At 50.0% G+C, this 143208-nt stretch overlaps 2 protein-coding genes across 3 annotated transcripts; both read left to right on the forward strand.

The window, feature by feature from the left end:
• Positions 1–17997: 17997 nt before the first annotated feature.
• Positions 17998–32330, forward strand: CLDN12 (claudin 12). Its single transcript, NM_001076123.2, has 3 exons — positions 17998–18087; positions 19541–19628; positions 28987–32330. The coding sequence occupies exon 3, from the start codon at positions 29024–29026 to the stop codon at positions 29756–29758; it is 735 nt and encodes a 244-aa protein (NP_001069591.1). The 5' UTR covers positions 17998–18087; positions 19541–19628; positions 28987–29023; the 3' UTR covers positions 29759–32330.
• Positions 32331–62574: 30244 nt separating this feature from the next.
• Positions 62575–74311, forward strand: SHOX (short stature homeobox). 2 transcript variants are annotated; one of them, NM_001191546.2, is made up of 5 exons: positions 62915–63197; positions 66962–67170; positions 71159–71216; positions 71451–71547; positions 74038–74311. In NM_001191546.2, the coding sequence occupies exons 1-5, from the start codon at positions 62915–62917 to the stop codon at positions 74309–74311; spliced, it is 921 nt and encodes a 306-aa protein (NP_001178475.2). The 2 variants fall into 2 exon arrangements, with proteins under 2 accessions (XP_059732652.1, NP_001178475.2); XM_059876669.1 differs by lacking the exon at positions 74038–74311 and having other exon boundaries at positions 62575–63197; positions 71451–71976.
• The last annotated feature ends 68897 nt before the right edge of the window (positions 74312–143208 follow it).

Genomic DNA, 143208 nt, shown 5'->3' on the forward strand with positions numbered 1-143208 from the left:
CACCTCAAGCTGTGTAAACACAAGTGTGTTACGCCTCTTGGCCAGTGGCGAGAAAATCTAAGCGGAAAGCAATGTATGTGTCAGAAATGAATGCCCTTACCGAGTTCCACAGTCAACTGTACATCCACGTCGCTCCCTGCCCCTCCCTGGGGCAGCCAGTCAGGACCACCGTGGAGGCAGGAGAAGGCGGAGAGGGCCCCGGTGTGCAGACCACCGTGCTATCTGCCTTCCCCGTGTCTGCCTTTTTATCAGCTCTTTCCTGACGGTAGACCAGGATGTCATCCGTTAGACTGGTGCTTGAAAGTACTTGAGTTAAGAAGGAAAGAAAGTGTTCTAATTTTTTTCATTTATATCAGCATTACTTGAGATTCTTTGAGATAGTTCATTTGATAAGACATTAATTTTAATCTTTTCTATTTTTTCAGCATGAAGTTCCTGAATTCTTGTTATGTGTGAAACTTAAAATTCTCAGCAATTGGGGACACCCAAACTATACTTGTTTATATAGATTCAGGGTTCATGGCACCCCAAAAGATGACAGCTAGAAGAACTGGTGCAGGCAGCCATGATCACAAGTCCAAAATAGTCAGGTACTTCAATTCCCTTTGATTATATCACATCCATAGGAATCAAAAATCAGAAGTGGGAGAGAAACCTTAAAGTGGTTCTTACCTGCAGTAAAAAGTGAATGAATTTTACTATTAAGAATATGAAAATAAATTCAGTCTCTGCATTAGTGTGGCTTCTGAGGATGAATCATGTTGTTGAAGCACTGAAAAATGAGTTTGCATTTAGAAGAAGATGGTAATTCTCAACACTCTTTCTCGTAATAGCATATTTGCTTTCATTTATTAATTCATCCACACCAGGCATGGATATCTGCTGTTACCACTATTACTTAACACTGATCTGGACACACTCTGTAATTAGAGAAGCTAAAGAAATTAGAGGTAAAATTTAAGAAGGCCAACCATAATTCATTTGCAGATGACTTGATGAATTCCTTCAAAAGCAATAAAATCAATGAAAAAATACATTATAAACAAAGATGGATACAAAATTATCATATATAAATCAAAATAAAAAATATAAACCACAACCAGTAAGAGGATATAATTTACAAAAGCCTCAATGGAAATTTTAAAAAAATCAAATGAAAGAATTAAACTGTATGAAGACCCAATAAAACAGCAGTGGATAATGAAAAGACCTAAAAAAATGGAAAGATTATCCTGCCTGTGGATACAAAAACTTAGCTGTCAAGAAGTCGATTCTGTCTAAACTGATCTACAAATTCAGTTAAATCGTAAATTAAAACCCAGAAAAAAAAAAATTCTGATATTTTGGCCATATGTGAGGGCTTGTGGACTGCCTCAAATAGTGACAAGATTTCAGAGGCCTGTTTAATATCTTTATTGTTTGAGGTTAGAAGCCACCTTTCTTTCCAGATTGCCCAGTGAACCTGCCCCACGGAGGATGCATAGTGGGAGCCCGAGTATATATCAGCCAGGAGCTGATTTCTGCCTTCTGAGCTGAGGTCCCTGGGGGCAGGGCTTTTGCTTTAATAATCCCTTTAAGTATTGCCACTGCATACCCAGGGGCTTCCCTGGTAGCTCAGCTGGTGAAGAATAAGCCTGCAATGCAGGAGATCACAGTTCGATCCCTGGGTTGGAACGATCCCCTGGAGGAGGACATGAGTTTGAATTAACGCCCCAAGGCTTATACCCTATCTCTCATGTATATACAGTTTGAAATGCTTTTTAAAGTCTGGGAGTGCCAAAGCTGGGGTTGAGAGTAACTTTATTAACATTTTTATTGTTTCACAGACCGGTTTGGCACTCTTTAGTCCCAAACAGGGGTTCAAGGTCACGTCCCTTCAGTGCCCCGCTAGAGGGGTTTTCGCTGTGAGCCCGTAGTTTAGGATCTAAATCCGACAGAACCCTGCCATTTCCAGAAACCCTCTCAGTTGGCTGTGGGTCTCGCTGCAGCTGCTGCTAAGTCGCTTCAGTCTGACTCTGCGAGCCCACAGATGTTCCCAATTCTGCAATTGCTTACTTCCTATGAGGCCAAAGACCCCCGCTGTCCTTGAGAGAGAGCAAAGCCTAGATACTTGCTCTTTGCATATCTGGGCCTTTTTCTGGGAGGCCTTATATCCACAATTGGCCAAACAGTTCAGAGTCCTGATGGTATTTTGTACACATGTGTCACCTGTAGGACTCGCTGTGAGCAAGTCATGCACATATCGGAGTAAGAGTCCTTCATCCAATCTTAAATTTCTAAAGACTGTAGCTGGCATCTCCCCAAACAAGGTAGGGGAATTCCTAAATCCTTGAGGCAGGACTGTCCAACAATACTGTCGGATTACTTGTGTTTCTGGGTCCTGCTATTCAAAAGTAAATAGATGGCTGTGATTTTTCTGTAATTGGAATGTGTAAGAAAGCATCTTTTAAGTACAGGACTGAGAACCAGCCATATTCTCCTGGAATAGTTGTAAGCAGGGTACATAGGGCTTCCCTTGTAGCTCATTCGGTAAAGAATCTGTCTGCAGTGCAGGAGATCTGGGTTCGATTCCTGGGTCGGGAAGATCCCCTGAAGAATAAAATGGCAACCCACTTCCCGTATTCTTGCCTGGAGAATCCCATGGACAGAGGAGCCTGGCAGGCTACAGTCCATGGGGTCACAAGAGTCAGACATGACTTAGTGACTAGACCACCATGGATTAGGTCCCACAGGGTATAAGACTTCATTAACAGCCCTCAAGTCCTGGACAGACTGATACTCTGTCGAGTCTGGCTTCTTAACCAGGAGGATTGCTGTTGCTGCTAAGTCGCTTCAGTCGTGTCCGACTCTGTGCGACCCCATAGATGGCAGCCCACCAGGCTCCCCCGTCCCTGGGATTCTCCAGGCAAGAACACTGGAGTGGGTTGCCATTTGTTATATGCAGACCTGCAAGGTTTAATCAGTCCTATTTTCAAAAACTTTTCTAGAGTTGGCTGTATTCCCTTTTGGGCTTCTTGTCTCAGAGGATATTATTTTAGATTAGGTGTCCCAGAATCCCTTTTTGATGGGATTTGTATTGGTCTTGCTTTTTTGGCCTTCCCCAGAGTGCTATCAGTAGGTGAAGAATCTGCGTGCAATGCAGGAGACACAGGAAATGCAAGTTCAATATATGAGTTGGGAAGATCTCCTAGAGAAGAAAATGGCAACCCACTCCAGTATTTTTGCCTGAAAATCCCATGGAGAGAGGAGCCTAAAAGGGGTCTAAAAGGGTCACAAAGACTCAGAAACAACTGAGAGACCAAGCACACACACAGACAGTGCTGTCAGCCCACACTTCTGGCCTTAACTTTTCACAGACCTCGGTGGGGAAGAACTCTGTCTCCTCCTCTGGGGTTTTCATGAGCATCATTTGTAGGCTCAGCACATGCTCCAGTGGGACCCTAGTGTCAAACTGTTCTTGGTGGAAAAAGTTACTTGAGCATTTAATTTACAAAGGAGATCTCATCCCCAAGGCGGGGCTAGGGCGCTCTGACACATAAGAAGTTGTGTTTCAGGCTGAGATCCCCTAGTTGGCATTATAGAGGTAGTTAAAATGAATGGTTTACTACTTGTCCAGAACTCCCAAGACTGGGATACACTGGGATGTTTTCTGTGCCACCGTGGTGTTCACTGCAGAATATGTGGCACCCGTATCTGTTAGAAAGCCCATCGATTTATTCCCCACTGGCAGAGTCACCCGGGGCTCCTGTGGCAAAATTAGAATCAGATGCCTCAAGCCTAAGGGAGCCGGTGGGACTTTTCATTCATTATCAGAATATTCCCCTCTTTCTACCATATGAGAGGCTCCTGTCCCCCTGATATACTTTAGCGCCATCATTTTTCCAGTGCCCATCCTCCTTGCAGTAAGCACACTGTTCCTCCCCCAGTGGTGGTGGCTTACCTCATTTAGGTTATTCGGCTTCTGGGAATCCAGTACTGCTGCCAGAAAAGCTGCCTTCTGGTTTCCATCTTTCTTGCTTCTGCTCTTGTTCCCTATGGTTGAATACTCTAAAAGCAACATCTACTAATTGAGAAGGGCTCATTCTAAATACATCATCTAATTTTTGTAATTTTCTTCTTATGTCTGAGGCACTTTGCCCAATAAAGGTCATATTTATCATCCTTACATTCTCAGGGGCCTCAGGGTCTGTATCCAACACCATGCACCTCTTGATATGATGCAATGAGAAGGTCAGATCATTGCTTTTGTCCTATTTCCACTAAAAACATCGCTTGAAACTCATCTTGAAGAATCGTGTAGCTTATCAGTTGTGCTTTTGTTTTTGCTTCCTTCTCTACCTCTCCTGATCTTATATTTACACAGTAGTGCCTATAAGTTTGATAAATCCTTTCCAGAAACTCTGATGGATCTTCATTTGGTTTTTGTTTTACCTTCTGGATTTTGTTTAAGCTCCTTTGTTCAGGTATCCCCTTTTCAGATCAGATCAGTCGCTCAGTCGTGTCCGACTCTTTGGGAGCCCATGAATTGCAGCACGCAAGGCCTCCCTGTCCATCACCAACTCCCGGAGTTCACTCAGACTCACGTCCATCGAGTCAGTGATGCCATCCAGCCATCTCATCCTCTGTCGTCCCCTTCTCCTCTTGCCCCCAATCCCTCCCAGCATCAGAGTCTTTTCCAGTGAGTCAACTCTTCACATGAGGTGGCCAAAGTACTGGAGTTTCAGCTTTAGCATCATTCCTTCCAAAGAAATCCCAGGACTGATCTCCTTGCAGTCCAAGGGACTCTCAAGAGTCTTCTCCAACACCACAGTTCAAAAGCATCAATTCTTCGGCTCTCTGCCTTACTCACAGTCCAACTCTCACATCCATACATGACCACAGGAAGAACCATAGCCTTGACTAGATGAACCTTTGTTGGCAAAGTAATGGCTCTGCTTTGGAATATGCTATCTAGGTTGGTCATAACTTTCCTTCCAAGGAGTAAGCGTCTTTTAATTTCATGGCTGCAGTCACCATCTGTAGTGATTTTGGAGCCCAGAAAAATAAAGTCTGACACTGTTTCCACTGTTTCCCCATCTATTTCCCATGAAGTGATGGGACCGGATGCCATGATCTTCATTTTCTGAATGTTGAGCTTTAAGCCAACTTTTTCACTCTCCACTTTCACTTTCATCAAGAGGCTTTTGAGTTCCTCTTCACTTTCTGCCATAAGGGTGGTGTCATCTGCATATGTGAGGTTATTGATATTTCTCCCGGCAATCTTGATTCCAGCTTGTGTTTCTTCTAGTCCAGCGTTTCTCATGATGTACTCTACATATAAGTTAAATAAACAGGGTGACAATATACAGCCTTGATGTACTCCTTTTCCTATTTGGAACCAGTCTGTTGTTCCATGTCCAGTTCTAACTGTTGCTTCCTGACCTGTGTACAAATTTCTCAAGAGGCAGATCAGGTGGTCTGGTATTCCCATCTCTTTCAGAATTTCCCACAGTTTATTGTGATCCACAGTCAAAGGCTTTGGCATAGTCAATAAAGCAGAAATAGATGTTTTTCTGGAACTCTCTTGCTTTTTCGATGATCCAACGGATGTTGGCAATTTGATCTCTGGTTCCTCTGCCTTTTCTAAAACCAGCTTGAACATCAGGAAGTTCACGGTTCACATATCGCTGAAGCCTGGGTTGCAGAATTTTGAGCATTACTTTACTAGCATGTGAGATGAGTGCAATTGTGCGGTAGTTTGAGCATTCTTTGGCATTGCCTTTATTTGGGATTGGAATGAAAACTGACCTTTTCCAGTCCTGTGGCCTCTGCTGAGTTTTCCAAATTTGCTGGCATATTGAGTACAGCACTTTCACAGCAGCATCTTTCAGGATTTGGAATAGCTCAACTGGAATTCCATCACCTCCACTAGCTTTGTTCATAGTGATGCTTTCTAAGGCCCACTTGACTTCACATTCCAGGATGTCTGGCTCTAGGTCAGTGATCACACCATCGTGATTATCTGGGTCGTGAAGACTTTTTTGTACAGGTCTTCTGTGTATTCTTGCCACCTCTTCTTAATATCTTCTGCTTCTGTTAGGTCCCTACCATTTCTGTCCTTTATCGAGCCCATCTTTGCATGAAATGTTCCTTTGGTATCTCTGATTTTCTTGAAGAGATCCCTAGTCTTTCCCATTCTGTTGTTTTCCTCTATTTCTTTGCATTGATCGCTGAAGAAGGCTTTCTTATCTCTTCTTGCTATTCTTTGGAACTCTGCATTCAGATGCTTATATCTTTCCTTTTCTCCTCTGCTTTTCACTTCTCTTCTTTTCCCAGCTATTTGTAAGGCCTCCCCAGACAGCCATTTTGCTTTTTTGCATTTCTTTTCTATGGGAATGGTCTTGATCCCTGTCTCCTGTACAATGTCATGAACCTCATTCCATAGTTCATCAGGCACTCTATCTATCAGATCTAGGCCCTTAAATCTATTTCTCACTTGCACTGTATAAGGGATTTGATTTAGGTCATACCTGAATGGTCTAGTGGTTTTCCCTACTTTCTTCAATTTAAGTCTGAATTTGGCAATAAGGAGTTCATGGTCTGAGCCACAGTCAGCTCCTGGTCTTGTTTTTGCTGACTCTATAGAGCTTCTCCATCTTTGGCTGCAAAGAATATAATCAATCTGATTTCGGTGTTGACCATCTGGTGATGTCCATGTATAGAGTCTTCTCTTGTGTTGTCGGAAGAGGCTGTTTGTTATGACCAGTGCATTTTCTTGGCAAAACTCTATTAGTCTTTGCCCTGCTTCCTTCCGTATTCCAAGGCCAAATTTGCCTGTTACTCCAGGTGTTTCTTGACTTCCTACTTTTGCATTCCAATCCCCTATAATGAAAAGGACATCTTTTTTGGGTGTTAGTTCTAAAAGATCTTGTAGGTTTTCTTAGAACAGTTCAACTTCAGCTTTTTCAGTGTTACTGGTTGGGGCATAGACTTGGATTACTGTGATACTGAATGGTTTGCCTTGGAAACGAACAGAGATCATCTGTCATTTTTGAGATTTGCATCCCCTTTTGAAGACCCGTTAAGATACATCTCCTGCAGTGTTCTAAAAGTGGCATGCCTCCGTTATTAGGATCCCATTAAGGCTCCACAATCGGAGAAGGCAATGGCACCCCACTCCAGTCCTCTTGCCTGGAAAATCCGTGGGTGGAGGAGGCTGGTAGGCTGCAGTCCATGGGGGCGCTAAGAGTCGGACACGACTGGGCGACTTCACTTTCACTTTTCACTTTCATCATTGAAGAAGGAAATGGCAACCCACTCCAGTGTTCTTGCCTGGAGAATCCCAGGGACGGGGGAGCCTGGTGGGCTGCCATCTTTGGGGTCGCACAGAGTCGGACACGACTGAAGCGACTTAGCAGCAGTAGCAGCAAGGCTCCACAATAGGGACTGCAAGATTTTCCTTCTGGAGTTCCATTTGGATCCGCTAGATGGTGCTGGTGCACTTTCTCTCCAACCTTGTTAGTGACCATAGTCCTTTCATCCCTGCTGCTGCTGCTGCTGCTGCTGCTGCTGCTGCTATGTCGCTTCAGTCGTGTCCGACTCTGTGCGACCCCATAGACGGCAGCTCACCAGGCTCCCCCGTCCCTGGGATTCTCCAGGCAAGAACACTGGAGTGGGTTGCCATTTCCTTCTCCAATGCCATTTCATGCATTCTCCAATGCATGAAAGTTAAAAGTGAAAGTGAAGTGGCTCAGTCATTTCCGACTCTTAGCGACCCCATGGACTGAAGCCCACCAGGCTTCTCCCCGCCCATGGGATTTTTCAGTTAAGAGTACTGGAGTGGGGTGCCATTGCCTTCTCCGCCTTTCATCCCTAGTAAGCATTATATTTATAAAAGGGTCAGTGTCTGCCCAAGTGGAGTCAGTTCAGTTCAGTCGCTCAGTCGTGTCCACCTCTTCGAGACCCCATGGACTGCAGCTCGCCAGGCCTCCCTGTCCATCACCAACTCCCGGAGTTTACTCAAACTCATGCCCATGGAGTCGGTGATGCCATCCAACCGTCCCATCTTCTGTTCTCCCCATCTCCTCCTGCCTTCCATCTTTCCCAGCATCAGGGTCTTTTCAAATGAGTCAGTTCTTCACATCAGGTGGCCAAAGGATTGGAGTTTCAGCTTCAACATCAGTCCTTCCAATGAATATTCAGGACTGATTTCCTTTAGGATGGACTGGTTGGATCTCCTTGCAGTCCAAGGGGCTCTCAAGAGTCTTCTCCAACACCACAGTTCAAAAGCATCAATTCTTCAGCGCTCAGCTTTCTTCACAGTCCAACTCTCACATCCATACATGACCACTGGAAAAACCATAGCCTTGACTAGACGAACCTTTGTTGGCAAAGTAATGTCTCTGCTTTTTAATGTGCTGTCTAGGTTGGTCATAACTTTTCCTTCCAAGGAGTAAGCGTCTTTTAATTTCGTGACTGCAGTCAACATCTGCAGTGAATTTGGAGCCCCCTAAAATAAAGTCAGCCACTATTTCCACTGTTTCCCCATCTATTTGCCATGAAGTGGTGGGACCAGATGCCATGATCTTAGTTTTCTGAATGTTGAGCTTTAAGCCAACTTTTTCACTCTCCTCTTTCACTTCTTCAAGAGGCTCTTTAGTTCCTCTTCACTTTCTGCCATAAGGGTGGTGTCATCTGCATATCTGAGGTTATTGATATTTCTCCCAGCAACCTTGATTCCAGTTGTGCTTCCTCTAGCCCAGCGTTTCTCATGATGTACTCTGCATATACGTTAAACAATCAGGGTGACAATATACAGCCTTGACGTACTCCTTTCCCTATTTGGAGCCAGTCTCTTGTTCCATGTCCAGTTCTAACCGTTGCTTCCTGATCTGCATACAGATTTCTCAAGAGGCAGGTCAGGTGGTCTGGTATTCTCAAGTGGGTCGGTGGCTGGCCAATACGGAGGTGAAGAGTTCAGTGGTACGGAGTGGGTCCTCTTGGCAGGCAGGGTTGTGGTTTCCCCTGGGTTTCCTTTCAGCGGTTGTACCACAGGGTGGCAGTCCTCTGATTCCTCTTCCTCCTGATGTAAGTGCATAAATGCTTCTGCATACGAAATCTTATCTCTTTTCCCTGCTCTTTTGCAAAACACTTCCAACTGTGAGATTGTAAAATAACTGAAAGAGCCGATCAGGGGCCATCACTCTTCTGATCCTCATACACATAGTGTACAAATTCCATTATAATAGTATATCCTGTCTTTCTTAGTCATAGGCTCATGGATCTGTCTGGCCCATTTATCTGATATACACCACAAAAGGCTCTCCTTCAGGACAGATGGAGTATTTACTATTTTTATGTTTGATAGCACCAAGCAGATCCAACATGGAATCGGGTCTTCTATGTAACAGGAGGATCAATAAAAAGGATTGGCCATTAAATGATCACTGAATTTAGGTACTGGTTCACAAGGTTTCAGTTAATACTATTCTGTCTACATTTATATATGTTTAACATTTTCCATTTTAGCAAGTTTTTAAAAGATTAAAACACATATACATAGAAAACCAAAGGGATGTGTTTTCAACCAAATTGACTCTAAACTTTCAGTGGAAATATAAGCTCAGTGGGAAGCTGGAGAAGGTGTCACCAGAGAATGAAACCGTTAGATATCAGTAGCATCACTGACTCAATGGACATGAATTTGAGCAAACTCTAGGAGACAGTGGAGGACAGAGGAGCCTGGCATGCTGCAGTCCATGGAGTCACGAACGGTTGGGCAGACTTAATGACTGAACAACAACAAAAATAAACCTTGAAAAAAATGACAACAAAGGGAAACAGCTGTATGACTATTATACTATGATTTACAGTAAGAAATATACATTTGGTTTTCTTCCCAGTTTATGGGCTTCTCTTTTGGCTCAGTTGGTAAAGAATCCACCTGCAATGCAGGAGACTTGGGTTCAATTCCTGGGTTGGGAAGATCCTCTGGAGAAGGGAAAGGCTCACCATTCCAGTATTCTGGCCTAGAGAATTCCATGGACTGTACAGTCCATCGGGTTGCAAAGAGTCAGACATGACTGAGCGACTTTCACTTCACTATGGTACAGAGCTCCGAAAATCCTTGGAATTTCCAAAGCCATAAGAGTGAGCAAGGTGTCTTTTATTGTGTCAATGAGGTAACTTTGGAAAGGATGGGGGATGGTTGCCAGGAGAAGCGACCACTGATTAGATTGGGACCTTCAATCTCAGCCCCCAATGTCTGGGGACTGGAGAGGAGATGGAGGCTGAATGGAATGCCAGTGATTAAATCAAACCAATCACACTTATGTAAAGGCACCTTCATAAACATTCGAAAGGTTGAGGTTTGGACAGCTTCCACACTGGTGAACCTTTGGAGGTTAGGGAACGCTGGCCAGTTCTGAGGGATAATGGAAGCAGTGAGCCCCTTCATCACACCTCACTTTATTCATCTCTTACATTTGGCTGTTTCTGAGTTACTTCCTTTTGTAAGAAGTAAGTAAAATGTTTCTCTTGAGTTCTGTGAGCGGCTCTGGCAAAATATTCAAATACAAAGAGGGGGTCGTGGTACCCCAGTTTACAGCCCGTTGATCAGAAGGATAGGACTGTGACGGGGGAGCTGAATGAGGGGGCAGTCTTGTGGGGCCTGTGGGGTGTGTCAGACTTGATTCATAGGACACCCGGCTGGTGTTGGAGCATTTCTTCTGGTGGGAGGAAAAAAACCCCACACATTGGACTGGTTTCCCAGAATTATTAGTGACATAGATATAAATAATTTAAGTTGTGTGGCACTGGAACGCTGGCAAATCAATGGAACAAACAAAAAATTATATTTCTGATATTTAGAAATAGATTGATATCTACACCAAAGTGTAATACTTACATGATAAACGTGGCATTTTTAAAAGGATAGGGAAAAACAAATGGCTTGGAACAATTACCTTGCCATTAAGAAAAGAGCATTCCATTCATACTTCTCAGTTGGTGAAAGAAAAGAAAGAAAATGAAAGTGGAGTCGCTCAGTCATGTCTGACTCTTCTCGATCCTGTGGACTGTAGCCCTCCATGCTTCTCTGTCCACGGGATTTTCCAGGCAAGAATACTGGAGTGGGTTGCCATTTCCTTCTCCAGGGGATCTTCCGGATCCAGGGATTGAACTCAGTTCTCCCAAATTGCAGGCAGAGTCTTTACTGTCTGAGCCATTGTAACATGTTGAATTCCTAATATGGTAAAAAAAATTTACAGGTGCAACAGAATCAAAACATACTATAAAATTATAACAGGAAAACTTGGAAGAACTCTTGTATGACATTGGATAGAGGAAGATCTTTGTAACTATGACTCAGACTTCAGAAGTCACAAAAGGGGGGAAAAAGTTCTAATACATCAAAATGAAACATAGCAGGCACCCAACAAGGCTTCCCTGGTGACTTAGTGGTAGAGAATCTGCCTGCCAAGACAGGAGATGGGGGGTTGATCCCTTGGATTGGGAAGATCCCCTGGAGAAGGATATGTCAACCCACTCTAGTATTCTTGCCTGGGCACTCCCATGAACAGAAGAGCCTGGTGGGCTACAGTTCATGGGGTTGCAAAGAATCAGACACAACTTACCAACCAAACAGCAACAGGCACCCAACGAACACTGGACATCAGTTCTCCTGGGTGGAGGGGCTCCTTCCTCAGAGCCCCAGCCCCCAGCACTGTACCTAACACTTCTAATGGGCCCCACATATGGTAATGTTCTAAAAAATTATGAAATGTATTGATGTATATTTCCTTTAACATCTAAAAGATGAAGAAGAATTTCTGAAGAGTTGTTTAAGCAAAACCTATCATTAAAGTAGTAAAGGAGTAAAGAGGCAGAAGATATTAAGAAGAGGTGGCAAGAATACACAGGAGAACTATACAGAAAAGATCTTCATGTCCCAGATAACCATGATGGTTTAATCATTCACCTAGAGCCAGACATCCTGGAATGAGAAGTCAAGTGGGCCTTAGGAAGCATCATTACAAACAAAGCTAGTGGAGGTGATGGAATTCTAGTTGAGCTCTTTCAAATCCTAAAAGATGATGCTGTGAAAGTGCTATAAACAATATGCCAGCAAACTTGGAAAACTCAGCAGTGGTCACAGGACTGGAAAAGGTCCGTTTTCATTCTAATCCCAAAGAAAGGCAATGCCAAAGAATGTTCAACTTACTGCACAATTGCCCTCATCTCACACACTAGCAAAGTAATGCTCAAAATTCTCCAAGCCAGGCTTCAACAGTACATGAACCATGAACTTCCAGATGTTCAAGCTGGATTTAGAAAAGGCAGAGGAACCAGAGATCAAATTTCCAACATCCACTGGATCATCGAAAAAGCAAGAGAGTTCCAGAAAAACATCTATTTCTGCTTTATTGACTATGCCAAAGCATTTGACTGTGTGAATCACAACAGACTGTGGAAAATTCTTCAAGAGATGGGAATACCAGACCACCTTATCTGCCTTCTGGGAAATCTGTATGCAGGTCAAGAAGCAACAGTTAGAACTGGACATGGAACAACAGACTGGCTCCAAATTGGGAAAGGAGTCTGTCAAGGCTATTGTCACCCTGCTTGTTTAACTTATATGCAGAGTACATCACGAGGAACGCTGGGCTGGAAGAAGCACAAGCCGGAATCAAGATTGCCGGGAGAAATATCAATAACCTCAGATACACTGATGACACCACCCTTATGGCAGAAAGCGAAGAACTAAAGAGCCTCTTGATGAAAGTGAAAGAGGAGAGTGAAAAAGTTGGCTTAAAACTCAACATTCAGAAAATGAAGATCATAGCATCCGGTCCCACCACTTCGTGGCAAATAGATGGGGAAGCAGTGGAAACAGTGTCAGACTTTAATTTTGGGGGCTCCAAAATCACTGCAGATGGTGACTGAAGCCATGAAATTAAAAGATGCTCGCTCCTTGGAAGAAAAGCTATGATCAACCTAGACAGCATATTGAAAAGCAGAGACATTACCTTGCCAACAAAGGTCCATCTAGCCAAAGCTATTGTTTTTCCAGTAGTCATGTATGGATGTGAGAGTTGGACCATAAAGAAACCTGAGTGGCAAAGAATTGATGCTTTTGAACTGTGGTGTTGGAGAAGACTCTTGAGAGTCCCTTGGACTGCAAGATCAAACCAGTCAATCCTAAAGGAAATCAGTCCTGAATATTCATTGGAAGGACTGATGTTGAAGCTGAAACTCCAATACTTTGACTACCTGATGCGACTGACTCATTGGAAAAGACCCTGATGCTGGGAAAGATTGAAAGCGGGAGGAAAAGGGGACGACAGAGGATGAGTTGTTTGCATGGCATCACCGACTCGGTGGACTTGAGCTTGAGCGAGCTCTGGGAGTTGGTGATGGACAGGGAAGCCTGGCGTGCTGCAGTCCATGGGGTCGTAAAGAGTCAGACACAACTGAACTGAACTGAAAGTAGTAGTATTCTCAAAAGACGTTCACTCATGCCACCTCTGCAGTACACTTTTCCTCATTTTACAGTTTTCTCATGTAATAGGAAAAAATAAAGACAAATGCTGCCCATCAGGATTGCCACAGTACCTCTTAGCTATGTCAGTCTTTCCCCTTGGGTAATTTTTCTGACATTAACTGGTAACTACAGGTCTGCAAAAGACCTTCCTCAGGGGACTGGGGACTGAAGTGAGGAAGTAGGCGCCTGACAGACACTGGTAGACACAGCTTTGGGTAAGAGCTAATAAATACATGGGCTTCCCTGGTGGCTCAGATGGTAAACACTCCACCTTCAATGCAGGAGACCCAGGTTTGATCCCTGAGTAGGGAAGATCCCTTGCAGAAGGGGATGACAACCCACTCCAGTATTCTTTCCTGGAGAATTCCATGGACAGAGGAGCCTGGTGAGCTACAGTCCGGGGGTCGCAAAGAGTCGCAAAACACGCACATAATAAATAGTTATCCAGGTAGAGTTTACCATCTCTGCAATTATGAAAAGGTTAGTTCCTTACTTCCAACTCCACACCCAAACTGATGTTTTGTATGCTTCACTCTAATTGCATTTCCGATGAGGGTATTTCCTTGTACAATAAACAAACATAATGAGTAGCGTCCACACTGCTCCCCAGCTCCTTTAATCATCTCCACTAGAAAACTATGTATTAGATAGACCAGCAACAATGTGAATATGTTGTAGGAAGGGGGGCCCCTTCCAGGGCCTGAGAGTGGGTTCTTGTCTAACACTCGGAAATGAATTGTCTGAGGAGGCACATGTGCTGACAAAGCAAGAGACTTTATTGGAAAGGGGTGCTGGGGCGGAGAGTGGCAGGGCAAGGGAACCCAGAGGAACTGCTCTGCCACATGGCTCCCAGTCTTGGGTTTTACAGTGGGTGATGGGACGAGTTTCTGGGCTGTCTCTGCCCACTGATTCTGACTCAGGGTCCTTCCTGTGCTACATGCATTGCTCAGCCAAGGATTTCAGCAAGGAGGGTTCTGGGAGGTGGTAGGACATGTGGCATCTCCTTTCATTCTTTCCCTAATTCTTCTGGTTGGTGGTGGCTTATTGGTTCTGTATTCCTTACCAGGACCTCCTGTCGTAAAATAACTTTTGCAAACATTCACTACAGAGCCTAGTCAGTGTGGTTCCCGTAACACTCGGGCATGTAAGTATTTCATCTTTTCTGTACCGAAGGCAAGCTAACCATAGACCAGCACTTGATTAAGAAGTCTAGAAACAGAGTTGTCTCCCCTTCTGTTTGTAGCTTTAAAAAAAACTGTTATCAGCTACATATACATCCCAGCTAAAGTCTGCTGCTGCTGCTGCTAAGTCACTTCAGTCGTGTCCGACTATGTGCGACCCCATAGATGGCAGCCCACCAGGCTCCCCCGTCCCTGGGATTCTCCAGGCAAGAACACTGGAGTGGGTTGCCATTTCCTTCTCCAATGCATGAAAGTGAAAAGTGAAAGTGAAGTCGCTCAGTCGTGTCGGACTCTTAGAGACCCCATAGACTGCAGCCTACCAGGCTCCTCCGTCCATGGGATTTTCCAGGCAAGAGTACTGGAGTGGGTTGCCATTGCCTTCTCTGAAAGTCTGCTAACCAGATTTAACTAATCATCAATGATTGGGAAAAAAATATATATATAATGATTTTTGTACACAGTTATCTGATTCAGTTCCATTTTCTACATTAGAGAACTGAAGTTCAGAGCAAAGAATCCTGTGTCGTATTGTTCTTGCCTGTCTGCTATTACCAGAGCTGGCCTGCAGCCCAGACACTTTCTGTTCCCAGAGTTTCTTTACTATCTAATGCTGCCCTCTTTCTCACTGCCACATCTCTTGGCCTGGCTTTGGGGTCAGATCGCTTCTGGTTTTTAATTATCTTGCATTCTCTGAAGCAGTGTGGCAGATGAGAAAGTGGTAGCGATGCACAGATAGTGGCTTTTTCCATAACTAGTAAATAGTCCCGTTGTTACTAAAGCAACAGAAAAACGGTAATTGCAAACACGTACAGTCCTTATTGTGTGTTAGACACTATTGCAAACTTTTCTGTGTTATAGCAACTCATTTAATCCTCACTGCAGTTTTTTATATAAATAATTATTACAGATGAGATTCTGAGGTACAAACAGGTTCCTTACTTTGCCCAAGGTCATACAGCGGCAAAGTGGGATAGGAATGGATGCCATCCTTTACTTTTATTTACAACTACGATGCTTTTTCTCAAACTTTTTATTTTGAAAAATTTCAAAAGTACAGAGAATTTTAATAGTATAATGAACACCCGCATACATAACTCTCTCTAGATTTAACAGTTACCAACATTTGCCACACTTACTCTATCTGCATTTATGTGTGTGATCATGACACTTCAACATCTGTCCTGGGCAGGTCACCCCCAAATATGCCTCAATGCATACCCATTGTTTTGAAGTAAATTTACTTCAGAAACAGCAGGTGGGGAAAAAATAATATACTTGGGATGGACATGTACACCCTGCTATAATGAAAATGAATAATCAACAAGAACCTACTCTACAATACATGGAACTCTGCTCAATGTTATGTGGCAGCCTGGATGGGAGGGGAGTTTGGGGTGAATGGATCGGCATATATGTGTGGCTGAGTCCCTTGCTGTTCACCTGAAACTATCACAGCATTGTTAATGGGCCATGAACGTGAAAGTGTTAGTGCTCAGTCCAGTGGGACTCTCAGTGACCCCGTAGACTCCTGGCCCACCTGCCAGGATCCTCTGTCCATGGGATTTCCCATGCAAGAATACTGGAGTGGGTTGCCATTCTCTTCTCCAGGGGATCTTCCCAGCCCAGGGATTGCACCCAAGACTCCTGCGTTACAGGTGGATTCTTTACCATCTCAGCTACCAGGGAAGCCCAATAATGGGCTATCAGATCAGATCAGATCACTCGGTCAGTCGTGTCCGACTCTTTGCGACCCCATGAATTGCAGCACGCCAGGCCTCCCTGTCCATCACCAACTCCCAGAGTTCACTCAGACTCACGTCCATCGAGTCAGTGATGCCATCCAGCCATCTCATCCTCTGTCGTCCCCTTCTCCTCTTGCCCCCAGTCCCTCCCAGCATCAGAGTCTTTTCCAATGAGTCAACTCTTCACATGAGGTGGCCAAAGTACTAGAGTTTCAGCTTTAGCATCATTCCTTCCAAAGAAATCCCAGGACTGATCTCCTTTAGAATGGACTGGTTGGATGTCCTTGCAGTCCAAGGGACTCTCAAGAGTCTTCTCCAGCACCACAGTTCAAAAGCATCAATTCTTCGGTGCTCAGCCTTCTTCACAGTCCAACTCTCACATCCATACATGACCACAGGAAAAACCATAGCCTTGACTAGACGAACCTTTGTTAGCAAAGTAATGTCTCTGCTTTTGAATATGCTCTCTAGGTTGGTCATAACTTTCCTTCCAAGGAGTAAGTGTCTTTTAATTTCATGGCTGCAGTCACCATCTGCAGTGATTTTGGAGCCCAGAAAAATAAAGTCTGACACTGTTTCCACTGTTTCCCCATCTATTTCCCATGAAGTGATGGGACCGGATGCCATGATCTTTGTTTTCTGAATGTTGAGCTTTAAGCCAACTTTTTCACTCTCCACTTTCACTTTCATCAAGAGGCTTTTGAGTTCCTCTTCACTTTCTGCCATAAGGGTGGTGTCATCTGCATATCTGAGGTTATTGATATTTCTCCTGGCAATCTTGATTCCAGCTTGTGTTTCTTCTAGTCCAGCGTTTCTCATGATGTACTCTGCATATAAGTTAAATAAACAGGGTGACAATATACAGCCTTGACATACTCCTTTTCCTATTTGGAACCAGTCTGTTGTTCCATGTCCAGTTCTAACTGTTGCTTCCTGACCTGCATACAAATTTCTCAAGAGGCAGATCAGGTGGTCTGGTATTCCCATCTCTTTCAGAATTTCCCACAGTTTATTGTGATCCACACAGTCAAAGGCTTTGGCATAGTCAATACAGCAGAAATAGATGTTTTTCTGGAACTCTCTTGCTTTTTCCACGATCCAGCGGATGTTGGCAATTTGATCTCTGGTTCCTCTGCCTTTTCTAAAACCAGCTTGAACATCAGGAAGTTCACGGTTCACATATTGCCAAAATAAAAAGTTTAAAAGCAAATAACACTCTGACTACCCCCAGCCCCCCAGTGGGGCGGGGTAAATAAAAAGTGGTAAATAAATTACTTAGTGGGAAATATTTATTTGGGTACCCAACTCAAAATTATTTTTGGCTCTGTTTCCTCTAACTGTTTTGTAGACCTATAACCCAAATCTAAACGTAAGTTAAGGTGTTAAAAGAATGGGGGAGGTGGGAAACAGAGCAGAAAGGCGGGAGGTGGTCGCAGGATATTGCCTGGGACTGCCAGCTCAGTGGATTTTGGGAATTGTAGTCTGCCAGTCATCCAGGGCATTCCTGTTTAGGGAACCTGACTACGAGTCCCAGAAGCCTTTGGAGCGGCTCTCTGGGAACGCACTTCCTGGGACGCCGAGAGGAAGACGCTCCGAGAGGCTCCTCAGTGTGGGCGAGTGAAAATGCCCTGGATGTGAGAAACAGGTAGGTGTGGGCAAGAATGTTCTGGTTTCTGGGTCTTTTGCATAAGTAGTTGAGGATTTTTGTAAGATTGCTTAAACGAGGAGAGTCACTCAGCATTGGAACGTGCTGACCACCTTTGGGGACGTGAATGCTGAATGAGGAGGTGTTTGATGAAGCTCTCAAAATTACTTTGGACCCAGAAGTATGAAAATGTCGACGTGTCTGGCCAGGGCTAGGGGCCTGGCTGGCCAGGTGTGTGCTGTGGAGGTGCAGGTTGCTATTTTTGAATCACTGGCTCATGCTGGTTGTGTAATGATGACCTGCTCTCTATTCAAACCCACCTAGTGGTGCAGGGATAAGCTTGTTCTGAGAGCGTACAGTCACTGCTGCGGTCTCTTTCCACTGGCTCTAACCAGGAAAGCTCTCTCTCTCTCTCTCTGTCTCTTTTTTCAACCTCCTCTGTCTTTCTACCAACTCTGATGCTCCTGAGGACACAGCTCAAAGGGAGTGCAGAGAGGGTAGTGGGGAGGCGGGCTTCTCTGGAAGCCCACTTTGCTTTTCTCTGAAGCCCAAGTTCTGTGTTACAGGCTTTGCAAGGGGCCAGTCGTGACGTTAGAAGGCCAGACTTGGTGACCTGACTTTAAAAGGATTGCTCAGAGATCCTATTGTGTGTTTATATTGTGACACTTATCAGTAAGTAAGTAAGCAACTGTGATTGAAACCAACCAGACATACATTTAGAAAAGAAAAAAAAAAAAAAAAAATCTGGCTGAAATCCCTTTCTTGCAGACTGTTGGGAACATCATTCTACTTTATGATCATTGTAGGGCTAGCAGTATATATGTATATAGACACACCTTGAACCAGGAAGTTCTTAGGCGTTACAAGTTTTCCTTCTCATCCTTCTACTTGAGGTAATTAGTGTTTGAAGAGGAAGTTGTTGATGCTTAAGAAAGACATATGAAAACATTTGAATGGTGGGTTGAGCTGTTGGTGGAACTATAAACTGAAGAGAAATTCTAGTTGCAAGTTTTAGGGGGCATGGTAAAACCAAGCAACTTTGACTAGTTTTGTTGTCAGTATCCTTTTAAAAGGAATAAAAGAAACCTCAGGAATGTGTTTTATGCCAAGACAACTAATTACATAGTGCTTCATCAGCCCTCCTTATTCTTTCACTGTAGTTATGAAAAGATTTCCAAAACAGTGAAGTGATTTTCATCCTTGTTTTTCCTATCTTCTTAAGTCACAAAATGAGAGTTAATTTTTTCTTCTGTAGCCCACAAATAGATATTGTGTGAATTTAAGAATAAACTACCTTTTTTTTTTTTTTTTTAACTTACTGCCCACCTTTTTTTGGCTTAAGATTTCTTTGGTTTTAGATGATTGGTAATTATTTTTCCTAGCTCCATATGAATTCAAATTGAGTTTTTGAAGAAGTACTATATTAATTTGGAGTGCTTTTCCTGTTCTTTAGGTCCAGGCCATCTTGACTGTGTTCAGATGTGCATACATTTCTTCTAAGTTGATTAAAGTTGTTTTGGAACTATCAAGTACCTCAAAGAGTAAGTACATGCCCTGATTTTATTTCTTCCTTTTACTTCCATATATATGACACTTTTTTCTCTTAACAAAATAAAGTTACAGGATAGATCTCCATTCCAAGTGCTATGTTGATGATCTATATCTTCTAAGAAAACCCTTCTGAGGGAGACAGTACCTTCTAAGGTAGAAGGGACTGCTAGTGTTACTACCGAGGATTAATGTAGCTGCTATTACAGATGTGTTCTCATGTAGCTATTCCTTAGAATTGTCTCTGAAAAAAATACAGTAATGGATCTGAGAATTCTTAAAGCTTTTCGACATTATTCCTGCTTCAAACTTCTTTGAACTCATTCAGACCTACAGGAAAGATATTCTTTTGAAAAATATTTTTATTTGAAATATCTTTGATAACCTTTAATTGTGTACCATCTCCTCTGCACGTCATTGTGGAACAGTCAGATGTGAAGTGGGTGTTTCGAACAGAGGCCTTATCTGATTTGGTCAGTAGCTATTCTCAAAGAGAATGCTCTCCAATAAACCTACCAGTAATGGTCACAGACTTAAATTTCCCACCCTATTCTGTTTTACGAAGGGTTTTACTATTTATGATCTCACAACTATCTTGGGGGACATTTGAGAAATTTGAAATGCAGAGGGCATAGGACTTGGCCGGTTTGCAAATGGTGGTTTGTGACTGGCGTTTGAGTCTTGGGTCGCCTGGGCTACAATACCATGCTGCCTCCCAGATGGAAACAGCAAACCCACACATCTGTATATACAACTCAGCTCAAGACCTGTCACCCAGCTAGTGTTCGTGGGTGCTCCTCAGATTGTTAAAGTGTATTCTTAGCCTTGCACATCTGCTGCAGTCGCTAATAAGAGGCTTTCATATGGCAAAAAGATGTTTATTTCTTTTCCTCAGTTGGGAAAAATATTTTAAAAAGGAAATAGAAATACAAGTATAAAAAATTGCTTAACTTTGATAAGCAAACATTAATTCAATATATGAACCAGTATTCTTAAAGGCACATCCTGTATGTAACATACCTATTAAGTTGAAAACACGAGAATCAACTGTCATAATTATCTAACCACGGTGGGAATTAACCAGTGTTGCTAAACTTAGATACGTGTTTCTAGAAGCAGAGGCTGCATATAAATAACCTGGGAATGGCTTCATCTTTCTTAGGAAATTTCTGGGGGAAGAAAATGAACTTCATTTTTAAAAATGAGAGAGACTTTGGCCAGTAAACAGTGGAAAGCAGGGGCACATTCTAGAAGCAGTTTGGAGGCTTCAGAACACAGAGTATGAAAGAATGTAATGAGTGGAACTGATCCTGGAGCAAATTGATAACTCTCTGTGTCCTCACCATACTCATATGAACCTTCCATTTGTTTTTTTGTTCATTCATTAAACAAATAATTGAGTGCCTTCTGTGTGTCAGTGTTGGACACAGTGAATAAAACAGAAGGCTCTTTGTCCTCCTGGAATTTACAGTCTGGTAAGACGGATAAACACTGAACAGAGAATATAAGCAAATTCACTGCTATCAAAGAAAAATTACAAAGGTGCAACCAGGGCGTGTAACTAGGGAAGGGGGAAGGGGAAGGGTTGGAGAGAAGAGGGGAGGTTTAGGTCCAGCCTCCCTGGAAACTAGAAAGGTAAGTACATGTCAGCTAAGCAAAGAATAGGATGGGATTAAGAAAGTTCTAGGAGGAAACACAGCATGAGAAAAAGCCCACATTGAAAAACATAATTTGAAAAGTTAAAAGAAAAGCATTATGTCTATATAGACTAATATGTAAGGTAGAAAACTGACTCAGTAAGGAGACTAAGAATCTGGCAGGAACCAGATGGTGGGAAGTAAAACTTTGGAAATTATGGGAAAGATATGAAACTTTGGAAACTTTATTCTGAGGAAACTATTCAGTAGAAAGCTGCTACTGCTGCTAAGTCGCTTCAGTCGTGTCCGACTCTGTGCCACCCCATAGATGGCAGCCCACCAGGCTCCCCGACCCTGGGATTCTCCAGGCAAGAACACTGGAGTGGGCTGCCATTTCCTTCTCCAATGCATGAAAGTGAAAAGTGAAAATGAAGTCGCTCACTTGTGTCTGACTCTTCGCGACCCCATGGACTGCAGCCCACCAGGCTCCTCCGTCCATGGGATTTTCTAGGCAAGAGTACTGGAGTGGGGTGCCACTGCCTTCTCCCAATAGAAAGCTATTGAATGGTAAAATGTAGTGAAATGATCAGATTTGCAATTGAAAAAATAATGCGTGGTTTCAAATTAATTGGTAGAACTCCAAGACTCAGCGTATCTTTCAGTTTTAAATCACTGAACATATTCCTTCTCTCACTGTCCCTATAAGATGTTACTTTATCCCTCTATGGGATATACTGGTGCTGTTGCTGCTGCTAAGTCACTTCAGTCGCGTCTGACTCTATGCTTTGTATCAAATCATACACATGTAGAGTTATGAGCAGGGTATAAAATGTAAAGCAGCCAAAGAAGTTTACAAACAGTGAGGACATTAATTCCAGCACCGAGATTGAAATTCAGTTAAATTAAGGTTCATAATATTTCCCATCTGAAAAATGCCATATACTTGTTCAGTTCAGTTCAGTTGCTCAGTCGTGTCTGACTCTTTGCGACCCCATGGACTGCACCATGCCAGGCCTCCCTATCCATCATCAACTCCCATAGTTTACCCAATCTCATGTCCATTGAGTCAGTGATGCCATCCAACAATCTCTTCCTCTGTCGTCCCCTTCTCCTCCTGCATTCAATCTTTCCCAGCATCAGGGTCTTTTAAAATGAGTCAGATCTTCGCATCAGGTGGCCAAAGTATTGGAGTTTCAGCTTCAACATCAGTCCTTCCAATGAACATTCAGTACTGATCTCCTTTAGGATGGACTGGTTGGATGTCCTTGCAGTCCAAGGGACTCTCAAGAGTCTTCTCCAGCACCACAGTTCAAAAGCATCAATTCTTTGGTGCTCAGTTTTCTTTATAGTCCAACTCTCACATCTATACATGACCACTGGAAAAACCATAGCCTTGACTAGATGGACCTTTGTTGGCAAAGAAAATATCTCTGCTTTTTAATGTGTTGTCTAGGTTGATCATAACTTTCCTTCCAAGGAGTAAATGTCTTTTTAATTTCACAGCTGCAGTCACCATCTGCAATGATTTTGGAGCCCCCAATGTAAAGTCAGCCACTGTTTCCACTGTTTCCCATCTATTTCTCATGAAGTGATGGGACCGGATGCCATGATCATAGTTTTCTGAATGTTGAGTTTTAAGCCAACTTTTTCACTTTCCCCTTTCACTTTCATCAAGAGGCTCATTAGTTCTTCTTCACTTTCTGCCATAAGAGTGATATCATCTACGTATCTGAGGTTATTGGTATTTCTCCTGGCAATCTTGATTCCAGCTTGTGCTTCCTACAGCCCAGTGTTTCTCATGATGTACTCTGCATGTAACTTAAATAAGCAGGGTGACAATATACAGCCTTGACATACTCCTTTTCCTATTTGGAACCAGTCTGTTGTTCCATGTCCAGTTCTAACTGTTGCTTCTTGACTTGCATACAGATTTCTCAAGAGGCAGGTCAGGTGGTCTGGTATTCCCATCTCTTTCAGAATTTTCCACAGTTTATTGTGATCCACACAGTCAAAGGCTCTGGCATAGTCAATAAAGCAGAAATAGATGTTTTTCTGGAACTCTCTTGCTTTTTTGGTGATCCAGCGGATGTTGGCAATTTGATCTCTGGTTCCTCTGCCTTTTCTAAAACCAACTTGAACATCTGGAAGTTCACAGAAGCCTGGCTTGGAGAATTTTGAGAATTACTTTGCTAGCCTGTGAGATGAGTGCAATTGTGTGGTAGTTTGAACATTCTTTGGCATTGCCTTTCTTTGGGATTGGAATGAAAACACCTTTTCCAGTCCTGTGGCCACTGCTGAGTTGTCCAAATTTGTTGGCGTATTGAGTGCAGCACTTTCACAGCATCATCTTTTAGAATTGGAAATAGCTCAACTGGAATTCCATCACCTCCACTAGCTTTGTTCGTAGTGATGCTTTCTAAGGCCCACTTGACTTCACATTCCAGGATGTCTGGTTCTAGGTGAGTGATCACACCATTGTAATTATCTGAGTCGTGAAGATCTTTTTTGTACAGTTCTTCTGTGTATTCTTGCCACCTCTTCTTAATATCTTCTGCTTCTGTTAGGTCCATACCATTTCTGTCCTTCAGTGAGCCCATCTTTGCATGAAATATTCCCTTGATATCTCTAATCTTCTCGAAGAAATCGCTGGTCTTCCCATTCCATTGTTTTCTCTATTTCTTTGCATTGATCCCTGAAGAAGGCTTTCTTATCTGTCCTTGCTATTCTTTGGAACTCTGCATTCTAATGGGTATATCTTTCCTTTTCTCCTTTGCTTTTCGATTATCTTTTCACAGCTATTTGTAAGGCCTCCTCAGAAAACCATTTTGCTATTTTACATTTCTTTTTCTTGGGGATGGTCTTGATCCCTGTCTCCTGTACAATATCTTGAACCTCTGTCCATAGTTCATCAGGCAGATCTAGTCCCTTAAATCTATTTCTCACTTCCACTCTATAATCGTAAAGGATTTGATTTAGGTCATACCTGAATGATCCAGTGGTTTTCCCTACTTTCTTCAATTTAAGTCTGAATTTGGCAATAAGGAGTTCATGATCTGAGCCACAGTCAGCTCCTGGTCTTGTTTTTGCTGACTGTATAGAGCTTCTCCATCTTTGGCTGCAAAGAATATAATCAATCTGATTTCGGTGTTGGCCATCTGATGATGTCCATGTGTAGAGTCTTCTCTTGTGTTGTTGGAAGAGGGTGTTTGCTATGACCAGTGCATTCTCTTGGGAAAACTCTATTAGCCTTTGCCCTGCTTCCTTCCGTATTCCAAGGCCAAATTTGCGTGTTTCTCCAGGTGTTTCTTGACTCCCTACTTTTGTATTCCAGTCCCCCATAATGAAAAGGACATCTTTTTTGGGTGTTAGTTCTAAAAGGTCTTGTAGGTCTTCATAGAAGCATTTCACTTCAGCTTCTTCAGCATTACTGGTAGGGGCATAGGCTTGGATTACCATGATATTGAATGGTTTGCCTTGGAAACGAACAGAGATCATTCTGTTGTTTTTGAGATTGCATCCAAATACTGCATTTTGGACTCTTTTGTTGACTATGATGGCTACTCCATTTCTTCTAAGGCATTCTTGCCCACAGTAGTAGATATAATGGTCATCTGAGTTAAATTCACCTATTCCAGTCCATTTTAGTTCACTGATTCCTAAAATGTTGATCTTCACTCTTGCCATCTCCTGTTTGACCACTTCCAATTTGCCTTGATTCATGGACCTAACATTCCAGGTTCCTATGCAATTGGACCTAACATTCCAGGTTCCTATGCAATAGTACTCTTTACAGCATCAGACCTTGCTTCCATCACCAGTCCCATTCACAACTGGATGTTGTTTTTGCCTTGGCTCCATCTCTTCCTTCTTTCTGGAGTTATTTCTCCACTGATCTCCAGTAGCATATTGGGCACCTACCGACCTGGGGAATTCATCTTTCAGTGTCCTATCTTTCTGCCTTTTCATACTGTTCATGGGGTTCTCAAGGCAAGAGTACTAAAGTAGTTTGCCATTCCCTCCAGTGGACCACATTTTGTCAGACCTCTCCACCATGACCTCTCTGTCTTGGGTGGCCCTACACGCATGGCTTAGTTTCATTGAGTTAGACCAGGCTGTGATCCATGATGTGGTCCATGTGATCAGGTTGGTTAGTTTTCTCTGATTGTGGTTTCAGTCTGTCTGCCCTCTGATGCCCTCTCTCAGCGCCTACCGTCTTACTGGGCTTTCTCTTACTTTGGACATGGGGTATGTCTTCACGGCTACGCCAGCAAAATGCAGCCGCCACTCCTGACCTTGGATGTGGGGTAGGTCCTCTCCGCTGCTTGCCGTGCAGCCACTGCTCCAGGTATACTTGTTGGCTCTCTAAAAATATGACTTAGTCAGTTTCTGAGATCTGAGCCAAGTATAATTGAGCAGAAGCCAATTCAGGGGACTGATCCAACATCTGGATTGATATGATGTTTGATAAATTTGAACACACTTAAAACTGAAATAGATGTTAAGTATTGATCTGGCTCTGTTTATTAGTGTCATTTGATAATCTATAGGCTAAGAACTACAGAAATTTATTAGTAATAAAATTCATTCTGATCTTATTTCTCATTTCGTTTGTAGGAATCAGGGGTACAGGGGAGCTTGAATGAAAAAAACTCAATTATACTGATACTCCAAGTATTTGTCCCCTGCCTCTGAAAACAGGAAGGAATTGTGATTGGGTTAGGACTTAGCAGTGGTGATATGAAGGCTTTCTGAAGCTTTGAAAGGAATTGAGGGAAACTTTTTTTTTACATCTTCACAATGTTGATTAAGTCTTCTTTCTTTTCATTGCCCAGTTTTTCTCTAAGCCTGAATTATTCATTTTTATGAACTTGTATGGAAAATCCCATGGACGGAGGAGCCTGGTGGGCTGCAGTCCATGGGGTCGCTAAGAGTCGGACACGACTGAGCGACTTTATTTTCTCTTTTCACTTTCATGCATTGGAGAAGGAAATGGCAGCCCACTCCAGTGTTCTTTCCTGGAGAATCCCAGGGACGGGGGAGCCTGGTGGGCTGCCGTCTATGGGGTCACACAGAGTCGGACATGACTGAAGCGACTTAGCATAGCATAGCATAGCATATCTTATTTGGTTGATACCTAACAATGATCACTTAATATGTAGTAATCAGATGCCTTTTTCATTATCAGCACTTTGAGTTTTGATAAAACAGCATATTCTTTCCCTCAGTCTGATGGTTAACATATTGGGGCAAAGTCCAGATCTTCATGGCCTCAAGGACCTAACAGAGTGTTCTGCGTGTGCTGAATAGTAAATCCCTGCTGAATGAATGATTGCTTAGTAATGGCTACTTCCTTGTCCAGTTCTATATCATTAAGAGCCTACCTTTTTAAGCTCCTGTGGTCTTGGGTCAGAGCCTAGTATTTATTTATTCAAATATTCCTAAAATGACTTGTGTGCAAGTTGCTGTCAGTATACTGGGGAGAAGATACATGAGCAGAAACCAACAGGAAGCTGGGTTCTGGAGCCTGACAAAACTAGTGGCGTTTTCCAGTGTAAACATCCTCAAACCTGCACCAGTTTCCATCGTAGGACTCAGGTGGTTGGTTGGTTGCTAAAATCAGGCATTTAAAATTTGCAGGAAAAAAAAATAAATTATGAACATAATTCCTCCAAGTATTTTCATCCATAACATTTTTTTTAAAACAATTACTACTTTTAGTTATATTGACAGAAGACAACATGATAAACAAATAGTAAACTAAGAACAGAAAAACTTACAACTAGTTATTCTTGAGGATTTTAAAAAATGGTCACTTTTATATTTTACAATATAAAAATCACTTAAACTGATTTTTTATATTGTACACTTACGTATGTGTGTGTGTATAAGTATGTTCAGTTCAGTTCAGTCGCTCAGTCGTGTCCGACTCTTTGCGACCCCATGAATCACAGCACGCCAGGCCTCCCTGTCCATCACCAACTCCTGGAATTCACTCAGACTCACGTCCATCGAGTCAGTGATGCCATCCAGCCATCTCATCCTCTGTCGTCCCCTTCCCCTCCTGCCCCCAATCCCTCCAGCATCAGGGTCTTTTCCAATAAGTCAACTCTTCACATGAGGTGGTCAAAGTATTGGAGTTTCAGCCTCAGCATCAGTCCTTCCAATGAACACCCAGGACCGATCTCCTTTAGGATGGACTGGTTGGATCTCCTTGCAGTCCAAGGGACTCTCAAGAGTCTTCTCCAATACCACAATTCAAAAGCTTCAATTCTTCAGCACTCAGCTTTCTTCACAGTCCAACTCTCACATCCATACATGACTACTGGAAAAACCACAGCCTTGACTAAAAATTATTCCCAGTTTTTGTGATTGGACTAAATATATAGTAAATTAAAGCAGTCTGTTCTGTTGCCTTGCAGGAGACATGATAGAAAGTAGAAAAAATACATTTGAGTGGTGTTTGGAGAGTGAGTTTCAAACTCCTGAAGAAATAAAGCTGAATAATATACTGGGTTTTTTTTTTTTTATAATATGTCATATACAGATAAAGAGTCCAGCCTTTTAATTTGAGATGAAGGGTCTTGCTAGCATTAATGCAGATAGGTTGTCATTTCAGAAATCTTTACATTCATCTTATATGAGCAGTCATAGTAGACTAACCAATAGTAGTATGTCAGTATTATAACCAATAACCAATAGTTTAATCTGAAAAGCATGCCAGCCATAGTGAATCAGTGAGGAAGTGATGACGCAGAATAATGTCAGGGACCTTTTTTCTGTCTTTTTGCTTTGACTAACTCATTGGAGAGGAGTCTATTTACATTTTGTGTTTTCTGGTATGCCTAGTACATAGGAATGAGCCGTCTGCTTTTTCTTATTTAACGTTTACTCCACAAATGTTCTTTGAACTGCTCCATGATGCCAAGCACTGAGCTGATCACTGAGTGCTTAGAATAGTTGACACTCAGATCGCACTTCCAAGGCACCAGGTATAATTTTAAGCACTTGATGTCATATTAATTCATTGAATACCTAGAAAAGCTGTGAGTTAGGCACTGTTACTTTCCCCATCTTGCAGATGAGGAAAGTGAGGCGCACAGAAGTAGTGTTGCTGATCAAAAGGCACTTGGGTCACTTGGCTAGTAACTGAGGAAGCAGGGATTCGAATTCGAGCCGTCTAGCTCAGCGTCTGCCTTCAGCTACTCCGCTGCCCTGTCTCCTCACACCTTTGCCTTTTTGCTAGTCTCCTTTTACATCTGCGTGAGCATCGGAGGCCGAATTTGTGTTTGGAGTTGATGGTGGTGTGTTTGTGGATGGTGCTGTGACCCTGCATATTTGAGTATCTGACACACCTAAGTGCTTGATAACGTGGGTGTCGAATGAGTGATTTTTGAAAACTGAGAGAATTTCAGATGTGATGTTAAGTGAATTTGGAATTATGTTGGTTGTTCGTCTGATTCACCGGATAGAAAAATGCTCATGTGTGAAGACTCTGGTTGCTGTGTGAGCAGTCATTGATGAGCAGGGGTGTGCATGTACGCCTGTGCTCTGCGGTCATGGCACGTGTGCTCATACCCGTTCCTACTGCATATGGAGACAAGGGACAGAATTCTGTCTGATTCCATGTCCCTGGTGTGTTTCCAGACAGCCCCACCCTTCCTGCTCTGCTCTCCCGGGGTCCCCTCATGATCTCTTCTCTTCTGTGTCCCCCCAGTCTGACTGGCAGTACTGCACACACCTGCCTGCCTGCCATGGGCTGTCGGGATGTCCACGCGGCCACCGTGCTGTCCTTCCTGTGTGGAATCGCCTCCGTAGCGGGCCTCTTTGCAGGCACACTGCTTCCCAACTGGAGGAAGTTACGACTGATCACGTTCAACAGAAACGAGAAGAACCTGACCGTCTACACAGGCCTGTGGGTGAAGTGCGCCCGCTATGACGGGGGCAATGACTGCCTGATGTACGACGCTGCCTGGTACTCCTCTGTGGACCAGCTGGACCTGCGGGTCCTCCAGTTTGCCCTGCCACTCAGCATCCTGATCGCGATGGGCGCCCTGCTGCTCTGCCTGATCGGAATGTGTAACACGGCCTTCAGGTCCTCCGTGCCCAACATCAAGCTGGCTAAGTGCCTGGTCAATAGTGCGGGCTGCCATCTGGTGGCCGGGCTGCTGTTTTTCCTGGCGGGTACTGTGAGCCTCTCCCCGTCCATCTGGGTCATCTTTTACAACATCCACCTGAACAGGAAGTTCGAGCCAGTCTTTGCGTTTGACTATGCTGTGTACGTCACTGTGGCTAGTGCTGGGGGCTTGTTTATGACGGCCCTGCTACTATTTATTTGGTACTGTGCATGCAAGTCCTTGCCCTCTCCTTTCTGGCAGCCGCTGTACTCCCACCCTCCCGGTATGCACACGTACTCACAGCCCTATTCAGCCCGTTCCCGCCTCTCTGCCATTGAAATCGACATTCCAGTAGTTTCCCACACCACCTAATGGGGAAGTCGTTGTTCAAGAAACCTTCTAGCCTCACATTTCCCTCGTGAAGAAGCCGTTTTGGACCTATATCCATTTTCCTCGGTTCCTGATCAGTCAGTGAAGCCAAATCTGTATGTCTTGGTAGGATGAAGTGCTGCTAGTTTTTATGAAAAGTACAATATTTTAAATGTGAATCATTCCTTTTATCTTGCTTCTTGTGCTCAAAGCATTTTTAACCTCCATATTGATATCTGATCAGTTATTTAGGTAGAAAGGACCTGTGTCTCAATTGAGGTGATTTAGAGCCACATGGTAAAAAATGGTTATTAAGAGGAGCTGTTATATGCGATCCTTAGAAATATTTCAGAATGTCAGAATGTGTATCGCCCTTTTTCTATAATACCTTAAATTGGTGGGAAAAAATGGACAATTTCAAATTAAGATTTTTTTTTTTCAGGTAAGGGTAATAGTTTATCAGTAGCCAGTCTACCAGCTTAGGCTGTAACTTTTCTTACTTCTTTCTCGGGGCTAGTTGTATTGAATAGAGTTTGGTATTTTGAAGATGACTTTCTTTTGTGAGTTCTTATCTTCTACCTCATGCCTATGTTTAAAAATAAAATGTATCTTAAGTGATGTCAGAATAAGCCTAACGTTTAAAATATCTATTAGTATGGATAACGTTTAACCTAATTATAAAAGTTAATGGTTCTATAAGTTGTATTATTAGAGTTAAACTGTGCCATGTGATGGGTTGGTGCTTCCTTTGAGGCAAAAAAAAAACACCTATTTTTTTCCAGATATCATCAACCAGGTGGCACTCAGGCCCACATGTAATCTCTTAGTGACCAAGAGAAAGAAAGAGGCCCGAGTGGTTAGTTCTTCAAATAGTGGCAGGGGACAAGCATCTGCTCTTCGGTGACAGCTGCAGAGGATCATCGGGGTGACTGCCTTTTGGGTGATGGGTGGAGTGAGGCATGGCCTCCCCATGACCAGGTTCCCTCTTGATTCAGTTCCCGCCCCATCACCGACTATTTCTGTGAGTGTATATCTTTGCCCAGCACGTTACTAGGTGCAGTTGAGAATACATGGAAAGTATGAGATCTCGTCCCATCTACTAAGAAATTTTACTTCAAGATAGAAGATCATACAGTTAATGACCTCAGTGGCAGCTGATCTTCACTCAGTCATTGTGCCTGGAGTACATTTCACCCAAAGCATGGCTTTCTGGCAGCCAGGCTTATTGTAAATACCAGCAATATTTGGATCCAGAAACTCAGTTTGTTGGATCCTGTAGAGCACCTACCTTAGTCTTGATGCTGTGATAACAGGGTATCAGATTCATGAGAACTGGATGGGCCACAGTGGTAAAAAACAAACAAAACAAAACCCACCAATTGTTCCCTTTTCACCTCTAAAAATATGATGGCATATCAAAGAGGGAGAAGTATTTAAATCTCTCTTCTAATGAGATAATGCTTAGAGGAAACCATGTTAACACCGAGATGAATGCTTACAGATTCAGGGATATTGGGTCTTTACCCTTCGGAATTTGAGCTGCGTACTTATTTGATGTCATTTGCTCCACATCAGTGCTGTGTTCATGCGGAATTTGTTCTATTACCCGTTACAAATCTCACGTACAACTAGTTGCATGATTGACACGTTATTGTGCCTCTTTTGCAAATCTGAGTATGCTTCTGGAACTTCTGTGCATAAGCAGTACTTTCGTTTCTAATTCCAAACACTGGTTTATGTAAATAGCAAGTACATCCAGTTGTATAATTTTTAAATGCCTTCAGTTGAAAGCATGCAAAACTCTGGTTTTTAAGCAATAGCTTCTGATTTCCTTCAGTTCTTTTTACTCTTCTTGGATGTAGCTGAGTTTTGATCACTCCAAGACAACAGCAGGTAAAATTTTAAGATTAATATTAATTTTCCTTTTACTAATTAATTTCTGTTCCCATTTTCACTCACTTTGTCCAGAAGTGTCAAGAATTCCACCATTCTTTGTATAAGTAATGTTAAAAGCAGACCAAGCCATTAATATTCTAGACAGTTTTTAGTCCATGGGACCAATATATATAAATACATATAAAATGTTGAACTTTTACTACAAGCATTTTTTGGATTCTTTTCATAAACTATAGCCTCAAATTAGTGTTTATTATGGATTCACATGGCAATAGAAACAGGTGTTTCCCTTATTGTCATTAATATTTCAGATTTGCTGTCAGAAACTATTCTTATTCTTCAAAGCCATCAAAGGAATCCATATATTTATAATTTTTTAAATAACTTTTGAGCATTCATCAGGCTATCATTGTGATGGGTGATATCTTTCTTTTGTTGTTGCAAGTCTCTTCATGTTAAAGGCCTTTTACAGAAGCTTGGGAAACAGTTTGGAAGACCTTAAATGTAGTCTAATGGACCGGCTTTGGTTTATCCAACCACGGGAGGAAAAAACGCCTGAGTTTACTTGTAAATAAGTATACACTATAATAGATAATATGTTTGCTGTAAACTGCAGTGTAAAACTTCGATAAAACTGCACTGTACTTCTTGATGTTTATTAAAAGATGTATTTTTACAAGTTTCCGTTTCTGTCCTCATTTTCATCAGTGCTTTAAGGCGAAATATTTTGAGAAATGTTTATCAAATATGTGCAAATTGTAAAAGACACAACCCCTTTTAAACCCCTGTAGAATAGCAGTTGGAATCAGAAAACTTGGCATTATTGTTTCAGAAGCATCAAGACCCTTCATTTCTAAGAATGGTCTTAGGAGTTCACTGGATTATTTCAACATTCCACAGAAAAACAACAAATAAAGTCAAATGGGCCAGACTTGCCTCATCAGTCTAGTTTTCCAGCCACCTGTGCTCTTGGTGATTGCGGGTTCTCAAATGGTTAAGTGGGAGGACCCTTCTTCATTCTTCAGAACTCAAGGTTGCCAGGAAAAGTGGTCCTAATAGGTAAGCACCTCAAAATTTCCAGGACCTGGAATGAGCTTTTAGTTTTTGGCCTCCCAGTGATAGCATTCACAAGCACCCCTCACTGAACCCATGGCTCTGATGGGACATTGGATGCCAGAGCTGTTGCACTAGAAGTGTGAAGCCATTTCAGGCTGGCCATCGCCATAGCTGATTATACTAACACACTACAGTCTGGAGTCTGCCCCCAAGTTGCACAAGCTCCCTGAGGGTGGCCAAAATGCTGGAGAAACTCTTCATGCTAACCAAATTCACAAGTGATTTACCAACCAGAAGTGAAAAATATAGATGGCTTGCAATCACTATCCAAGACCAATTTTTAAAAATATCCCCTACACAGAGCTCTTTGGAGAAAAAGACTGATTCCAGTCCCGGGGTAGGAAAAGTGCAAGATGAGCCCAGCACATTGTCTTCTGCAAAAAGAAACACTCGAAGAAGGATGGGGACTTAACAAATTACACAGGAGCCGGCTTAAAGAGGTTCCCACTGGTTCAATCTGGGACAATCTAAGCATCAAAATAACATGGAATCTATTGAATAAAGCAAAAAGCCATGCATCCCCTACCGATAGAAACAGGAAAAAAGAAAAGTTGCTTCTTCAGTAAACTACCAAATGATCAGTATAGAAAAATAGATGGAGTTGGGAAAACATCAATGGAATTAAAACTGATTGGTGAAAGTTTGACAAAAAACAGGATATTTACATAATCTCAAAATACTGCTCCACAAATTACTAGTTTCTGAGGGGAAAATAGTAACAATGGATCAACTTGGCAGTCGCAGCTTTAACCAGGTGAATAAATTTATCACCAATGTTAAACCAACACCATGCACCTCTAGATATGATGCAATGAGACGGTCAAATCATGGCTTTTGTGATAGTTCCACTAAGACCATCGCTTAAGACTCATCTTGAGGAAACATGTAGCTTGTCAGTTCTGCTTTTGCTTTTTGCTTCCTTCTCTACCTCTCCTGATCTCACACCTCTTCATTTTTATAAAAAAGCAGAAAAACTTACAGTCAAAATTATCTCTAAAATATTTCATGTTTAGGAGAGAATTTGAAGAGCTTGCGTCAGGTTTCTCTGGAAAAAATAAAAAGGTCCTTGCAAAAGAGATATAAATCAAAGTGACAGAACCACAGGACTCAAGGGATCTGAATTAGCTGTCCCATTTCACTGATTATCAATAACTGCAATCCTGAAGCATACTGACAGGTTAGCCTAAGGGCTGTCCCCTTCCCTTCCCCTCCCCCACACTGGAGAACTTTTCTAGGAGAGAGTCATTCTCCCTGTCCCTGCTGAGTGTCTCACCACCCTCCAGCCAGGAAGGTTCTGTGTCAGTGCCATAGCGTGCCAGAGCCCTTTAAAACCTCACGGTAGGACTGGAACTCTGCAAGAAAAAGCCCAACTATGGCCTGCCTAATATTCTTATGCAAATCTGCGATTAACAGAGAATTTAGGGTTTTTCCACTTTGTTTGGAAATGGGCCAGCTTTCCACGCTGTTCTGTGAAACAAATGCTTCAGCAAATTTTGATGAAGACAATGAGATGGTGGATGAGGAAAGAAATTTTTTATTTTCACATTGTGAAAAACCCAGTGTGACTGGGTCCTATTAGTAATAATGTAGTAATCATGGTTTCGAGTGGTCCTTGTTCACTTAAATCCTCTATAGAAAAAAATATATATGTAGATTCATGTCTCCAGGGTTATGCTTTATAGAAAAAGGTAACAGCTTCTCATTAAGAGAAAAGGCATAGTAATACTTTAACTGCATTATATATCTAGTGGCGTTGCTCCACAATTCATTCTTAATAGTTTGAAAGGCTGTGTGTGCTGTGCTTAGTTGCTCAGTCATGTCTGACTCTTTGCGACCACATGGACTGTAGTCTGCCAGGCTCAATTTGTTCGTGGGGATTCTCCAGGCAAGAATACTGGAGTGGGTTACCATGCCCTCCTCCAGGGGATCTTCCCAACCTAGGGATTGAACCCAGGTCTCCTTCATTGCAGGTGGATTCTTTCCCATTTGAGCCACCAGGGAAGACCATGAATACTAGAGTGGGTAGACTATCCCTTCTGCAGGGGATCTTCCTGACCCAGGAATCAAACTGGGGTCTCCTGCATTGCAGGCAGATTCTTTACCAGTTGAGCTACCAGTAAATGAATACAGATAATTCACTTAAATTTAAAAATACTTGTTGTCCCTATGCCCATGTCCTTTTTCTTGTCCTTACTCTTAGGCTAATTCTGTGGTCTGGATAGTCCAGGTTGGGAGTTGAGTACCAGGATGTTTCTGTGGAGGGTGAGGACCCTGGCTCCTGACTGATCCCCTCTGGGGTGAGCAGGTGCCTAAGAAGTCTGTCTTCCCCCTTGCTGGCCATGTGAGTAAGGACTTTGGGTCATGTTCTGACCTACTGACCTGCTCCTGGCTGCTTCTGCTTAAAGAGCTTGAAGGTAGCAGTGGGTGCTGGAGCCTGGTGGTGTCAGCCAGGTGTACACATCTCTTCCCAGCTCCTTGTCCAGTGAGATCATGTTTGTAGTTTGCAATTGGCCATGGTGAAAGTATTGATGCCACAGAAATTAGCAGATACTACAGAGTTTTATCTTTTCCCTTTTTGTCTTCTTTCCTCTCCTCCCTCCCTCCTTGCCTTCCTTCCTTCTTTCCTTCTTCTCATTCCCCACCCTCCTCAGCTGTTATTAAACACTAAATAAGCACATACCATTGCTCAGGGAGATTAATTTGCTGAGCTTCAAATTAGTTAATGAAGGAGCTGGGAATTATAACAAGTGTAAAACTTTATCTTTGATAAAGGGACTCTCTGAAACAGACTTTTAATGGGCCTATTTCCAGTATTGCTCTTTCTTCCTCCCCACCACCAACCCATCCCGTATACTGACAACAGAAGGAACCTAATAAAATCCAAACATGACCTTGTCTCTCCTCAGCTTTATTCAGCAGTTAGTTACCTCTCAGAACAGAATCTACATTCTTGCTCTGAGACTGAGTGGTAGGTCTTGTGCAGCAGTAAACAAAGGAGTACATCAAAGAACATGGAGCCAGGAAAAGCACACTGCCTGGCATAGCACAGCCACACAAATTACCTGGAGAGATTTTTCTTTTCATTGTGCCCATCATTGATCAGACTTTTAGCAATTATTGACACTAACAATATCTTAAAAGTTAGGGTTAGTTATTGAATGCAAATTCAATAATAAATAATAGCAACTATCCCTTCTTGAGGACCTTTGGATTGGTCACATACCAATCCAAATTGGTCACAAGAGAGAGAGGCCTCACTCTCTCTTGGATCATGTCCTCTGGGGCGAAGCCAGCTTCCATGTTGTAAGGATGTACACAGCCCTATAGCTAATTTAGGAAGAACTGAGGCCCCTACCAGTTTTCCAACCATGTAGGAAAGCCACGTTGGAAACAAGGAATTTCTGTTTCCTATATGATGGAAAGAGTGGCATAATGAATGTGATAGCTAGCCTTTAAGATGGTCTGCAGTGATCCTTGCCTCCTGGGATTCACATCCTTATGCAGTCCTGCTCCCATACTGAATACATTAGAGTCCAAGCTCTGTCTGCTCGCAGCATGACAGGCCAATAAACTTGGAGATGAGGTGTTGAAACAACGAATACAATTTCATTCAGAAAACCAACTGACAGAGAAGGTGGCAGACTAATATCTCAAAATAACCATCTTATCTGGATGTAGATGTTAGGGGGTGAGGAAATAAAGTAAAAAGGCCATTTATCCTGCAACATAGGAGGGGATGTGTTAATTTCTTTCCTGCAGCCATTCATAGGTGGGCTGGAATGCCCACTTGTGCATTCCATTCAAGTTGTCTCTCTGTAAGCTGAACAAAGGCACTTATAGTCAGGCAGAGGGGCAGGGTCCCCAAGGTAGGCCATTACGTATGATTATAATAATAAAGTAACGAAAAGCAAACCAAAGAAACAGATCCAACTAGGAATCACAATTGGCTCTTCCCTGCAGCAGGGCTGACATGTGTTACCAGTAAGGCTTTGCAGAAATGATAGCTTGTGACTTCTGAGGTTATAGGTCATAAAAGATGTAGCTTCTGCCTCTCTCTCTTGGATCACTTCCGCTGGGATGAAGCCAGCTTCCATGTTGTAAGGACATACACAGCCCGTACAGTTAATTTAGGAAGAACTGAGGCCCCCTACCAATTTGCCAGCCATGTTGGAAACAGGTATCAGATTACTGCAGCCTTGGCCAACGTCTCAATTGCAACCTGACTGAAAGGTCCCAAGCCAGAATCTCCTGGCTAAGCTGCCTCAAGTTCCTGACCCACACATCCTATGTGAAATAGTGCTTACTGTTGTTTCAAGATGGTATGTGTGAATCTGTCAACTTAAAAAAATAATCACAACTTAAAAGTTGAGGGTTGTGTTTTATTCAGTGGGAATTTTCAGGACTTCAAGCCCAGGAGGCAGCATCTCAAGTAATCCTGAGAGAACTGCTCCGAGGAGGCGCGGGGAGGAGGCAGCTTATATAGAAGTTTGCAACAAGGGGCAGGTAGTCTGAACATCATAGGTATGTGGTGAATTAAAGAAAACCAGGCATGTCAGGTTAGGGAATTTAGTGCTTTTCTGTATATGGGAAGATTCGAGAGTCTGAGCTCACTGGCATCATTCCTTTGACATGCACCTCAGCTATCTGGGGCCAGTATCCTGCTTTTTTCACATGCTTAGTTCTCATTGATCACTGTAGGGAGTGGCTGCGACCTGGTGGCTGCCAGTGATACAGGCGTCGTTCTGCCTCCTGACTGCCTCTAGGGCTCAGGAGTTCACGTTTGGAGAGCCAGAATCACTGATGACTGTGACGTCCTTGTTCACTGATATGGCAGGAAATACTCCGTTTCTCAGGGGCAGTTTGTTATATGGCAGTAGATGACCTACAAAGAGCATAAAGCAAACTCGGGGGTAACCTTGAGGAATATTTGTCTTTACGCTATGAAGAGGTATTGTGAGCTTTCCTGGCTCCGTGTCAGAAAAAAATCTCTCTCATTATCCCAGATTCCCTTAGAAAATGCTAAATATTTATTACCAAAATGTGGTAAAACAGCCTAATCTGGGTGGGAGGTGAGAAATACCTGGGTTTAGGTTGGGAGCAGAGTCCTTTCTAATTCTGGTTAGGTTATAAGTGACTGCCTCTGTTACCAGGGAAATAAACTGAAGAATAAACACTCATGGGGTTTGGAATAGATGTTAAATCATGCATTTACAGTCAAACTACTATGATATATAGGAGAAGGCAATGGCAACCCACTCCAGTGTTCTTGCCTGGAGAATCCCAGGGACGGGGGAGCCTGGTGGGCTGCCGTCTATAGGGTCGCACAGAGTCAGACAGGACTGAAGCGACTTAGCAGCAGCAGCACTATGATATATAAGAAGTGGAATATTTCCTGCCATATCAGTAAACAAGGGAGGTCACAGTTGTCAGCAATCGCAGCCATCACAGTGGAGAGCTGGTGAGCCCTGAGGGAACTCAGGAAGGAAGGAATACCTGCCCTCAATCACAGCAGCCATCAGACTACAGTCACCTCCTGCGGTGAGCCCTGAGGAAACTCAGGATGTGGAAACACAGGATACAGGCCCCAGACTCTGAGGTGCATACCAAAGGAATGATTTCAGTGAGCCCGGACTCCTGCATCTACCCATACAGCCATCCAGTGCAAACCACCACCATGGCTCACTGGTGGTGCAATAGCTTGTCAGTGGTCTCCAGGATTCCACCCTTTTCCTGTATCATTGATTCTCCGCCCAGCAGTCAGTGGTGGGGGTGGTTTAGTTGCTAAGCTGTGTCTGACTCTGTGCAACCCAGTGGACTGTAGATCACCAGGCCCCTCTGCCCATGGCATTTCCCAGACAAGAATACTGGAGTGGGTTGCTATTTCCTTCTCCAGGGGTCTTCCTGCCCCAGGGATAGAATCCTGTTCTCCTGCATTGCAGGAGGATTCTTTACTGACTGAGCTACCAGGGAAGCCCTCCCATAAATAGAAAAGCCCTAAATTCCTTAACTTGGGTTATCTGGTTTTCTCTAATTAACAATAATCTCTTGCTGTTCAGCTTACCTGAACTTTTTCTGCAAAACTTCTATATAATCTGGCTCCTCCCCTCGCCTCTTGTGAACAGTTCTCTTAGGGTCACTTGAGATACTGTCTCCTGGGTTTGAAGTCCTAAAAATCGCCACTGAATAAAATGTAACTCTCAGCTTTTAGGCTGTGAATTTAAGTCCACATATATATAGTGGTTGGGGCTTCCCAGGTCACAGTAGTAGTAAAGAACCACCTGCCGATACTGGAGAAGTAAGAGACTCCGGTTCTGTCCTTCAGGAAGATCCCCTGGAGGAGGATATGGCAACCCACTCCAGTATTCTTCCCTGGAGAATCCATGGACAGAGGAGCCTGGTGGGCTACAGTGCATAGTGTTGCAAAGACATGGACGTGACTGAAGCGACTTAGCACAGCACACATACACAGTGTTATGTTGGTCTGTGGTTATCAGGAACGAATAAACCATCCCTTAAAAAAATATATCGTTTGTTTTTATCTAATGGTCAATTATTTCTGGGGTCAGCCTTTCAGGAAGAAAAATAAAGCTGATAGTTTCCTAGGTAGAGGAGGAAATAACTGATTCTAAGATTCACCAGGCAGTGGAGTGACAAGCAAAACCTTCCTTTGGTAGAACAAACGGCAAGATAAAATCCTGTGGCAGAGACTTCCCTGACAGTCCAGTGGTTAAGACTCCGCACTTCCAGTGCAGGGAGTGGGGGTTTGATCCCTGGCTGGGGAACTAAGATCCATATGCCGTGCAGCCAAAAGAAAAATTAAAAACTTGATGACAGCAATTGTGAGATCAGCATTAGGAGCAGGAAGCTGAATTGTATTGGTATTTCAGTACAGTGAAGTTAATCTGATTGCTTTCCTAATACTTGGCCTGAAAAGGGCACAAGCTAGGTAGCTTAGGACTCCCAGAGCGGGGAGCCTAACGACACTGAATTCCTCAGTTGGGGAATAAAAGAGACTGAAAGAAAAAGTGACCTGGGAGGTGGGGGTGGTGTGGGGTGGGGGTGGGGAGAATGGCTCAGCCACGGAACGGAAAACATCAAAAGCCAACTGTCCCTACCCTTCTTAGACTGCTTCTCTCTCCACCAGCCGGTACAACTTTGGCAGGCACAGAGGGAGAAAAAGCCATTAATGCTAATAACATGGAGTTAGGCTGTGTGTGTGTGTGTGTGTGTGTGTGTTCAGTTGTTCAGTTGTGTCTGACTCAACCCCATGGACTGGAGCCCGCCAGGCTCCTCTGTCCATGGAATTCTCCAGGCAAGAATACTGGAGTGAGTTTGCCATCGCCTACTTCAGGGGATCTTCCGGACCCAGGAATGGAACCCTGTCTCTTGCGTCTTCTGCACTGGCAGGCAGATTCTTTACTACTGGGAAGCCTGGAGTTAGGGAGAGACTGATACATTTCCCCTAAAGCAGAACCACCATGACCGGGAACAGAGCAAAAATTAAGGAAGACCTAACACTGGAAAGTGGAAATTATCTAAAGTTCTAAAGTTCAACTCCAGTGAAATTCTTGCTTTTAGAAGTGGTACCATGAAAGGATGATGACTAGAAATTCAGTTTATTCAAAGGACAAAAGTATGATTGTTAAGGAAGTAAAGGAATCAAAATTTAGGATGCTCCAATGAGAAAAAATGGCAAAAAAAAAGAAAATCATCTTACCCTGATGTTTTACTTGGGAGCCCTGCTATCGACAGTCGCCCCTCAAGGGACTGGCAGCCTTTTTTCCTGTGTTTATGTATTTGTTTTTGTTTCTACAGATGCCTCTGAATTTTTTGTTAGAAGTAAAGTCATTCTCCCTGCCAAGATACATTAGCAACTCTTTTACTGTGGCACACGCACAAGCTGTACCATGGACACATAAGAAGCACTCCCTGGTTCCCCGAGACCCAGCTGGATCTGTGCTCTGGGAAGGTACTGTGTCATGGGAGCAGGGCTTTGTGGGACCTGTGCAGGCACATGAGGTCCTGGGTTCAGAAGGGCTCTGCCATTGGTTTAATAGTCTGGACGCCGTCTGGAAATTCTTTCTTTTTATATTCTTTTCTAGCTGTGCTGGCTCTTCATTGCTGCGCGGGCTTCCCTCTTGTTGTGGGAAGCAGGGGACACTCCCCAGCCACCGTGTTCATGCTTCTCATGGCCGTGGCTTCTCTTGTGGCCGAGCACTGGCTCTAGGATGTGCAGGCTTCAGTGGCTGCAGCTCAGGGGCTCAGCTGCTGGGGCACATGGGCGGAGTTGCCCCGCAGCATGTGGAATTTTTCCAGACCAGGGATGGAACCCGTATCCTCTGCGTTGCCAAGGCAGATTCTTAACCACTGGACCACCGGGGAAACCCTGCCTTGAAATTCGTAATTTGTTTCAGTGGGAGGCAGCAGAGGAGCCCTGCGTGTGGAGTCAAGAGCACTGAGATCCCTGTAGTTCCGGGTCTCCTCTCACTAAGTAGGCTATGGGCAGGTGTCTGAGAATCCCAGCTCCTGTTTCTCAGTTTCTACATCTGTACCTTGACACAGTATTAACCACTTTAGTAGTAGTCTTAGTCATTCAATCGTGTACTACTCTTTGCAACCCCATGGACGATAGCCCACCAGGCTCCTCTGTTCATGGAATTCTCCAGAAGAATACTGGAGTCAGTAGCCATTCCCTTCTCCAGGGAATCTTCCTGACCCAGGGCTCAAACCCCGGTCCCCTGCATTGCAGGCAGATTCTTTATTGTCCTAGCCACCAAAGAAGCCACCACACTTCTTTTCAAAGATGGTTATGAGGCTGCAACGGACTTTTCTTAAGTTCTGTTTGTGTGTGTGTGTTCGGTCACTAAGTCACATCCAACTAATCCAACCATCCCTTCCTCTGCTGGCCTCCTCTGCTTTTGCCCTCAATCTTTCCCAGCTTCAGGGTCTTTTCCGATGAGTCGGCTCTTTGCATAAGGGGGCCAAAGTATTGGAGCTTCAGCTTCAGCATCAGTCCTTCCAATGAATATTCGGGTTGATTTCCTTTAGGATTGACTGGTTTGATCTCCATGTTGTCCAAGGGACTCTCAAGAGTCTTCTCCAGCACCACAATTCGAAAGCATCCATTCCTTGGCACTCAGCCTTCTTTATGGTCCAACTCTCACATCTGTCTGTACATGACTACTGGAAAAACCATAGCCTTGACTATATGGATCTTTGTCGACAAAGTGATGTCTCTGTTTTTTTAATGTGCTGTCTAGGTTTGCCATAGCTTTCCTTCCAAGGAGCAAGCATCTTTTAATTTCATAGCTGTAGTCAGTGTCTTCAGTTATTTTGGAGCCCAAGAAAATCTGTCACTACTTCCACTTTTCCCCCTTCTATTTGCCATGAAGTGATGGGACCAGATACCACAATCCTAGTTTTTTAAATATTGAGTTTTAAGCCAGCTCTTTTCACTCTCCTCTTTTACCCTCATTAAGAGGCTCTTTAGTTCCTCTTCACTTTCTGCCAGTGAGTGGTATCATCTGCTTATCTGAGGTTGTTGATACTTGTCTTGGTAATCTTGTTTCCAGCTTGTTTCCAGATTCATCCAGCCCAGCATTTCGCATGGTGTACTCTGCATAGAAGTTAAATAAACAGGATAACAATATACAGCCTTGACTTACTCCTTTCCCAATTTTGAACCAGTCTGTTGTTCCATATCTGATTCTAACTGTTGCTTCCTGATCCATATACAGGTTTCTCAGAAAGGTAATGTGGTCTGGTATTCCCATCTCTTTAAGAATTGTCCACAGTTTGTTGTGATGCACACAATCAAAGATGTTAGTGTAGTCGGTGAAGCAGATGTTTTTCTGGAATTCCCTTGCTTTTTCTATGATCCAACGAATGTTGTCAATTTGATCTCTGGTTCTTCTACCTTTTCTAAACCCAGGTAGTACGTTTAGAAGTTCTCAGTTCATGTACTGTTGAGGCCTAACTAGAAGGACTTTGATCATAACTTTGCTAGCATCTAAAATGAGTGCAGTTGTACAGTAGTTTGAACATTCTTTGGCATTGTCCTTCTTTGGGATTGGAATGAAAATTGACCATTCCCAGTCCTGTGGCCAGCACTGAGTTTTCCAGGTTTGCTGACATATTAAGTGCAGAACTTTTAGTGGCATCATCTTTTAGAATTTTAAATAGCTCAGCTGGAATTCCATCACCTCCACTAGCTTTGTTTGTAGCAACGCTTCCTAAAGCTCACTTGACTCCACACTCTAGGATGTCTGGCTCTAGGTGAGTGACCACACCTAATATTGGAGCTGAGAATGAAAAAGGTGATGCAAGGTAGCATGTTGCATATCAGAATCTTCCTTTATAGATGCTTGTCCAGAAAGAACGGTAGCGCGCTCCATGATGATATTTGAATTTGGATGATGAGTTTCGTGCATGTTCAGTCACTTCAGTCATGTCCAACTCTTTATGACCCCACAGCCCCCCAGGCCCCTCTGTCCATGGGAGTTTCCCAGCAAGAATGCTGGAGTGGGTAACTATTTCCTACTCCAGGGGCTCTTCCTGACCCAGAGATTGAACCCGTGTCTTCTGCATTGTAGGTGAATTCTTTACCATGAGCCATGAGGGAAGCCCAGATGAGTATGACCCTATTCAAAATGCATTACAAGGACTTCCCCACTGGTCCAATGGTTAAGAATCTACCTTGCAGGGAACATGGGTTTGATCCCTGGTCTGGGAAGATTCCTCTTGCCACTGGGCAATGAAGCCCTTGTGCCACAACTACTGAGCCCCTGTGCCTAGAGCCTGTGCTCTGCAAGAAGAGAAGCCACCACAGTGAAGCCTGGGCACCACAAGCAGAGAATAGCCCCGCTCACCACAACTAGGGATTGCCCACGTGCAGCAACGAAGCCCCAGCGCAGCCGTAAATAAATAAACAGAATTTTTAAAATAACCTCAAAACAAAATTTAAAAAACCCAAAATGCATTACAAGTTTAAAGAAACACAGTATCACGCTTAAGTATTTTCTCCTTAAACTAGCCTTCTTAAATAAGACAAAGTAATTGAGCCAAGAGTTATGAGACCTACCTCTCCCCTTTTACTATGATTTTTTAGGGGGGAATACAGGAATGAGTAAGTAATTAGCTCGGGGAAGGGCCCAGTGGAAAGTTGATGCTGCTATTACGGACAGGAGTTTGAGTGGGTGTTGAGTGGGTGGAGGAGACACTATAAAGGAAACAGTCATTGGTGCTGGTTACACAACATTCGGAATGTATTTAATACCACTGCACACTTAAACGTGATTTAGAGAGTAAATTTTATGTTATGTGTATTTTATCTCAATAAAAACATTTTTAAGAAAAGATAAACAAGTGGTGGGCTGGGTGTGGCTGGGTTGGATTTTGCAGATCACTGCCCTGATGGATCATCATGGTTGCATCCATGCTTAGAAGACCCCTGGTCTACAAAACTGTGTGTTTGCACAGTTCTCCAATAATATGACCTAAGATAAACTGGGTGGGGGAAAAGACCCAGCCCTTAACCAGTTTAGAGCTACCACACTGCTCTTCCATCATGTTAGGATAAAGATGTAACCCTTACCATTTAGTTCAAGCATAAGAAAAAATGGATGATGGCATGGTGCAGGAAAAGGTATTACTATTTATTCAGTTACAAACCATGGAGAAGGGAATGGAAACCCCCTCCAGTATTCTTGCCTGGAGAATTCCATGGACAGAGGAGTCTGGCAGGCTACAGTCCATGGGTCGTAGAGTTGGACACGACTGAACAACTGACATCATAAACCATGTCCATTTGAAAAAGACATGAATGAGCTAGAGCTGTGAGGCCAGGGGAGGTGGCTAGGGGACTGGGTCCTGATGTCATCTCTAGCTTTAAAAAATTTTGTCCACAAGCAATCAGTTCAGTTCAGTTCAGTCGCTCAGTCATGTCCGACTCTTTGCGACCCCGTGAATCGCAGCACGCCAGGCCTCCCTGTCCATCACCAACTCCCGGAGTTCACCCAGACTCACGTCCATCGAGTCAGTGATGCCATCCAGCCATCTCATCCTCTGTCGTCCCCTTCTCCTCCTGCCCCCGATCCCTCCCGGCATCTGAGTCTTTTCCAACAAGTCAGCTCTTCACATGAGATGGCCCAAGCAATAGGCAGACTTATTCTCCTCTTTCTGAAATGCCTAAGGTTAAAGATATTTAATTCAGTTGGACCTATAGGTTGCATGGGGAAAATTAATTACAGGCTGATAGTACTTTTTATATCAATCCAAAAAGTCATTCTATAGGAGAAAAAGAAAGTATGAAAATCTGCTTTGAAAATTGTAGACAGTACCATGGACTAAAGGTATTAATATGGAGATGACTAATATCTAACACTAAATATACTTACATATATCACTTGTTAATATTATAACAAATGTTGTAATTCATTACAAATGAAAATCTTTCAAAAAGCACCTGAATCTTCAGGTTTGATATTCTGTTTTGCTTTGCCAAAGTGAGACCTTCTCAGCCCTTTCATTACCGATTGTATTTTATAATCTGACATAAAACTAGTGAGCAACTATTTGTCAAAGTTATCACCTAACACTGTTGATCTGCTTTCCTGTTCAGTTGGCACCTCCTGCTTCTGTATTTGATGAAGAAATCCTGGTTTTAAAGCCAAACGTTATTTAGCCTCTGTGTGCAGTTGCTTTTATTTGGAACTTCTTAATCAAACGCTAAATATTGGGCTTGGTTTCAACATTTGCTTTGACTATTAGTTTCTGAGTACAGAACAAATAAGTGATATGTATTTCCTAATATATTTGTGTGTATTTACTTTAGATCAGCATCAAATATGCACTTGATATAAGGGAAATAAGGGTGGCGTTAGGAAAGCGTTGTGAGATGCAGGTTTTGATAAGCCACATGTGATCCAGGGTCTTAGGGTCCCGAAGTATTCACATTTCTCAGAAGTAGATCTCACTGGATTGTGTCATGTCTAGCTTAAAGGAGGATCAGGTAGACGTGCACAGCCCAGCCTGAGCCGTGCTTCCCAGCACGCTGTCACCCCACCCCACCTCGTTTCCCTGGGCGCTCATCTTACCTTCTTTTGCAGTGGGCTTTGTTCTTGTTTAAAGCTCAATAAATCTTCACAACTATTCAGTAACAGTGCTCAAAGGGTCACTCATTCAGAGATATTTTACAGTTAACACTTCTAAAGAATTGGAAACTCTTAACTCCTCAACATTAATCCTCATAGGTGAAATTTTAGGAATTATACATGTTTGTGGTGAGATTCTTGAAGCCCTGAGTTCCTCCTGGAAGCTCCCCAAATCACAACCACAAAAGCCTACTCCATTTTAGTGCATTTTAGAATAAAGTTTTATAAAAGCATATAAAAACCCACTGAGACTTTCTTTGTGATAAATTCTTTTTTCTTATTTTTAATTGAAGGATTAATTACAATGTAGTGGTTGGGTTTCTGCACACATCATCATGGATCAGTCGTAGTTATGTATACATATGTCCCCTCCCGTCTAGGATCCCTCTCACCTCCCTCCCCATCCCACCCCTCTAGATTGCCGCAGAGCCCTGGTTTTGAGTTCCTTGATATGAGAAAACATTTTTTTAAAAAGAGAAATTTGAAGATCACTTTGTGAATACTGTTTTACAAAGTACTTTGTGATGTACATTTCCTTGTTGGAAGAGTTGGGTGGCCTGGATAAGCACCAATTATCTTGAAGTGAAAGCCTTATATGGGGGTTTCCCCAGGTGGTCAGTGGTAAAGAATCACCTGATAATGCAGGAAGCACCAGGAGACGCTGGTGCCATCCCTGGTTGGGAAAATTCCCCTGGAGGAGGAAACGGCAACCTACTCCAGTATTCTCGCCTGGAAAATAACATGGACAGAGGAGCCCTGACCGGCTACAGTCCATGGTGTTGCAGAATCTGACATGACTGAGCATGCACACATAAAGGACTATATATACAAAGTTCTTTATTACCTTCAAATTTGATTGACTTTGGCTATAGCTTTATTTTTGTGCAACAATTGTGACATCTAGTGGTTATTCTAAGTACTTCTAAGGAATGATTTCATGTGTTTTCATTAAATGCATTCAAATATGAGAACTTGCTATTTAAATAACACTATAACAAATATCCTTATAGACACCCTTTTACATACTTAATTATATGGGATAAAGACCAAGGAACAAGCTAGTGGTGGTGGTGGTTTAGTCTCTAAGTCGTGTCTGACTCTTATGATCCCACGGACTGTAGCCTGCCAGGCTCCTCTGTCCATGGCATGCTCCAAGCAAGAATACTGGAGGGGGTTGCCATTTCCTTCTCCAGAGGATCTTCCTGACCCAGGAATCAAACCTGGGTCTCCTGCATTGCAGGCAGATTCTTTACCAACTGAGCTATGAGGGAAGCCTAGTGGAGGTGATGAAATTCCAGTTGAGTTATTTAAAATCCTAAAAGATGGAGCTGTTAAAGTGCTGCACTCAATATGCCAGCAAATTTGGGAAAACTCAGAAGTGGCCACAGGACTGGAAAAGGTCAGTTTTCATTACAATCCTAAAGAAGGGCAATACCAAAGAAAGTTCAAACTGCCATACAGTTGTGATCACCTCACATGCTAACTAAGTTATGCTCAAAATCCTTCAAGCTAGGCTTTGACAGTACACGAACCGAGAACTTCAGATGTACAGGCTGGGTTAAGGAAAAGCAGAGGAACCAGAGATCAAGTCGCCAACATTCATTAGATCATGGAGAAAGCAAAGGAGTTCCAGGAAAACATCTACTTGTGCTTCATTGACTGTGCTAAAACCTTTGACTGTGGGTTTCCACGACTCTGAGCACTCCCCCCGGCCCGGTGTGTTTTCCAAAGCACCGGCAGAAGCAGTTTATCTGCGGGCAGTCTCTGCGTCTCGCAGGGGGCCGGCCGGGGCCGCACGCGTGGTCAGCATACAGCTTCTGCCTGACTCCTCCTCAGCTGTCTCTTTGTCCAGCCGCCAGTGGGTCACAGAGACGGTCGTCAGCACCCTGGTCATTTCCTCCAGCTCTGAGATTGTCAGCCGTGACCGTGACTTAGGACTTGGTGGATTTTTTGTTGTTGTTAAACTTTTTATTTCGCATTGGGGTGTAGGCGACTAACAAGCTTGTGGTGGCTTCAGGTGGATAACAAAGGGACTCAGTCATCCATACACATGTATCCATTCTCCCCCAAACTCCCCTCCCAGCCAGGCAGCCACGTGACACTGAGCAGAGTGCCCTGTGCTGTCCAGCAGGCCCTTGCTGGTTCTCCATGCTAAACACAGCAGTGTGTCCATGTCCATCCCAAACTCCCTGACTATCCCTTCCCCCATCCTTCCCCCTGGGAACCATAAGGATATTATAGAGTATTGAGCAGAGTTCCCTGTGCTGGACAGCAGGTCCTTGCTCGTTCTCTGTGTGAAATACAGCAGTGTGTCCATGTCCATCCCAGACTCCCTGACCATCCCTTCCCCCATCCTTCCCCCACCTCTGCAACCATAAGTTCTTTCTCTAAGTCTGTGAGTCTCTTTCTGTTTTGTGCCTGCGTTCATTGGTATCGTTTCTTTTCAGACTCCACATATACAGGATGTGACACAATATTTCTTGTCTGTCTTGACTTCACTCAGTACAACACGGCAGAATTGGACTGGGGGAGATGGCTACGTGAACAACACGTTGAAAGAGTTTATTAAAACTCAGAAGTTCTCAAATGCAACAAGTTCAACAGAAACACTTGAGTCCTTCAGCTGCTTCGGCCACTCTGCTGTTGCTGTCGCTCAGTCGCGTCCGACTCTTTGCGACCCCGTGGACTGCAGCACTCCAGGCCTCCCTGTCCGTCACCGACTCCCAGAGTTTATTCAAACTCATGTCCATTGAGTCGGAGACGCCATCCAACCATCTCATCCTCTGTCGCCCCCTTCTCCTCCCGCCTTCAATCTTTCCCAGCATCAGGGTCTTTTCCAGTGAGTCAGCTCTTCCCATTAGGTGGCCAGAGGATTGGAGCTTCAGCTTCAGTCCTTCCACTCTGCTCAGCACAGACTGCACGACCTTCAGGGTGAGTTGCTGGTGGATTTAAAAATAGGAAGAGGCTCAGAATCCATCCCTGGCCTGAAAGCACCTGTTGCTTGTATCACGAGCTGCTTTTGACTTGATGACATCATCGGTCGGGGGCAGATCACAGGGTGGCTGAGCAAAACCACGGTAAGGATCCTTTCGTGAATAAGGAGTTATGATTCTCAGTGTATTTTTGAGAATTGCTTTAACTGTCCCAAGGAGGCGACGATTCCTGCTTCTCGTCTGTCGCCTCGGCTACCCCTGCCCCAAGCCCTGCATTCCTCTCCATCTCTTCCTATAACCTCAGATTCTGCCAAGTCACCGAGCTTGCCCCAGGGGAACACTGACTCTCAGGTCCCCCCGTCTGCAGTTGGGGCTTTGTGCTAACCACCAGCTTCCCTCAAGACAGCGCCTCCCCACCAAAGGTCACATCTGGCCTCAGGGCCAGTGTTCCCCTTCTCCAAGTTGAGAAAAACAAAAGAAAAATCCTTCCTGTCTTTCTTGCCTAAAATGTAGGCAATTAGCACAGGTTCCACTTGCAGAAATTTGGTATTTCTTTTGCTTGGAGAGAGAATGCTTTTGAGACGAGGGGTGTCTGTCTGGCTCTGGGGTTGATGAGTTTGCAGTGGGTGCCTAAAGGCTCTTTGCTAAAGAGTTTTCTGGGGAATTCCCCAGTGGTGCAGTGGTTACAGTTCTGTGCTCTGCCTGCTGAGGACCCAAGTTCAAACCCTGCTCAGGGAACTAAGATCTGGCAGGCTGCAAGGCCAAAAATAAATGAAATCAAGTTAAATGAAATGAAATAAAATAGTCTTCTTGTTGTAGCCATGCATTCCGGGAAACAGACTCACTCAGAAGGACGACGCAGATCGTGGAGTGTGGTTGATTACACCAGCCGGCCCCAGGCAGGGTCTCCTCTTAGCCAAGGACCCCGACCAGTGTTTGAAAACCTTATATACCCTAAGTGTACATGCCCAAACCCACCTCCCCAAATTCCCTGAAACTACTGTGAACAAAGGAAAAAGAAAGATACAAAGTTAGCCCGTGATCACATGCCTTAAGCCTAGGTGGTTAACAGTGGACAATTATCAATAGGCCTGTGGTCGTACCCCAATAAGCGTAATACAATGTATGACAGTATTCGCTTACACAGATAATTAGTGTATTCTTTTAGGCAATGGAGAGCCCCGGGGCTCTTCCATGGGGCGGGGGCGGGGTGGGGGGGCTGGTTTTCCACTTGGTAAGTCGTTTCCATAGATACTGGGCATAGAGCTCAAAGTCCACAGTCCGGCCCAGGATGGAGTTCTGCTTTCAAGACGGAGCCTGTTCTGTCTGTTTCCTCCTTCATTCTGGGACACATTTGGGACACATGAAAAGATAATATGGAATTGGTAGTGAGAGTTGGACTATACAGAAAGCTGAGAGCCGAAGAATTGATGCTTTTGAAGTGTGGTGTTGGAGGAGACACTTGAGACTCCCCTGGACTGCAAGGAGATCCAACCAGTCCATCCTAAAGGAGATCAGCCCTAAATGTTCATTGGAAGGACTGATGCTCAAGCTGAGACTCCAATCCTTTGGCCACCTGATGAGAAGAACTGACTCATTTGAAAAGACCCTGATGCTGGGAAAGATTGAACGTGGGAGGAGAAGGGGATGACAGAGGATGAGATGGTTGGATGGCATCACCGACTCGATGGACATGAGTTTGAGCAAACTCCGGGAGTTGGTGATGGACAGGGAAGCCTGGCGTGCTGCAGTCCATGGGGTCGCAAAGAGTCAGACACAGCAGAGCGACTGAACTGAACTAAACTGGTAAAAGGTCTTCAAAGTGCTGAGTATGTGAGGGAGAAAAAGAGAAAAATGTGTGGCTAAAACCATCTCTCCCATATTCTTGTATGAGCTTCTCTAAAGCCGGCAAAAGCAGCTCTGGGCACGTAGGAAGGACTGGATCCATTTTTCCCATGTCTGCTTAGAAATTCATGGATTTTTCCCTCCTTTTCTTTTTCCTTCTATTAGCATGTGGTGTGCCTTGGTTAACTTTCAAATATTAACCCAACCTTGCATTTCTGGGATAAACCACTTTTGGCCATGGTCTGTCATCCTTTTAATGGATACACTTTTGAATTCGATTTGCTGCTATTTTGTTAAGGATTTCTGTATCCGATTCTGTATATTGGTCTGTAATTCTGCTGTGTTGTTTTATTTTTGGTAACATCTTTGTCTGACTTTGTATTCACAGTGATTCAAGCCTCATGGAACAAGTGAGGAATTGTCCCGTCTGCATTATCATCAAAAGAGTTTGTGAAGGTCATTTTTCTTCCCTGTGGTAGACTACGTGAGACAGTGTGGGCCTGGAGGTTGCTTTATGGCCAGGCTATTAATTATAACGCCAATGTCTTTATGATGTCTGTTATTCATGTATGAGTATTCATGTTTTCTACTTTTCCTTCTGTTAGCTTTGGTAACTTACATCTTTCAAGGATGTATTTCACCTTAGTGATTGAGTTCATTAGTAAAAATGCTGATACTCTTCCCTTGCGGTCCTTTTTAAAAAAGAAATTATTGGCTTATAGTTAATTTACAATATTGCCTTAGTTTCTGCTGTACACCAAAGTGAATCAGTTATATATATATATATATATATATATATATATATATATCAACTCTTTTTGAGGTTCTTTTCCCATACAGGTCATTACAGAGTAGGGACTAGAGTTCCCTGTGCTATAGAGCAGGTCCTTACTCAGTTCAGTTCAGTCGCTCAGTCATGTCCAGTTCTTTGCAACCCCATGGACTGCAGCATGCCAGCCTTCCTTGTCCATCACCAACTCCCAAAGCTTGCTCAAACTCATGTCCATCATGTCGGTGATGCCATCCAGCCATGTCATCCTCTGTTGTCCCCTTCTCCTCCTGTCCTCAATCCCTCCCAGCGTCAGAGTCTCTTCCAATGAGTCAACTCTTCGCATGAGGTGGCCAAAGTATTGGAGTTTCCGCTTCAGCATCAGTCCTTCCAGTGAACACCCAGGACTGATCTCTTTTAGAATGGACTGGTTGGATCTCCTTGCAGTCCAAGGGACTCTCAAGAGTCTTCTCCAGCACCACAGTCCAAAAGCATCAATTCTTCTGCACTCAGCTTTCTTTAGAGTCCAACTCTCACATCCATACATGACTACTGGAAAAACCATAGCTTTGACTAGAGGGACCTTTGTCAGCAAAGTAATGTCTCTGCATTTTAATATGTTGTTTAGGTTGGTCATAACTTTCCTCCCAAGGAGCAAGCGTCTTAATTTCATGGCTGCAGTCACCATCTGCAGTGATTTTGGAGCCCCAAAAAATAAAAGTCTGACACTGTTTCCACTGTTTACCCATCTATCTGCCATGAAGTGATGGGACCGGATGCCATGATCTTCGTTTTCTGAACGTTGAGCTTTAAGCCAGCTCTTTCACTCTCGTCTGTCACTTCCATCAAGCGGTCCTTAAAGTTCTCTTCTATACATAGTCATGTGCATATGTCAATCTCAGTCTAGAAGATGTATCCCTCCCCGTCTCTCATCCCCTTTTTCCACGTCTGTGCCTCTACTTCTGCTGTATAACTAAGTCCGTCTGTGCCACTGTTTAGATTCGACATGTAAGTGACATCATACGACATTTGTCTTTGTCTGATCTACTTCCCTTCGTAGGGCAGTGTCTAGGTCCATCCATGTAATGTTCGCTCTTTTTCCTGGCTGCATAGTATTCCATTGTATACATGTACTACATCTTCTTTACACAATTCAAAGAATACACACACACACACACAGATACACACACACAGATACAAACACACACATACACACACATGCACACACAGATACACACACATACAGACACACAAATACACACACACATGCACACACAGATACACATATACACACAAACATACACACAAACACACACACATGTAGATACACACACACAGACAGACACACACAAACACACACAGACACACACACACATACACACACATAAACATATAAACACACATACACACACAGAGCATCTTCTCATCAAAGTCTGGGTCAAGTGTGCAGCCCTGTACAAACACACACATACAAACACACACAGATACACACAAGCACACACACATGCACACACAGACACACACAGACACACACACAGACACACACACAGACACACACACACAAATACACACATATACACACATACCTATATACACACACAGACACATACATACACACACAAACAAACACACATACACACACACACACACACATACACAGAGCATCTTCTCAAGGTCCAGGTCAAGTGCGCAGCCCTTACTTCCTCCAGAGGGAGGGGACAGCCCGGGCCTCTGAGTGCCCTCCTGTCTTTCACCAGCTGCTCTTGCAGCCTTGAAAGTGAAAGTCAGTCATGTCTGACTCTTTGCAGTCCATGGGATTCTCCAGGCAAGAATCCTGGAGTGGGGAGCCTTTCCCTCCTCCAGGGGACCTTCCCCACCCAGGGATGGAACCCAGGTCTCCCACACTGCAGGCAGGTTCTTTACCAGCTGAGTGCCTTGGGGGTGCTCTAACTCTCTTGCCCCCCTCCCCTGACCTGTATGCAGACGGAACAAACCCCGGCGTCAGTAAGACAGAATCCAGGTGCTGCTCCCAACAGGAGGACCTGGGAGGATCCTATCAAGCCAGGTGTGCCCTGAAGCCACAGGGACCCAAACTGCCCCCATTCTGCTCTGCCCTGGGGCTTCTCTCTTCACTGGCACCCCCAAAAGCTGCCTTTCTGATCCTCACACAAGCCCCAGGAGTCTGGGAAATAAACGGCAATTTAGAATTGGAGGGGGTGGTGATGGTGGGGAGGGTGGTGCTTTTCCCTGTCCACATTCCTCTAGCTCCCCCCAATCTCCTTCCCTCTCACCATCAGAGTGACAGCGGAGAGGAGGAGTAATAGACCCAGGGGCCACAAGCCAGCTCCAGGGCCACGTCAGGAGCGCAGGGCTGTGCCTTTCAAGCCAGGGACCTGGCACAGATGGAGTGAGTGCCCAACTGCTTGTGACCCCGTGAACTGCACCCCAGCAGGCTCCTCTGTCCATGGGGTTCTCCAGGCAAGGATACTGGAGTGGGTTGCCATGCCCAAGAATGAATAAGTGAATGAGTGAGTAAGTGAATGAATGAGTGCATAAATGAGTGAATGAATGAATGAGTGAACAGATGAATAAATAAGCGCAGGAATGAATGAGTGAGTGAGTGAATGAATGAGTGAATGAGTAAATGAACGAGTGATGAAGGAGGCAGCCCAGGGCAGGCCTTTGCCTGCAACAGGGGGAAAGCCCAGGTCCGCACACACCCTTCCTGGCTGGGAAGTGCCCGTGGTGGGGAGGGGGCGGTTAGGGACCCGGGTGCAGGCCCACCTAGGATCCCCAGCTGACCGGCTGGTGCCCAGGCCTGCAACGTGGCGTTTTCGGTCTAGTGGGCCAGCCTGCAGGTACCCTGATGGCGGACAGAATGGCCACCCTCCCTCCCGCCCCGGACCCTTCCCTCCCCCCACCCCCACCCCCACCCCCCCCCCACCCCCACCCCCCACCCCCCCCCCCCCCCCGCCACCCGACCCTTCCCCCACCCCCACCCCTCCCCCGCCCCGGACCCTTCCCTCACCCCCCCCACCCTTCCCTCACCCCCCCCCGACCCTTCCCTCCCCCCCACCCTTCCTCCCCCCCCCCGACCCTTCCCTCCCCCCCCCCGACCCTTCCCTCCCCCCCTTCCCCCCCACCCCTCCCCCGCCCCGCCCGCGGCTCCTCCCCCACCTCTTGGCCCCTCCCCCGCGGCCAGCGCCGGAGCGGAGGGGGCCCCCGCCCAGGTGGGCTCTTGGCTGGCGTCCAGCGGGCGCTCAGGCCTGTAGCCCCGGGCTTCGCCCCAGGCCAGGAGGCTGAGCTGAGCTGGAGACGCGCGGCCCAGGGGCAGTCTCTCTCCCCTCCCGTCCGGGGGGCCGCCCTCCTCCCCGCCCCCGTGCTCTGCCCCGGCCTGTGACTCTGCTCCGCAATTAGCAGGGCGCCCCCCATCTCCGACCCTGCCGCTCCTGGCTTGTCCCTTCCCCGTTGGCCCCCAACCCGCTCCCCCCACCCCCGCGGTGGTGGGCAAGTTCCCCAGACCCCCCACAGGAAACCCTGGGTGCACAGGCTTCTCATTAGTGGGGTGGGGGGGGGGCGCCGGCACAGGCCGCCCAAAGCCAGTCCTCACTAAGGCCCTGATGAGGGATGAGAGGCACTCCCACAGGCGGGAGAAGCCAGTCCAGATCCTGTCCAGACTCAGTCCTGTCCCACTCTCTGCAACCACAAGGACGGTAGCCTGCCAGGCTCCTCTGTCCATCGGATTCTCTAGGCCAGGATACCGCAATGGGTAGCCTTTCCCTCCTCCAGGGGATCTTCCCCACCCAGGGATGGAACCCAGGTCTCCCGCATTGCGGGCGGATTCTTTACCAGCTGAGCCACCAGGGAAGCACAACAGTACTGGAGTGGGTAGCCTGTCCCTTCTCCAGGGGAAACCTTGCCCACCCAGGAATCCAAGCGGGCTCTCCTGCATTGCAGGCAGATTCCTTACCAACTGAGCCACCAGGGAAACCCTGGGGCTGGGGTGACCAAGGATGGGAGACTGAATCCAGCTGTCAGGCAACCGGGGCCGCACTTGTGTGTGCGTTGGAGCCGGGGGTTGGGGGGGCAAGCTAGGTGGCACCACTGGTTCCAGTACTAGAGTGGGGAGGACGCAGGAGACCCTGGGGACGAGGGGGACAGCCTCTGTGACCTCCACGGGTTCCAACACTGGACTCTGAGGGATGCTGGTAGGTGAGGGATGCTGGTAGGTGACTCTGAGGGATGCTGGCAGGTGAGGGATGCTGGTAGGTGACTCTGAGGGATGCTGGCAGGTGAGGGATGCTGGTAGGTGACTCTGAGGGGTGCTGGCAGGTGAGGGATGTTGGTAGGTGACTCTGAGGGGTGTTGGCAGGTGACATGCGGATATTTGGGGGTGGGGACTCTATGATGAGCATCACTGGGGTCCACACCGTCTTGGGGAGAGGGACCCCAGCGCCCTGGCCGTCTGGCCAGATGAGCTGTCTTTAGGGAGTGGGGCTGTCTGCAGGAATCGGTGGCCTGGTTCTCAGGGGTGGAGGCGGGATGTTTGCTTCCATGGGTCTCAGGAAGCAGAGGACAGGTTCTTCTGCACAAATGGGCCACTTAATTAGTGCCTGCCTCCTAAAGGGTGCTTAGCCGATCAGTCCTCTGCTACTCTTTGTGACCCCATGGACTGTAGCCCGCCAGGCTCCTCTGTGCGTGCTATTCTCCAGGCAAGAATACTGGAGTGGGCTGCCACGCCCTCCTCCAGGGGATCTTCCCCACCGTGGGATCGAACCCAGGTCTCCAGCACTGCAGGCGATTCTTCACCATCTGAGCCACCAGGGTGAGCTGGATCATTTTTCTAGAGACAGGATCGTCTGTGAGTCGATGGCGGCTAGGAAGAAGTCTGCTGGGAGGGCACGGCCCCCCCCACCCCCCCGCCCCAGGTTTGGGCCGCTGCAGGACCTCTCTAGGTCTTCCTCCTGAGCGGGTGTGAATCGCACTTGGCTCGTCCCCTTTGCAAACTTTATGGGGAGATTATCTGGAAGTCCGGGAGCTCTCCAAGGCCTTTTCTGCCGGCACTGACAGTACCGATCCGTGCGTCACGTTCGCGGGCACCTCGGGGACGCCGCAGGCCCCGGAGCCGGGCTCCGGGCAGGCAGGGCCCGCGGGGAGATCGCCCGCTGCGCACTCCGCCTGCGCCCCGGGAAGGGCCGGACCGGCCATTCCCGCCTCGCCCGGCGGTTGCGAGGCTTTTTTTTCCTTCCAGCTTTCGGGCGGAAGCAGAGTTCTCGCAGGCGGTGGGCGTGGGACCGGAGTCCTTCTGCATTTTGAGGATGGAGAGAAAAGACCGGAGTTTTCTGAGCCGGTGTTTGGAGCGAGATGTTTGCAAAGCCCTCGGCGACCCGTGCGTAACGCCGGAGAAGCCAGCCCGGGTGAGGGCGCGCCAGCAGGAAGGAGGTAGGGGCTTGCGTGGCCCGCGCCGAGGCCCTGGGCCGCAATTCAGAGCGAAACCCGAAATCCAGCGCCCCGCCCGGAGGTGGCTTCTTGCAACATTAATTACCGCAGAAACGCCTGCCGGGCCGCCTAATGCATTCATCGCGACGGAGAGCCACTCATTGTTTGTTTAGCGGTGGTCTCCTGGAAGGAAAAAAAAAAAAGGCCCTCTTTAGACGCCCTCCCTAGTACACTGCTTTGCTCCCCGAAAAAATAATGTTTTTCTTCAATAAAACGCAGAGGACCGGGCCTGTGATTAAATCTGAAAGGAAAGAGTTTTAATGTCCACCATATGTTTGCAAAGTATATGGCGAGGAAAAGAGAGAATTCCACTGAAAAGCAAACAGCATTTCCTCCTACAAAATATGTTGTTAAAATTGCCTTTTTTTTTTTTTTCATAGAGGGTTATTTTAAAACATGTCCTGGCCCCAAGGTGGGATTTATAGCAAACATGAGATGGAAAAAAATATATGTATGTATATATACATTTTTTGTGGGGGTGTGTCTTTGGCAGCTCAGAGGCAGCCCCCACTCCAAATAGGAGCCGGAAACCCACCCTGCTCCCTCTTGCCCTTTATTAATATTATAGATGTCGAATTTGTCGACAGGATCAATCTTATCCATTCAGGAGCTGGATTAACAGAGCCCCGTTGTAATGAAAATCTATTAGCCTCCTGTTTGAAACACGGATGTTTGCGTCAATCAATAAACAGCCTACTGGAGAATACAAAAGCAGGTTTCTAAATTTGAAAGGGGTGGGGGGAGGAAGGAGAGCCAGCTAAGAAAAGTGTGAAGACCTCTGTAAAATCAAGCCTCTCTGATCGATACTTATAAATAGTTAATGTGTGGGGAGGGGTCGATTGTTGTTAAAAAAAGGAAAAAAGAAAAGATCTTGTGTGAAAACCATCAACACCTCCACTCTGTTATTATTTTTGATAGAAATTGTCTTTTGAATTAAGGGCTGAGAAAGTGGGCCAAACTGAAGGGGCACTCCTTGAAAATTCCTGTGTTTCGTGGGCAGCGAAGATGACCCCTGGGGTGGCCGGTGGGTCTGTAAGTTGCTGGGCTTTGGGGAGATCAAACTGAGTGGGTGACTCCCACCAGCCCTCCCGGGGGGCATGGAGGCCACCCACTCCCAAGACGGCAGCTTCTTCTACTCCGCTCTTAAGAAGCTCATGGCATGAAATTTCAAGTCAATTGGTTTGGGTCACAGGAGCTTCGTGTCCCTGGGCTGAACGTGAACACTCGGAGCCCTGCCCTGGAAGCCTCAGATAAACCAAATATGAAACATCTGAATATTCATCACCTTCCCCCGCCCCGCTGGCCTCCCAAATACAGGGAAGCCGGCAGCTGTAGTTCATTAAGATCCACCTAATTCACATCGGGAAAGTCAGATTATTTCCCAAAATCGACCGTGGCCAGTGTCCAGCTCCTGCCGTCTGCAGTCTGTCCCTGGGTCCCTCGGACCACAGTGCTTGTGGGGGTGTTGGGGGGTGGTCAGCTGTGTCCACGGGCTCTTTCCCCAGATATCCCGGGGGCTCAGGGCTGGGTGGAGGAGCCTGGACGTTCACGTTGAAGTTCAGATGAAGGTGCGGAAGCGCAGCTAAGAAGTCTGGGGGTCGTTTCTTTGCTTCGGGTGATGCGAGAACAGAGAGGGGGCAGAAACCACCCCCCCCGTCCCACCCCCCCCCCCACCCATCGCCCGCCTGCACCTTGCCCACCCTGCTCCAAGGGTTTCAGGACGGGAGGCCGAATCTAGCCGTTTCTGCCCCTGGGGACCAGGGTGTCTGAGCTTTCTAGCTCAGCCTGGGTTCGGAGAGGACGCCTGGGCGGGCTGGCTAACTGTGGTAACTGGGGGTGAGTGATGAGGTACAGCGTTCCAGCTCTGCACCATGACAGTGTGGTCCCAGCCTGCGTTGGCGGAGTAGGGGGGCGTCCTCAAGAATTCAGGAAATCTGACCTGGAAGGACAGGGCTCACATATAACCGTTCAGGTTGGGAGCAAGGAGGGTCCCTCCCAGCCAGCACCACCCCCCCCAACCGCCACCACTAGCTCCTGCCAACTGTGGGGGGGACCCTCTGGCAGGCTGGCTGTGAACCCTTCTTGGGATGTTCACTTCCCCCATCTACCAAGTAGGGGCCTGGGTCTGTGGGCACGCCTGGACCAACACAGAACTGGGGGCATCTGCAGGCTGCAGAAAGACCCCGGTCCTTCTGCCTCTAGTCAGAGACCCTGCCCTCCTCCGCAGCACGAGGCACGCCTGCCGTTACTATTTCGTTCAGTCTCATCTGTGTCCGCGTCTCTTCCCAGGTGGACCGAGGGCAGGGGTCGGACCCCTGGGACCTGTGTTAGCACTCTGTGTTCATGGCGGTTTCTGAGCAGCGGGCCTTGGATCCACAACCCGGGAGAGCCCGGGGTGTGTTCCCAGCTTCTGGTGGAATCCACGTTGGAACTTCCGTCTTCTCCCAGAAACCAGATCCCCGTCTCTCGCTCCCCAACCCAGCCCAACCCATGGCGTCTTTTCCTTTTCTTTTTTTTTTTTTTTTTTAAGAAAGCAGCTATGCTTTCGTTTCTATCCACAAACTTTTCTGAAGCCTCTTTCAAAGCTGGCAGAATGCACAGGACACATGAAAGCATCCACAACCTCCCAAGACAAGTTGAGATTTTTAAAAAGGTCTCTCTTTTTGGGCCCCTTCTTCTCTGGGGGAAGGTGCGGGGGGGGGGGGTGGTGAGAGTCTGCAGAAACTGGAAACAAGAGCCCCTTATACCCGGGAGGGTCTGAGCTCCGGGCAAACCATCCCCCCTCCGCTCCCCGAACCTTGCCCCGGCGGAAATGTAAATGTAACATTTCATAAACCATACCCACCCTGCGGCCTTGGGCACCGACTTGAATTAGCAAAAATATGTGTTCGAAAAAGTCCTTGCCCAGGCTGAAATATGAAAAATAACTCTGAGGGTGGGTTTGGCCGACTCTGGTTGAAAGGTGACAAGGTTAAGGAGGTGTGTGTGTGTGTGTGTGTGTACACGTATGTGTGTGTGTGTGTGTGTGTGTGTGTGCGCGTGCCCCTGGCTAGGGACAGACGGGGAAGGGGTTCAGGGGACATCTGGCTCCTCACTCCCGAAAAGTGAGAGGGTTTGCTCATCAAGCGAAACTGATTTTATGAAAATCTTATCACAGGCACGGCCTTGGGACTGACGGAAGCAGCTGGTTGGATGGCTTCCTTCCTCCCAGGACGGGTTATTTTGGAACCAAGTGTCGACTGGGAATCAAATATGGAAATCAAAATTGGGAAGGGGGTGACTTTAACTCTCTCTTGGACTCGAGTTTTTGGATACCCAGGATCACCAGCTGGAGGAGACCCCTGGGAACCGCCTGACCCTAACTCCCAGCAAGTTCCCTCTTGGGTGGGGTTCAAGGTTCCAGGGATGGGGGGCGGCCCTGTTTGGGGGCCTGGGACTTCTCACCCCCTGTTCCCTGCAAGTGAAACTCGGGCCTTGTAAGACCCAGCTACTGTGTGCCCCCCAGAGGAGGCTGGGTCCCCAGGTTGGCCGCGAAGGTCAGGGAGGAGGGGCGCAGGCTGCAGGCCAGGTGTCCCTGGGGAACCAGCCTCCTCACCTGAGGCCTGGAAGAGCTACCCTCCCCTCGGAAGCCTCCAGAAAGAGGCTCAAGCGGAGGGCCCCGGCCGCTTTGACCCCACTTCCGCGCCTGTCAGTCCACTGTTTCCAGCAAATACCGAGTTCCCTGGTGGGCGGGCCGGGCCCCCGACCGGGCAAACCTGGAGGACGCTCGCAGTGGACCAAGGGACCGCGGGGGCAGACCTGGGGCGCGCGACGCGCCTGCGGCCAGGACTCGGAGCTCCTGGGGCCGCCCCGCGCCCCGACCCCGCGCGCCCCCTCCAGCTCCGGCCGCGGCCTTCGGCGTCTCCCCCAACCCAGCGCAGACCCGCGAGGCGGCTGCATGTTTAATACATGACGGGTATTTGTACTTGTGTGTGATAGGCGCGCGCCTCCGCTTTGATGAGTGCGGCGGCGGTGACAAAGCCCTGTTTGTCAAGTTGCGAGCGCCGCTTTGCCTTTTCGCTTTTGAAGTCCGCGGGGGAGCAGGCCACGGGCCCCCCGCTCCCGCCCCGACTCCCCCCAAGTCCTTCCCACCCCCCAGCTCCGTCCGCCGCACGCGGGGCCGAGCCCACCCGGGGCCGCGCGCACGAGCGCCGGGCACAGCGATCCTGCAGGGTGGACCGAGGGCGCAGAGGACCGGACGGAAACCCGGGGGAGAGACTGAGGGGGCGAGGGAGGGCGGCGGCGGGGAGGAAGGGCCTCGGAAGGACGGGACGAAGGAGAGAAGGAAGCTCTGCTGTGTCTGCATTCCGTCCCCCTCTTTCCCGCCTTCCTGGCCTCCCACCCCCCAGGTCGAGGCACCCCCCGTGCGAACTCGACCTTGGCCCTGGGGCTTCACTTTCGTTCCCACCGACGGAAACGCTGGACGCCCAGGGCGCCCCGGATCCTGGGTTCTGGCTCATCGGCGCTTCGCAGGATGAGGAACTGACTCCAGAAAAATTGCAAAAGGAACTCCTCCAAAACCCGTAACACTCCCCCAACCCGCCTTCCACCCCCGTAACCCCTCGTCCCAACTCCCTGGCGGAGGGGAAGGGCGGGTGGAAGGGGCCGCCAGGAGACATGACAGAAAGCAAAAAAAAAAAAAAAAATTTAAGCGGGGAGGGGGCAGAAAAGTCACTTTATTTGCGGACGGAATTTGCATTTTGGAGAACGGATAGCTTGTGTCGCTGCCATGGGTGCAAATGCATTTCGGATTGCAGTTGAGAAAAAGCGAATCCTTTTAAAGCACGTTATAGCGTTCCGAGAGAGGTAGGGTCTGGTCAGGAGAACCAAGACACAAGCAAAAAAAAAAATAGATGTCTCCCCCCCGCCCCCAATAAATCTCTCAGACACCAGGCTGACAGCACGGCTTGAACAAGAAGGCTGCGTCGGTCCGGCGCCCCCAAGGACCGCTGTGTACGAACCGGTTCTCCCAGCGAGGGAGCCGCCGGCTTCTCCGCGTCTGGACTCGCGCGTCCCAGGCAGCCGAGGGCCGCAGGGTCCGTGTCCGGCCCCTCCGAGGTCTCCGAGCCGCTCTGCCCAGCCGCTGCCGCCGCCGCGGAGACTCGGACGCCCACGTTCGCCCTTCCTCGCTGTTTCGGGGTTCTCCAACTGTCCCCCCGATCAGGCCGCGCGCGCGCGCGCGCACACCCTCTCCGGGGGGAGATCCGGCGGGTCCAGCCACGCCGTGCCCAACCGCATCGCCAAGTTGGGAGTCCATTCTCCCCCGTGGGATGGCGCATCAGCGCCGCCGCCCCGGTGTCCCCTCGGTGGCGTCTCGGCGCGGCCACGCCCGGACGCCGCATCCCGCGGGGAACAGATTCGAGGCGCGAGGCTGCGGCGCTCCTCCCGGTACCGGGCCGCCGAGGACGTCTTCACCATCCCCAAAGTCCTCCTCGAGTTTCCTTTCCGCCGGCCATTGCGAGAACACGGATACCTGTTCGCGGCGCTGAGTCTTTGCGCCCCTGCGCGCGCGCGCTCTCTCTCCATATCGGTCTCTCTCTCTCCCTTCAAAAACGTGATCTTTACCGCTTCACACCAAGGTGCCACAGACGCCAAACAGTGATGAAATCAAAAGAAAACCAATTGCCGGACTGGAGGTGGGGGAGAGATAGCGCCTCCGCGTGCGCCCGCCGCCGAGCCGCGAGGTGTAATTGCTGCAGACAGAGAGCGTTGGGGGTTGGGCGCAGAGGTAGCCGCGTATAAATAGTGAGATCTCAAATTGAAAGGCATAAATAACAGCAGGAGGGACCTGCCTTCACACGGACGGTCCTCTCCGCGCGCGGGAGGCGTGCGGACCACAGCCCGGCTCCTCGCCAGCCCCGCGGACCCCCGCGGCCCCCCCCCGTTCCCACCCCCACACCCCCAGGCAGCCATGGAAGAACTCACGGCTTTTGTATCCAAATCTTTTGACCAGAAAAGCAAAGACGGCAGCGGCGGCGGCAGCGGCGGCGGCGGCGGCGGCAAGAAAGAGTCCATCACGTACAGGGAAGTTTTGGAGAGCGGACTGGCGCGCTCGCGGGAGCTGGGGGTCTCGGAGTCCAACCTCCACGACATAACGGAGGCCGGCGGCCACTGCCCGGTGCATCTCTTTAAGGACCACGTGGACACCGAGAAGGACAAACTGAAGGAGTTCGGTTCGGGGAGGGCGGCGGAAGGTAAGCCGGGCCGGACGCAGGCTCCGGGAGGGGCCCGGAGCTTCCCGTGGCCACCGAGCCCGGCCGTCCGGCGTCTCGCTCTGCGCTGCGCGGAGGCCCCGGGGAGGGGGCGCCGCAAGGGGCTCTTCGTTTCGCCCCCAAAAAGCTGAACGTGACAGCCACGGCTCGGACGCAGAAGGGCCCCGGCCGCCACCCGTCGCCAGGCTTTTCATAAGAAAGAAACCGGCCGGAGAACCGAGGAGGCAGGGGCGGATGGAGGCCCTGGATCCGAGGGCGGGCAGCGGCCCGGGGTCCGCGCGCACCGCGTCCCCTGGGGGCTTTGGTATTGGGTGCCAGCGGGCCCTTTCCCCGGATGGAGAGCGAGCCGGGTGTTTGGGCTTACCAAGGCCGGTCGAGGGTAAGGCTGGCGGCCGCGCGCCCGTGTGCCCGCTGGGGTGTCTGTGTGTCCCGGGACGGGCCCCGGTGCTCTCTCCAGGCGCCAGTCGCCTGCCCGCTTCCCCCGCTAGAAATGGGCCGCGTGGGGGACCGCGCCGGCAGGCAGGCGTCGGCCCCTTCCTTCGCCTCTCAGCCCCGGGCCCTCGTAGGCAGAACTTTGCCTTGATGTTGGCTGCCGCGGGGCCCGTGAAATTAAAACCAGCCCTGTGCCCGCAGGTGGTCAGGGTCTGTGCGGGGCAGAAGGGCCCGGGGAGGCTCGGGAACCTCTCTCGCGCGCGCGCGCGGCGGCCCAGACCCCGGCCGTCAGGGCGCCAGCGGGCCCTCCTGCAGGACCCCCATCCTGCGGCTTTTCCTGATATCTCCGAGGCGTTTCGGCGCTGTCCTTGACTGCAGAGGCGGCCAGGAGGGGAGGCTTGTTTACAAGGGTTTTCTCAGCGGGGTCGAGATGGTCCCCACCGGGGGCCGATTTCCATGCAAACAGGGCAGCCGGCAGCTATAAATCAGAGGAATAAAACTGGCTGGTTTCTCAGCGGGGAGCGTTTGAAAGCGTCCGAAGGTCTATATTTCTCATGACAAAGCGAGGAGAAACAGAAGCTTGCCATATGGGGCGTGGGTCCCCGTGTCTTCCTCTTGCAGTGTTGAGAGGGGTCGGCATTGGCGACCCCTGGAAGCCCGTCGATCCCACACTTCGCTGGGGAAGTCCCCGGACGCGGGGCTTCAAGGCTGGCCCAGACTGCCTTTGGAAACCTTGACCTTAGCGGAGGCAGAAGGCTGGCGGAGGCTTAGTCCGGATAAGCCCCCGACCCCGTGAGAGTCCGCGCAGCCTGAGTTGGGATCGTCTTACCTCTGGGGCTAACCCCTTGGCGAGGCCTCACGCACCTGGCCCTATAATTCCTACAAAGACGGTGTGCTTTGATGGAGACGCGGTTGTCTGCCGGCCAGAGTCCTGGTCAGGGCCTACTTTTAATTTACAGCGCCTGGTGACTGACCTCCCGGACCCCTTCACGGCTTCCCCCATCCTCCTTAAAGGCTGAGTTCCCCCTCTGCCTGCCTCGGCTCACCCCTGGACAGTCAGGACAGAAAAACCCTGGCATTCGGCACCTGGAAAGAGGGCAGAGCACAATCGAGGCCTTTTTATTTTCTATTTTAAATAGACAGGAAGAGAAAGACAGGGCTGTAAAAAGTAGAAGCAAGAAAAATCGCAGTTGCCCCTTTCTTGTCTGGCTCTGCAGACCGCCCCCCGAGAAGGGCCGAGCCCCCCTGGCTGAATTGGCAGAATGGAGGGGTAGGAGACGCCTGGGGTGTGGAGAGACACGGAGGTGTTGAGCGCCCGGATCGTGTGGAACCGCTGAGCCTGTGGTTTCTGCAGAGCCTGCCCTGGGTTCTGCAGAACTTTCAAGGCCAGCTTCTCATTCTGGGGTCAAGTCCCTGGGGTTCAGGCTTAAGACACCTGCAGGTCGAGTCAAGGCGGGGCTACCTCTGGGAAAGGATATTTTTCCCTGTGGTGGAGAAGTAGGCAATCCTTGGAAAGGCATTTGTCTCAGGAGGTGAGAGGGCACTGGGTGCCCAGTACCCAGGAGCCTTGAGGAGAGATGTTTCAGGACTCCAGTGCTAGAGAGCATCTTAGGAACCCCCGCTGGGGGACAGGCTGGTTTCACTGATTTTCCCCTGGCCCCACGGAGAATTTGAGTCTTTCCCCCTTTGCAAGTCTTCGGGCTCACGGCTGAGGGCTTCTGCAGTGCTTCTGGACTCTTTTCAGAAGTTGTGGAAGCCCAGACTCTTTGGAGAGAGTTTACGGAAAGCCACTGTCTTCTCCTTGACCCAGAGGGGACATCTAATGAGGGCGTTGGGAGACCTTTCTGCCTGCACCCCCATAGCCCCTATGATCCGAGAAAAAAAACACAAGGGCTGCTGAAATGTTGTTCACTCTTTGCAATCTCATGGACTGCAGCATGCCAGGCCTTCCTGTCCATCACCATCTCCCCGAGTTTGGAGTTTGCCCAAACTCATGTCCATGGAGTCGGTGATGCCATCCAAGCATCCCATCCTCTGTCGTCCCCTTCTCCTCCCGCCTTCAGTCTTTCAGCATTGGGTCTGTTGGCTTCCACCAACTCCACGACTGGGGAGCCAACTTTTATTTTCAGTCCTGAGTTTGGTGTGGGCCTGCATTTCCTGGAGGTGGAAAGGAGAGGCGTCTGGGTTTGAATCTGGTTGATCCTGACCTTACTGCCCCCTCCCCCAGCAAATACAGATGCTCCTGTAATTTTTGGACCGAAGAGAGTTTGCACTCCTGGCGTCCTGTTGGAGCCTGAGAATGTGTCCAAGAGTCGGAGGGGCAAAACAGGAAGTCAGGAACCTGTGTTCTTGGGGGAACCGCTAGACGCCTTCCTGTGTGCCTTAAGATATGGCTTTGCCTTCTTGGGGGGGCTTCCCTGGTGGCTCAGACAGTAAAGAATCCACCTGCAATGCCAGAGACCCGGATTTGATCCCTGGGTGGAGAGGATCCCCTGGAGGAAGGCATGGCAACCCACTCCAGTATTCTTGCCTGGAGAATCCCACGGACGGAGGAGCCTGGCGGCTCGCAAAGTCAGACAGGACTGAGCGACTGTTTTCTTTTCTTCTTTGCTTTGTTGATCAGAGGGAGATGAGGTCCGCCGATTGCCCAGCTCTGTTGTGACCTGGAGGAAGCTCTGGCCTGGCTGGAGCTGCCCCTGTCCTGCTGAGGTTGGTGGGGGGACAGGGGTTCTCCCTGGCCTGGACCCTTAGCCAGGCCTGCGCTCTCCCTGAGCTCTTCGCAGGAGCTCCCACCAGGGACCCCGTACTTGGGTGACTCTGCCTATGCGTGTTTGACTTAATAATATTTAACACCCCGTTCCCTTTCCAAAAAAAAAAGAGAGAGAGAGGAAAGGGTGTGTGTTAGGTTCTGTCAATATGTCAACAGAGGCCAAGTGGATAATTGAGGGAACTGTTCGGAGATTAGGCCAAGATACACCAGCCGGGCTGGGATTCGGAGTCGTTACAAAAGAGCGCGTCTTGCCTGCGAGTTTGCTTTATCGGCTCCACGCAGCTGTGCGTCGGGGCGCGTTGTCCGCCGAGGCCCCGCGCCCCGTGGGCGCACCCAGTGTTCGGCCACGTCTAGCCAAAGCTTCCCGGCGCGCGGCCTGTTCGCCGCGCGCGGGGCCGGTGTTCCCAGCACTCAGGTCCGGCGGGCCGGCCCCGGGGAGGCGGAGGCCGGCGGAGGGGCTTTGCGCGGCCCCCGGGGGGGCCTGGGGAGCTCGGGCAGGGGCGCGTGGGGGGGACCTCAGCGCTGTGCCCTCGGCCGCCCATAGGTATCTACGACTGTAAGGACAAGCGCGACGACGTGAAGTCGGAGGACGAGGACGGGCAGACCAAGCTGAAGCAGCGGCGCAGCCGCACCAACTTCACGCTGGAGCAGCTCAACGAGCTGGAGCGGCTCTTCGACGAGACGCACTACCCCGACGCCTTCATGCGCGAGGAGCTCAGCCAACGCCTCGGGCTCTCCGAGGCGCGCGTGCAGGTGAGGCTCGCGGCCCCCGGAGCGCGCCCCCTCGGCCTTGGGGGCGCTTTCCAGGAGCGCGCGGAACCCCGGGGCTGGGGTGGGCGTTCGGAGGCTTCCCCGGGGCCTAGCTCGAGCCTTGCCTGGCACGCTCGCCCTTCTCGTCGAGCGCACAGGGTGGGTGACTGGGGGCGGGGGCTGGAGCTGGGCGTCCGGGGGCATCCCCGGGGTCTCGCGCGCGCCCTACCTGGCAGGCTCGCCCTCCGCATCTCGGTGACTGAGGCTCCTGCCCGCGCGGGGCCGGATTAGCCGGGGCGCCGGGCGGGGACCGGGGAGGGGGCGCGCAGGGGCGGCGACGCGGGCGCATGGAATTGGTGATGTCCCCATCTGGCGAGCCACCGGCTGCTGGGGGGTGGGGTGCGCCCGCACGTGCGCGGGGGAGGGGGCGCTCCCGGGTAGTTTTGTTGTCTTTTTTTTTTTTTTTTTAATCTCGGGTTGTTGTAAACGTGGAAGTGAAGCGGACGACTTTATTGATGGGGGAGGGTGGTGGAGACCCCCTTCCTGACGGGCCCCGCCTCTGCAGGCGCTGCCGACGGCCGGCCCTGCCAGTCCTGCTGGGCTTTTCCGTCGGCGTTGACGGTTCCGGGCAGGACAGCAGAGCCCGAGAGAAGGAAAAGAGGGTCACGGTCCCTGGGCTCCGGGGACTGGTTATTTAAATAAATGGAATTAATGCGGCCAACGGGGGGAGGGGACCGCGTGCAGCCGGGGCTTTGAAAGAACGGCTTTCTTGTAGCTGTAGGATCAACGTCTTTAAACACGACTGGGCTAAGATTGTACGCAGGAAACGAAAACACGGAACGGGTTTTAGAGACAGTGTTTTACAAAAGCTTTCATTTGGGGAGCGAGGGGGAAGGTGTTTGCATTCTGTGTCCTTCCCGTTTCCTCCCTGCCGCCGCGGTAACTGGGGTTTCTTAGGCGGGGATGCCGCAGTCCCCCAGCCTGTCCAGGACTCTCCGTGGCCTGACGCGGTGGTGCAGTCCGCGTCCCTGGGACCGCGGGCCGGCTGGCTCTGGGGACCTCGTCCCCGAGCCCATTTGTCCCGGCGTCTGTGGCCGAGGCGAGGAGGGGCGCGAGGCGGAGAGGGGGGGGACTCCTGGCCACCTTTCTCCGTCAAGATGGATGGGGCTGCCCTATATAAATTAATGAAAAGATTAAACTTTTGCTGAAGGGGACATCAACTTTTATGTCATTTCACAGCCTTTCTGCCCGGGATCTGTAATATCTCCCAGGCCTTGATGTACTGTTTCTATAAAAATAAATTACTTGTAATTTAATTCCACACTATTTCTTTCAGTAGTCTATTACTGAATAGCACCTTCGCAGGAGAGACCGAGTTGGCAGAAAATTGCTTCTTGGGTGGCTACAGATCTTGAGAAAAGCCCTGAAAAAAAAAAAAAAAAGGTTCAGGGGGCGGATCGGAGGTGGGAAAATGAAAAAAGTGAGGCACAGGCCTATTGATCCAGAGTTGGATTAAAATGTAACGATTGTAAATAATAATAAAAATAAACATGGGGATATAAGAAATGAAATAATTTCCGATTGGCCACGGGGAGAAGCATCTTGTAATAAAGAGAAGGCAGAAAGTGGTCATAAAAACCAATTAGTTAAAACTCGGACCCTGCTGTGCCGAAGCCAGGAAAGGGGGGCGGGGGAAGGTGAACTCAAAAAGGAAGAGACGAAAATGCGCTATATTTTAATCCTGAGTCTGAACTGTTGGGTAATCCTTTTCGGTACAGGCTGTCCTGTGTTGTTAGAGGATAGTGTTTCAATTTAGAGTGGAAATTTGCTGTAAATAAATTGAAGACCCTTTGGAAGCTGGTCCTTATTAACCTTTTATTTTTAGTGCTGTACTGGAAAACTCATATCACCCAGCTGTCAGGGTTATAATCGAAAGTTATGAGACCACGGTGAGGCGCGGGCGGTAATTTAATTACGACAAATATCTTTGGGTTTATGGCGCAGAGCTAAATTAAATGTCATTATTCACTGTCTGTAATGGAAATCAAAAGGAAATCAGATTACAGCATTTGTGAGAGAAATCAGCGAGTGATCCTTAATGAAGAAATAACTGTCTAAAGCAGTGTCGCGTGCTTTACTTAGCATATTCAGGACTAATTGGAATTGATCGTGAATCACCCCAAGACTGATTTATTATCGCCGAACGCAGCGGCTAATTCATCACTTTTATTCTCCGTAATCTTATTTTTTTTCTTCTTCCCCCGTGCTGAAGGGAAAGTGAGTTTTCTTTCTTAGATTTAAATAGGATTCTGTTTTCGAGGAAAAAATGCCCTTGGTGGTGGTGGGGGGTGGTGGTGGTGCAGAATTTTCGCATCTGGCTCCAAATTTTCACATCCTTTGCTGAGGATGGCCGGGTACCGGACCCCAAGGAGAAGGCGGTGTCCAGGAAGGGTCGGAAACCGAGAGCGGTCCCAGTCCCCAGCTGAGTGCAAGGCAGCGGCGATTTGGGGCGGATCATGGGTAGGGAAGGAATCGGAGTGCAGGCTTTGGAAATGCAATCAGGATTTGTGAATCTCCACACATCTTGAGAAGAGGCACGGTTTTGGAAAATTCTTTTTGGAGCAACGGGGCATTCAAATTTGCCAGGCTCCTTGCAGCGTGGTGGGGTGAGCTTTCCTACGCTTGGTGGGGGAGAAGTCAGTTCTGTTAGGACAGGCGGGTCCTAGAGGTCAGCCTTGGATGGAAAACGGGCCCTTAAAAGAGGCTGCGAGGGAAAGTTCAGGTGTCCTAGAGTCCAGGCTGTGGGAGTTGAGGTTTCCTGGGCAGGCTGGGAGACGGGAGCGGCCCCGGGCCCTGAGCTTGGAGCATCACAGGGTCCCCGACTTCCCCTGAGAGGTGGGGCGTGGTCCGAGTTATCCTGGAGCACCACAGAGGGGACAGGGTGAGAGAGGCTGGAGGGGGAGTTCTGGAGAAAGTCAGGAAGGAAAAAATCAAGTGCTGAGGAACCCAGATGGAGGGGAAGCCCTGGATTCCATCTGCATGGGCCTGTTTGGAGGAAGGGGGCAGTGAGTGTGGGGAGGACTGGATGGGGCATTGGGGGGGTGTGGGGCTTTACACCCCAATCTTGTCGTCAGGCCTCTGATACTCGTTTGCTTGGGTCTCAACACCCTTTCAGGAGACTCTGAGCCACTCCAGTTACATTTCCTGTACCTGAAATCCAGGGTCTGCATTTTGTGTGTGTGGGGGCTGGGGGGGGGTGGTGGTGTGTGCACCAGTCTTTGGGAATCAAGAATGGTCATGACTCTGGGATGTGTAGCTGGGACCCTCCAGGCTTCCAAGGAGGTGGGGCGGATGCCTTGGAGGACTTGGAGGTTCCTGGACCCCAGAGCTTGATTAGAGAGGAGGCTGGTCAGGAGGTGGAAGGTCAAGTTGGACCAGTGGCCTGATGGGCTGGAGTGGGGGCTGCCGGCACAAAACGCTGTAACGTTCTCCACGGCCACCCAAGGACCTTCTTGGGCTTCCCTGGTGGCTCAGATGGTAAAGAATCCGCCTGCCAATGCAGGAGACCTGAGTTCGATGCCTGGGTGGGGAAGATCCCCTGGAGGAGGGCATGGCAACCCACTCCAGTATCCTTGCCTGGAGAATCCCAAGGACAGAGGAGCCTGGCGGGCTACAGTCCATGGGGTCACAGAGTCAGACAGGACTGAGCGACTAAGCACAGCAGAGAGGACCCCTGCTCGCTTTCAGTCCTGGATGCTAAGGCTCTAGTCCCACTTAGCTGAGGACACATGTCAGCAGCTCCAGGTGCCCAGTTGCGCTGAGGCTAAGGAGACAGGGGCAGGGGAGGGAGGCCTTGAGGGGGCCCACAGACAGCTTTTTTTGTGGGGGGGGCCGGGAACCCCAAGGGCCTTGCACAGCCTCTGGCGTTGTCTGGAAAGCAGGCTTTGCCTGCGCTCACGATGGGGGTGCACGTGTGTCCGCTCCACCCCAGGTTTGGTTCCAGAACCGGAGAGCCAAATGCCGCAAGCAGGAGAACCAGATGCACAAAGGTGGGTGCCGGGCGGTGGGGGCGGGGGAAGGGGGAGGGCCGAGGATGGGGGTGGGGGCGGCGGGGAGGGGGAGGGCCGAGAATGGAGGGGGGGAGGGGGAGGGCCAAGGATGGGTGGGGGCGGCGGGGAGGCCGCTGGGACGGTGAGGTGGGGGGAGGGCCGAGGGTGAGGGTGGGGGTGGGGGCGCGGGAGGCCACAGGGCGGAGGGTTCACTTCTCCTGTGCTCGCTCGCAGGCGTGATCCTGGGCACCGCCAGCCACCTGGACGCCTGCAGGGTGGCCCCCTACGTGAACATGGGTGCATTGAGGATGCCTTTCCAACAGGTAGCTCGGTTTTGTATTTTTACTTCTCCCCCCAGGGGAGCCGCCGCCTCCTCTAACCCGCCTGGGGGGAAGAAAGGGGAACCACTATTTCACAAGGGCGAGATTTATAAACCCATCGTGCTGCGCTGTGTGCATAGTGACACAATCCTGTCCGACTCTTTGCAACCCCATGGACTGCAGCACGCCAGGTCCGCTGTCCGTGGGATTTTTCCCAGGCAAGAACACTGGAGTGGGTTGTTGCCATGCCCTCTTCCAGGGGATCTTCCCCCGCCAGGAATCGAACCCGGGTCTCCTGCATTGCAGGCGAATTCTTTACCACTGAGTCACCAGGGAAGCCCTTTTAACCCGTTGGTGCTTATTAACATCACGCTATAAAAAAAACTCTGGAGAGTTCTGTTTGAGGGACGACTAGAACAGAAAGACACACTTTTTTTTTTTTTTTTTACGAAAGTCAGAGGGGAAAATAAAAAATGCTCCCCACCCAGGAAGCGCCCACTCGCTCGGTGCCTGATCGGGGACGGAGGTGGTGTGTCTCCCATTCGTGCGTGAGGACATTTTTCTGCAGCCAGCCTGGCCTCTCTGCATCTCAGTGGCGCGGAGGGGGGAGTGATCCTGGCCCTTGCACCTCAAGAGTTGGGGGTGCGCGGAGGGGGGAGTCGAGCCCAGCTGCCAGCAGGGCAGGCAGTCCTGTGCAAGGAGGGGGGCAGGTGGGGACAGAGGCCCTCGGAGTCCAGGTGTTCCAGGGGCCGCCCCACCGCCCCTGGTCTGGAGCAGCCTCTGGTGGGCGGCGGGAGCAGCGTGGCGGGACCTGCGGGGGGAGCTGGGCTAGAGGGGGCGCCCCTGCTGCTGCGGGAGGGGGCGGGGCCCAGCGTGGGGGCGGGGGCATGCACGCTGGTGGACGGGCGTGGGGGGACCCAGCGTGGGGGTGGGAGCCCCAGCGTTGGGGGGGAGCGTGCACGCTGGTGGGCGGGCGTCAGGGGGATGGGGGCCCAGCGTGGGGGTGGGGGCCTGCACGCTGTGGGGGGTGGGGGGAGGGGCCCAGGGGGGTCCGGCATGGCGCGGCGGCGGCCCAGCATGCGGGGCGGGAGCGTGCACGCTGGGGGTTGTCTCTGCGCCTGTGGGTGCTGAGGGCCGCGAGGTCTGAGGGTCTGACCTGGCCTGCAGGGCTGTCTAGGCGTGACAGCGTGGGGGGCCGTCTCGCCATGGAGGATCGTTTAGGGGTGACACTGTGGTTTCGGCTGGGAACTCCCGTGGGGCTGAAGGCAGGGAGGGAGTCCGGGGCTGTGGGCCGGGGAAGGGTCGGCACCCTGCTCCCTCGGACCCCGCCCCCAACCTCCAGGGCGGGGCCCCTCGCCCCCCAGCATCCCTGCCCAGGCCTGTAACGGCTATTACAGGGCCCGCTGCCCAGGCGTGGCGTCAGCGTTGGGCCCTCTGAAATGAGACCACTGGGAGCTCGAACACTTGGCTGTGCTCTTTTTGGAAGTGGGTGGTCACTTCCTCCTCCTGACCCAGGGATCGAACCCTGGTCTTCTGCACTACAGGCAGATTCTTTACCATCTGAGCCACCAGGGAAGCCCATATAAGTTGGAACTTTGCTCTGCATTTTTTACAAAATGCTGTGGCTCAGACGGTAAACGGTCTTTTGGAAGATTCCCAGACTCTGGCCCATGGGAAGGGGGCTGTGTATGTGTGTGGGCCGCGGAGCGGGGTGGTGGGAGTGGTGGAGGCCTGAGCTATAGGCAGGACCCTGAGTCCAGGGGCGTGTCAGACCATCAGCTGAGGGTGGGGAGAGGAGGGGGTACCAGGTGTAGACACCCGGATGCTGAGGTGGGCCCGGGGATCTGTGCAGATCCCCCAGCTCCTTGGGGGTGGGAAAGCCCCCCTCCCCCAAACAGCCAGTGACTCCCATCCAGACATCAGGTGTCCAGAGAACAGTGGGTGGTGGTCCCCTGGTGGGGGGGGATGGTCCCCTAGTCTGGGGGGGTGGTCCTCCTGGCAGGACAGGCAACGACCCCCATCTGGACAGTGGGTGTCCAGAGGACAGTGGGTCGTGGTCTGCTGGTGGTGGTGGGGGGGGTGATCCCCTGGTGGGGTGGTGGTTCTTTGGTCTGGGGGGGTTTCCTCGGGTCAGGAAAGCACCCCTTAGAACAGGCAATGACCTCCATCCCGACACAGGGTGTCCACAGGACAGTTGGGTGGTGGTCCCCTTGTCTGGGGGGTGTCCTCGAGGCAGGAAAGCACCCCTTACAACAGGCAATGACCTTCATCCAGACACCGTGTGTCCACAGGACAGTTGGGTGGTGGTCCCCTGGTGGGTGGTCCCTTGGTTAAGGGTGGTGCCCTGGTCTGGGGAGGGGTCCTCGGGGCAGGAAAGCGCCCCTCCCCGCCCAGAACACGCAGTGACTCCCATCCGGACACACCGGGTGTCCGGAGGACCGTGGGAGGTGGTCCCCTGGTTTGGGGGGGTCCTCGGTGCAGGAGAGCGCTCCCCCCACTAGTCCTGACTGTGCGGCTCTCCCACCCCAGGTTCAGGCACAGCTACAGCTGGAAGGCGTGGCGCACGCGCACCCGCACCTCCACCCGCACCTGGCGGCACACGCGCCCTACCTGATGTTCCCGCCGCCGCCCTTCGGGCTGCCCATCGCCTCCCTGGCCGAGTCGGCCTCGGCCGCCGCCGTCGTGGCCGCCGCGGCGAAGAGCAACAGCAAAAACTCCAGTATCGCCGACCTAAGGCTGAAGGCGCGCAAGCACGCGGAGGCCCTGGGGCTCTGACCCGCCGGCCCGCCGCCCCGCGCGCGCCCCGGGCCCCGCCACCCCGTGCATCCCTCCGTCCGTCAGTCCGTCCGTCCGCGGCGTCCTGCACTCTACCCCTCCGCTCCCCGCACCGCCCCCCACTCTCCGCCTCGCCGGGCCGCACGGACACCTCGGAGCCAGGGAGCAGCGAACTCCCCGCGCCGGGGCCGCCCTGGGAGATCCCTCTCCACCCCCTGCAGGCCTCGGGAGGGGACATCGGGGAGCGCACGGCACCTCCAGGACCTCGCGGAGACCGTCGCGGGGGCGGGAAGAGCGAGCAGGGGACGGTTGGACCACCCCAACTCGGCCCCCTCTTCGGGCGGTCCGTGCGTCCTGGGACGACCCTCGGCCACTTGGAGCTGCCCTGCGACCTCTCCTGCGGCTGCCAGTTCCCACCCTGTGCATGCGGCCTGCGCCACACGCCTTTCCAAGATCTCAGTCTAGGAAACAGGAAAAAAAAAAAAAAAAGGTCTGGGGCTGGTCTCCTCTGAAGATGCCAACGCTTGGATGCGCGCGGTTTTATTCACTGCCATGGACGGAAAAGTTTCATCCGAGGAGCTACGGGACGCGCCCCCTCCCGCCCCCCACCAACCCCAGTGTGGATTTCAGTGTGGACTCGGGCATCCGGAAGCAGGGACTCCCTCCTGGGCCGGCCCGCGCACCCACCGTCCCCCTACCCTTCGCCTGGAAGGTAGCAATAACGAAGCGCATTTGACACGGCCTGGCCAAGGTGATGCTGGTCACCGGGGACCTCAGGGTGTCACGTTGGGACCGACCCGGGGAGGGCCGGCGGCCTGAGCGCCCCTGTCGTCCTGCCCGCGTTTGGCCCCGGCGCACCAGATTCAGGATTCCTTGGGCCGCACAACAGGCGACTTGATAACTTTCCCCCTCGAATGGACACTGGCTGTTCTGCAGAATTCAGATGCGGAAAGGACTTGCAATCTGGACAGAGGGGCACGGTGGTTTAAGGTATAATAATAATAACTGATGAAGCATCCACGCTAGGGACATGCAATGACGTGCAGGAAAGTGCAATATTGTAAATATTATAGATTTAAAAAAAAAGAAAGCTGTCCACTCTTGACCCTATCAGCTCCGGACTTTGAAGGGCATTACCTCCGCGCCCCCCACCACCACCTCTGCATGCTGCGGGGCCCAGTGCCAGGAAGACCGGGGTAGGAGGGGAGTGCTTGCGGGTGGTGGAAGTGAGTTGGGTGTGGCTTGAGATGAGAACCAGGATGGGGGTGGGGGGTGGGGGCGGGGGAGGGGCTGAGGGACGCCTCCTCCAGGCAGGCAGTTTTAAGAGAATTTTTTTTTTTTTTTTAAGGTGTGGGGCTTCCCTGGTGGCTCAGTTGGTAAAGAATCTGCCTGCCAGTGCAGGAGACCCAGGTTCGATCCCTGGGTCGGGAAGATCCCCTGGAGGAGGGCGTGGCAACCTACTCCAGTATTCTTGCCTGCAGAATCCCTTGGACAGAGGAGCCTGGCGGGGCTACAGTCCACGGGGTTGTGCAGAGTCCGAGATGACAGTGTGACTTTCACTTTCTTTCACTTTTCTAGGGGTAGCCAGGTCTACCTTTCTTTTCTTCCTTTTTTTCCCCTCTTGTCCACGGGTTTCCCCTCCCCGCTTGTTGTGTGAACATCAGACAGCTCTGTGTCTTAGCAACAGGTCAAGGGCGGTGGGGCAGAGTCGCTTGACACCATGTACCCAAAGCGTTGAGGTTCCCAGGTTGAGTTGGGGCGATGGGCTTTGCACATGCTGTGTGAGGTTGGGTTGAGGAGAGTGTGGTGGTGGCTGGGCACCCTTGCTGGGCTTGTCTACCTCGAAAATGTGCATTTCTATCTTTTTTTTTTTTTTTTTTGGTCTGTTTGTTTGCCTTATTCAACCCAGGTGTGCCCAGACAGAACTTGCTACCTAGGTCCCAAAAGCCCAGCCGGTCCACTTTCTAAGCCAGCTTAACAGCTTTTCTGTCTTGCTGACTGTTTTCCCTTACTCCTCCATTTGGGTACATTTCTGTAAGAAAAAAAATTTTTCCCCTTCCATGTAAGGGAATACATTCTACCTTTGCACTGACCTGAAATGTAGACTCATTTACAACATCTGAAACTCTTTTAATCAAAAGGCCCCTTCAACATCGTATTTTTTTTTTTCTAATTTTGAAATTTCAACTAAAGCTCTGAGATGATGAAGAGAGAGATAGGGTAAAAAAAAAAATTGCATATTTTTAAATCACTTGCAAGCCTCACTCCCAGCATTCATGGCAGTATGGAACTTGCCTTGTATGTGCAGATCTCCTGAAAGGTTGTAATTTTTTTTTTTAAGTCCTCTCCATGGGATTTTTCCAGCAAGAATACTGGAGTGGCTTGTCATGTCCTTTTCCAGGAGATCTTCCTGACCCAGGGATTGAACCTGGGTCTCCTGCATGGCAGGCGATTTCTTTAACAATTGAGCCACCAAGAAAGCCCATATAAGTTGCAACTTTGCTTTACGTTGTTTAGAAAATGCCATGGCTCAGGTGGTAAAGAATCTGCCTGCAATACAGGAAACCCAGGTTCACTTCCTGGGTTGGGAAGATCCCCTGGAGGAGGGCATGGCAGCCCACTCCAGTATTCTTGCCTGGAGAATCCCATGGACAGAGGAGCCTGGCGGGATACGGTCCATGGGGTCCCAAAGAGTGGGACACGCCTAAGTGACTGACACTTTCAAATGAGCCGCGTTTGTCCTAGAATCGAAGGCAAAGGTTGGAGGTGAAATGTGTTCGTGCGATTTTTTCTCTTTTTTGGAGGTTTTTATGCATGCACTGTGGTGAAACGCTGACTCCCCACACATGAGGTCTGGTCTGGCAGAAACTGAAGTTTTAAAACAGAGCTGCCCGCTGGGAGGCTGGGAGGCCTGCTGGATGGGGGTGTCATCTCGTCCTTGTCTCTCGCTTAAATGGGGTGAGCCGGGGGCACCCCTCCTGGATGGGGGGCCCCTCATAACTGAACAGAGCCTGAGCTGTTTAAGGGGGTGGGGGGCTGTGAGAGGAGCTGACATGGCTTCTCTCTGGGCAGGAAGAAAGTCTGGGGATGGCGGATGACTGTTCAGGGCACCCAAGGTGGACGGCGGCTCCTGGCCTCCTGTGTCTCCCAGAAGTTCCAGGACAGAAGCGAGCTAGGAGCCCCAGTCGTGGTCAGTTCTGCCCAGCCCAGATGTGGTCTCTGCTTTCTCTCTGTCCGGCAGTCGGCAGGGTGTGCTGCGGTGGGCAGATGCTCTGTGTAGGTCCTGGTGTCCCGGGACAGTTTCTGGACCATCCTGGTCTCTTCCCAGCGGCCGCGGGACAGAACATGTACCCAGATGGACGTAGTTTGGCTGTTCTCCGTGTTTTCTGAGTAAAGACAAGACCCCCTTCTCAAAGTCCTTCACGGCCACTTCCAGAGGGAGCAGACCAAGTGCAGAATTGCTTAGAAAGCAAAGTGGACGGGTCTCCTCCAAACAGCACCGGACGTGGGGTTTTTGGTTGTGAAAGCCACGTGCAGGTGGGCCCGAGTGTGCAAACGTGCTACCACATCTCTGCAGTGCAGAGCCTACGGGCTGCAGGGCTGTGTTCTCCAGGACAGGCCCCGGTCCACGGAACCGGTTTCGTTTCCTGAGACTCTGTCGGAGAGGTCTTTCTCGATGGGGACTCCTGGTTTAGCAAAAACTCTTGTTCTTCTCAGCTGGGTTGTTCGGGTTCCATGTCTTTCTTACAGATTCGCTCTTTTTTTTTTTCCTTCTGTTGTGAGGCTGGGAAACTTGGAATTTTATCTCAGCGGGGACTTAGTTGCATTGATGGGTCTTAGCATCAGATGTTGGGCTTCTCTGGTGGCTCAGATGGTAAAGGATCTGCTTGCAATGCGGGAGACCCAGGTTTGATCTCTGCGTCGGGAAGATCCCCTGGAGAAGGACATGGCAACCCACTCCAGTATTCCTGCCTGGAGAATTTCCATGGACAGAGGAGCCTGGCGGGCTACAGTCCACGGGGCCGCAAGGAGTCGGATGCGTGCGAACCACTGAGACTTTCACTTTCGCCGCACGTAGCTGAGGTGATGAAGTGTCTGACTTGGAGTTTTGCTCGCTCGGCAGAGAGGTGCAAAGATCCCACCGGTGGCTTGTTTCTGGAGGGGTCACGGAGGTCATTTTGCTGTCGTGTTTTACAGGGTGACTTTGTTCCCCGTGACCGAGGCCGAGTCCAGGCTGGGTGAGGTTGCGGTACAGGCTAGCCGCAGAGCCACGCGTGTGTTTTCAACCTTTGCAGAGTCGCGCGTGCGTAACATCCCCCACCTGGGGAGAGGCTCTTCAGAAGAGCTTCACACGTCTCTGGGGGGTGCAGGGACCCCCCGCCCACCTTGCTCCCATCAGAGTTGGGACCCCTGACCAGCTGCCCCTGACTGCAGGCACTCGTGTGATCGGCCGTGAACTTTGTTCACAGTGGGGCCATCTGGACTCTGAAATGGGAAGGGGTTGGTGTCTAAGCTCACGGCCACCCCCGCCCTGCTGGTAACTCCCCCAGCCCAGTGTTCCCACTGGTGGGTTTCACTGTTAATGCTCCCCCAAGTCAACGGGGGACCCCAAGCCCTGAGTCCCAGCGTCGCTTACAGAAAAGCCGACTTCCATGACAAACATACGTTTGAGGCACTTTGCTCTTTCTTTTTTTCTCCCCCCACCCCAAGTTTGGGAGGTTGGGTTGGCGGAGGGGTTATCCGTGGACAAGCTCGACATTAGAAAAAGGAAAAAAAAAAAACTGGTGCCTAATTTATTAAAAATTAGCTTAGGAATATGCTGACTTTTCAATACACGTGAACACGATGCAATTTATAAATGTTTTATTGAAATCTGATATTTAACGAGAAAGCGGTTGAGGAATGTAGAAAAAAATGTTCAAGTTGCAAAGCTATTAAAACGTGCTATTTATTGAGAGGCGATGGTTTCCCCAAGCCAGCCCCGCAGTACGCGGAGCTCCCGTGTCCGAGAGGGGCTCGCTCCTTTGCTCCCTGGGAGTAAGTATATGTGGATGTTATTTATTTCTCCCCCACCCCTTCGGTTGAAAGTTCCTAAATATGTGCTATCTTAATTATGTTGAGTGTAAATTTGACGTTGCCTTGCCTTTCTTTTTATATATTTTTTAAGCCTGTTGCTTTGCCCCCCCAGCCCTCTCTCCTTTCTTCCCTGAGTTTACGAGCAGCGACGGTAACTTAGGACACAGCGCCCGGGTTTGGGTTATGCATACAAGGCGTGTACGCGCGGGTTTTCAGGGATCGCTCACACGAAATCACACAGCAGCCCCCACCAACCCCGCAACCCCGCAACCCCGCTATTGTGGGGCGAAAAGAAAAACAGGCCAAAGGTTTTCTTGGCTGTGCTCGCCGGCCACCCACCCCCCCCACCCCTGACCCCACACGCAAAATCCCCTCAAGTTCAGTTCTACTTACAAAGTGTATTTTGTCAAACCATATAGTATGAATGTACATCTTGTAAAACGGAGATATAAATAAACTTATAAATATTTGTATTCAAGTGTTAAAAAAAATTCACACCTCTCCCCAGAGGAGACTGGTGTGGGTGGGTGGGGGGCGGTGAATTTCCGAGTCGGAGGAGGCTGAAAGTTTGGTTTGCGAGGGGACAGCAGTGTGTGTGTGTGTGTGTGTGTGTGTGTGTGTGTGTGTGTTTGTTTCTGGTGGTTGTGTGGCTTTCCCTTCGTGACTGCTCCTATAACCCTGACCTCGAGGAAAGGTACGTTCCATCCGCCTCCGCCCCCCAGAAAAGTGGGGAAAGAAAAGAGAGAAGAAGAAAAAAAATCCCCACTTGCATCAGGTCCAGATTGGAGGCTGAACAGCCAGGGGACTTGAGAAAAGCCCACCTGCTTTGGTGTCCAGTTTAAAATGATCCTTTTGTGTGATTTCTTTGGGGACTGTGGGCGAGTTCTCCGCTGTGGCTTTGCACTGATGGTGGAGTCCTTTTGGGGAAAAAAAAAAGAATAAATGGGAAAAAAAAAGCAACACTTAAAAAAAAAGCGAGATCTTTTTTTTTTTTTTTTTTTTGGCCTGAGCTTTTTGTCTTGTTCAAAAGGAGAGGAAGGTTAACAAGGTGATGTCGTCTTTTGTGTTGGTTAAAAACCACATGTGAGGAGGAAAGGGCAGGCAGACGTTGGGTGGGGGTAGCGGGAGGCTGCGTGAGCTGGAGCTGAGGGGCTGGGGCCTGCTCGTTCGGGGGGCTGGGGGAGGGGTGACCCTCCCAAGGGAGTATCCATCACCGCCCAGGTGTGCCCAGAGCAGCTTGGATCCTCTCCTCTCCTTCTTGGTCCCAGAAACCTTCTCAGCCAAGGATGGGAGTTCTAAAGGACCTTGTTGTTGGATGCTGAGCATCGGTTAAATAACTCTGGAGATTTCATTTTCGTTTCTGACTCGGACGCTGCAAAAGCGGTGTTTGCCCAGAGCCCTTTCCCGCAAGCCTGTTTGTGTCCTGGCTGTAGGAGGCAGGGGGCCCAGGTCATTTACCCGTGGGCAGCCCCAGGGCGCGGCCTTGGACGGGTTTCTGATGGTTGCATTCAGCATCTGTATCCCAGGCTTCCAGGTTAATATGTCCTTTTTGGGGGGCAAGTGCAGCCAGCTTTGGTCAGGCTCTGCTCAGTGGCTTCGGTCGTGTCCGACTCTTTGTGACCACGTGGACTGCAGCCCGCTAGGCATCTCTGACCGTGGGATTCTCCAGGCAAGAATACTGGAGTGGGTTGCCATGCCCTCCTCCAGGGGGACAGGCTAGTCTCCACGAGATGTAATCGGCACCGTTATTTGGTCATTCAGAGAGCCATGAACGTCCAGCTGTGTTCAGCAAACACCTTCATACTGTTTAACATTAAGAGACCAGTTTCTCTTCCACACAGACTCACTTTGCTGCCAGATGTAACCGATCTGAGATGGAGCTGACTCTGTCCTTGAGACGTTCTTGGCATAGCTGAGCCTGAAATGTCAGTTTGTCTGTCCTTAAGACATTCCTGGCAGAGCTGAGCCTGAAATGTCAGGCCCTGAATTTCTTTCTTTTTTTTTTTTTCTTCTTCCCTTGTGGACTGTGCTGAGCCTATTCCTTGGATTCAAACTGAGTTTTGTTTTTCTTTCTAAATGACTTTGAGTCGCCCACACGGACACACCCCACAGAGAGACGGGGCTTGGGGTTTCTGGACGGCCGGACAGGCGTTTCTTACGACCCGGTTCTCAGATCCGTAAATTGAACACGAAGGTGCATTTGCTCTGCATCCTGTGCTTTCTGTATCCGGGTTTCCGAGGCTTCTGCTGGGGGGTTGCGGGGTTGGGGGGCGGGGGCTCTGCCTCTCGTAGTTAGTCACAGGAAGCAAAAACCACGGACTGGCCGGCAGACACCCTGGTGCTCGCCAAAGGGCTCTCAGAGCAGTTGTTGGGGGAAAAAAAGTCGTTTTCGATTTCACCAGCATGTCTCTCTCTTCACATGGAGACGGAGCGCAAACGAGAAATGGTGACTCTCTGCCTCCAATCCCATGGCCCTTTTCTGATTTTATGGGTTTTTTTTTTAATGACTCCATTCTTTTTTGTTGAAATGCTGACATTCTTTGAATAAAGGCAGATACAGAGTGCCTGTTACCGAATCTTACTTGTTTGCACGTCAACATTTTGGATTTTTTTTTTTTTCAATCAACATGATGGATTTTTTTTTTTTAGCCATTGATTGAAGTGATAAGGTTTTTCTTCTTAGTGTATATTTGCTTCTGTTGTTTACCTGAAATCACAGAGAATGAGCTTAAAGTCCTGAAAAGTTCTAGCTTTAGTTGGTCGTGGGTGTGTTGGAGTAAATGCACAGTTATTTCAGCAGACACGTGAGAGGGAGTCGAGACCCCATGGGCGTCTGTTGTGACATTCCCTCCTGGACCATCCCTTGATCTCTGTCCTCAGAGATGTGAGGGTGACCTTGAGCCCAAGAGATGCAGCAAAGTCGGGCGGAGCCGCCGTGCGAGGTTGTTCGAGTTAGAGGAGGCAGGTCACCACCCCAAGCCGTCCAGGCAGGTCACCGCCCCAAGCTGTCCATGGCTGAAGAGATGCAGGGTGTTCACAGTCTTTGATGAAAGTGCCCTACCGCAGGAGGCTGTTTTGAGACTGGGCTGGAGGGGGATAGAGGCAGGAAGCAGTTGAGACAGAGAGCCCTTCCAGAGGCTGTGAGTGGCCCACCTCAGACAGGGAACGTGAGCAAGTGTATTTCTCCCTCAAATCGAGGGCAGCTGGTCCTGGCTCAACTCGGGGGTCTCCAGACCCAGCACACAGTCTGCTCCTACTTTTATTCCATTTTCTTGAGACGAGGACCCCATTGTGGGCAGCAAAGTGTGGGCGGTCACAGGGACCCTCTGTTGTGACGGGCAGGTCGCCCTCCATCCTGCGGAATTTGGTGATGTACAAGCCGCTTTCCTTCCAGAAGGACTGTGAGATTTCCACACGGGTGACTTGAAATGATGTTTTATCGCCAGAACTATTTATGCAACATCTAGAGAAGGAAATGGCAGCCCACTCCAGTATTCTTGCCTGGCCAATCCCATGGACAGGGGAGCCTGGCGGGCTACAGTCCAGGGGGTCGTAAAGAGACAGGACTTAGCGGCTGAGCAACAACAACAAGCTTTTAACAACTGTTGGAAAAATACCTTATCGTGCATGCATGCACACACCCACAGACACACACGCAGAGAAGAGAAATGAATTAGAGGAGAACTATGTTGTGTGTTCAGCAAGGTCAGTGAAATACGACCTCACCCAGACGGGCGGGTTGATTTGACGCGTACGTCGGCGGACGGACGTGACTTTGGGAAACAAGCCGTGCGGGGACCACGCCAGCTACTCAGCAAGTTTCTGCGAATCCGGGGCTCCAGGTGACCGAGTATCGGAGCGGAGACGTGGATGCCGAACTGAGACGCAAGGGCAGGACTCGGTTACACGGTGAGAGCTACGGGCGGACCCAAGGCTGCGGTGGGGTGGACAGATGTGTGTCGTCTTCCCAACACGTTTTGGAGAGCGTTTGCTGGTTTGGGTCATTTTCTGGGAAAACTAGAACGTGTGTTGTTTCTGCACCTTGACAGAGGGTGAAGGGAGAATTGTACAGAGGAGTGAAAGAGAGGGAAACCGCCGTCTGGGAGGAGCCATGTGCCTCCTGCCCTTCCTCAGTCAAAGAGGGATGTTGTGCGGTGACCGAGGTTAGGTGGTCACCAGCGTGTCCGGCCGTGCGGGACCACAGGGTGTGTGCTTCGTTTTCTCCAACTCAAGGGAAGCTTTCTGCGTCTGCAGACAGGGCTCTGGAAGGCACAGTCAACGCCGATACGCTGGAGATGCCCCGAGCCTCTCGCTGAGGTTCCTGACAAAGCTTATCCGAGGTGAAATGCTATGTAAGAAATCGCTGGATATTTACGCTGAAGTCTCAGGGAGCCATTAAGCACAAGACTCTGAGTGGAGACACTGTACTGGCCACATCTGTGCAAGCAACGCCAATGGACGCCTCTTATCCCAGCAGCTCAGCTCGAGATTCCTTCTTCTCCTCTGACGGAAATGCCGGCAGTGCTCACCTGAGTTGAAGGTGAGACTGTGTCCCGTTGCTGACTGGCATCAGATTCAGGCTTGCTTTGTGCTGGGACAGTGCGTGGGGTCCCCACGACCAAGGATCACAGACCAGTGACTTCAAACCAGAATCATCCATCGTCCCCCAGCCCTGGGGACCAGACATCTGAGCTCAGGGGGTCCCAGGGCCGAGCTCCCTGCAGAGGCTCCAGGAGAGGGTCCTTCCTGCCTCTTTCGGCTTCTGGGGGCTCCAGGCGTCCGTCCCTGGGCTGGTGGCCGCCTCCCTCCCATCTCTGCCTCCGTCTCCACGTGGCTTCTCCTCTGTGTCTGTCTCTCCTCTTCTGTGTTTTATAAGTACTCTGTCCTTGGGTTTCGGGCCACCCCCATCCAGGAGGACCTCTTCTCATACCTTCACTCCATCATGTCTGCAGAGACCCTGATTCCACATAAGGTCCCATTTGCAGGCTCCAGCCCTCTCATTTCATGGGGTTCCTGTCTTGGGCATGTGTAGGTAATCCCGGCTCCCCAAGATTGTGATCGTGCCTCTGGGCTGCTGCTTCTCTGACCTGCGTGAACCTTCATGGAGGTTGAAGGAGGAGGTGACAAGTCACTTATTTCTGAGACTTTTAAACACCTGGATTTCTGGACCAAACACACAGCAGGGCTGAGGCTGAGAGACGGGACTCAGTGGAAAGGTTTTGAGCCGCAGGGAAGTGGGGTCTCGGGCCTTATTGCCTGGGAACTTTGCTGGGACTCTGAGCTCCTTATTGAAAGGAAAGAACAGACAGAATCAGCACATGGTCTCCATGAAGAGTTTCTGCATCTTGGCTTAGAACACAAGGGCTCGTTTCTGCTTAATATGTAATATATGTATATGTATATAATGGCTCACTCATTCCTGCTTAACGTGAACTTCAGAGAAAGGCATAGAGACAGAGGAACCATGTCGTGTGTGTCTATGTATATGTGTGTGTGTGTGTGTGTGTGTATGTGTGTGTGTGTGTATATATGTGTGTGTGTGTGTGTGTGTGTATTGCTGTTTTTCAGTCGCTAAGTCATGTCCGATTCCGTGAGACCCCACGGACTGTAGCCCAACAGGCTGTTCTGTCCATGGGATTCTCCAGACAAGTATACTGGAGTGGGTTGCCATTCCCTTCTCCAGGAAATCTTCCTGACCAAGGGATCAAACCCTGGTCTCCTGCATTGCAGGTGGATTCTTTACCATTGAACCATTGTGTGTGTGTATATCTGGGCTCCCCTGGTGGCTGAAACGATAAAGAATCTGCCTGCAGTGAAGGAGCCATGGGAGATGTAGGTTCAGTCCCTGAGTTGGGAAGATGCCCTGGAAGAGGGATAGCAAACCCACTGCAGTGTTCTTGCCTGGAGCATCCCATGGACAGAGGAACCTGTTGGGCTACAGTCCATGGGGTCGCAAAGAGTCGGACACGACTGAAGCAACTTTATAGCTTACATATGTGTGTGTGTGTGTGTGTGTGTGTGTGTATATGAGTTTTCAAAAATCAAAGTTAAAATGCTTTGATTTGTCGGGGTCACAACACTTTTTGTATCTGGGAGTTTAAATATAGCTGTGTCCATGGGATGCTCCAGGCAAGAACACTGGAGTGGGTTGACATACCCTTCTTTCGGGGGATCTTCCTGACCCAGGGCTGGAACCTGGGTCTCCTGAGTTGCAGGCAGATTCTTTACCGTCTGAGCCACCAGTGAAGCCCATCATATATGGAGGTGAATTTTCAAAAAGCCAAGTTAAAATGCTCACAGAGGGCATAGCTGTTTTTGTGTCCAACGCTTCATGGGTACAGATGTTTACACTCTAAATATAGCTCTTCCGAAGGCATGGCCACAGGTGGAAATGGGTATTTATTTTCGATATCCAGGCAGTGAGCCCCCGAGAGGGGACGCACAGCTGCTTCCGGGCCGGGGGGACCCCGTGTTGACATCTTCCCGATGCCTGGTGCTGACGCGGGGGTCTGTCTGGGTGGGCTTTGGGAGCGCATCTGTTCAGCAACCTCACAGCTCTGCGTTTGCCTTGTGGGGTGTCCCGTTTCTGGATTCGGACTGAGGAGCGAGACGGGTGTCTTCTCAGTTCCTCGAGGCGTCATGGCGCTGATGTGCGCTAATGACCGAATTAGTCATGCCCTCTGGCAGACAGGCCTGCACCATCCTTTAAATCTTGACTTTTTCCCTTCAAATTTTACTTTTTATTGGAACATAATTCCCTAAAATTCACCCTAGTGTGCAATTCAGTATTTTTTTTTAGCACATTCACAATGTACTGTAGTCATCACCACTATCAAATTTCCAGAGATTTTTGTCATCTGCAGAAAGAAAAGTCTGTACCGGTTAAACACTCATACTCCAAACCCCTCCCGCATCCTCTTCACTGCTAGGCGACCACAATGTCCCTCCTGTCTCTACTGGCCTCTTCTGCACCTGTCATCTGAACAGAATCACACGCTGGGCGTCCTTCTGTGTCTGCTTGTGTCGCTGAGCAGCGTGTCTTCAGGGTGCATCCACCTGCAGCCTGTGTCAGAGCTTCACTCCTTTTCCTGGCTGCGTAATATTCCACTGCATGCATGGACCCCGTGCTGTCTATCTATCCACCGACCCATCCACCCACCCACTGATCCACATATCCATCCATCCACCCACTGATCCATCCATCCATCCATCCACCTACCCACTGATCCATCCATCATCTATCCATCCATCCATCCACCCACCCACTGATCCATCCATCCATCCACCCACCCACTGATCCACCCACTGATCCATCCATCCATCCACCTACCCACTGATCCATCCATCATCCATCCATCCATCATGCATCCATCCATCTATCTACCCAACCACTGATCCATCCATCCATCCACCCACCCATCAGTCTATCTATCCACCCACTGATCCATCCATCCACCCACTGATCCATCCATCATCCATCCATCCATCCATCCACCCACCCATCAGTCTATCCATCCACCCACGGATCCATCCATCCATCCACCCACCCACTGATGCCTGTCCATCCATCCACCTCCCACTGATTCATTATCATCCATCCAGTCCATCACTCCATCCATCCGTCCATTCCACCCAGCCCACTGATTCCATGCCATCCATCCACCCACCCACTGATCCATCCATCCATCCACACCATCATCCATCATCATCCCATTCCATCACCTCCCATCCATGCTTCATGCCACCCCAGATCCCATCCATACTATCCATCCCACCCACTGATTCCATCCATCCATCCCCCCCTGATCCACCCACTGATCCATCCATCTCATCCACCTACCCACTGATTCCATTCGCATCATCCATCCATCCTGCCTCCATTCCATCCTATCCATCCTACCCAACCACTGGATCCATCCATCCATCCACCCACCCATCAGTCTATCTGTCCACCCACTGATCCATCCATCCACCCACTGATCCATCCATCATCCATCCATCCATCCATCCACCCACCCATCAGTCTATCCATCCACCCACGGATCCATCCATCCATCCACCCCAACCCACTGATCCTTCCATCCATCCACCTACCCACTGATTCATCTATCATCCATCCATCCATCATCCATCCATCCGTCCATCCACCCACCACTGATCCATCCATCCATCCACCCACCCACTGATCCATCCATCATCCACCCACTGATTCCATCATCATCCATCCATCCATCCATCCACCCACCCATCCAGTCTATCCATCACCCACAGATCCATCCATCCATCCATCCACCCACGGATCCATCCATCCATCCACCTACCCACTGATTCATCTATCATCCATCCATCCATCATCCATCCATCCATCCATCCACCCACCCACTGATCCATCCATCTATCCACCCACCCATCAGTCTATCCATCCACCCACTGATCCATCCATCCATCATCCATCCACCCTCTCATCATCCATCCAATGACATTTCTGCTGTTTCCCCTTTTTGGCTATTTTGAAAATACTTCCACATACCAGTTATTGCATGGATATATCATTTCTGCTATTTTTCTTCTGAGTTCCCTAGAATTTGTTACAATATAGCTTCAATTTTATGGGCTTTTTTGTTTTTCTTTCTTTGGCCGAGAGGCATGTGTGATCTCAGCTCCCACATCAGGGAGCAAGCCCGCATCCCCTGCATTGGAAGGTAAATCTTAGCCACTGAACCACCAGGGAAGTCCCGGCAACTGCTGTTCTAGACCCGATGCTATGGCACCCTTAATGGAGTACAGGCTCATGTAAACATAAGCTACAGAAGCCCTGGGAAGCCACAGAATTCAAGTGCCTCCCTTTATCACGATATTCGCTTTATTGAGGTGATTTGGAACTGAACTGGAGGTATTTCGGAGGTTTCCCTATACTAACGATGGTGGAAAAATACACCCCCCCACTGCGTCTTACCCTTCTAGTGAACCATCTGTTTCAATATTCCTATGTTTTCTTCCAGGCTTTGAGCATAATTTTTACATAGTTATAATAATACTTCATGCAATTTTGGACTTTTCCCACCCAGCACACATGCGTGAGGTCGGGCACGTTAATTTATATGAAGAAATACGACGGCCACATGCAGCCAGTGCTGGGTGCCAGCCAACACCAACATTCATTCTTTCACAGGGAACATCTACTAGGCAAAAAAAAAAAAAAGTCAATTTAAAAAAAATCACTTAATGTGAGTGGAAAATTGAGTTAAGTTGCATGATACCACCCAGGCTGAAATCCTCAAAGAAATCGACCCTGAATATTCATTGGAAGGACTGATGCTCTTTCAAGCTGAAGCTCCAGTACTCTGGCCACCTGATGCAAAGAGCTGACCCATTGGAAAAGACCCTGATGCTGGGAAAGATTGAAGGCGGGAGGAGAAGGGAACGACAGAAGGTGAGATGGCTGGATGGCATCACCGGCTTGATGGACATGAGTTTGAGCAAGGTCTGGTAGGCGGTGAAGGACAGGGAGGCCCTGGTGTGAGCTCACACCGTGGGGTCACAGAGTCAGACACGACCGAGCGACTTAGTACACACAGCACGTGGCTGTGCCTAGTTTGCGTCATTTTACAGGCTTCAGATGGGATCTGGCTTTCCAACATTAGCAAGTCCATCTTGACACATTTGTTCCAGGTTGAAGACACATAGATGTTTTCAGGTTTCCAGAATGATGTATTTCGTTTTCAACGGCCACTGAGGTGGTCATCACGCAGGAGGGGAAAAGGAGGCGTTTATGCAGAAGTCGAAAGTTATGCTTATGTGTTTACTTTTTTAAAGTATTTCCCTATTTGAATGGTTCCTATCACACAGGCCAGTGACAAAATGCTGGGCTGTTACTCTTGTCACGATTGAACAAAACGCTGCCGTTCTTTCCCTCTGGCTTTTATTTCCATCAACCGTCCCTGGCCATTTTCAGGGGATGCTTTGCTGATGGACGCTGTGGTGCAAATAGGTCGAAACTGATGGTGGATTCCGGGACTGGCTGTTTTGTTCTCCAGGGGGAGTGCGTGAAAGTGAGTGTTAGTTGCTCAGTCGCATCTGACTGCTAGCAACCCCTTGGACTGTAGCCCGCCAGGCCCCTCTGTCCATGCGATTCTCCAGGCAGGAATCCCGGAGTGGGTTGCCATGCCCTCCTCCAGGGGATCTTCCCGACCCAGGGGTGAAACCGAGGTCTCCTGCGTTGCAGACAGATTGCTAACCACTGACCCACCGGGGAAGCCCCGAGCAGCAGTGATTCTGTGTTGAAATAAACAGGAGTGTGAGATTCTGCCATGTTGAGCATTATGGGGTGGTATTTAAGGACAGACGCTGTGGTTTAAAAAGAACCCCTGGACTGTCTGTCCAAGGCTCCTCTGAGCATCTTTGTCCTTCCGAGGAAGACACAGCAAAATTGCGTCTGGATGTTCGCATGCTGAGCACCAGGGATCTGCCTCCTGCCTCTTCCACGGGTCCGTTTATCAGTGTTGTGGAGCGAGCGCTCTGGGTCAGTGATGGCGGGCACACAGCGCCTGGCCTCCAGGTGGACATGGACACAGAAGTGCCTGGACTTACAGGTGGGGACGTCTGGGGCTCAAAGACAGCCTGAGCGAATGTGGTGATGCCCAAACGCTGACACGGTCCGGGGTCCACATGAGAGGACGCTCCACGGGATGGAAGGGTCGGTGCTGGGGTGTGAGTAAGAGGGACTGCTGAAGCCGCTGACTTACAAATGTGCACATGGTGAGAGCTGTGAGTCGTTTTATTTGGGGCAGAGTGAGGACTGCAGCCCAGGAGACAGCAGCTCAGACGGCTCTGAGAGGCTGCTCCAAAGAGTCCTCCAAAGAGGGCAGGTCAGTGTGCGTGGGATTTTGGTGACGGCGGAATGCATGCAAGCACGCACGTATTTTTGCAGCAGCTTTCTATTAGTTGTGAGGAAACCGTCAAAACCGTGAAGGATTTCAGTGCTTGTCAGGGACAGAGGAGCCTGGTGGGCTGCCGTCTATGGGGTCGCACAGAGTAGGGCACGACTGAAGCGACTTAGCAGCAGCAGCAGCAGCTAGACACGAGGCTTCCCAGGTGGCGCTAGTGGTAAAGAACCCGCCTACCAGTGCACATAGACGTGAGAGAACCAGGTTCGATCCCTGGGTCGGGAAGATCCCCTGGAGGACGGCATGGCAACCGCAGTATTCTTGCCTGGAGAATCCCAGGGACAGAGGAGCCTGGCAGGCTGCAGTCCACGGGGTCACACAGAGTTCAATGTGACCAAAGCGATTTATCATGCACGCACTAGACTTGAAGAGATACAAGAATTGGGCTCATGTACTTGCCTCCTGAAAAAATCTAAGTCTCTGAAGACCTGTCCTCCCAGTTCTTCCCAGAGCACAGGAAGTCTGATGGCTGCTGTCCACCCTAGCCCCTTTCGGGGGCGGGGTGTTGAAGGTCAGCATTTTATCTCATCCTGGGTGGCAGGTGCCCGTGGCAATGGGTCGTTGGAACTTTACCCCAAAGAGACTTGTCCTCAAGGGGCCAAGGCACGTGCAGATAAGGGACCTTCCTGGGGCCAGGGGGCCCTCCTCAGACCGACTTGCCCTCCTTGGAGGGAAGAGCATGGAATGTGCAAAACGGAGTCCTGTTTCACTCACCTGGGATGAGCCCCGGGGAAGCGTCTAGAAACCCACTCTGTGTTTGCCCTGAGTTCACGTCCTGGGAGCTTTCCCAGCTCTGAGGAACCTCACTTTTAGCCACGCTTCATGTAATCTAGGGCCAGTGGCCAGAACCCATCTGTCGATGCAGGACATGTAAGAGACGGGGGTTCGATCCCTGGGTTTGGAAGATCCCCGGAGGAGGAAATGACAACCCACTCCATATCCTTGCCTGGAGAATCCCATGGACAGAGGAGCCCAGTGGGCTGCAGTCCATATAGTTGCAAAGAGTCAGACACAAGGGCAGTGAGTTTGCAGGCACGTAGCGTGCAGCATCTTAGTTCTCCTTCCAGGGATTGAACTCACACCCCACTGCGCCAGGAGCATGGAGCCTTAACCACAGGACCCCCAGGGAACTCCCCATCTCTGGGTCTTTTGACATTTCGTGCAGGGAAACACACACACACACAGTAGAAGTAATTTCAGAAGAAGGGAAGCCAGGCTGCTGTTGACCACCTCAGGTTCCCATGCCCACCTTCCCCAGATGCCGGAGGGGACAGGGGACAGGGGTCAGAAATGCAGATGACGGGGTGGGTGTGGGGCCTTGGGAAGCAAGAGCTGATTTCCTGCGCTCACTTCAAAGGGGGCTGCTCTCCGCCCCCATTATCTTCCCGAATTCCTTTCCCCCTTCAAGAGTCTCTCTGTCGCCTTTTGATTCCTGCGTGAACTCCCAGCAGCACACCCGGTATTAAAAAACAGAGACACCACAGCCGGGGAAAACACACAGTCTGCCCCCCCCTCCCGGTTTCAGAGGACAAAAAAAAAAAAAAAAAATTCATAAGCAGAGCCATGCTTTTCTAATAAAAATTCATTAAATAATGGTTATAAGGGATGAAGCTCGGGCGGAAACAAAAGCAGACGGTGGAGGGGCTCACTTTGAACTGTTTCCTGTAAAGACAAAGCAGACACGGGCTCTGCCTGGAGCTGCCCCCCACCCCCGCTGAGAACCAGCCCCCAGCTCCCTGCCCCCTGGTGTAGGCGGGTGGAGAGGAGGCTTGGCTAGAAGCTGACCAGAAACTGGTTTTCTCTCTCGTTCCCTCCTTTGATGCCCACAGGTGAGACTCAGACAAGTACAGACACCCAATTATGGTTCTCTCTCTTTTTAAAAAGATTTTTTTTTTTAATTAGAGGCTGATTACAATGTTGTGTTAGTTTCTGCTGCACAGCAGTGTAAATCAAACTTGTGTTTAGGTGCTCAGTCGTGTCCGACTCTTTGTGACCCTGTGGACTGCAGCACGCCAGGCCTCCCTTTCCATCACCAACTCCCGGAGCTTGCTCACACTCAGGTCCATCGAGTCGGTGATGCCGTCCAACCATCTCATCCTCTGTCGTCCCCTTCTCCTCCCGCCTTCAATCTTTCCCAGCATCAGGGTCTTTTCCAATGAGTCAGTTCTTTGCATGAGGTAGCCAAAGTGTTGGAGTTTCAGCTTCAACATCAGTCCTTCCAATGAATATTCAGGACTGATTTCCTTTAGGATGGACTGGTTGGATCTCCTTGGTGCCCAAGGGACTCTTCGGAGTCTTCTGCAACACCACAGTTGGAAAGCATCAATTTTTCGGCGCTCAGCTTTCTTTATGGTCCAACTCTCACATCCATACATGACTGCTGGAAAAACCATAGCTTTGACTAGATGGACCTTGGTCGGCAAAGTGATGTCTCTGCTTTTTAAATTCGCTAGGTAGGTTGGTCACAGCTCTTTGATGAGATGGATCCCAAACACGTGGTGAGACCCAGAGGGGCTTGCTGCGGTCTGGCCTCACTGGCCCCTGCACGGTGAGGCCTGTGGTTATACCAAAGCCTGTGTGCGTTCCCGGCCACACAGCTCTCCTCAGCTCTGACTCAACAGCAGGGCGAGGCTCGGGGACCCTGGCGAGTCAGCTGCCCTCCGTGGACTGAGGGGCTCAGCTCACAGGCTGAACTGTATCTTCTCCTCTCCTGTCACCGCTCACACACCACAAGCTCCAGGAGGAGCAGGGGTCTCGGAAAATCCATAGAAAATTCCAGGTCCCGGTGCTGGCTCCTTTTCCCTCCCCTCCCTTGATTGCCAAGTTCGAGCGGCTGACTCAAGTCGACGACTCTTGGAGAAATGGATCCTGTTAACAGCATCTTCGAGAGGACCCATCCATCCCGAGGATTCTTTCTCGGAACCAAGGTCCGAGTTCAAGGAGGATAATGGAGGATCGTCATTCATCCTGGGACGGGGGTGAGCACAAGAGTGTGTGCATGCTTAGTCGCTCAGTTGTGTCCAACTCGTCTGTGACACCGTGGACTGCAGCCCACCAGGCTCTTCTGTCCATGGGATTCTCCAGGACACTGGAGTGAGTTGCCATTTCCTCCTCCAGGGGATCTTCCCGACCCAGGGATCGAACCCGGGTCTCCTGCGTTGCAGGCGGATTCTTTACCCTCTGAGCCACCAGGCAGGGGAAACATGAGTGACCACTTGGTCAAGTTCACACAGGCGGACAGGTGGCTCGTCCCCCAGGGCAGTGAACCCAGGAGTCTTACTGGACCCCTGGACCTTGATCTTGACTTCCATTCCTGTGTAGTGGTCCTTTTCTTTTTAAATTTGTGTAGGTGTGTAGTTGCTTCACAAAGTCGCCTTAGTTTCTGCAAATGTTTATACAAATGTTCCCTTTGTATACAGCAAAGGGAATCACATACACGTGTATCCAGTCTTCATACACGCACACATCTATCCACTGTTCATACACACACACGTCTATCCACTCTTCATACACGCACACGTCTATGCACTGTTCATACACGCACACGTCTATGCACTGTTCATACACGCACACGTCTGTCCACTCTTCAAAGGACTCTTCTCCCGTGTAGGTCATTACAGAGTATTGAGTAGAGTTCTCTGTGCTACGCGGCGGGTTTACGGTTTAGCTGTACAGTGGTCTTTTATACGTAGTATCAGGGAGAGAGTGAAGGACACGGAAGCCTGGCGTGCTGCAGTCCGTGGGGCCACAAAGAGTCAGACTTGACTTAGCAACGGAACAACAGCACAGCAAAGGAATAGTGTGGGCTGCCCTGGTGGCCCAGCGGGAAAGAATCATCCTGCCAGTGCAAGCAACGCAGGCTCGATCTCCCAGGGTCGGGAAGATCCCCTGCAGGAGGGCATGGCAACCCACTCCAGTGTTCTTACCCTAGGAAATCCCAGGGACAGACGAGCCTGGCGGGCTATGGTCCACGGGGTCGCAAACAGTCAGAGACGACTGAGCGATGAACAAGGACCATTATCTCTTTGGAACACCAAGTAGATCATGAGCTTGGGACCGTCCCGGCCCACCCCTGGGGAGCTGGCCTCAACCCCCATCTGGGAAGGAGGGAGGAGACTGGCATTGCTCCTGAGAAGAACTGGAGTGGTGTTAGCAGCTGGTCCTAAGCTAACTGAGGCCAAGTCTTGGGAAGACTTGATGGGATGGCTCTGGATGCCAAGGGTGGATGAAGTTGGTGCTGGGCGTGGTGTCCCCGACAGACTTTCCTGGTGGATCTAGTGGTGAAGAACCTGCCTGCCAGTGCAGGAGACCGGAGTTCGATCCCTGGGTCGGGAAGATCCCCTGGAGGAGGGCATGGCAACCCACTCCAGTATCCTTGCCTGGAGAATCCCATGGACAGAGGAGCCTGGCGGGCTGCAGTCCGTGGGGTCACACAGAGTTGGACAGGACTGAAGCGACTTAGCATGCACAATGGGGTCCCCAGGAAGGGCTGGACTGTGGGGGACACTCCAGGTAGGCACAGAAGGGGGGGGTCCATACTGGTATCCTGATGAGACCAAGGTCACCCATGAAAGAACATAGGTGGAGTGAGGTAGCCCAAGATTGGGATGCTGACACGGGGGCAACCTCCAGCCCCAGGGAGAGCAGAAATCCCGACAAGGGCTGGAATTCCTCCCGGCGCTTGTTCCTGCACCGAGGGGCCCTGGGAATCACATGCATGTCTGGAGCCAAACCCTGCACCTCAGCTCACCACCATTCCTGGGTCTCCTCCAAGAGAAACCCGTGCCATTTCTAGGGGATCGGGGGATTCAGCCAACGTTCATGACGGGACTCTCCGAGACTATCGCATTCATGCCCGCCGGCCAGGGGGAACGGGCTGAAATCAGGACTGAGTCCCATTTGCAGAGCTGGAAGGCCAGTGCATCAGCCGGCAGAGCTGTCGACCGAGCATCCGCCCCCAGGACATGCCGTCAAACGTGATGAACGCCAGCGCTCTAAGCAGCTGTTTCTCCCCTGTCCTCTGGTGGAAGATTGGGAAGACGCTGGGGCACTGGGGGGCTCCGTGCTGCTGTCAGTCTGAGTCAGAACAGAGGGGCTCCCCGCGTTGCGTCTTTGCTCAGCGATTACCACGTCACAGGCACGTCATTGTCTCCAGTCAGGGTCTCCTGCTTCCTGCTTCAAGCACACGTGCATGTATGTTCGGATGTATGGGGTGTGTGTGTGTGTGTGAGTGTGTGTGCTCAGGTGTCTAGATTCAGCATCCCTGCAGCACTAAGCTGGTCACACCTGGTGAGGTGGGGAGTCACCAGCTGTGCCTGGAAGCCCCTCCTGAGACCCACACCTTGACCCACTGAGACTGGGGTTCAGCGGTGAATAGAGGTTCTCCTTGGGGAAGTCAAAGTGTCAGTGGCTCAGTCGTGTCCGACTCTTTGCGATCCTACGGACTGCGGTCCGCCAGGTTCCTCTGTCCATGGGATTCTCCAGGGAAGAATACTGGAGTGGGTCCCATTCCCTTCTCCAGGGGATCTTCCCGACCCAGGGATCGAACTCAAGTCTCCTGCATTGCAGGCGGATTCTTTTGTGAGGCGCTTCCAAAACCGGCTGACTTGGGGTGTGTCTGTCGGGGACACTGTTCCTGAGCTTTCAAAGTGTCCTGATGGAGATTTGAGAGGGAACAGTACAAACCTCCAGTGGTCACGTGCAGATGTGAGAGTTGGTCTGTAAAGAAGGCTGAGTGCTGAAGGAGTGATGCTTCTGGAGAAGACTGCTTGAGAGTCCCTTGGACTGCAAGGAGATCCAACCAGTCCATCCTAAAGGAAATCAGTCTGGAATATTCACTGGACAACTCCATGTGGAATTCAGAGCAGGTAGAATTGTTCAAAGCCAGCGTCGCTCCAGGATCTTGGCAGGGGTTGGAGCAAAAGGCAAAGGCCTTCCTGCTACCCTTGTGTGAAGCCCAGTCTCTACGGAGCTTTCTGGCAAAACCCACACACAACTCACGATGTCCTCAGAGAAGGGGCACTGGGCCTGGGGATCAACCCTCCAGTGTTTCCACAGCCCCGACCCCGCCCTGCCCCAGCTCAGAACTCGCATGGGGGGCGTGACTCTTGGTATTACCAGTCACCACGCAGACTCACTAAGATCTCACCAGACCCGGACAGCAAGAGACCCTCGGACTTTTTTTTTTTTAGGTTGTAAATTTTTTTCCTAGTCTGGTTCTGTTTCAGCCTCGATTTGATTAATTACTGAGGCGTTTGGGAAAGCAGGGGACTCGGGGCAGCGGGCAATTGATTTACAAAGTGTGTACACGTGATTTCCTTCAATGATTGTAAATTCACACCAAGGAGTCGTTGCAACAAGAGCCCGGGGTCCTTCAGGCTTTGAGGTGGATTCTGAGCAAAGCCCTGGCGTTTGGGGCTTTGTATCACTGTATCTCCCTGGTCGCTGAACCCCGGGTAGGCAAGGGCGCGAGCTATGGGCCTGGAAGCAGACTCAAGGAGCCGTGGGAACTACAGACGGGTTTATTTTTTGTGTTTTTTTCCTCTCCTGGTTATCGCAGCAGCCACAGAAGCAGACACAGCACAACCTAAGACAGCACAGCGTCCCTGCTGACCGGCGCAGCGTCCACGAGTCTCGTTTCCTGGCTGGTGCAGCGTCCGTAGCAGCAGAGCAGCGGTGTTCCCTCGTCTTGTGGCCGACCCAGCGGACCCAGCCGGGACTCGGCAGTCACACACCTCGCTTTCTTTCGGCGGGGCTCACACGGGCGTCCAACACAGAGGAGGCCATCTCCAAGCGAGGCCGTCCTGAGGCCAGTGTGCACTGCTGAGCGATCTCAGCTGTTACGTAGCTGCTGTTTATAGACCATGCGGCAGGGAGCCTGACCTGCCTTCCTGGCTCACTGGCCCCCTCCGCGCACTCCACCCCATCAGGGTCTCGGGCCTCGCGTTGTGGGCGCACCCCCTCTTCTCTGATGCTCCCTTGGCGGGGAACGCTGACCCTTGGACTGACATCTTCCAACAGCAGTGCATGCTACAGCAAACAGTGGCCGCTCCAACGCGTGGCCAAGCCCGTGCCAGGCATCGGTTGGAAGTCACGTGGCCCCCTTTCCTGATGGGGCTGCAAGAACCACCCACCACACCTGGGGTGCCCTTCTCTTCCAGGGCAACATCCAGTTCACCGTCTGTCCTTGTGAGGTTGCAGGGAACCCTCCACAGGGGCGACTCCACCCTTGTGGGGTTTCTTACCAAGGACCCACAAAACCCTCACAGGCACCCGGCCCGCCCTTTCAAGGAGGGGATTTTTTGCAGTGTTTGTAGTTCACCCACGTGATTCCATTTTTCTCTATCTGAGGGCACAGTCTTCACAGTACACAGTCCTGAATCTACATCACAGGGCACAGTCTTCACAGTAAAATCCACATCACAGGACACGGTCTTCACAGTAAAATCCACATCACAGGACACAGCCTTTGCAGTACACTGTCCTAAGTCTGCATCACAGGGCACAGTCTTTACAGTAAAATCCACATCACAGGACACAGTCTCACAGGACATGGTCCTAAATCTCCATCACAGGACACAGACCTTACAGGACCCTCAGCACAAATCAGCTCACGTTTCCCTCCGCGTATCCCTGGTGGACTCCCTGCGGGGTCTTCACCACCCCCCCCGGCCCCAGACTGGCATCTCACATGCCTTCCCTGTGTTCCCCTCCAGAAGGACCCGCAAAGCCCCTCAACTGGCGTTGGGCCCACCCCTGTGTCCCAGAGTTGCAAAAGCCAAGCTGTCAAGGGCTCTCCTAGCGTTTGCTGAAACTGCTTGCCCAAGTCAACCCTTTCCGCCTGAGTCCAGACGTCATGACGTCAGTCACGCTGGGGGCCCCTTGAGGATCCCCCCCACCGCCCGCTTGGCCATCGCCTGCTCACGCTTCACTTTCTACTGGACAACATCCTCTCTGCTGAGCGGGGGCCCGCTCATAACCTTGCGCGTCACCGCCTCTTACCGCCTTGCCGTCAGAGATGCTGGGTTCTCCAGGGCCACAGGGTTCTTGCTGTAAGGCCAGTACATGTGGCTCTGGTTTTTCCAAGCATCTTTGCACCTGGTGCTTCAGCCTGGCGTCACGGAGCGCGCTGTCCATCCTCGCCTTCAGACCAGTCCGGAAAATCCACCCCGCGGGGCCGGCAGCGCTCTGTGCTGCCGTGTTTGGCAAACGGGAACTCACTGCCTGTAAAGCCTTTTCCATGCTGTCCAGGGAACTGTCCACCACATCCCAGTCTCCCACCGAGAGAACCTTGGCCGCTGGGTACCACGCGCTCTGTGCTGGCCGCTGGCTTCCTCCATCCAGGGGAGCCTCGGTCTCCCCTGTGTGCTGGGTATCCTGCTCACAACGCCAGCTGTACCGCTGTATCTCCCCGTTTGCTGAACCCAGGGTAGGCAAGGTGCAGACTCAGAGCCTGGAAGCAAGCTCGAGGAGCTGCAGGAACTACAGACACATTTCTTCTCTCCTGGCTGGCACAGCATCCGTAGCAGCAGACAGGCGATAGGCTCTCCTGTCACGGCTGACCCAGCAGATGCAGCCGGGCCCCAACACCAATGCCCTGCTTGCTCCTGGAGCTCACAGGCGTGCCACACAGAGCACTCCGTGACCGAGTGAGGACCTCGAGACACCCGTGCGTGGTGCTATACACAATCTCAGCTGTTGAGTTCAGTTCAGTTCAGTCGCTCAGTCGTGTCCAACTGTCTGCAACCCCATGGACTGCAGCACACCAGGCCTCCCTGTCCATCACCAACTCCCGAAGCTTACCCAAACTCATGCCCATCGAGTCGGTGATGCCATCCAACCATCTCATCCTCTGTCCCCCCTTCTCCTCTTGTCTTCAATCTTTCCCAGCATCAGGGTCTTCTCAAATGAGTCAGCTCTTCACATCAGGGGGCCAAAGAATTGGAGTTTCAGCTTCAACGTCAGTCCTTCCAATGAACACCCAGGACTGATCTCCTTTAGGATGCACTGGTTGGATCTCCTTGCAGTCCAAGGGACTCTCAAGAGTCTCCCCCAACACCACAGTTCAAAAGCATCGATTCTTCAGCGCTCAGCCCTCTTTACAGTCCAGCTCTCAGGTGTTACGTAGTCACTATTTACAAAACGTGGGCCCAGGGAGCCTGACCGTGCCATCTTGGCTAATTTGCCCTCTCCGCGCAGGCTTGATGACCCGTCTTCAACGCGGGGGGTGTGGGTGCGTGTTGGGCTCACATTTCTTTCTTTCTTTTTTTTTTTTTTTTATCCTGTTCTTTGACACTGCGGCCTCTCGGTTCAGGTTGGGAGCAGGGATAAAAATCAGCTCCATTGTGGAGATTTGGTGATAAACCGGTTCAAATGAGGTTAAAACTGGGAAGTCTTTCCTCTCAACTCACCTCCAGGCAGTGCTGTGTCCGGCTTCTCTGGGTCTCTCCTAACGTGTTCCTTTAGGCCAGGGGTCCCCAACCCTGGGGCTTCCAGGTGGTACTGGTCATAAAGAACCTACCTGCCAGTGCAGGAGATGTAGAGACAGTTTCCATCCCTCGGTCGGGAAGATCTCCTGGAGGAGGGCACAGCAATCCACTCCAGTGTTCTCGCCTGGAGAATCCCATGGACACAGGAGCCTGGGGGGCTACAGTCCATGGGGTTGGACGGGATTTAGCACGCATGCCCTTGACTTTGTGATCTAAGGAAGCATTTTGTACCCAGGGCGTGCCGTGACTTTGCACATGAAGCTGGGTGTACACGAAGAATTTGAGGGTGTCCCCTAAGAGACAGCTGATTAGGGGTGATGTGTAAGGGTCAGTCGACTCCTTCCTGGGTTCCTGGCCCCCACCCCAGGAGCACTGAGGGGACAAAATGTTAGAGCAACAGAGAGGTCTCAGCAATGCCCCCGGGGGATGAATGCAGAAATGCCAGGTGCAAACGAACAGGCCCTCTGCCCAAGGTGCGAGCTCGGCCAGTGCACAGGACTCAGAGCCCGCCCAGAGCACGTGAGCGGAGAGCTCCTCAGTCAGGGCTTCCGGAAGACTGTCAGGCAGCTTCCCCGCCTCGCGGTTCGTGGGGGAGTGCTGGGTGCATCAGACACAGGCAAGGACCTTGCTCGCATTGATTAAAAACGACTGGTAATAATGGCGAGAGGGTGCTCACGGCCCCGGACCATGTGTCTCTGATTTCCAGGGGGTCAAGATCTCATTAATCTTCCCCGTGTACTTACAGCTCCGTGCCAGCTTACCTTTAAAAGGACACAGTCTGATGAAGGCTGGAGGTAAGTTCCCTCCACTGTGGGGCAAGCTCGCTCTCTCTCTCGCCCTGAGACATTCGACGGGTGGGGGTGGCGTGCCACGAGTGTCCCTTGGTGAAGATAAAGTGGGATTCAGTATTTACTGACATTTTGCAAACAGAGTCAGCCTGATACACATGATGCATTTTTTCTTTTCAAAGCACTGTCTTTGTGATCTGATTATTTAGCCATTTTTGCAGAAGGTTGTCCTGCCAAAATCCAGGACGAGGATTTTTTTTGCTGAGCACAAGATTATGCAGTGTTTAGCTGTGCCTTCTGTGTTGGGTTTTGTCCTGTGGCCGAGCTCTTGGTGGTGAAACAGGAGTGGAAGTGACCACAGCCCCACCTGCATCTGGACTTTAAGACAGGGTCTTCTCTGCATGCTGTTCTCTGCTCACAAGATGGAAAAGCTGGAGACAAACTTCCAGCCACCAAGACCACCGTGGAGAAGTGTTAAGGGCTGGGTGGATGGAGCAGGCAACGTGAGTTCCTCAGTGGCTGTGCGGACCAGATGCCTGTCCCCATGGACGGCTCCCTCGGAGCTGTGGAGAGAGACAGAGAAAGACGCTTTGGGTCGTTCCTGCATCCGCGTAGGACACAAACAAGGACTCCAAGCCCTATTCTTGTGTTTGAAGTGACCGCAGGCTGGCTGTTCCTGCAACTCACACTGTCGAAGTGAAAATCGCTCAGTTGTGTCTGGCTCTCTGCAGCCCCCTGGACTGTAGCCCACCAGGCTCCTCTGTCCATGAGATTCTCCAGGCAAGAATGCTGGAGTGGGTTGCCATTTCCTTCTCCAGGGGATCTTCCTAACCCAGGGAACGAACCTTGATCGCCTACATCAGAGGCAGAATCTTTATCATCTGAGCCACCAGGAAAGCCCCCGATGACAGAATTAATTTCAGCCAAACAGTTGCAGGTTTTGAGGGCAAGGGTGGATATCTAAGTCTGCTTTTATATCTCTTTTGTCTCAAAGGATCTGCTCATTTTATCGGAAAATCACTGCTAATTTTATTTTCTGTTTTGTATAATCCTTTATTTTAAAAAACGCTTTTTGCCACTCAGAGGTTGGGCACAGTACAGGGCTATATTTGTCTTCAACGTAACTAGCTTCCTGCCGCAACTCTGCCTGCTGAAGGCGTGCTAAAGTGGGGAGGTCACCATCCTGGCGGTCATGAGTGTGCCCCTCGGAGACACCCTACAGAGACCAGGAAGTCAGCCTGGCATTTGCAGCCTGAGTGTCTCACCCCCGGGCATCACTGCTAACCTGAGATTACAGTAAGACAGCCCACTTCAGCTTCAAGCCCCCTCCCCCAAGCTCCAGGACCCCGGGAGACGGTGATGGGTGAATCACTCTTCCCAGACACGACGACGCACGGGCCATCTGCACAGAAAAGAAACCGTCTCACTCTCATACGCCATGTGTGTGTGGCCTTAAGTCCATATTTGGAAGCCCCGATTCTCCATGGGATGGTGTTAGGAGGCGGTTCTTTGGGAGATGTCTAGGGATAGTTGAGGTCACGAGGGCGGGGTCCCCATGATGAGACTAGTGTCCTTGTAAGAAAGACCTTGTAAGAAGATCCAACCAGTCTATCATAAAGGAAATCAGTCCTGGGGGTTCATTGGAGGGACTGATGTTGAAGCTGAAACTGCAATCCTTTGGCCACCTGATGCGAAGAGCTGACTCACTTGAAAAGACCCTGATGCTGGGAAAGATTGAAGGCGGGAGGAGAAGGGGATGACAGAGGATGAGATGGTTGGATGGCATCACCGACTCGATGGACAGGAGTTTGACCAAACTCCCAGAGATGGTGAAGGACAGGGAAGCCTGGTGTGTTGCAGTCCATGGGGTCACAGAGTCGGACACGACTGAGCGACCGAACAACAAGTGAATAATGGCTCTGTCTCCTCTCTTCTCTTTGTGTGTGCGTGCTGAGAGCTGAGTTCTCAGCCCAGGACATCTCGGAGAAGATGTACAGAAACTTAAAAAGAAAGTATCCCCACCCCCACATCCCCTGCTGTTTTCTCCAGCGACCTGACAGCCCCTTTGAAAGGTCCCGTCCAAACTGAGGCTTCCCTTTCCTCCTCCACCACCCTCTCACACCAGGCACACACCTTCCTTGATTCTCGAGATGCAAGGCCCATCCGACCCAAGACGCTGGCCATCAGCCTTCATTTGTAGCAGATCTTCCGCTTTGACGGTGCGCGTCAGGGGTTGAGTCGGGGGGGGGGGTCCCAGTTGTGCTCTCGGGGGTCACCATTGCAGCTGGGAAGTTGGAGAAGGCAATGGCACCCCACTCCAGTACTCTTGCCTGGAAAATCCCATGGACGGAGGAACCTGGTAGGCTGCAGTCCATGGGGTCGCTGAGTCGGACATGACTGAGCGACTTCACTTCCTCTTTGACTAGTGCTGTTCAACAGAAGCCTGGAGAGTCCACAGAACGCGTGTTTCAGATCGAACGGCAACCGTAGCGTTTTGTTTCCCTCATCAATAATGAATTCCCCTAGATTCCGAAGAACGGAGGTCTTAAAGGAGCCGGTGACGCAGTCACGGGCCGAGCACACGTGCTGGTCATCGCGGTCTGCGTGAAGGTGCCCGGGGCGGAGGGGCTGCCCCCGGGGTGGAGGGGCTGCCCCCGGGGTGGAGGGGCTGCCCCCCGGGGCGGAGGGGCTGCCCCCGGCGCAGGATGCAGGGGAGAGGGAAGCGGGGCGGGCGCCTGTGTGTGGAGGGGAGCGCGCTGGCTTGTCTCCCACTAATGGCAACAGAAATGGCATTTATGGCCCTAATTTACAGAGCACTCCTAGGAGTGGAGTCGGGCTAAATCATCTCGATATCAAGATTTATGTCTCGTGGGGCAAGGACTAATTTCCATAAGGCATTTACAAAATCCGTCTTGTCCTCGGAGGCCGTGATAAGTTGGCACCCCAGCGGCCCCTGACCCGGCGGCAGCCCCTCCCCACACTGGGTGACTTTCCTTTCCCTGAGTTCTTTCTTCTCCCCTTCCTTCCTTCCTTTCTCTTGCTGTCTCTCCCCTGCCTCCCTCCTGTCTCTCCTCATGTATCTGTGTGTCTATCCTATAGTCTGTATCTCCATCCATCCATTATGTGCTGGCTAAATGGCTTCCGTCCTGTCCGACTCCGCGACTCTGTGGACTCTAGCCCTGCCAGGCTCCTCTGTCCATGGGATTCTCCAGGCAAGAAGTCTGGAGTGGGTTGCCATGCCCTCCTCCAGGGGATCTAGGAATCGAACCGGCGTCTCTTATGTCTCCTGCTGTGTCAGGAGGGTTCTTGACCACTAGCCCTACCTGGGATGCCCTCCATCAAATATACCTCCCATCTACCTAGCTGTCCACACAGTTATTCTCTGCCTCTCCAACTCTGCATTCTGTCATTTACCTATGGATCTACCTATTGGCCTGTTGTCTGTCTAGCTCCCCTCCCCGTCCCTCTCGTCTCTCTCTGTCTCTCTCTGTATCTCTCTGTCCACCCATCTATGCCCATATATTTAGTCAGTCTACCATCCAGCTATCGATCCATCCGTTTATTCTCTATCTCCTCCTCTTCCCTCCCTGCATTCTCTCTCTGCATCCGTGTCCATCTGTGCTAGTTTGTCTATCTTCCACTGTATCTGCCATCTGTCTGTCCATCCACTAATCTCTACCTCCTGTCCTTCCGTCTCTCTATATCTATCTATCTGTGTCCATGTATTCTATAGTCTGTCTATCCTCCACTATATCTGCCATCTATCTGTCCATCCATTAGTCTGTCTCTCCTCTCCTTCCGTCTCTCTGTTCTCTCTCTCTATCTTTCTATCTCCATCTCTTCTATAGTCTCTCACCCACTAGATCTACCATCTGTCTGTCCATCCATTACTCTCTCTGTCCCCTCCTTCTCTCCCTCTCTCCCTCTTCCTTCCTCCCCTCTCTCCTGGAAGCGAATTGCAGAAGCCGACGAGCATCCCAGGGCTCACGAGCGGGACATACACACGTGCCCCTTTCTCTGTGGGCTCGTGGGCAGTTGCTTCCTCTGGATCCACGGTCCCTGCAGGACTCCTGGTGAATCTGATGCCCACGTGGAACAGCAGGTACACCCGAGGGAGGGGCAGAGGCTGCCCTGGGCCAGATCCCAACCATCTGACCTCACCAGCCCAAGGGCACCTCAGGAAACGGCAGTGGTCCTCACTGACGTTCACAGAGACATCAGAGGGAATAGAAGGGGAGGATGTGTGGGAATAGCACGCGTTTCCGAAACGGGCTGTAACCACCACGCTGAGACCTCGGGTGTGACCGGCCGGGACGCTGCCCCATCTGGAATTGAATTTCGTCTGGGGGAGGAACACAGTTCTGTCTGTGAGAGCTGGACCATAAAGAAGGCTGAGTGCTGAAGAATTGATGTTTTCAAAGAGTCACGCTGGAGAAGATTCTTGAGAATCCCTGGGACAGCAAGGAGATCAACTCAGTCAATCCTAAAGGAAATCAGTCCTGAATATTCATTGGAAGGACTGATGCTGAAGCTCCAATCCTTTGGCCACCTGATTGGAAGAACTGACTCATTGGAAAAGACTCTGATGCTGGGAGGGATTGGGGGCAGGAGGAGAAGGGGACGACAGAGGATGAGATGGCTGGATGGCATCACAGACTCGATGGACGTGAGTCTGAGTGAACTCCGGGAGTTGGTGATGGACAGGGAGGCCTGGCTTGCTGCTGTCCACGGGGTCGCAAAGAGTCAGACACGACTGAGCAACTGAGCAACCACCTGTTGGGTGGAGAACAAGGATCCAGGCAGACGGATGTAGCTGGAGCAGGCAGGAGCTGCAGTATTTCCAGTGGGGTTTTTCTTTGGCCGGCCTCCTCCTCCTCATTCAGTGCCTCTAGTGGTCTCATCCAGCTTCTGTTTCGTAAGGCCTTGGTTTCCGCTCCTTACTGAAGACCAAAGTGGAGTATTTTAAGGACACACCAAGCCGAGGAGCTGTTCTAAATGCCGGGTAAGGAGGAGATTGGGTTGGCAGCACTGAGCTCCGAGTGGTTAAGTATTAATTCCCAGGGAAACTCAAAATGAGAAACAGAGAGGTGGTGGTGGAGAGAACACCGCCCAGATTGGAAGCTCGTCTTATGAGAACCGGCACATAAAGCCTCAGCGGAAACCTCTAACTTTGAATTCTGTAGGGGAATCAGAAATCTCCTACGAACAAAGGACTTGCTTACCTATAGCTCAGGACAACAGGGACGTTGGTGACTTCACACGTGTGCTTTAAAACTATATATGGACTCATGGAAAAATGCACTTCTAAGAAGCTTTCTGGTGGTCCTCAGACTGCTTGTCCTGCAATGAGCAATTATATTAATAATCCAGCCTTACTGAAATTGCACATCTATCTTCCAGTTCCTCTATCTGGCAATTGTAGATGGACTGTGATTCATTCAATGTGATGGTGTATGCGAATCATAGTTATTTATGCCCTGTCTTCCCCCCTACTCTTTTAACGTTCTTTTTTTCCCCTTGGCTAAGGCAAGTGGAAAATCAAAGTAAAACGTCTTCTGCTGTGTCCTTTCTGAGTGGACCCCGAGAACTTGATGAAGTTTGTCATACGCCAAAGATTTCTAATCTGACTTCCCACATCAACTTGTTCTCTCCCTAAAAACCCAAATCATGCTGTCAGCGTTCTAGGAAACTTCAGGAAAAGGATTAACCTAAATTGGCTTTGAGTATCGGCGATACGGGCTTGCCACGTGGCGCTAGTGGTAAAGAAGCCGCCTGCCAAAGCAGATGTGGGTTCAAGCCTTGGGTTGGGAAGGTCCCCTGGAGGAGGGCATGGCAACCCACTCCAGTGTTCTTGCCTGGAGAATCCCATGGAAAGAGGAGCCTGGTGGGCTACAGTCCATGCAGTCACAAAGATTTGGACACGACTGAGGCGACTGAGATTGCACACATGGAAACTCTCTTCACAGTTCATAGATGGTGTCTTCTCACTCTGTCCTTACCTGGTAGAAAGGTCAAGGTAGCTCCCTGGGGTCTCTCTTATAAGGACACTAATCCCCTTCATGGAGGCTCCACCCACATGACCTCATGACCTCCCAAAGCCCCTACCTGCTAACATCATCACCTTGGAGGCTGAAGTGTCAACATATTAAAAGACGCTTACTCCTTGGAAGGAAAGTTATGACCAACCTAGATAGCATATTCAAAATCAGAGACATTACTTTGCCAACAAAGGTTCGTCTAGTCAAGGCTATGGTTTTTCCTGTGGTCATGTATGGATGTGAGAGTTGGACTGTGAAGAAGGCTGAGCGCCGAAGAATTGATGCTTTTGAACTGTGGTGTTGGAGAAGACTGCAAGGAGATCCAACCAGTCCATTCTGAAGATCAGCTGTGGGATTTCTTTGGAAGGAATGATGCTAAAGCTGAAACTCCAGTACTTTGGCCACCTCATGCGAAGAGTTGACTCATTGGAAAAGACTCTGATGCTGGGAGGGATTGGGGGCAAGAGGAGAAGGGGATGACAGAGGATGAGATGGCTGGATGGCATCACTGACTCTATGGACATGAGTCTGAGTGAACTCCAGGAGTTGGTGATGGCAGGGAGGCCTGGTGTGCTGCGATTCATGGGGTTGCAAAGAGTCGGACACGACTGAGCGACTGATCTGATCTGATCTGATCTGATCTGATAGATACTCAGTCCATAACAGTGAAGAATGTTTTAAAAATATTCACCTTCATTCCTTGGAACGCACACCATATTTTCTCAATCTAATGATAACATGGGCTGTGAAATAGACTAGTGACTTGAAAAGAAAGGGCTTTTTTTGTAAAAAACATCCACCATGCATTACATGCCCATTTGTTTTCTAAAAGACATTTTGATTTCAGAAATGTTAAGATACAGAGAGTGCCTGAGAGTTAAGGACCCAGCATGGCGTGCGTGATGTGTGTGTGTGTGTGTGTGTGTGTGTGAGTTGTTCAGTTGTGATCCACTCTTTGTGACCCTGTGGACTGTAGCCTGCCAGGCTCTTCTGTCCATGGGATTCCTCAGGCAAGAATACTGGAGTGGGTTGCCATGACCTCCTCCAGGGGATCTTCCCCACCCAGGGATCAAACTCACGTCTCCTGCATTGCAGGCGGATTCTTTGCCATCTGATGTCTAGGTAAAGCCAACTTACATCTGGGACAGTGCCCGCACCCTCATCAGACGTGTCATTTCTATACAGTTGAATACATAGGACGCGGTTGCTCTAAATAGTATGTAATTTATGTTCCTTCTGCAGGCCAGCATAGGGGGAGAGAAGAGTGTGGAGGTGCAGTATTTGGACTGGAATGTCGTTTAATAAGAGGGTATCATCTTGCATGATCTCTTCAGCAAGGGGAGGGCGCGAGGCTGGTGAGTCACCGTGGTGAGTGCGCGCCAACGTCTTTCCCCATCACAGTCCCATTTATTAAATTACGGTGGCGAGTGAAGCTCGCAGGAATAAAGGATCATTTTTTATGCTGTTTACACATTACGGGGTCTCCGGGGACTACTTACGTGGGGTTATAAATGCATCAGGCACGGCACATAACCTCGCGTGATGGCGGTGTTTCTGAGCAGACGGGGATTAATTGATTTCTAATGGAATATGCACAGGGAGCTTCAGCTGGGAGCCACGCCGGGCACACGTCTCTGAGCGCGGGGAGACCGTGTTGCACACATCAGGAAATTAAATCAAACACGCCCTTCCTACAAATCATCCCATTCTTTGTTTTTATAGCAAAGACCATGGCCAAGGCCGGCGGTGGGGGTTGGGGGGTGGGGGATTGGGGGATCTTGGGACTCAGCTCTTCTATGGGTTAAAACATATGTCCTTGTGTTTAAAAACATGCTCAGAAATTTCATTATTTTTCATGCAAAGTTCAAAGCACATTGTCTTCCCAACCACTTGCCCAGTCCGTATCTCTTTGAGAGAGACAAGCTTCATCTAAATTATTTCATCTGACTGAGGACTGTCATTTATAACTTTATTGATACTTCTGTCTCAGGTATTCCTTTGGAAAAGGTATATGGATTCATTACATATTTGAATGTATTGTCTCTAGATTATAAGATAAAGTCAAGCATGTACCTGCTGATACCTTTTAAGTTGACCTGTCTTTATACTTAGAAATGTCTCCTAACAATAGACTTCCCTGGTGGCTCAGATGGCAAAGAATCTGCCCAAAATGCAGGAGACTCAGGTTTGATCCCTAGATCGGTAAGATGGAAAAGAGAATGGTGACCCACTCCAGTAATCTTGTCTGGAGAATTCCATAGACAGAGGAGCCTGGTGGGCTGCAGTCCATGGGGTTGCAAAGAGTCAGATGACTGAGCAGTTAATACTCACTCAGAAATTTCTAGGTAGATATCCAATTGTTGGCCTTCCCTGGTGGCTCAGATGGTAAAGAATCTGCCTGTAGTGCAAAAGACCTGAGTTTGATCCCTCAGTCAGGATGATCCCTTGGAGAAGAAAATGGCAACCCACTCCAGTATTCCGGAGAATCCCATGGACAGAGGAGCCTGGTGGGCTACAGACCACGGGGTCACACTCAGTGACTAAGACACACGTATCCAATTGTTCTTCTCTCACACCAGCGGGTAATTTTACAGAGTTACAAAATGCTGAAACTCTTCAATAGCTATCACATGGAAAAAGAGAATTCAGGTGATTTATTTTCCTGTCTTGGAGTTTCCTTGTGATCCAAAGTAGGTGAACGGATGCCCCCAGGTCGCAGAGCCAGTGATGTCAGCCTGTCCTTCCACCAAGGCTCGCGATGGATACCAGTCTTGCCGAAACACTGATGTATACATTTCTAGCTGTGGTCATCCTGCTCACCTGCAGTGCTGCAGGCGTGCGTGCCTGAGTGCTCAGTGGTATCCAACTCTGTGTGGCCCCATGGACTGTAGCCCGCCAGGCTCCTCTGTCCATGGGATTCTCTAGGAAAGAATACTGGAGTGGGCTGCCATGGCCTCCTCCGGGGGATCTTCCCGACCCAGGGATTGAACCCGGGTCTCCTGCATGGGCAGGCGGATTCTTTACTGCTGAGCCAGCAGGGAAGCCCCCAAAGTTATCATTCAGCTGGAGTTAATTCTGGAGTTAATTCCAGTTCCCTTGCTGAATTTCCATTTTGAATCTTCTGCTTCTGGGAACGTCATTGAATTCTTTCAATTACCATTAATATGCATACCTGGTGCGACATTTCAGTTTGGGAAATGACCAATATTCCCTGACGTTTCCGTTTCTAGGCACCAGTGAAAGTGATGGCTAAACAGTCTGTAATGATCACTTTATTTGTGGTGAGCTAAAAAAAAAAACTTCTGACAGATGGATTATATTTCCCTCGAAATACTCATGGGCTTAAAACTGAAGGAAAACACATTTTAAAAAAAAATGCACTTTGCCAGGACCAAAATGTTTGAAAAAAATAATGGTTGCTATACATATATATATATATATATTTTTTTTTTTTTTTGCCAAATCCCAATGTTACCGGGCCTCAGGGCCAGGTCTGAGTGTTTCTGGCTAACATAATGGACCACATTTTCACATGTCAGTCGTGGGTGTCTGCTCCCTTCTCATAGGGAAATAACCCTCTGAAATACCATTGCTGAAGGCTTTGTCTGGGTTTCCCAGGAGGTGCTAGTGGGAAAGATCCCGCCTGCCAAATGCAGGTGATGTAGAGACAGGTTCGATCCCTGGGTTGGGAAGATCCCCTGGAGAAGGGAATGGCAACCCACTCCAGTATTCTTCTCTGGAGAATTCCATAGACAGAGGAGCCTGGTGGGCTGCAGTCCATGGGGTTGCAAAAAGTCGGACATGACTTAGCATGCAAGGCTTTCTGCATTTTAAAATTTGCAATGAGTTTTGCAGGCAGGCAAGAAGAGTCAGGACCACATCCGGGCATCTAGCTGAGATCTCATGCTCGCATGTCTATGACGTCACCCACATCGAGAGACGTCAGGTGGACGCCATGATGACCTAGGGAACTCACAAGGGGACCAAGATGGGAAAGCACGTTGTTACCCCCTAATGGAGTCGTAATCTGAAAACACGACTGATGAGTCTATAAATGCCTGGCACCATCTTGCTATTTTACGGCAGACTGACTCTCAGATGTGGTAACAGACAAAAAAACCCCAAATGAAAACCTTTCTTACCTGAACCCAGTGAGATGATTTATTGAAATTGACTGTGGATCACATTGAAAAATCTTACTGATGGTTCTGTGATTTTAAGACGCCTGATAAAATTTGGGACGGGTCTTGTCTCATCACTGTCATATTACATTTTTCTCTTCACGCCACAAACGCTTTCCAAGCAGTTGGCTTCTTTTGGCCAAAGGTACTGGACCACTAAATATTTTGACTGAAATTTAATGTTATTTGGAAGTATGCTAAATTATATCTTTTCCCCCCACATTGGAGGTGCAGGGGGTTGCTAAGACATCACCGTTAGTGGTCTAGAGTATCTTTTCTGCAGTGATTTTTTTTTTTCTTTTTCTGTCCTGGACGGCTTCTTTCTCGGAAGGGATTGGTGTAAGCAGACATTATCTTTTATTTATTTTTAAAGAGGTTTTTAAAATGTGGACCATTTCTAAAGTGTTTATTGAATTTGCTACAACATGGTTGTTTGTTTAGCTGCTAAGTTGTGTCCAACTCTATGCCACCCCATGGACTGTAGACCGCCAGGCTTCTCTGTCCATGGGATCCTCCAGGCTAGAATACTGGGGTGTGTTGCCATGACCCTCTGCCAGGGGGATCTTCCCAACCCAGGGATTGAGCCTGAGTCTCCTGCATTGGCAGGTGGATTCCTTACCATGCAGCCACCTGGGAAGCACCTCTGTCTGGTTCTAAAAAAATTCCATCCCCCTGAAAGGAGACCCTGCCCCAGGAGCAGTCACTCCTCTCGCCTCTTTCCCCCTGGCCCCTGACAACCACCGGTCTGCTTTCTGTGTCCATGGATTTGCCTGTTCTGGACGTTTCCTATCAAGGGACTCACACACCGTGTGTCCTCCTGCGTCTGCTTCTCTCACCGAGCATTGTGTGTTCAGGGTCCAGCCACACTGTAGCCTGTGTCAGAGCTTCACTCCTCTTCATGGCTGTGAAGCTTCACTCCTTTTCACGGCTGCGTAATATTCCACTGCGTGCATGGCCCTCATTCACCTGTTGATGAGCACTGGGTTGGGCCTACCTCTGTTATCACCTCTTCTAGCCACTCTAGAGCGAGAAAGGTGGGGGCGGGGGCACCTGGAGAAAATTCAAGGGTGCTTATGCCTGACCCCTTGGTGTGAAGTAAGCATTAGTTGCCCAGTCGTGTCTGACTCTTTGCAGCCCCATGGACTACAGCCCACCAGGCTCCTCTGTCCGTGGGATTCTGCAGGCAAGAATGCTGGAGTTGGTTGCCGTTTCCTCGTCCAGGGGATCTTCTTGACCCAGGGATTGAACAGCACCAACATAGAAGGCAGATTCTTTACTGTCTGAGCCACCAGGGAAGCGCATTGGAGGAGGCTGTTGGCCGTGAAAAACCCAGGGCGACGAAACATCTCAGGCACATTCTGTCCCATCAATTTCCCTTTAGATCTGCAAACATCCATGTGACGTGAGGGCTCACGCTTTCAACTCGGTTCAAGCTGCCCCTTCTCACATCTAACCAGCACAGGGTGGCAGGTTCCACGCGATGCTCGGACAGAGAGACACACCTTCCCGTGGGTAGGCGTCCAGTGCAGACCCGTCACCCCAAACCGCAGGAAATCTGAACGGAGGAAACCTGATGAAGTTTCTGGTTGGGCGGCGGTGGGTGGGGGGTGCGGGTCACCAAGACCCATGTTTCAAAACCACAGCCCAGGAGTCGGTCTGACTTATTTTGCAAAACGGAGTTCTGTCTCCTTCTGGCCTCCTAATGAATCAGATGGCGTTCGGGGTGTGTCTGTCTGTGTGGGTCTGTGTGTGTCTGACATGCATTCCGGCCACAAGACCCCGCTTGCGTACTGAAACCCACCTCTTGGGGGACGGAGGAACTCGTGTCTGTTGAGACAGCAGGGGCCACCCCGGCTGGGTGAGATACAAAGAAGAAGAAGAAGAAGAAAAAGGTAACACGGGTAACAGTTCGAGTTGATCACCACCATCGCCCCTTGTTTTGAAATGATTATATTTCTGGGGAATTTCAGCCCGTTACATGAAAAGGAAGACGGTGGATCCGGGGAGCTTTGATAGTCAGGTTATGCTAATAACAGGGGCTCATGCAAAATGCATAAGGTGTATCTTGCTAAGGAGACATCGCTGATAATTACTCCGTGTGCCTCATTCCGAGCGGACTCATAAAGACCCCTTCACGTCGTAGCCTAATTACTTATAGACAGTTGAGCGCAAAATTACTTTCATCTGCTGGGCCGTGTTGGTTGGAGAGAGAGAGAGCTGGGAGGCTGGGACGGGCACCTTTCTGCACAGCTGGTCCCCAACAGAGGAATGCAGCCTGTGTTGTGTGGGGCTGATTGCAAAGTGCGTTTTTGGATAATTAGATCTATTAAAGACAGACAGGACACCGGCTCCACGTTGCAAGTGAAAAAAAAAAATAATAATGGCATGTAGACTAAATGACAAAGAAGCCCTCATGGCCTTGACCTGAGTCCCTGCATCACAGATGGGTTTGCAGCCCCAGGCAGGTGACCGAGACGCTGCGTTCCGGGTGAGGCGGGGACCTTTCCTGGAGCCCCCGGCCAGCAGGGACTCCGGCCACCTGCTATGGACGTCCGGTTTGACCCTGTTGGTTGGTTCATTCTGGGAGCGGGCATCTTAGTGACGGGTTTGCCATCTGTCCACGGCTTCCCCTTCAGGTGGCTGAGGCGGTGTCCACACAGGAGGCTCCTACCTGGGGGATTAGGGTCTGCAGGTTCGGACGGTCCTCTCTGGGAGGCGAGGGCAGCAAGGGACATTCCTGGGTGTTTCCTGGTTCATTGAATCAAATCCTCATGGCCAGTGGGCAGTCATGCACGATACACAGCTGAGGCAAGGGGGTGAAGCCGGAGTAATACAGACACACCGACTGTGGTGTGGAGAAGTCTACAAGCCCCCTTGGTGTTGTGACTTTCCAGGGGTGCAGGGCGCGTGGCTCTGGGAGGGGGTGACCACACCTTAAGGCTGTTGCTGTTGTTCAGTTGTGCGGTCATGTCCGTCTCTCTGTGACCCCATGGACTGCAGCACGCCAGGCCTCCCTGTCCTTCACCGTCTCCCGGAGCTTGCTCAAACTCATGTGCATTGAGTTTGTGATGCCATCCAACCATCTCATCCTCTGTTGTCCCGTTATCCTCCCAGCATCAATCTTTCCCAGCATCAGGGTCTTTTGCAATGAGTGAACTCTTCACGTCAGGTGGCCAAAGGATTGGAGCGTCAGCTTCAGCAACTGTCCTTCCAGTGAGTATTCAGGACTGATTTCCTTTAGGATGGACTGGTTGGATCTCAAGGGACTCTCAAAGAGTTTTCTCCAACATCACAGTTCAAAAGCATCAAATCTTTGGTGCTCAGGATTCTTTATGGTCCAAGTCTCACATCCGTCCATGACTACTGGAAAAATAGCTTTGAGGTTAAGATCCTTTCGTCTGAATTCTGGGGTGGGTGGTGTCCTCACAGCCTGGCGTGCGCGTCTGTCCTTCGGGACCTTGGGGAGGGTCTCCATGTCATCTGAACGTGATCCTGTTCCCTCCCTCCCCCGCCTCCTCCTTGGTCTTTGGTCCTGGCCCTGGTCCCCTTTCCAGTGTCAGTCGCTAAGTTGTGTCTGACTCTTTGGGATCCCAGGGACTGTAGCCTGCCAGGCTCCTCTGTCTCTGGGATGCTCCAGGCAGGAATACTGGAGTGGGTAGCCTTTCCCTTCTCCAGGGGACCTTCCCGCCCCAGGGATCGAACCTGGGTCTCTTATATCTTCTGCATTAGCAGGCAGGTTCTTGTACCACTGGTGCCACCCAGGAAGCCCATATTTATCTCAGTGGCTGTTGCCATTTATGTCTTTGGTGCTCACCCAGGGAACAAGAAGGGACAGGAAACGTGGAAGGAATCTCCCACGATGGGCTTAAAAAAACAGCGTCTTTCTGTTGCCATGGGGGCCGGGCTCCCACGAGCGTGATCCCCGGGGCTGCTCTGTCTACCGGCTTCCCTTCCCCTCTTGCTTGAAACACATGCAGATTTTGGGCCTTGAAACAAACAGATGCGGGGGGGGGGGCGGTGGCGCGGGGTGCCGGCACGGGCGGGCCTTACACGGCTGTGTGCACAGTGACACACTCTGCCTGCCTACCGGGGGCTCCATTGATCGCTAATAATTTAATCCTCCTAACAGACTGGAGAAGCCCATTATCCCGGACTCGGTGTGCGATCGATATATTTTGCAAAATAAAGAGTCTATTGGGTGTGCAGTAATAAAGCAAAAGCAAGCAGACCCTCTGGGTTTAATTTAGTGCCTTTCCCCCCTCCTGAAGTAGCAATTGCTATGTGGCTTCAGTCGTGTCTGACTCTTGGCAACCCCATGGACTGTAGCCCGCCGGGCTCCTCTGTCCATGGGATTCTCCAGGCAAGAACACTGGGGTGGGTTGCCGTGCCCTCCTCCAGGGGATCTTCCCCATCCAGGCAGTGAACCTGTGTCTCCTTCATTGTAGGCAGATTCTTTACCATCTGAGCCACCAGGGAAGCCCAGAGATAGGGATGCCCTGGAAATTTCTGGGTCTCCCAGACTTGGACAGTTCCCTTGGTTGAATAGTATTCTCCTCAAAAATTCATGTTCACTTGAAACCTCAGAATGGGGCCTTATTTCAAACTGGGTCTCTGCAGAGGTGATGGAGTGAAGGGTCTGAGATGAGGTCCTCCTGGATGGGGGTGGCCTTAAACCCAGTGACAGGGTCCTTATAAGACCCAGAAGAGGAGAGACACGGACACAGAGTAGAAGCCATGTGGACACAGAGGTGGAGATGGGAGGGAGGCGGCCACCAGCCCAGGGATGGGTGCCTGGAGCCCCCAGAAGCTGGAAGAGGTGGGGAGGACCCTCCCCTGGAGCCTCTGGACGGAGCTCAGCCCTGGGACCCCTTGACCTCAGGTGTCAGATTTCAATCACCCTGCAGACTGAAAGTTCAAGGCCAATGTAGGTTAGCATCCACCCACTGGTCAGTTCAGGACAAAGAGGGGTCTGGCCTGGCCTAACTAAGGATGCATTTCCCCAAATGAGATGGTTAGATAACATCACTGACTAGATGAACATGAGTTTGAGTAAACTTTGGGAGTTGGTGATGGGAGGCCTGGCGTGCTGCATTCCATGGGGTCGCAAACAGCTGAACACGAATGAGCAAGTGAACAGCAAAAATGAACAGAGGTATTTGTATGAGTCCAAAGAATGTAATAGCTCAAATATAGGGTTGTTGCACATTGAGCTTTTTTAAGAAACCCCCAAGGTGTGTTCAACAGTGGCTGTTCCATTGAACTTTGGATGAGGGATTCCATTTTCTTCCCAAATCCAGAAAGAATGGTGATGGAAAATGGCACATCCTTTTTAAAGTTTTACCCCCTGAAAAGACCTGGAGGTCAGCTTGCGGTATACTGGGTGGTCCTGTGAGTCAGCGTGTCCTGGGCACAAATGCCCACTCAGGTGATGGAATCTGTTTTCATGCATTTGCTTTTTTGGGGGAAAAAAATGTGTCTTTCTGAGATGCAAATGTTCGAACAGTCCTGTCGTGACTGTGAGAAGGAAACACTGTTTTAAAAAAAAAATCAACTGGATTTTTTTTTTATGGCAGTTTTAGCTTCACAGCAAAATTAAGGGGAAGGTGCAGAGATTAAGAGGGATCGCTTCAGAAACCAACACAACATTGTACAGCAATTATCCTCCAATTAAATAAAGAAAGAAATAAATTTTCAAAGAGGGAAACTTTTCACCAGTCATCCTTCCCATCTTCAGCTCTACAGTCCAGGCCACCACAGGGTTTCTCATGACATTTTATATGCGGTCGTTAGCGTCTAAAATTAACCAGGCTCAATTAGGGCCCCCCATGGGGCGGCCCAGGAATGCATCATTATTTATCATCAGGGGATTCATCGTGAAACAGGGTCAGCTGCGGTATTTTTAGCTCAGAACACCGAGACAGAACATAATGTGACCGTATATGTCATAAGGATAATATATAACTCCCAGATTCAGGTTGTTTAGAAAAAAAATGAGGTCTTTTTGAATCAGGAAAGGAGGGGGGAGGCATTAATTGGTTTCAGGAGAAATAGGCATGTTTTCTTTTAAACTGATAAACATTTGTTGAAATCTTACCCTGAGCAGATGAGAGCTGGGAGAATTCCTTAAGGAAAGACATGGCCAAGGGTGGGGTCAGGGGTGGGATAGAGTGGCGGATCAGAGACAGAGTTTGGGAGTGATGGACAGGTGGCCACAGCCCAGCAGTGGATGTGATCTGTGTGTCTGTGTGTGTATGTGTGGGTGGGTGTTGCAAAGTCAAGGTTCAGCAAACCACAGCCCTGGGCCAATCCGGCCACCTGCTTAATATTTTCAATAAAGTTTTATTAGCACACAACCGTGTCCATTTATTTATATGTAGCCTGTTAGTGCTTCCCTGCTTCATCCCATGGATGAGTAGCTGTAATAGACTCTGCCCATTCATGTCTGACTCTTTGTGACCCCATGGACTGCAGCCCTCTAGTCTCCTCTGTCCATGGGATTCTCCAGGCAACAATACTGGAGTGGGTTGCCATTTGCTTTCCAGTGGATCTTCCAGACTCAGGGATCAAACCCACATCTCTTGAGTCTCCTGCACCGGCAGGTGGATTCTTTACTACTACTGCTACCTGGAAAGTCCGTAACAGACTCTGCATGGTTGAAAATATTGCCCATCTAGCTTTTTACCTATCAGTCCTAAGGAAATCCCGAGAAGGCAATGGCACCCCACTCCAGTACTCTTGCCTGGAAAATCCCATGGACAGAGGAGCCTGGTGGGCTGCAGTCCATGGGGTCCTGAAGAGTCGGACACGACTGAGTGACTTCATTTTCAATTTTCACTTTCCTACATTGGAGAAGGAAATGTCAACCCATTCCAGTGTTCTTGCCTGAAGAATCCCAGGGACGGAGGAGCCTGGTGGGCTTCCGTCTATGGTGTTGCACAGAGTCGGACACGACTGAAGCGACTTAGCAGCAGCAGCAGGAGCCTAAGGAAGTCAGTCCTAAATACTCACTGGAAGGACTGATGGTGAAGCTGAAGCTCCAATACTTTGGCCACCTGATGGGAAGAACAACTCACTGGAAAAGACCCTGATGCTGGGAAAGATTGAAAGCGGGAGGAGAAGGGGAGGGCAAATGATGAGATGGTGGGATGGCATCACGAACTCAGTGGACATGAGTTTTAGCAAGCTCCGGGAGATGGTGAAGGACAGGGAAGCCTAGTGTGCAGCAGTTCCTGGGGTCACAAAGAGTTGGACATGACAGAGACTGAACAGCAAGAAGCCTTTTAGCCAGAAAGCTCGCCCACCCCTGGGCTAAACAGTGTTTCATGAACACTTCACATGAACACTTCAGATCAGGGTTATTTATTGTTTAAAAAGCGACCATTTCCAGGCAGGGCAGTGAAAAGGTTTTGAAATGAAGGAGACCTATTGTCTGCCTGTTCCTTGGAAACTTGAGCTACAATGCAGTCTCTTTTGCAGGACAAAGGCTTCCAGAAGGGAGGGCGTGTCTTCCTGGGGGCCCTTTTGTGATGGTGTCGAACTCGGAGCTCTGGGCTGGGGCTCTGGCCCTCCTGGAGGTTGACAGAAGAGCTGAACTCGTTCGTGACTACAGTGGACAAGTCACAGCCTCAAGGGGACCCCACCTCCCCATGGTCCCATCTTCCAAAAACGCTCTTCCCTTTAGCTTCCCCGGTGGCTCAGTCCATAAAGAATGCTCCTGCAATGATCCTGGACGATCCCCTGGAGAAGGGAATGGCAACCCACTCCAGTATTCTTGCTTTGGAAATCTCAGGGTCAGAAGAGCCTGGCAGGCTACAGTCCATGGGGTCGCATGAGTTGTCAACTGAGTGACAAAACCACCCCCCCCTTCTGATGTTTTGCCCATTTTAAGACCCGGTTCTTTGTCTTTTTGTTGCAGAATTGTGGAATCTGTTTGCAAAGTCTGAATACTAAACCCTATATCAGCTATAAACCCTTATCTATGTGACTGGTAAATATTTTCTCCCATTACGTGGATTTGTTTTCATTTTCAGTTTTTTTTTTTTGGTTGTTGTTCTGATTTTCATTCTCTTTATAGTGTCCTTTGACGCAGAAATGTTTTAAAATTTTAATGAAGTCCAGTTTATCTATATTTTCTTTTGTGGCTTGTGCGTTTGGTGTCATCTTTAAATGGTCTCCTTTGAAAATTCAGCTGTGACATCTCCAGAGACTGGGAACAGACTTTTCAGGGACCCGGGAGACATGAAGGGGCAGGGACACACATCTTTGGGGAAAGGGCAGGACAGGATAGAGCAGGGGTGTCTGGTCACCCCTGACAGGTCAATGTGAGGGTAGGAGCCACTGTCCCGGGGTGACCCTTGAGCATTTAAAGGTTGCCATGGCTACCAGTGAGCAGGGGTGGCACAGGCAATGGTTAATCAATCAGTCTTTGAAGAACCATTCTTATCAATGAGTCTAATCCCAGCTGAGGCTGTGAGAAATAAGAAAACAACAAGCAAAATGAACCCACAGTTGAATGTCTTTGCCATCTTGCCAGACAATTTTGACACAGCGTCAGATTTAGCTCCACGGAGAGGGACATGAAAACAGTGGTCCTGGGACTTCCAGGCTGTTCAGTGGTTAAGACCCTGTGCTTCCAAGGCAGAGAATGAGGCTTCGATCCCTGATCCGGGAACTAACATTCCACATTCCGTGTGTTAGTTGCTCAGTTGTGCCCATCTCTTTGTGACCCCGTGGAGTGTAGCCCACCAGGCTCCTCTGTCCATGGGATTCTGCAGGCAAGAATACTGGTGTGGGTTGCCATGCCCTCCTCCAGGGGATCTTCCCGACCCAAGGATCGAACCTGGGTCTCCTTCATTACAGGTAGGTTCTTTACCATCTGAGCCACCAGGGAAGTCCATGCCATGAGTGAGGCTAAAAATACATAAATGAAATAAAATCACATTTACACACTTTCTAGGGGCAGCAGCAGAGAGATCCTGGCAGTGGCCAGCGAGTCAAGCTGGGTTGCACTAACCTGTGTGTGTTTCAAGGAAGTAATAGAACTTAGTTAGTGCTTAGTCGCTCAGTCGTGTCTGACTCTTGGCGACCCCATGGACTGTAGCCCGCCAGGCTCCTCTGTCCATGGGAGTCTCCAGGCAAGAATATTGGAGTGGGTTGCCATTCCCTTCTCCAGGGGATCTTCCTGATCCAGGGATCGAACCTGGGGCTCTTTCGTCTCCTGCCTTGGCAGGCGTGTTCTTTCCCACTAGTTCTACCCGGGAAGTTGCCATAAATCTATTTAAGTTAATCGTAGACTCAGCAGGAATTGCACGCGACCATGGAAGGAAAAGGCCCAAAGCAGGAAAGAAGCCGCTGGGCTGGGCCCACTGGTTTTCATCTTTGTGGGGGAGAATCCCACAGACAGTCCAACGTGGACATTCCCGCCACAAGGGCCTTTTTCACCATCTGCCTTTCAGGACCTGAACTGGGACACCGCTCTGTTTGCGAATGCAAGTCAGAAAAGTCGTGGGTTATTAATAAACAGCACATGGTCCTGCTCAGCTCCCCTCCCCCGACGGTTGACACGCGGAAGTCTCCGGAGGCTCCGGGCCTGACTTGTGCTCACCTATTCGTTATTATTATTCAGACGCCATCGAGGTCTTCCAGGCATTTCCCGGGACTCAGAGACGCCGACTTCCTTATTTCGAGTTTACCCTTTCAGCCCATGAATCTTTAATGACGACCCCTCTCATGGCAGAAAACCCCCACCTATGAATAAGTCATGTGTACAAACATAACTTCCAAAGTCGTGCGCGTCAACTTTTTTCTGTCTCTTTTTCTAGAGTCCTCCCCCACCTCTCAAGCATGAAATGTGCCATTCTTTTCATGAACATAAAAAGAAAAATCTCACCACCGTTTCAGAGACCGTGAGCCAAGGGACATATGTGGGTACGTGTGAGTGTTAGTCGCTTCAGCCGTGTCCCACTCTTTGTGACCCCGTGGACTGCAGCCCGCCAGGCTCCTCCGTCCATGGGATTCTGCAGGCAAGAACACGTGAGGGGGTTGCCATGCCCTCCTCCAGGGGACCTTCCGACCCAGGAATCGAACCCGCATCTCTTGAGTCTCCTACGTTGGCAGGCGGGTTCTCACCAGTAGGGACCCTGGGAAGCCCGAAGTGAAACTGATAGTCACTTGCCGTGTCAGGCGGGTGAGAACTCTTGACAAGCTGTACTCGGCCACGGGGCTTATGGTGGACACAGCGTTTTGTTTTGTTGTTGTTCAGTATTATGAATCCCAGAAAACACCTTTTCCATCCTATTCCTTTTAAAATCAAATTACGATGTGACATTTTCCATCAAATACCTTTTGTGCAGCTAATAAAACACGAGACCGTCCCAGGCTTGACAATTAAGCCACGACATTCGACACACCTTCTCTGATAAAGTTTATGGCTTCACTTTCATGTCCAGTGTTTCCTATATATATTTATTTTTTTAAAGCCCCCTTATTGATTAATAGCCTTCTACGTTTTAAAAGTTTCTCTTTCTTGTGTGCAGAGGCAGAAAAAAAACCATTTGCCTTTTAATGGGGTGTCGGGTTTGCTTCCCAAACCTTCTAAAAGGTTATCATTGTTACACATGGACAAGAGCTTTCTTCAGAATCAATGAAAAGCCTGTTTCCAGGGCAATTCATGGGCCGACGGTAACCTGGAAAAGTTAATTTCGCCGTTTTGCAAAGTGGCGGTGTGGGGGGGAACGTGCCCTGCGGTTAACGATTTTCACATGGAAGAAAGGGCTTGCTGGCTCCTCACACGCACTAAATAACCGCTGGGCTGTCCGGCGAGCCGGGCACCTTGGCACCACCGTGGGGGTCAGAGCTCACGGACGTGTCCACTCCAATTAGGGAAGTCGTAAACCTGTGGGCAATCAACTCCCCCCTCCACCACCACCTCGGCCAGGCACCCCATGCCGAGGGGAATCGGGTGAGAGCTGCTTATGTTTTGGTTCGAAGATGCTGAGCGAGTCTTGTTCCGTTGCTCACTGTGGAAGTCCTGCCTCAGGGCTTGGTGGGCACGGTCCATGACCCGCCAGCTGGTCTAAGCTAACAGTGAGGGTTCGATCCCTGGGTCAGGAACATCCCCTGGAGAGGGAAATGGCAACCCACTCCAGTATCCTTGCCTGGAGAACCCCGAGGACAGAGGAGCCTGGCGGGCTGCAGTCCACGGGGTCGCAAAGAGTCGGACAGGACTGTGCGACAAGCACACACACAGATGGACACAGTCTTAGCAAGTCAACATTAAGAAGTGTTTTCTTGTCTTCTTATATTCATGGGGTGATCTATATTACCTATTTCTTTCGTACCAACTCCGTGTGATCTTTGCTTGGCTAAACTTTCATCAAAAGACTAATGAACAGAAAGTTTAGAAAATAGATTAATCACCAAATAATTGTGTTCAGAGTGTGTCCAAGTATAGAAAACCAGGGCATTAGCAGATAAGAACATATTTCAATATTTATGAAGCAATTTTTCTACAATTAAAGAGGTCTGTAATAGGTTTTTTTATTGTCGTCATTCTTTTGAATCTTAATCCATAGATTGTTATCAAATCATTAAAAGGAAAATGTATAACCCTGATGTGAATATCTTCCCTTTGATGAGCTTGGCCATATACCAGTTCTTCTAGGTTTTTGGATCACATCTGAGGATAAATAAATGCCATTAGAACTTTCTGACTCATTATAAGTCTGAAAATAGCCAGAAAAGGAGAGAGGCAAAGGAAAGATAAAGCTATCCCAAAGATGAAATTGGATGAGTTGTTCTTGTTGTTCAGTTGCTAAGTTGCGTCCAACTCTGCGACCCCATGGAGTATAGCCCACCAGGCTCCTGTGTTCACGGGATTCTCCAGGCAAGAAGACCGGAGTGGGTAGCGATTCCCTTCTCCAGGGGAGCTTACCAAACCAGGGATTGAACCCAGGTCTCCCACATTGCAGGCAGATTCTTTACTGTGTGAGCCACCCAGATAGATATATAAATGAGGTAAATAAATTAGATGATAGATAAATGATGATACATAAGACAAACGATACACGAATGATTGATATATATGTGTAGATGATACATTACATATATGGATAGATAGACTGATTATGGTGAGATAGCTAGATAGCTGGGTGAAAGATAAATAATAGATCAAGGGCTTCTCAGGTGGCGCTCATGGTAAAGAGCCTGCCTGCAAACGCAGGAGAAGAAAGAGACATGGATTCGATCCCTGGGTCAGGAAGATCCCCTGGAGAAGGGCATGGCAACCCACTCCAGTATTCTTGCTTGGAGACTCCCATGGACAGAAGAGCCTGGTGGGCTGCAGTCCATGGGGTCGCCCAGAAGGAGACAGGTGATAGATACATGATAAGTAGACAGTAGATAAATAGAGTTTGTCATAAGGAATGGATTTACACAATAACAGATGCTGAGAAGTGACGTGATCTGGCATTCGCAAGCCACAGACCCAGGAGAGGTACTTGATGGTGTAAATTTCAGTTCAAGGGCAAAGGAAGACCCATGACCTTGCTCAGCTTCCCCTCTCTACCTTCCAGTTTGATTCACACCCTCAGCTGATTAGACGAGGACCACCCACCGTGTGTGTGTGGGGGGGGGGAGGGCAATCTGCTTTAGTGAGTCCAGCCATTCACACGCTCGTCTCTTCCAGAAACACCCTCCCAGACACACCCAGAAATAACATAGATACCTGCCCCCTGCACTGCCCAGCCCTGTTACATTGACACATTCAATGAACCTCACTCACCCCAACATTGATCAGGCCCGTTTGCTTCCTGCTCCGTCTTCTCTTGGGAGGGTGGGGGTCCCTCCAACTCAACCCACGTTCTCTTGGGGAAGTTTCACCGGAGCTCTGGCTTATAATGACGCTCACGGCCGTTATGCTCACAGCATACAGTTCCAACGGGGATGCTTGGAGACCAGAGAAGGGGAAAAGCTGAGTAGGAACCGTCTGCAGCTGTGCTCAGTCGCTCAGGCGTGTCGGACTCTCTGCGACCCTGTGGACTGCAGCCCGCCAGGCTCCTCTGTCCACTGGGGATTCTCCAGGCAAGAATACTGGAGTGGGTGGCCATTCCCTTCTCCAGGGGATCTTCCTGACCCAGGGATCGAACCTGGGTCTCCTGCATTGCAGGTGGATTCTTTCCTGACTGAGCCACCAGGGAAGCCCAGCAACTGGAATAAAGGAGCAAAAGACACACAGATCTGCCTCAGAACCTCTCCTTTCTTCCTCTCATGCGCCATCTCTCTCAGTCAGCATTGAAACCTAAAGGATGGGGTGCCACAGGCAAACCATTGTCTAAAATACACGTGTGATTGTTTGGTGCGACGCTCCAGTCTCGTTGGATAACGGCCCTGGTTCTGGAGGATGTGCGTGTGGATCTGAGTAGACAGTTGTCTCAGGAGGGTAGGTAATGAGGTGTGTGTGTGTCAGGAGCCAAGTGGTCCTCATAGTGATGGAGCCTCCAGCCCCCTGCTGAGTGTCAGCATCTCATCTCGACAGACACCAGTGATGAGTGAGGATGAAGCTCCCGCCCTTCCCCCAACTCGGCCGGGCATGGGAGTGACGTAGCCTCCGAGAATTGCTCTAAGTGGCTCCTAAGTCGTGTCTCAGCAGAGAAACCTGTGGTGGTGTCGCCAATGGTGGTTTCGTCGCTCAGTCGTGTCCCACTCTTTGCAACCCCCTGGACCACAGTCCACCAGGCTCCTCTGTCCATGGGATTCTCCAGGTGAGAAATCTGGAGTGGGTTGCCATTTCCTCCTGCAGGGGCTCTTCCGGATCCAGGGATCAAACTCGGGTCTCCTGCATTGCAGGCAGATTCTTTACCCACCAAAGTGAAGGGAAGTGAAGTTGCTCAGTCGTGCCCGACTCTTTGCGACCCCATGGATAGTAGCCTGCACCAAGCTCCTCCGTCCATGGGATTTTCAAGGCAAGAAGTACTGGAGTGGGTTGCCATTTCCTTCTCCATTACCCACCGAACCACCAGGTAATTCGTTAAGTGTGTGGAATTCTTGGAAGTGCGGCCACCGTGCAGCATCATTCTTTGTCTTGGTTCGGGCTGCCTTGATAAAAGTCTGTAGATTTGGTGGGGGATGAGAAACGACAGCCTTTTTTTCCCCCCACAGTCCCAGAGTTTGGATGTCTGAGATCCTGGCGAGGGCAGATTTTGTGTCTAGTGAGGACTGTCCTCCTGGTTCACAGACAGCACCTTCTCTCTGTGTCCTCACCCCCAGGCAGGGGCGAGGGAGCTTTCTGGGGTCTCTTTTATAAGGACACTAATTTGCAGATGACACCACCCTCAGGCAGAAAGCAAAGAGGAACTAAAGAGCCTCCCGATGAAGCTGAATGAAGAGAGGGAAAAAGCTGGTGTGTTCCCCACTCTAACCCACTACCTAATTCAATCTCCCTGCAGATCAAACTGGCGGACGCCCGCCCTGACACATCTCTCCGTCACTTCCCATGAAGCCGGGCACCGTGGTGTGTGGCCATCTGTTGGACGACCGTGGGTACCCTTTCTTCCTGCTGCCTCTCCGCCCTCAACATTCGAACATTTTCAAACTCAACATTCGACAAACGAAGATCATGGCATCTGGTCCCATCACGTCATGGCAAATAGATGGGGAAACAATGGAAACAGTGACAGACTATTTTCTTGGGCTCCACAGTCACTGCGGATAGTGACTGCAGCCATGAAATTAAAAGATGCTTGTTCCTTGGAAGAAAAGCTTGAGAGGTGAGGGTGGGCGTGTGCAGACTGAGGACCACATGTCTGGATGTGGCTGCAGACATCCGCGTTGGGGGACCATCTGCCTCCATCTGTTGCTGTTCATTCGTTCAGTCATGGCCCCAGAGCCATCCCATCACCACATTGGGACGTTTGGTTGTTGCTGTTCATTATTGTGTCCAAATCTTTGCAACCCCATGGATGTAGCATGCCAGGCCTCCCTGTCCATCACCAACTCCCAGAGCTTGCTCAAACTCACGTCCATTGAGTTGGTGATGCCATCCAACCATCTCATCCTCTGTCGTCCCCTTCTCCTCCTGCCCTCAATCTTTCCCAGCATCTGGGTCTTTTCCAATGAGTCAGCTCTTTGCATCAGGTGGCCAGAGGATTGGAGCTTCAGCTTCAGCATCAATCCTTCCAATGAATATTCATGGTTGACTTCCTTTAGGATGGACTGTTCTGATTGGAAGTGGCGTGGAAGTTGCTTTAATAAATGACTCAGAAAGCGTCTTATAAATGTTAATAAGGAGAAGGGGCTTGGTGAATGCCATAACTGCGAGGCTTGGAGGAAAAAAAATAAACAACAAGAAAGCAACAAACAGCCATGCACGACATCTGTTTCTGGCGCAAAGAGGAAAGACAGACAGAGAGGGAAGGAGGCCAGAAGGATTATCCAAAGCAGAGCAGCAGGGAGACAGTGGGACGGCGTGGGGAGGGCAGAGAGGCAGCAGGAAGAAAGGGCAGCCGTGGTCGTCCAGCAGATCGCCACCCACCGCCGGGCCCGGCTTCATGGAAAGTGACGGAGAGATGTGTGAGGGCGGGCGTCGCCGGTTTGATCTGCGGGGAGATTGAATCAGGCAGCGGACTAGAGTGGGGAACACGCTCACGCTTGCTGTTCTGAGAACTCATGGCAGGTAGGTGCTCATTAGACGGGCCGGGCGCTCGCCAGCCCGCTGGAAATTGTATTTACGGGAAAGGAGGACACAGCACTTGACCTTGCGTGGCAGGTGGTAGGGGGTGATTCCTGGAGTCGATCGCCAGGTGATGAGGGAGCAACGGCTGTGCTCCTTAGGAGACTGCCGTGTCCTGCGTCCCCTCCGCCTGCGACCTCGTGTGTGCAATAGTGCAGACGGACACACGCCTGCCAAAACCGTGTTGCATGCATGCACACACGTGGGAGAAAGGACACTCACATTTCCTTTTTTTAACTTACTGCTTTAAATTTTTTATTCATTAATATTATTACGGCCATGCTGTGTGGCACGCTGGATTTTAGTTCCCTGACCACGATTGAACTTATCTTTGCCCCAGTTTTGGCGGTAACCAACTGGGACAGGTCAGTAAAAATATTTTGTCGTTGTTTAGTCACTCAGTCGTGTGCCACTCTTTTCTGACCGAATGGGCTGTAGCCGGCCAGCCTTCCTCTGTCCATGGGATTCTCCGGGCAAGACTACTGGAGCGGGTGGCCATGCCCTCCTCCAGGGGAGCTTCCTGACCCAGGGATCGAACCTGCATGTCCTGTGGCATGCTACAATGACAGGGAGGAGGCTGGCAGCACCTGAGACCCAGGATGGTGCGCTGAGCCTGCCCCGCGAGAACCATCCCGTAAGGCAGAAACAGCAAGAAACCTCAAATGTCGTGTCGCCTCCAGCATCTTGGGTGCCCTTCCCCAGGGCTTCTTACAAAGACACACAATCATGGTCGTTGGGTACGGACCACCAGATGCAGGCCTTGACGCATCTCTCAGCCTCTTTCCATGCAGCTGGGCGCCGCGGTGGGTATCAATTTGCCGATCGGCCAGACCTTGGCGGCACCTGCTTCCAGATGAGCAGCCTTAGTGACTTCAAGGTGCACCCGCCGAGATCTCCTGTGTGGCCGGCATGCCTCCTCCTGAGGTGCGATTCTGTCGCCTGTCTCCATCTCCGGAGTCGTGAGCCACGCCTCACTGGAGGGCGGATGTGGCCCTCGGGGAAGACGCCTGCCTGGACCCTCTGTGGGCGGCTGTTGGCCGTGACCATGGGCTCCCCTGGCCGGGAGTCCATTTTTTTTCTCTCCTTGCTGCTCCTACCCGTAGTTCATAAATCAGAATGTAGATGAGAGACTCGTGGTTAATTTTCTGCGCCGAGCGCCGAGTGTCTGAGCCCATAAAGCTCAGGCAGTCCTGCGCTGTGAATTTCCTGATCCTGACAAGGCAAGCAGCTTAGAAATCATCATTATAAGTTACAAGTGTCTTAGGGGTTGTTCTTCTGACATAAAACTAATTTCATGTTTTTATTCATAATGTGGGAGAGATGAGAGGCAGGGGGCCAGCTTTCCAGGGCGCTCCTGGAGACATCACAGGCTGTGTCTCCTGCCATAATGACAGGAGACGGCGGGCTCCGTCCTTCTTCGCAAGCCCCTGAACTGCCCTGGGAGCTGCTGATGACCTCGGGGACGGTGTCTCTGCTTCTCCCAACGGCCTGCCCTGCAGCGAGCTGGTGCCTCGCCAGCGAATGGCCCTGTGTCTCCAGAGCCACCCCATCGCCACGTTGGCACACTCGATTGTTGTGGCTCATGAGCTCAGTCATTTCCAACTGTTTGCAGCCCCACGGACTGCAGCACGCCAAGCTTCCCTGCCCTTCACTATCTTCTGGAGTTTGCTCAAACTCACATCCGTTGAGTCAATGATACCATCCAACCATCTCATCCTCTGTCGTCCCCTTCTCCTGCCCTCAATCTTTCCTACCATCAGGGTCTTTACTCATGAGTCGGCTGTGGGCATCAGGTGGCCAAAGTATTGGAGCTTCGGCTTCAGCATTGGTCGTTCCAGTGACTGTTCAGGGTGGATGTCCTTTAGGAATGACTGGCTGGATCTACTTGCTGTCCAAGGGACTCTCAAGAATCTTCTCCAGCACCACAGTTTGAAAGCATCAGCTCTTTGGTGCTCAACCTTCTTTTTGGTCCACCTGGACCCAAGACAAAGAACCACAGAGTTGGAGCTTAAAACAGTAAGAATAGATCTTCGGGGTCTCTGGAGACCAGATGTCTGAGACAGAGGTGTGGGCCAGCTGGGTTTTTCTGGAGGCTCCAGTGCAGAATCCATCCCTGGTCTCTCTCCCAGCTTCCAGGGGGCTGCCAGAAATCCTGGGAGTCCCTTTGTTTTGTAGAAGTGTCACCCAGCTGCCTCAACTGTCCCCCGAGTGTCTCCCCCCACCTGTGTTTCTATGCTCCTCTTTTTTCTCATGCGGACACTGTTCTACATCTCCTTCTGGTCCTCCCATGCAGGATTCCATGTGTGTTAGGGCTTCCCAGGCGGTGTTCGTGGTAAAGAACCTGCCTGTCAACACAGGAGGCGCAAGAGCCATGGGTTCCGTCCCTGGGTCAGGAAGATCCCCTGGAGGAGGGCATGGCAACCCGCTCCAGTGTTCTTGCCTGGGAAACCCCATGGACAGAGGGGCCTTGTGGACAATCCGTGGGGTCACAACGAGTCGGACAGAACTGAGTAACTGAGGACTTCCTCAAAAACTCATCTTGGATCCTGCAAAAAGACAAATCAAAATAATAAAACCGCCATCGCCACCCAAAACCCTCTTGCAGGCTCTTTTTTAATAACAGACTTTAGTCCACTGACACAGCTCACACCCGACAAAATTCAGAATATATGCACGTCTGCATTTCCTTTTAAGACTCCTCATTCCAGAGGAACAGCCGTCCTGCCTCTTTGACCCGCCTAGCAGGACTCCAATCAGAAAAGATAAGAGCATGTTTAATTGATTAGCCCGCATCGGCAGAGCGCTTTGAAGGTGAGCAGTGCAATATTATTCTAATGATGGGGTAGGCGCTGTGATCTTTGGAGAATTTCGCCTCTCGTCTGAGCTGCCGTTCTAATTTGAGGCACGCTGCCCCAAGAGTGGACTGGTTCTTGATCCCGGCCAGGGGTCGCCTGCTAGGCTGCTCGGCGGGAAGCGCCTTGGATGTCTAGCAGCAGCTCCGGGTGTGGGGGCCAGCATGGCTGCTGAGAGAGTGCAGATGCTGTGAGCTCTGCCGGCGAGTGGACGGGTTCAAGATGGCGCACGGGGGGAGCTCTTGGGCGGGTTCAAGATGTTGCATGGGGAGCTCTGTCGTGGGTGTTGGCTGGTCGTCACCCTTTTCTCTGAGATGCGTTGACCAAGTTTTCCTAAAGGTGGATATTCTACCTTTTTAGGGCATCTCCACTGGGGAAATTTTCCATTGCTAGGGGTAGCTTGCTCTTTCCCTGCAGTTTCTTTGAACTTTGCCTGTTACCGTTGGAGATACACACACACATATATGTATATACACACACATACTCACCTATACATATATATGTATGCCTGTTCCCATTCAGTTCAGTTCAGTCGCTCAGTCATGTCCGACTCTTTGCAACCCCATGAATCGCAGCACACCAGGCCTCCCTGTCCATCACCAACTCCCAGAGTTCACTCAAACTCACATCCATCGAGTCAGTGACGCCATCCAGCCATCTCATCCTCTGTCATCCCCTTCTCTTCCTGCCCCCAATCCCTGCCAGCATCAGAATCTTTTCCAATAAGTCAACTCTTCGCATGAGGTGGCCAAAGTACTGGAGTTTCAGCTTTAGCATCATTCCTTCCAAAGAAATCCCAGGGCTGACCTCCTTTAGAATGGACTGGTTGGATCCTTTGCAGTCCAAGGAACTCTCAAGAGTCTTCTCCAACACCACAGTTCAAAAGCATCAATTCTTCTGTGGTCAGCTTTCTTCACAGTCCAACTCTCACATCCATACATGACCACCGGAAAAACCATAGCCTTGACTAGGCAGACTTTGTTGGTAAAGTAATGTCTCTGCTTTTGAATATGCTATCTAGGTTGCTCATAACTTTCCTTCCAAGGAGTAAGCGTTCTTTAATTTTATGGCTGCAGTCACCATCTGCAGTGATTTTGGAGCCCCCAAAATAAAGTCTGACACTGTTTCCACTGTTTCCCCATGTATTTCCCATGAAGTGATGGGACCAGATGCCATGATCTTAGTTTTCTGAATGTTGAGCTTTAAGCCAACTTTTTCACTCTCCCCTTTCACTTTCATCAAGAAGCTTTTTAGTTCTTCTTCACTTTCTGCCATAAGGGTGGTGTCATCTGCATATCTGAGGTTACTGATATTTCTCCTGGCAATCTTGATTCCAGCTTGTGCTTCTTCCAGCCCAGCTCAGATGACCATTATATCTACTACTGCGGGCAGGAATCCCTCAGAAGAAATGGAGTGGCCATCATGGTCAACAAAAGAGTCCGAAATGCAGTATTTGGATGCAATCTCAAAAACAACAGAATGATCTCTGTTCGTTTCCAAGGCAAACCATTCAATATCACAGTAATCCAAGCCTATGCCCCAACCAGTAATGTTGAAGAAGCTGAAGTTGAATGGTTCTATGAAGACCTACAAGACCTTTTAGAACTAACACCCAAAAAAGATGTCCTTTTCATTATAGGGGATTGGAATGCAAATGTAGCAAGTCAAGAAACACCTGGAGTAACAGGCAAATTTGGCCTTGAAATACGGAATGAAGCAGGGCAAAGACTAACAGAGTTTTGCCAAGAGAACGCACTGGTCATAGCAAACACCCTCTTCCAACAACACAAGAGAAGACTCTACACATGGACATCACCAGATGGTCAACACCGAAACCAGATTGATTATATTCTTTGCAGCCAAAGATGGAGAAGCTCTATACAGTCAGCAAAAACAAGACCAGGAGCTGACTGAACTCCTTATTGCCAAATTCAGACTTAAATTAAAGAAAGTAGGGAAAACCACTAGACCATTCAGGTATGACCTAAATCACATCCCTTATAATTATACAGTGCAAGTGAGAAATAGATTTAAGGGCCTAGATCTGATAGATAGAGTGCCTGATGAACTATGGACTGAGGTTCGTGACATTGTTCCCATTAGAGAAATCTGTATATACACATGGGCTTCCTTGGTGGCTCAGCTAGTAAAGAATCCACCTGGAATATGGGGAGACCTGGGTTTGATCCCTGGGTTGGGAAGATCCCCTGGAGAAGGGAAAGGCTACCCACTCCAGTATTCTGGCCTGGAGAATTCCATGGACTGTGGAGTCCATGGGGTTGCAGAGTTGGACACGATTGAGCAACTTTTGTTCATTCATTCATTCATATATACACACATGTATGTATATATGACTCATCATCATATATATACACACACACACATATACATATATATGTATGTGGGTGTGAGAATTGGACCAAAAAGAAAGCTGAGTGCTGAAGAATTGATGCTTTTGAACTGTGGTGTTGGAGAAGACTCTTGAGAGTCCTTTGGAGAGCAAGGAGATCCAACCAGTCCACCCTAAAGGAAATCAGTCCTGAATATTTGTTGGAAGGACTGAGGCTGAAGCTGCAATACTTTGGCCACCTGATGTGAAGAGCTGACTCATTGGGAAAGACCCTGATGCTGGGAAAGATTGAAGGCAGGAGGAGAAGGGGATGACAGAGGATGAGATGGTTGGATGGCATCACTGACTTAATGGACATGAGTTTGAGCAAGCTCCGGGAGTTGGTGATGGACAGGGAGGTCTGGCGTGTTGCAATCAATGGGGTCGCAAAGAGTCAGCCACGACTAAGTGACTGAACTGATACATATATATGCCTGTTATCACTGGAGACACACACACACACACACACGTTTATATAAAAGCGAGGGCTTCCGAGGTGATGCTAGTGGTAAAGAACCCGCCTGCCAATGCAGGAGACGTGAAGATGTGAGTTCGATCCTTGGGTCAGGAAGAGCCCCTGGAGGAGGAAAGGGCAACCCACTCCAATATTCTTGCCTGGGAAACCCCATGGACAGAGGAGCCTGGCGGGCTTCAGCCCATGGGGTTGCAAAGAGTCAGATACGACTGAAGTGACTGAGCACACACGTGTGTAACCGATTCTCTTTGCTGTACACCTGAAGCCAACCCAAGATTGTAAATCAACTCTACTCAGTAAACATTTTGAAAAAATACACACTCACTACTACACGTAGAGAACTATACTCAATGTTGTGTAATAACTGGGAAAAGAATTTGGAAAAGAATAGGTACATGTACATGTATCGCAGAATCACCTTGCTGTACATCTGGAATTAACACAAAATAAAAATTAAAAAAAAATATTGGTACATATAGCACAAGAGAACTCCAGTCAATATTATGGAATAACTTAAATGGGAAAAGAATCTGAAAAGTATGTGTATACCTGATTCATATGCTGTACACGTGGAATGAACACAACATTGTAACTCAACTAGATGCTGAAAAAAGTTTTCAAAATATCTGTACTCACTACTCCATGAAAGTGAAAGTTAGTCGCTCAGTCGTGTCTGACTCTGTCACCCCACGGACTGCAGCCCACCAGGCTCCTCTGTCCATGGGATTCTCCAGGCAAGAAGACTGGAGTGGGTTGCCATGCCCTCCTGCAGGGGGTCTTCCCGATCTGGGGATCCAACCTGAGTCGCGGGTTCTTTACCACTGGCGCCAGCTGGGAAGCCCAAGAATACTGGAGTGGGTAACCTATCCTTTCTCCAGGGGATCTTCCCAACCCAGGAATCAAACCACGGTCTCCTGCGTTGCAGCCAGATTCTTTAACCGGAGCTACCAGGGAAGCCCTATTGAAAATGAGCTTCCCAGGTGGCTCAGTGGGTAAAGAATCTGCTTGCAATGCAGAAGGTGCAGGAGACGTGATTTCTGTTTCCCAGCAACCCAGGGGATTCTCCACATACATGGAACCAGGGGCCACCCCCAGGAACCAGGGGTTGCCTCACCCTCCTGCCTCCCTAAGTCTCAGGGGGAGTCACACTGTTCTCCTGAGTGAGCTTTCTGGGGTCTCTGTGCTGAAATGTTTTCATTCAGACCTGACAAGGGTAGGGAGCGGTTAGCGTGTGCACCATCAGACGTGGTGCTCGGGCAACGCCAGATCAAATCCTGCACACAACAGGCTCACAGCATCGTGCTGTTCAACCCAGAGATGCTGCGGATTCAAAGCGGCAAAACCCAAATGAACGGAATCCTTGTGGGGTGAAGAATTGTATAGATACGCACCCAAGAATAACTCCGAGCTGCAAACACGCCATGTCTGCTCTGTGTGTGTCAGCTCTCTGCTTCCTGCTTTTAAAGTTGGAGTATAGTTGATTTACCACATCATGTTAGTCTCTCCGGGACAATAACGTGAATCAGCTGTGTGTGTGTGATAGTCACTCAGTCGTGTCCAACTCTTTGCCACCCAGTGGACTGTGGCCCACCAGGCTCCTCTGTCCTTGGGATTCTCCAGGCAAGAGCACTGCAGTGGGTTGCCATGCCCTCTTCCAGGGGATCGTCCCTACGCAGGGATTGAACCCTACATTGCAGGCAGATTCTTTACCATCTGAGCCACCAGCGAGTAAGTAGACATACATCCCCTCCCTCTCGAGCCTGCCTGCCACCCCCACCCACCCTCTGGGTCATCACGGAGCCCCGAGCTGAGCTCCCTGTCTATCCCCAGCTTCCCACTGGCTGGCTCTTTCACACGTGGTGGAGTGCGTATGTCAGAGCTACTCTCTCAGTCCACCCCACACTCTCCTTCCCCGGCTGTGTCCACCAGTCTGTTATCTATGTCCACCTCTTTGCCAAACCTCCGTGCTCTGTCCCTCGGCATCCAGCCGACAAAGCACGCCATGGGAGGGATGCATAAAAGGATGAGGGGGGAAAAAAGATAAGCAAGCTGGTTCACCGTCACGGATACATAAAACAATTAGCGATGAGCTACCGATATGTCTACACGACTGTATTTCTGATGAACGTATAAATAATTTAACGGGGTATCTCTTTCGTCTTGGGAGCGTCTGCCATTATTTACCGGCCTTGTGTTGACGGCCTCTCCCCGGTCCGTCAGAGGGACTGGCGGGTTTTAATGCTCTTAAGGGCTCCGCCAGCAGAGCCATTAACAAGCCGATTAGCATAATCCGTTGTGATACATCAACCTATGAAAGTCCATCCTTCCGTGGGGCTGGATGGAATGGGGCCAGGGGGAGGGGGCGATGGCTTTGAAGATTTTATGATTCAATAACTATCCATTTGATAAGCAATTAAAAAGATGTTTGGAGACACAGAGAGTGGAGACAATGGCAGGCGTGGGGATGTACCAGGACCCAGAAGAGTTGCTGGAGACTCGTCTACTCGCCTCCTCTAAGGCAGGGGCAAAGGGTGGGGTGTCCCCCGGGGTAGAGAACTGATGGGCCTGCCTCTCTCCCATCTGAGCACCCACGACCTCAGAGCAGCCCTTCTTGTCTGATGACTCCAGCTTGCTTCCTTTTATTAAAAAAAAAAAAAAAAAAAACTTTTTATTTTGGATTGGGGTATAGCCGGGAGATGGTGAGGGACGGGCAGGCCTGGGGTGCTGCTGTCCATGGGGTCGCAAAGAGTCAGACATTGCTGAACAACAACTACAGAGCCAATTAACAGTGTTGTGAGAGCTTCAGGTGGACAGCAAAGGGACTGAGCCATCCATATACATGTATCCATTCTCCCCCAAACTCCTCTCCCATCCAGGCTGCCACATGACATGGAGCAGAGTTCCCTGTGCTAGACAGCAGGTCCTTGCTGGTTTTCCATGTTAAACTCAGCAGTGTGTCCACGTCCATCCCAGACTCCCTGACTGTCCCTTCCCCCATCCTTCCCCCCAGTGACCATAAGGTTTTTGAGTATTGAGCAGAGTTCCCTGTAGTGGATAGCAGGTCCTTGTTCATTATCCATGTGAAATATTCACCTTCTTTTTCTGGGATGTCGTGGCAGTTATCTGGACCTGGATATGAGCATGGACTAATGGAGATCACAGGTTTTAAAGAAGGTGGCTGTGGTGATTTAGTTGCTAAGTCGTGTCCAAGTCTGGTGACCCCATGGACTGTGGCCCACCAGGCTCCTCTGCCCATGGGATTCTCCAGGCAAGAATACTGGAGTGCATTGCCATGCCCTCCTCCAGGGGATCTTCCCGACCCAGGAATCAAACCTGGGTCTCCTGCATTGCAGGCAGATTCTTTACCGAGTGAGGTATAAGGGAAATTCCAAGAAGGTGATTAAACATATGGAAAAAAAAAAAAAAAGAAGTGAGAGTGTTAGTCACTCGGTCGTGTCCAACTCTTTGTGACCCCACTGACTGTAGCCTGCCAGGCTCCTGTCCGTGGAATTTTCCAGGCAAGAATAACGGAGTGGTTTGTCATTTCCTTCTCCAGAGAATCTTCTTGACCCAGGGATCAAACCCCGTTCTCATGAATAGATAAAACATAAAAACGTCTGCTTTCATCATCTTCAATTTTGTGGCTTAAAATACACGAACCATGATACGCCACCACCACCACCATCTAATTCCAAAGTTTTGGGTTTTTTCCCCCTCATCTCAAACAGAACCCCTGTCCCCAGGAAGCAGTCACTCCCCCCCGCCTCCTCCAGCCCCTGGTAACCACGAAGCTACTTGCTGTCTCTGTGGACTTGCCTGTTCTGGAAGTTCCCTGTCAGTGGAATCACACACTGTGGTTCTTCTGTAATGGTTTCTCTCTCACTGAGCAGTGAGTGTTCAAGGTGCATTCATGTTGTAGCCTGTGTCAGAGCTTCACTCCTTTTCATGGCTGTGTAATATTCCACTGTGTGGATGGACTTCATGATGTTTATCAACCCATCTATCCACCCTTCCATCCATCTAACCTTCCATCCATCCACCCATCCACCCATCCGTCATCCATCCATCCACCCAACCATCCACCCATCCATCCATCCATTCACCTACTTATCCATCCGTCTATCCACCACCCACCCATCCACCCATTCACTGTGGACCTTTGGGTTGCTTCCATCTTTGGGAGGCCTAATACAATGTTGATGAACAGCAGAAATGCTTCTTCCCTTTTGCAACGATTCTGACTTTCCAAGGAGAAGGGATCCATGTAGCATGCACTTGGGCTGTTTCCACTTTTAGGACTTTGTGAATAATGCGTGTACAAGTATCTGCTCAAAGCCCAGCTTGCAACTCTTCGGACGTCTGGATAGGAGATGTATCGCCACGTCATGATGTCCGTCTTTAAGCTTGACCCTTCAGACCCCTGCCTGGGACACCTCTCCCTCTGTAGTCACTACAGGGAGTGTGGAGGCGGTAAGACACTCCTGAGGAGTATCCACGCAGGTACACCGAGGACACCCCTATGGATACTCATGTGGGCAGCAGGTGAGGAGAACAGCATCCACATTGGGACTGAAGAAACCGTGCCACCGTCCAGGGCTCCAGTGGACTCTGGCTTTGCCGTCTGTCTGTCCACATGCTTCTCGGGCTGAGCCTTTGCATATGCCAGTCTGCGGGGTGTGGTTGGTGGGCAGAGCAGGAAACAGGCTGAGCGCATCTGGGGGTCACGCCAAGACATAGCAGTAGGGGCTTTGTGGAGGACGCTGCGTTGTCCAGTCCCAAGAAGGCCCATCTAAGGGTGCACCCGATCTAAGGTTGGCATGGTGCGTGCAGCTCAGTGTGCCTGGTACAGAGCCTTGGTGTGTGTGTGCATTCGAGGCTACAGGGTTTGTACAAACACCAAGGTCCTGATGGCTTTCCATGGGCTTTGTTGTTGTTTGGTCGCTCAGGCGTGTCCGACTCTTTGCGACCCCATGGACTGCAGCACGCCAGGCCGCCCTGTCCTTCACCATCTCCTGGAATTTGCTCACAGGCATGTCCATCAGGTCGATGACGCCATCCAACCATCTCATCCTCTGTCGCCCCCTCCGCCTCCTGCCCTCAGTCTTTCCCAGCATCAGTCTTTTCCAATGAGTTGGCTTTTCCCATCAGGTGGCCAAAGGATTGGAGCTTCAATGTCAGTCCTTCCAGCTCATATTCAGGGTTGCCTGTCCCCTGAACCCGGATTTCAGGAGTGCCCAGCTGAGCTGCACGGGAGGGGCCAGGGTGGCCTTGGATGGCCTGGGATAGATCCCTGTCCTCCCACTGGTCACCCAGTAACCCCGGTGTGAGACCCAGTGGCTTCGTGACTCGGTTTCCCTTCCGTTTGTGGAAGGAGGGCCGCACCTGGAGTCTGGTTCTGTGAATCCAGCAAGTGGCACAGCCCTTGGATGTGTGTCTGTGGCTGTCCGGGTGCGGTCCCTCTGGCTCTCTAGGTGAGCTGGGGGCCTTTGTGGTCTTTCCCCAGGCAAGTCACTGGTGGCTCAGATGGTAAAGAATGTGCCTGCAATGCAGGAGACCCGGTTCGATCCCTGGGTCGGAAAGATCCCCTGGAGGAGCGCATGGCAACCCACTCCAGTATCCTTGCCTGGAGAATCCCATGGACAGAGGAGCCTGGCGAGCTGCAGTCCATGGGGTCAGAAAGAGTCAGATACAACTGAGCGACTAACACTTACTTACCTAGGCAAATCAGGAGCTCAGAAAGTGTAGATTCTGCTGGAGGAGGGAGAGACGAAGCCGGGTTCCCATCAGGAGAGGCGCAGGGTGGGGGGAGCCTGTGAGTCAAAGTCCCTGTCCCCTCCCCATGAGGATGCGAGATGCCGTGGGTCTAGTCCCCGCCCCCGTGGGCCGACTTCCAGGGCACAAACACTAAACTGGGAGGCTGTGCTGGGTGGCCCGCAGCTGGAGGTGACCTTCAGTGAGTGAGCGAAACTGTAGCCCGCCAGGCTCCTCTGTCCATGGGATTCTCCAGGCAAGAAGACTGGAGTGGGTGGCCATTCCCTTCTCCAGGGGATCTTCCCTACCCAGGGATGGAACCCAGGTCTCCTGCATTGCGGGGGGATTCTTGACTAGCTGAGCCACCAGGGAAGCAGTAGCAGTGACCTTAGTAGAGGGCATCTAGGTTCCCCAAGTGTTGGTCACGCAAGCTGGCTCTAGTGAGACGGGGAGGTCCCTGAAGAGGGTCCATTCTGCCCTGGGTGGGAGCTGGCGGGCAGGGAGTCCCCAGGCTGGACCCCCAGAGCATCTTTGTTGCTGGGGGGGGCGGGGGCAGTTGGCTGAGCTGCTGGGAACCCCCAGGCTGGACCCCCGGAGCGTCTTTGTTGCTGTGGCGCAGGGGGGCGGGAGGGGGCAGTTGGCTGAGCTGCTGAATTAACACAGAGGGTCATTAGTGAGCCCCTGGGGGCCTGAGGAAGTGGAGGAGACGTGTCCATTTCTCCAGGGCGAGAAACTCTGCTGGTTCCTCCATCCGTCTCCCCCATACTCCCAAACAGGGGGGTAGTCGGGGGGTCCCAGATGAGATCATTGGAGCTGACGGAGAGACCCCCGGAACGAGGGGACAGGCATTTAAATACCAGAAGCTCTGGCGTGACTGCAGACAGAGGTGCACTGCTGGCGTCGGGGCAACAGGTCGCAGGTCCCCCAAGCCCAGCGGCCCCCGCCAACCCTGTGCACGGGGCCTGCTGCTCCCAGCATCCGTGTCCCCGTTTTCACGTTCCTCTGAGTCTCTGACACCGTGGGCTGAGCTTTCGCTGTAGCGAGAATGTGTGTGTGTGTGTGTGCGTGTGTGTGTGTGTGTGTGTGTGTGTGTGTATGTGTGTCTCATTTACATTTCAATCTCGGCCTCATGAATGTAATACCAAGAGCTGCAAATTAATAACGGGACTGCGAGGAGGTTGCCCCACCGCCACGGAGGAGGGAGGAGACCCCGGAGGGGGAGTCCGGGCCCCCCCAACTCCCACCCACCGCTCCCGCCGGGTGCACCGTCTCTGCATTGTGTTTCCGAGGGCGCCTCATTTGCGCGGCGCGGTGAATGACATTACAGAGAGCCGCAGATCTGTAGTGACAGAAATTTATTTCTGTCCCCGGCTCCCGCGGTATATTCTCATACAATCGGGGGGCTATTTGTCTGGGGACAATTTAGTTTCCATGAAAAATTTAAATGGTTTCTGTGGCGAGAAAATTTAATTTGTTTCTCATTTGCTACAGCAGGTATGAAAGGAGAAAGGATCGGGTGTCTGACGGGCTGGAATTGTCACCGTCCCCGTGCTGGGCTTCCTCGCCCTCCCAAGGCCGAGGGCGGGGGAGATGGCGGGGTGGGTGGGAGGCGGCCTGGGTCTTCCAGACGACAAGCCTCCCCTGCGCCCTTCACCCTCCAGCCCCAACTCGGAGAACCGGTAACCTTAAACCAACTTACAGAAAACCTTTGGGGAAACTGCCAATCACCCGGAAAACAACGTTTGCATCGATCCGCTGTCCGCGTGATTTATGGCTTCATTTCACGGTAATTGAGAATTAGTAGGAAGATTAACAAGACTCAACACCGCAGCGGGGTATGCGCCGCTAAGCGCAGCAATTTGTCAAGCCTTTCTTACCCCCCCACCCCAACACACACAACCCCGCCACCTCGCGCGGGGGTCCCCATCTAATTGAATTTGGGGATGACGCCGAAATTAATTGGATGCGGGCAGCTTTTCCGAATGGGAACCCAGGGGCGGGCAAGGGGGCGCTGCTCTTGCGTCCCCTGCGGTCCTCAGCCCAGGGGTGGGGGTCTCTCTACTTAAGGCCTGGCCGGCCCGCGGGGCATGGGTCCCGCTAGGGTCCCACGCAGCCGCCCCCACCAAGAAGGACGGTAGCTGGGGAATCCAGCTTGTGTCCCGCAGGGAGGCCGTCGGTAGGCCCACATGAACGGTGGGGCGGCTCATTTTCTCTGACCGTATCAGGATAAAGTTTTGAAAATGTACTTCTTTGCGGCTGTTGTAGGAGAGGTCGCAATCGCATTGGGGAATGGACTCTGGGGCGTGGTGGGCAGGGTCGGGGCTACGGACACAGAAGGACACAGACCTCCTAGCAGGAGTGGGAGTGAGGTGGCTGCAGCCAGCGGTCTGCAGGGGGCAGGGGAGGGGATGCTGAGAGCCGTGAGGCCCCCAAGGGCTTCCTTCAGCTCTGAATGCTTCTCTCCAGCCTCTGAGATTTGCATATTTAAGGGTCTCTTTACATTTGAACAGAAACGCACATCCCCTGGGGCCCAGATCTGGCTTCTCTTTCCAGGGGCTGTTTTCCTTGGGCTCCAAAATCACTGCAGCCATCAAATTAAAAGACTGTTTGCTCCTTGGCAGAAAAGCTATGACAAACCTAGACAGCGTATTAGGAAGCAGAGACATCACTTTGCCGACAAAAGGTCCGTCTCAGTCAAAACTGTGGTTTTTCCAGAAGTCGTGTACAGATCTGAGAGCTGGCCCATAAAGAAGGCCGAAGTGAAGTGAAAGTTGCTCAGTCATCTCTGACTCTTTCGACCTCATGGACTATACAGTCCATGGAATTCTCCAGGCCAGAATACTGGAGTGGGTAGCCGTTCCCCTCTCCAGGAAAGAAAAGGAAGTTGAACGCTAAAGAATTGATTCTTTTGAACTGTGGTGCTAGAGAAGACTCTTGAGAGTCCCTTGGACTGCAAGGCAATTCAACAGTCCATCCTAAAGGAAATCAGTCCTGAATATTCATTGGAAGGACTGATGCTGAAGCTGAAGCTCCAGGAGTCTGGCCACCTGATGGGAAGAACTGACTCCTTGGAACAGACCCTGATGCTAGGAAAGATTGAAGGCAGGAGGAGAAGGGGATGACAGAGGATGAGATGGTTGGATGTCATCACCGACTCGATGGACATGAGTTTGAGCGAGCTCCGGAAGATGGTGAAGGACAGGGAGGCCTGGCGTGCTGCAGTCCATGGGGTCGCAAAGAGTCAGACACGTCTGAGCGACGGGACAGCAACATATTGGCGCTGGATGGTGAGGAGTGTCCTCAAGGGCAACTGACCACGAAGGTAGGGAGCCGTCCACGGCAAACTGGGGCAGGAGTCAGGTGCCCCCCACCAAGGGAAAGCAATAGAGATTCATTCCCTATTGACCGAAACTCCAAGGCGAGACCAGCAGGGAGACTGAGGGTGGACACTGGGCCCTGCACAGACCACGTGTTCCTCGTTCCTGCAGTCGGGACACTTCCTGAGCTAATGTGGGCAGAAAAGTTCCTTGGAGAGTCACGTCCAGGGATGTTTCCTCCCCACAGGACTCTTCCCTGGAGCCTCTGGAGGGAGAAACAGCCCGGGCACACCTTGACCCCAGACGTCCGGTCCCCAGGACTGGGGGAGGGTGGACGTCTCTTGTGTGAAGGCACTTGGCTCGGGACCCTTTGTTATGGGGGCAGCAGGAAGCTCGCATGGCTTGGGTCCAGGCTGCGTGCATGCTGCTACAGTTGTGGGCGGCTTTCTGACCCCGTGGACTGCAGCCCGCCAGGCTCCTCTGTCCATGGGATTCTGAAGGCAAGAATACCCGAGTGGGTTGCCTTGCCCTTCTCCAGGGGAATCTTCCTGACTCAGGGATCAAACCTTTGTCTCCTGTAGCTCCTGCACTGCAGGCAGATTCTTTACCTCTGAGCCACCGGGGAAGCTTTTATTTATTTACTACAATGGAGTGCAAACTGCGTTCAGTTCAGTTCAGTTCAGTTCAGTCGCTCAGTCATGTCCGACTCTTTGCTACCCCATGAATCGCAGCATGACAGGCCTCCCTGTCTATCACCAACTCCCGGAGTTTACTCAAACTCATGTCCATCGAGTCAGTGATGCCATCCAGCCATCTCATCCTCTGTCGTCCCCTTCTCCTCCTGCCCCCAATCCCTCCCAGCATCAGAGTCTTTTCCAATGAGTCAACTCTTCGCATGAGGTGGCCAAAGTACTGGAGTTTCAGCTTTAGCATCATTCCTTCCAAAGAAATCCCAGGGCTGATCTCCTTCAGAATGGACTGGTTGGATCTCCTTGCAGTCCAAGGGACTCTCAAGAGTCTTCTCCAACACCACAATTCAAAAGCATCAATTCTTCGGCGCTCAGCTTTCTTTACAGTCCAACTCTCACATCCATACATGACCACTGGAAAAACCATAGCCTTGACTAGACGGACCTTTGTTGGCAAAGTAATGTCTCTGCTTTTGAATATGCTATCTAGGTTGGTCATAACTTTCCTTCCAAGGAGTAAGCGTCTTTTAATTTCATGGCTGCAGTCAGCATCTGCAGTGATTTTGGAGCCCAGAAAAATAAAGTCTGACACTGTTTCCACTGTTTCCCCGTCTATTTCCCATGAAGTGATGGAAATTCCTTCCAAGGACCCACAGAATTTGCTACGAGCCCTTGGACTCACGGTTATGGTTCCATAAGATGAAAAGTATTGAAAGTGTTCATTGCCCAGTTGTGGGTGACTCTTTGCAGTCCCGTGGACTATAGCCCACCAGCCTTCTCCGTCCATGGGATTCTCCAGGCAAGAATCCTAGAGTGGGTTGTGATGTCTTCCTCCAGGGGATCTTCCTGATTCAGGGATCGAATTTGGGTCTCCCACTTTGCAGGCGGATTCTTTACCCCCTGAGCCACCCAGGGAGCCCCCTCCTTGCTTTGGGTGAGGTTGAACGCTCCACCCAGGGGACTTCCTTGGTCACCCAGTGGTTGAGAGGCCACCTGCCAATACAGAGGACACAGGGCCCGTGTCTGGTCTGTGAAGACCCCACATGCTGCGGGGGCAGCTAAGCCCCGTGCCCCTCCACTACTGGGTCTGCGAGCCTCAGTACCGAAACCTGCAGAACCTGCAGCCCGTGCTTGGCACGGAGAGAAGCCAGCACACCAGAGAGGAAGGCCCCGCTCGCTG

This window comes from Bos taurus, chromosome 2 (genome assembly GCF_002263795.3).
Source record: "Bos taurus isolate L1 Dominette 01449 registration number 42190680 breed Hereford chromosome 2, ARS-UCD2.0, whole genome shotgun sequence".
In the NCBI taxonomy this organism is placed as follows: Eukaryota; Metazoa; Chordata; class Mammalia; order Artiodactyla; family Bovidae; genus Bos; species Bos taurus.

Coding starts and splice junctions, on each gene's coding strand:
- SHOX (XM_059876669.1), top strand. CDS start 62,915: ATGGAAGAACTCACGGCTTTTGTATCCAAATCTTTTGACCAGAAAAGC. Junction 63,198..66,961: donor TTCGGGGAGGGCGGCGGAAG/GTAAGCCGGGCC, acceptor GGCCGCCCATAG/GTATCTACGACTGTAAGGAC. Junction 71,217..71,450: donor GGAGAACCAGATGCACAAAG/GTGGGTGCCGGG, acceptor GCTCGCTCGCAG/GCGTGATCCTGGGCACCGCC.
- CLDN12 (NM_001076123.2), top strand. CDS start 29,024: ATGGGCTGTCGGGATGTCCACGCGGCCACCGTGCTGTCCTTCCTGTGT.